Source organism: Lontra canadensis, unplaced genomic scaffold, assembly GCF_010015895.1.
Source record: "Lontra canadensis isolate GAN:19392208 unplaced genomic scaffold, GSC_riverotter_1.0 scaffold33, whole genome shotgun sequence".
NCBI lineage: Eukaryota > Metazoa > Chordata > Mammalia > Carnivora > Mustelidae > Lontra > Lontra canadensis.
In genome coordinates this window covers 5,810,035-5,954,213 of record NW_022631027.1, presented here as the reverse complement: position 1 = coordinate 5,954,213, position 144,179 = coordinate 5,810,035, and the positions used below count along the sequence as shown (strand labels likewise).

Below are 144,179 nucleotides of genomic sequence, written 5' to 3'. Positions count from 1 at the left end.
ACAACTAGTCAAAAAACAAAGAAAAAAATAAATTCTTCACTCATATGTGGAATTAAAAAAAAAAAACCAGATGAACAAAGAAAAAAAAAGGACAAACAACAAAAAACCCAGACTCTTCACTATAGAGAACAAACTGGTAGTTGCCAGAAGAGAAGTGGGTCAGGGAAATGGGTGAAATAGGTGAAGGGGATTAAGGTACATTTGTGATGAGCACTGAGTAATGTATAGAATCGTCGAATCACTATATTGTATACCTAAAACTAAAAGAATACTGTATAATTATAGTTGAATTAACACAATTGAAAAATAAATAAATTTTTTGAATTACAAAAAAGAATAAAAGCAAGAAAAATAGAAATTCATCACCAGATCAAATTGGGGATACAAGGGAGAAGTTTCCAGAAAATGAAAAGAAGACATATTCTCTGGTCCTGGGGTTTTAAATGGCTGAACTTCACATGAAATATATTACATATTTTTTTTTAAAGATGTATTTATCCAGTTTAGAGAGAGTGTGCGTGAGTGGGGGGAGGGGCAGAGGGAGAGAAAGATTCTCAAGCCGACTCCCAACTGAGCACAGAGCTGAATGTGGGACTCAATACCACAACACTGAGATCATGACCTGAACCAAAATCAAAAGTCAGATGCTTAGCTGACTGAGCCACCCAAGGTGCCCCTGAAATATGCTACATATAAAAGAAAGTATCCACCAGGAGCGCCTGGGTGGCTCAGTCATTAAGTGTCTGCCTTTGTTTCAGGTTGCCATCCAGGAATCCTGGGATGGAGTTCCCACATCAGGATCCCTGCTCAGTGGGAAGTCTGCTTCTCCCTCTCCCACTCCCCTGCTTGTGTTCCCTCTCTTGCTGTGTCTCTCTCTGTTGAATAAATAAATAAAATAATAAAAAAGGGAAAGTATCTACCAAAAAATTGCTAGAACTAATACATGAATTCAACAAAGTCACAGGATAGGATCAATGGACAGAAATTTGTTGCATTTCTATACACCAATAATTAAGCCTCAGAAAAATAAGTCAAAGAATCAATCTCATTTACAATTGCACCCAAACCAATAAGATACCTAGGAATAAATCTAACCAAAGAGGTAAAAGATCTGCACTCTGAAAACTATAGAACACTGATGAAAGATATTTAAGAGGACACAGCAAAATGGAAAAATACTACACAATCATGGATTAGAAGAACAAACATTGCTAAAATGTCCATATTACCCAATGCAATCTAAACAAAAGACCCTAAATAGCCAAAGCAATTCTGAAAAAGAAAAGGAAAGCTGGAGGCATCATAATTCCAGATTTCAAGTTACATTACAAAGCTATAAGAATCAAGACAGTATGGTAATGGCACAAAAACAGACACATAGATCAATGGAACACAATAGGGAACCCAGAAATGGACCCACAGCTATATGGTCAACTAATATTCAACAAAGCAGGAAAGAATATTCAATGGAAAAAAGAAAATGCAGATAGTGTTGGGAAAACTGGACAGCGGCATGCAGAAGAATGAAACTGGACCATTTTCTTAGACCATTCACAAAAATAAAATAAAAATGGATGAAAGACTTAAATGTGAGACAGGAATCCATCAAAATCCTAGAGGAGGGGCACCTGGGTGGCTCAGTGGTTTAAAGCCTCTGCCTTCAGCTCAGGTCATGATCTCAGGGTCCTGGGATCAAGCCCTGCATCAGACTCTCTGCTCAGCGGGGAGCCTGCTTCCTCCTCCCTCTCTCTCTCTCTCTCTCTATCTCTCTCTCTCTGCCTGCCTCTCTGCCTACTTGTGATCTCTGTCAAATGAATAAATAAAATATTAAAAAAAAATCCTACAGGAGAACACAGGCAGCAACCTCTTTGACCTCAGCCATAGTAACTTCTTACTAGATACATCTCTAGAGGCAAAGAAAACAAAAGCAAAAATGAAGTATTGGGACTTCATCAAGATAAAAAGCTTCTGCACAGCAAAGGAAACAGTCAACAAAATAAAAGGCGACCTACAGAATGGGAGAAGATATTTGCAAATATCTTAACAGATAAAGGGCTAGTACCCAAAATCTGTAGAGAACTTATCAAACTCAACACCCAAAAAATAAACAATCCAGAGAAGAAATGGGCAGAAGATATGAACAGATACTTTTCCAAAGAAAACATACAAATGGCTAACAGACACATGAAAAGATGCCCAACATCACTCATCATCAGGGAAATACAAATCAAAACCAGGATGAGATACCACTTCACATCTGTCAGAATCACTAAAATTAACAACACAGGAAACAATAGGTATTAGGAGGTGGAGAAAGGGGAACTCTCTCATACTGTTGGTGGGAATACAAACTGGTGTAGCCACTCTGGAAAATAGTATGGAGCTTCCTCAAAAAGGTAGAAATGGAACTACCCTATGACCCATCAATTGCACTACTAGCTATTTACCCAAAAAATAAAAAATACTGATTCAAAGGGGCAAATGCATCCTAATGTTTAGGGCAGCATTGTCAACAATAGCCAAATTATGTAAATAGCCCAAATGCCCATCAACTGAGGGATAGATAAAGAAGTTATGGCATATATATAGATATATAGATATAGATAGATATAGATATAGATATATAGATATAGATATATCTCACCATATACACCACTATATATATAAAATATATATTTATATATAATATTATATATTATAAAATAATATATAATAAAATATTACTCAGCCATCAGAAAGAATGAAATCTTGCCATTTGCTATGACCTGGATGGAGCTAGAGTATATTATGTTAAAAGAATTAAGTCAGTTAGAGGAAGACAAATACCATATGATTTCACTAATGTGGAATTTAATAAACAGAAGAACATACGGGAAGGAAAAAATGATAGAGAACAAACTGAAGGTTAATGGATGGTTAAATGGGTGATGGGCCATTAAGGAGGGCACTTGTGACAAGCACTGGGGTATTGTAGGTAAGTGAATTCTACTCCTGAAACTAATTTTAGCATATATGTTAATAAGTAGAATTTAAATAAAAACCTGAAAAGAAAAAAATAATAATAAAGTATGTACAGCATTGTGGCTACAGTATACTGTATTGCATATTTAAAAGTTGCTGAGAGAGATCTTAAAAATTCTCATCATAAGAAAAATAATTTATAACTAGGTATAGGGACAATGTTAATTAGACTTTTGGTGATCATTTCACAATATATACAGAAATTGAATCATTACATTGTACACCTGAAACTGCTGTAATGTTTTAAGTCAATCATACCTCAATATAAAAAAATAAGCAAATAAACAAGCAAATAAATAGTAAAACATTATTTTAGAGAGTATGTTAAGCTGAAGAACTTACTGGGAAAACACTTGATAAAATATATGTGATTAAAAAAATTACTTAGTAAGTTTAGAAACAATTTGAAAAATCTAAAAACTGTAATAAGTAGTAACAATTTCTGGTCTATATTGCTAATTATTCAACCTATCAAAATATATTTTTAACATACTTATTTCAAATAAGTCTGTTTTACCATATTACTTTTCTAAAGTCTGAGTTATCAGCTGATATATAAGTATTAAACCAACAATTTCCAGAGTGTTATACACTCCATCGTTACTTTTCTATGTGGAAATATTTTACTACTTTAAGAAGACACTGTAGAAAACAATCACATCAATATACTCACTACCAGCTTAAGAAATAAAACACTGCAAATATGATGACACCTTTCTCTTGACCGTTCCTTGATAACATTTTTCTTCTACTCACCCTAAGGCAGTAGTTCTCAAAGTGTGGTCAACAGACAAGAAGCATCAGCATCACCTGAGAACTTCTCAGAAATGACAACACTTGGGACCCATCCCAGACTGAATGGTGGGGTCCAGCCATCTGTGTTTTAACATGCTCTCCACGTGATTCTGATACACACTATGGTGAAGAACCACTACCAGAGGGGAATAACTAGGTTGAATTTAGTTCTTATCATCCCCATGATGTTTTTAAACTTGTATTATGTGTATTAAGATAACTCTCCCCATTCCTATGGTTTCTTTGAGGAGTGTTTTTCCTTAACCCCTCCTGGATCTTTGTTCCGCCCCTGAATGGTGAGTGACAGTTGCTGGTTCAGGGTGTTGAACTAGGTGGGTCTATCAAATATGTCCTGAGAGTAAGAAATTCAATCCCTTTCTCTTCCTCTCTCTACCAGATTCGTGGAAGGCAGTGACTCGAGAGGCAAGGGAAGTAGAGTTTGTTCTGCAAACTTTTCCACAGGTGATCTGTTCTAAAGCTTAGACTGGCACTAGAGCATTAGCAAGACCATTCTGGTTCTCATATTAAGCCATAGTCTCTCCTTTATCAGTAATGAAGGTGATAGTTTGGTTTTCATTTGCTGACTCTTGTTCGATTTCTGAACTGGCTCAGAAATTGAGAGGAAAAAGGGGTACTATTTATCAGCTCTTCTCTAATACAGTACATATATTTCTATAAACAATAGATGGAGGTGTTTTACATTTTTTATAACTTCACATAAATGATCTAATACTGTACATTCTTCCACAACTGCTTTTGTGCCTTAATGTTATATTTTTAAGATTATCTATTGATGATACATTTAGTTTACTCTATTTTCACTCCCATATAGAATTTCATCTTATGATTATACCACAGTTGATCCATTGTCCTGTTAATGGCCACTTAAAATTTTCCAATTACTTTGATAATTCAGATAATATTGATCTTATTCTTGTACATGTCCACTTGTGCACTTATGGAAGGGTTTCCTTAAGGTACATTCCCCAAACAGAATTGTTTCCTCAGAGAATATGGACATCTTCAACTTTAGTCAATATTGTCAAGTTGTTTTCCAAATGGATTGTAGGCTCCAAAGCAGCATGTAAGAATTCATCTTCCTCTACACCATTGCCAACACTTGTTCTCAAAAGTTTAAATTTTTCATTCATTTGAGATGGAATACTTCTCATTGATGTAGAGATTGTTCCCTAAAACTTCTTCCATTCCACTATAGTGACAGAAAATCCAATTTTCAGCTGGACTAAGGGCCACCCAGAATAAAGACTGAATACACTTGCCAGCGTTCTTGCAGCAAGGTGAGGATATGTGATTTATTAGAAACAATGTGTGCATCTTCTAAGTTGTAGTCCAGTATACCCTCCCTTCCTGTCTTCCCACTGACTGAAATGTAAACATGGTGGTAAACCATCTTGCATCCCAAGAACAAGGGCAACACCCCCAGGATGGCAGAACAAAACATAAAGTGCCTACATCTCTGATCAAAGAGTGACTTAAGAGCTCCATGATTTCATGGAGCACAGCCAACACACCAGCCTAGACTTTCACTTGTGAGAGAAATATATATATTTCTTTATGCTTTTATTTTAGGTCTCTATTACAAGCAGTAAAACTTATATCCTATATCTGACTATTAGTAAGTTTGGGCATCTTTCAAGTCATTGACCATTTAATTTCTCTTTTGTGAATTGCCTTTTTATATCCTTTACCCATTTTATGTTCTTTATCCATTCCATTCTTTTTTTTTTTTTTTTTTTTTTTTAAAGATTTTATTTATTTATTTGACAGACAGAGATCACAAGTAGGCAGAGAGGCAGGCAGAGAGAGGAAGGGAAGCAGGCTCCCTGCTGAGCAGAGAGTCCGATGCGGGACTCGATCCCAGGACCCCGAGATCATGACCTGAGCCGAAGGCAGAGGATTAACCCACTGAGCCACCCAGGCGTCCCTATCCATTCCATTCTTTATAAACTCTAGATATTATTAGTTCATGATTGATTGTGTATTGCAATTAACTTTTCCCCATCTAAAGCTTGCCCTACCATTTTATGGTATCTTTTATTATATAGATGTTTTTCATTTTAATGTAGTCAAATTTATCAGTATTCTTCATAATTTAAGCTCTTTGTGTCTTATTTAAGAAATCTTTCCTACCTGAGGTCATGAAAGTTTTTTCTTACCTTCCAAACATTTGAAAGTTTTGCTTATATATTTCATTTTTTTAAATTTCCCTAAGGTTGATTTCTTATTTAGTAAGAGCTAGGAATCTAATCTCATTTTATTCTATTTGGATATCCAATAGTTCCAGCAACATGTATGGAATATTTTACCACTGGTTTAAAATGTTCTATGTTATAGCAAGTTTCCATATGTGCAGTTCCATTTTTGGCCTTTCTTTTCTGTTCCATTAGTCAAACTTGTCTATCCCAGAGTCAACTCCATATTTTATTAATTTTATATTCTCATTATAAGCCTTAAAATTGGATAGGGTTAGACAGCCATCTATCCTTTTCTTTAAAACTATCTTGGTCATCCTCAGCCTTTTGTTCTTCCATACACATTTCAGAATCAGTTTTTCAAGTTTCATTAAAATTTCTTATGGTTTTGATTGAAATTAAATTACATTTATAGGCAAATTTGTGAAAAATCAAGAACTATGATATTGAAGTTTTCCAATCATGAATATGATAAACCAGGACTAATTTTCACTGGTTTACAATAGCAAGTCTTTATGGTTTGTTAAAATATTAAAATATTTCTCTACTAATTAGTAAATAGCTACTGCCCTTAGTCTGTATTCTTTACTAATTCCAATCAACTTCGACAGTCCATAAAGGTGATCTTTTGTTAGAGTCATTCCTATATACACAATTTTTTTTGCTATTATAGGGGTATCTATTTTTAAAATGTGTTTCTCAATTATTCATTTATAAGATCATATTTTTGTATATTACACTTACATATATCAACTTTGCTGAACTATTTTCTTTGAATAAGTTTTCTGAAGATTATTTTTCTAGATAACAACCACATTATCTATGTATTATCATGGCTTTGTTTCCTGCTTTCCTAATACTTAGACTTTTCCAGCTTTTTTTATTATATGGCTAAGACCTCCAATACAGTGGTGAAAAGAGGCAGTTATAGTCACCAAGTCGATCTTTAGACTTCATTTTTGAAGAAAATGTTTTTCAGTGCATCATCATAAAGTCTGATATTTGTTATAGGTTTCTGGTAGACAGAAGTTCCCTTCTGCATTGTTGTAATAATGGAACCATACTGTGATTAATAGAAAGACACTAAGAGACACAGAGAATATCAAGTTTAATGGTAAAGGGAAAAGAAACCTACAAAGGTGGTTTTATAAACAGAAGATAACATTATTCTATCAGATAGAGGAAGGACTTCCCAGATCTTCCAAAGTTTCCCATGGTGATATAGCTATTGGACAGTACCACAAAGTATTTTCTGCTTTTGGTATAGGCTTTTTATTCTCTTGGTCCTGACTCCTGGAATATATTTTTATGGGCCTGCCAGCTGCCCAGGTGCAAATAACCAGTGCAAAAACACTTTCAATACCTTATTTTTTTTCTTGGACAATTAAGTAAAGCAAAGGTTAGTTTCTCATACTCTCCCTGCAGGAGATTCTGGCTTATCCGGCCTGAGGCCCAATTTCACATCCACTGTTTCTAGATTACCAAGAGCTGTTGCATGAGTATGTGTTGCATATTATTGAATGCTTCTTCTTAATTTTATTTTTTAAAGATTTTTAATATATTTATTTGAAAGACAGAGAGAGAGAGAGAGTGAGAGAGCATACACAAGCAGGGAGGAGGACCAGAGGGAGGGGGAGAAGCAGTCTCCCCACCACAGGAAGCCCTACGTGGGACTTGATCCTAGAACCCCAGGATCATGACCTGAACAGAAGGCAGATGGTTAACCAGCTGAGCCACCCAGGTGCCCCTTAATTGATTTAGATGATCATATTTTTCCTTTTAATCTGTTACTATGGTAAATTAAAGCAATGAATTTTAACGCTAACTGGTTTAACTTTCAATGTATGCTGGATTCAGTTCAAAATTATTTCATTTTGCATTTATGGATTTATGTTCGTAATGTAGTTTGACCTATAATTTTCCTGTTTTATACAATCCTTGTCTTGTTTTGATATGAAAGTTATACCAGCTTCACAAAATGAGCTGAAGCAAATGGCTTCTTTTTATAATGTCTAAAAGTGTCTATTAAAGAGTGGGATTTCTAAGGGTGTCTGGGTGCCTTAGTCAGTAAAGTATCTGCTTTCAGCTCAGGTCATGATCTTGGAGTCCTGGGATCAAGCCCCACATCAGGCTTCCTGCTCAACGAGGAGTCTGCTTTTCCCTCTCCCTCTGCCCCTTCCCCTGCTCATGCTCCCTTGCCCTCTCAATTAAATACATAAAATCTTAAAAAAAAAAAAAGTGGAATTTCTGCATCAGAATTTATCTATAAACCACCTATGCCTGTTGTGTGGATGTGTATTGTGTTCTTGTGGAAGTGCTTTAAATTAGTAATTCAAGTTCATTAACCGTTATGTCTATTCAGGTTTTCTAATTCTTCATGTGTCAATTTGGTTGCTGTATTTTTCTTTTTTCTTTTTTTAAGATTTTATGTATTCATTTGACAGAGAGAGAGAACACAAGCAGTGGGAGAGGCAGGCAGAGGGAGAAGGAGAAGCAGACTCCCCACTGAGCAGGGAACCCACTCAGGTTTGATCCCAGGACCCTGATCATGACCTGAGCCAAATGCAAATGCTTAACAAACTGAGCCACCCAGGTGCCACAGTCACTACATTTTTCTTAAAAGCTGCCCATTTTGTCAAAGTTCTCCAATTTGTTAATCTAAATTTTATATTTTAGTCTCTGTTATGTTATATAAGTATGTAAGTATAAACTTGTAACTTATAACATATATATAAAGCTTATATAAGTTATAAATATATAAGTTTATACTTATATCTATTTTCTGCTCAATATTGTTTATTCATTTTTTAAACCAATCTTGGCAAAATTTTGTCTGTATTAATGATCTTCAAATAATCTGCTTTTGATTTTTTTATTCTCCTATTGCATCTTTGTCTTTGATTTTATTTGCTTTTGTTTTGATTTTATTATTTTTTGTTAGTGTTTATTAATTTCCATTATTATTCTTTAAAATTCATGAGTAATTTTTTAAAAACATTTTTTTGTGTAGACTCCATGCCCAGCATTGAGCCCAACATGGAGCTTGAACTCATGACCCTGAGCTGAAATCAAGAGCTGGATGCTTAACCAACTGAGCTACCCAGGCATCCATGAATAATTTTTTTAAAGTTTTTATTTAAATTCCAGGTAGTTAACATAAAGTTTAATACTAGATTCAGGTGTACAATATAGTGATTCAACACTTCCATACAACACCTGGTGCTCATCACAAGTGCACTCCTTAATCCCCATCACCTATTTAACCAAGCTCTCCACCCTCCTCCAATCTGGTAACCATCAGTTCATTCTCTATAGTTAAGACTCTGTTTCTTGTTTTGTCTCTCTCTCTTTTTTTTTTCCCCTTGCTCATTTGTTTTGTTTCTTAAATTCCACATATGAGTGGATTCATATGGTGTTTGTCTTTCTCTGACTGACTTATTTTTCTTACCTAGCATAATACTCTCTAGTTTGATCCATATTGTTAGATATGGCAAAATTTCATTCCTTTTTATGGCTGAGTAATATTCCATGGTATATGTATACCACATCTTTATCCATTCATTAGTCGACAGACACTGGGGCTGTTTCCATAATTTGGCTATTGCTGATAATGTTACTATAAAAATGCTTGTATCCCTTTGAATCAGTATTTTTTATTTCTTTGAGTAAACACCTAGTAGTGCAATTACTTGATCATAGCCATGAGTAATATAAAAGTTGTTTAAATTTCTGAATATAAGGAGTTTTCCAAAAGTTTGTCATTATTGTTCATTTCTAACTGCATTATATTCAGAGAAAACAATCTATATGATATTGATCCTTTCTTTAGTATTGGTTAGGATTTGCTCTGTAGTCTAGTATGTAAACATTTCTATGTACCTAAAAATACTGTGTATTTTCTGATTATTGGATGCAGGATTCTAGAATTTCTTTAGTATTGGTTAGGATTTGCTCTGTAGTCTATTGTAAACATTTCTATGTACCTAAAAATACTGTGTATTTTCTGATTATTGGATGCAGGATTCTAGAATTGTTCATCAGATCAAAGATGTCGTTCAAATCTTCCATATCTTTGTTAATTTTTTTCCTGCTTGATTGGTCAACTTTTGAGAGAGGTTATTTAAATCTCAAGTAGTAATTGTGGATTTGTCATTTTTCCTTGTAAGTTTCAGTTTTTGCTTTATTATTTGGTGTTTTTTTATAGGTTTACACTTGTTTATCTTTTTGCAGGTTAGATCCTACTGGTTAATCCAATTCCTAGCTCATTCTAGTTCCTTGGCTCCAATGTTTGATAGTCCTTAAATGAGGTTATGGTCCTGAGGAAACTTAGGGTGATAAATGAGAATGATTTCCCTACCTGAGTATAATATACCATACTTTGTTTGTAGTCATTATATATTGCATAACCATTTTTAATTATGTACTTGGTCTCAATTACCCCAATGTAAAGAACCATCAGAAGAGGTCAGTTGAGCTTTCAGAAGGTCTGATGTGACCTTGACCCAGATAGATTTAACCTATAGCAATCTAGTTTCAAACTGTCTTTCACCTTTATATAAAATTTTAAGTTTTGACCGTCACAGGCCTGCTCTTTTTCACTCTTTCTCTCTCCATGCTAATTAGTAGGATTCTAGAGCTTACTCTTGGGAACGCAGGGCCTCCTAATGAACAATTGTTAGTAAAAGAGCCTCAGAAAGATGAGAATATTTTCTCTCTTTCCTTGTAGCTACTTGCTTTGTATCTCAAAGGTAACTTTGATAAAGGGATAAATCAAGAACATTTAAAAACTATTATTTTTTTCTCCGATTAAAAATTTAGACTTGGGGGCGCCTGGGTGGCTCAGTGGGTTAAGCCGCTGCCTTCGGCTTGGGTCATGATCTCAGGGTCCTGGGATCGAGCCCTGCATCGGGCTCTCTGCTCAGCAGGGAGCCTGCTTCCTCCTCTCTCTCTGCCTGCCTCTCTGCCTGCTTTGTGATCTCTCTCTGTCAAAAAAAAAAAAAAATTTAGACTTGTATGAAAATATGTCATTCTATTTTCTCTTAGAACTCTCTTTACAAATGTTATTTCTAAAAAACAAACAAATGACAAAACATGGACTTGACAATGCTGCTATATCCTACGAGATATAACCTGTAGTGTCTGCAGTGTCAGTTTGCCTTTCTAATCATTGCCTTGTTTGATAAAAGGGTACCCACAAATATGCTTTAAATTAACATCTCTGTTTTGCTGAAGATTTTTACATTTATATTTATAAATTTTGTTGTTGTTAGTCAAAAAAGAAGGTTTGGGTTTGCCTCTTCTCCCCCCATTCATATAATCTCATGACTCCCTTTGGATTTTCTATTCAAAGAGTTTGAGAGATTTTGTTTTATTTAAAATAAGACCCACTAGAGAGGCACCTGGCTGGCTTAGTCGGTGGAGCACGCAACTTTTGATCTTGGGATTGTAGTTCAAGCCCCATGTTGGGTTTAGAGATTACCTAAAAATAAAATCGTTAAATAAATAAAGAAAACATACCCACTGTAACTTTTTCCCATCTTCCTACTTTCAACCCTTTTGTGTCCTTATGCTTTAATTGTGACTCAATCCAATCTGATATTTAGTTTTTTAACTGGCAAGTATAATACATTCATATTTATTATGCTTACTGACATATTTAAATTGTTTTTGACATCTTATTTTGTGGTTTCTATTTACTTTGCTTCCTTTTTCTCTTTTCTGCCTTCTTTTGAATTGATAGCTTTCTTGTCACCCTCTACTGGTTTGAAAATAATACACTAGAGCGCCTGGGGGGCTCAGTCCTTAAGTGTCTGCCTTCAGCTCAGGTCATGATCCCAGGGTCCTGGAATCGAGGCCCCCATCAGGCTCCCTGCTTGGCGGGAAGCCTTCCTTTCCCTCTCTCACTCCCCCTGCTTGTGTTCCCTCTCTCTCCATATCTCTCTCTGTCAAATAAATAAAATCTTTAAAAAAGAAAATGATACACTCTATTTCTATTTTATTTTACTAGAAAAAAATTCTTAGCATGAATATGTATATCTAATGCTATCATCTATCTATATAATTTCTAATTTCATCCTCTATGTCAAATATAACCTATCTTTTATATTTTCACTTCTTTATCTAAGCTAGATCCTAGGTGATTTTTTCAGAGCTATCTTCCAATTAATAATTCTCTTTAGTTTGTCTGATCTGCTATTTAACTCCTTTATGGAATTTTAGATTTCAATAACCATGTTTTTCTTTTCAAAAATTTCTTTTGTTCCTTTCTGCTCTTTCCAGCAGTCTTGATATTTTCTTATTCTTTCTCTTATTTTTTATTCTTTCATATATTTAATGATTTAAACATACTTTATAATCTGATAGTTCCGGTATTTGAAATGTGTAAGGGTTCTGCTGCAATTGTTTTCTGACTCATTTATGGTAGATTAGTATTTTTCATAATTTGGATTATGAACTCATCTTCACAGAATTTTATCTGTGGGAATATTGTAAGTCTTAGTTGAAATGTATCCTCCAGAGAAATTTTGCCTTTGTTTCTGCCAGGCTTGCTAGGAATTGTTACCAGCCTAGGATGATACTGAAATATAATGTTTTCCCTGATAATTCTAGTGTTACAGAGGTAGCATAAATTCAAGGTCCTAAACCCTTTTTAAGGCATGTTGTGGGTTGCAAATTCTTTTTTTTTTTTTAAAGATTTTGTTTATTTATTTGACAGAAGGATCACAAGTAGGCACAGAGGCAGGCAGAGAGAGAGGCAGGAAACAGGCTCCCTGTTGAGCAGAGAGCCTGACGCGGGGCTCAATCCCAGGACCCTGGGATCATGACCTGAGCTGAAGGCAGAGGCTTAACCCACTAAGCCACTCAGGCGTCCCTGGGTTGCAAATTCTTAAGGGAAATATTTTTCTCCCATCTAGAGCCCAAACCCAAACAGACAAATCTCTGTATCTTGTCTTTCATTCTATATTTTCACCCTAGACAATATCTTCTGAACAGAAGCATCATTTGTCTCTGCCAGTGACACCAAGATTTTACATTTCTTCAGCACAGATTCTCAACCTTTGAATTCCAAACCCTCGTATCTATCTACCTATTTGAATATTTAAGGTACCATCTCGATCTCCACTAGTTTAAGATCAATAAAGTTTATGACCTTCCCCTCAACACCAATTCTCTTCTAGTGTTTTCTATCTCAGTGAATGGCATGACTATCCATACAGCTGTACAAGCCAGGAATTCAGGAGCCATCCTTGACATCCCTCTTTTTCTCATGCTGCCCACCCCCAACTCACCCATCACCAACCCTTGTCACTTTTCCTCTTAAATATCTCTTAAATCTACTGACTCTCCCCATATCCACTGCCTTCAGACTACTTCAGGCTACTACTATGTTCTTTAACCTGGACCACTGGACTTTCCTTACATTGAATGAATTTATCCAAATAGAGATTGGATTGTTTCTCTTTACTGCTTGAAACACTCATTTACTAGTGTCACATTCATAGCTCTTAAGTACTTAATATTGTCTGTGCAGCTCTGCATGACCAGCCACTGCTAATTCTTGGACCCATTTTCATTTCAATGTCTTCTCTGTGCTAGCCACATTAGCCCTCATTGTATTACTTAAAACCACAATTCTCTGTCTTCCCACGTAGCTTTGGTACATGCTATTTCCTTTTTCTGGAATGTCAGTCCCTCCATCCCCAACTTTATCTAGTCATTATGCAACTCATTCTTCATTTCTCTATTCAAATATTATTTGTTTAGTTCTCATCCCTTTCTTTCAATGTCTTTGTTTATTTATAACAATATATTCATTGCTGTGGTTACATGCTTGATGTCTGTTTTTCCCCCTTGGCTAGTGAGATCAGAACTGTTGTCTAGTTTTGCTTCTTACTTTATCTTGAGTGCTGGCATAGACCAGAATGTAGAAAGTGCTTAATAATAATAAATATTTCTTGAATGAATAATGATCATTAAAAATAAGATTACAAATACACATCTACTCATTATAATCCAAAGGTAAAGAAGAAGTGGATAGAGTTACAGATAAAATAAGTGACAACTACATGGGGGAATCCATTATACTATTCTCTTTACTTTTCCATGTTTAAAGTTTCCTTAAGAAATACGCAACTTACAAAATCAGAACACTTTATTTGAGTGTCTGGATAAACAGTGAATGTAATCTTAAAAATAAAATATTGGCTTGGGACGCCTGGGTGGCTCAGTTGGTTAAGCCGCTGCCTTCAGCTCAGGTCATGATCCCAGCGTCCTGGGATGGAGTCCCACATCGGGCTCCTTGCTCAGCAGAGAGCCTGCTTCTCTCTCTGTCTCTGCCTGCCACTCTGTCTGCCTGTGCTCGCTCTCGCACTCTCTCTCTCTCTCTCTCTCTGTGACAAATAAATAAATAAAATTTTTAAAAAAATTTTTTAAAAATAAAAATAAAAAAATATATTGGCTATTGTTGAGAATGTTGCTATAAACACAGGGGTACATGTATGCCTCTGAATTCACATTTTTATATCCTTTGGGTAAATACCTAGTTTATTTAATTGTTGGATCATAAGGTAGCTCTATTTTTAACTTTCTGAGGAATCTCCATACTGTTTTCCAGAGTGGCTGCACCAGTTTGCATTCCCACCAACATGCAAGAGGGTTCCCTTTCTCTGCTTCCTTGCCAATACCTGTTTTCTCCTGTTGTCAGTTTCCAAATTATGGAAAGAGCCCAAATGTCCATTGACTCATGAATGGATAAAGAAGATGTAGTATACATACACATATACACATATACATATATATATATACATATATATGCACACACACACATACACACACTGGACTATTACTCAACCATAAAAAATAATGAAATCTTGCCATTTGCAATGACAGGGGTGGAGCTAGAGAGTATTATGCTAAGCGAAGTCAGTCAGAGAAAGAAAAAAACTATATGATTTCACTCATATGTGGAATTTAAGAAACAAAACAAATGAACGCCGGCGGGGGGAGGAAAGGCAAACCAAGAAACAGACCCTTAAGTATAGAGAACAATCTGAAGATCACTGGAGGGGAGGTGGGTAGGGGGTGGGTTAAACAGGGATTGGGTATTAAGGAGGACACTTGAGATGAGCACTGGGTGTTGCATGTTAAGTGTTGAATCACTAAATCCTACACCTGAAACTAATATTGCACGGTATGTTAATTAGCTGGAATTTAAATAAAACTTGGAAAAAAATAAAATATTGGCTCTTCAGGGAATGAATATTTTGTTTAGCTAAAAAGAAATTATACTGACCTGAAGATATTTCGGTAATGGTTAATTGGGCCACTTAATGCTCCAGGCTGGGAGAAGACATAAATATAAGCTTCAAGATCTTCTGTCGTTAATCGGCATCCTTTTCTTCCAATGCCAGTGCTGTGACTGGTGAACAGATGTTTCAAAGCCTAATTTAAGTGAAAAGAAAATAATTAAAACTTTTTAGTTACCTCACCATAAACTAAACCTTTGGCTTTTGAAAGAGAATGGTCAGTGTGAGTGACAACTCCCCCTTTCTGCTCTAGCCAAGTAGAAGACCTCATTGTTTACAAACACATTAGACACATTTTTGCTTTCCTGGCCTGACTTTTGATATTCTTCCCTTTGAATCCCCCATGTACACTTCACCCTTAGGAAAAGCAACCTGTCTTTCTTGGTGCCTATTCACTTTCTACAAGGCTAAGCTCAGGTTGTATCACCACTCTAAAGTCTTCCATAATATTCTAACAGTAGTTGATCTGTTTACTGACAACCAATCTATTCTCCCCCCACAACTGTTTGAACTTTTTTTGACCATAATCCAGAGTAACAAACACATTTTATATCATGATCCAGTCTATACTCCTACACTTACATTTCTGAAACAAAAGTTAAAAGAAATATCCCTTACTCTTATTATAGTGTGTAGTGATATTTTCAACTCACTTCTGTTCTTCTTTATTTTTAAAAATTCAAATTGCAAGCCACTAAACTGATTTCTTGACTCACGAGTGGGCCCCCACCCACAAATTTAAAAACACTGCTCTCTACCCGCATTTCTCAAAGTGTAGATCAAATCACCTGCATCAGAATCATTGGGATTTTTATTTAAAATGCAAATCTCTCAGGGCACCTGGGTGGCTCAGTCCACAAAGTATCAATCACTTGATTTCAGCTCAGGGTCTCAGGGACCCTGATCTCAGGTTCCTGGGATGAGTCCCATGTCTGGCTCCATGCTCAGTGGGGAATCTGCTAAGGATTTTTCTCCCTCATCTCTGCCCCTGCTTCTCTCTCTCCAAAATAAATAAATCAGTCCTTAAAAAAAAAACAAATAAAATGCAGATCCCTCAACCCCAAAACACACCTGCAAAACTATGAAATGATTTATGTGGGAGGTGATTAATTGAAACATTATTTGTAATAGCAAAAGACTGGAAACAAAATTTCCATCAGTGGGAGATTGGTTGAATAAACTATGGTATAGCCACATGATGGCATGTGTTCTGAATACTCCAAGAGAAGATAGACATGATTACGTACTATGGAGTAGCTGATCCCCAGGACATAGTTTTAAGGGAGGGGGGTGGTGTGGAAAATTGTGTTTATAGTATGTTATCTTTTGTGTAAGAAGGAGTAGAAAAATACATACACATATGCCTATATTTTCTAAAAAAGAAACCATAAAAAAAAAAAAAAGAAACAAAACTAACCAAACAGTTTCCCTATGGAGAGGCAGGAAACAGGACAGAGACAGAGAAACAGGAAACAGAGACCTAAGCGAGACCTCTCTGCACCTTGTAGTAGAATTATGACTAGAACCGCATAAATGGTTTTTATAAAATATAAAGGTTAAGCAAAACTTTGTAGTCTCAATTTTGCTTTGGAAATATGAATAAGAATTTGTGATTTTTTTCACTCTAAAAATACGTATGTACAAAGTCTATCCAATGGAAATATGTAGAAGCAATAAAAACCCAGTAACAATGATCATCTTGACACCAGGACTATGGTTTCCAAGTAAAATTTCCTACCAATAGGAGCCCAAGTTCCTTCAATGAATGTCTGATTCCAGATCTGCAGCAGCAAATAAAAAAGGAACCCAGGACATTAAGAAAGCAAGCTATTACTGACTGAAGATTTATGTCAAAAGGACACAGGACACAGCCAACCAGGAGTTTCTACTGGCCTAATATGAGACAATCTGAGCATCAGAAAGAACAACTATAATTGATTGATACATGCCAAATATATTTTCAAAACTCACAAGCTCATAATAGTATGGAAAAAAGAAAACTTCAGTGGTTATCATTGGAGAGTTCTAGGGCACCAAGTCATTACTCTGGAACTTGTTTATAAAGGTAAAGAATGAAGCATTTATCCTGCCATTCTTGTGTGAACTGTATTTCAAAATAACCAAACAGTAGATGTGGACAATTCCAGTTAATAAAAGGAAGAATTCCAGTTAATATAAGCAGATAAAAATGATAGAATTAGGAAATCACCATTTTGCAAATCCTAATGAAATAACGGACCTAGGCAGTGATGAGCAGGGTATGCTAAAATTATTTGGTGAAATGTTAGGCAATTTAGATAGCCTGACAACTCGTGAGCCCCCTGATCAGTGTTAGTGTTACGAAAGCTAAGAAAACTAGACCTTATGTGCTTCCCTGATATAATACATTCGGAAATACACAGCACCACCTACAAGTATTCTCATCAAATTAAAAATCAATCTGACCACGTTTCTAGGTTAGTAGCATCCATGAAGTAGGAGAAACAACGGTTAGCAGAACAAGTTAAATAACACCATGATGAAGTAGTTAGCCAAATCCAAAATGTGAGTCATTCCTCAGGACAAATGACCAAATTTCCTCAATAAAAAAATGGGGTTAAAAAAAAGGAAGAAGGAACTGTTGTAGATTGAAAAAACTATAAAAATCAAATACAATGTGTAGACCTTGTTTGGTTACTGATTCAAACAAGTAAAGTGTTAAGGAAATTTGAATGGAGAGTCAATGGAATGAAAATTTGAATATTAAGTGATAGTAGGGAGTAATTATTCATTTTGTTAGGTTTGATAATGGTATTAGAGTTATGCTTTTAAAAAAAGTCCTTTTCTGTCAGAGATATATGCAGAACTATTTCCAAGTAAAATAATATTGTCTTTTTTAAAGCTGCCTTAAATACCTAACACCACGTTAGATATACAAGAAGCAGTCGATAGACTTTCAAGAAATAGGAACAACACATGACTCCTGGTTGTCCATATATATGGTACACAATTCCTGCATGCTTACTTTGTTTCAGGGTTTTGTTTACACCCAAAGGCCTCCACTTCTGTTATGTCAAACTCTCTCACTTGGCATTCATATTCCCTTGTCTCCCCATGGAATGTTCGCTGAAAAGAGATATGCCTGTAGGGGCACAGGCTCTTACAAAAAATTGAACAATATCTGGGCATTCAAATATACAGAGACTGTAAAAATAAGCCTATAGATTAGGTCTTAGAAGCATGTATTAAATATTAGCATTTGCCTATTTTTCTTTCTGAAGGATAGATTTTTGAATGTTTTTCATTAATATAAATACATTATTTGTTTGACTTATTTTTTTCTTACATAGGAGGAAATGCCTAACAGTGGACAGTGTATCACAATAATCAATAAATGCATATTTTAAACAAACCAGACAACACAAAAAGGGCCAATTCTTTCTTTTTTCTTTTTTTTAGTGCCTCTGTATATTTTTATTTTGTTTTAACTTCCTAATTTTGTCATCTTCTTGGGCTCCAGTTTTTCAGTTTTATTCTAATGGTATAATTGACCTATAACATTATATTAGTTTCAGGTATACAACAAATATATATACATAATAAATATACAATGTATATTTATATGCATTGCAAAATGATCACCACAATAATTCTAGTTAACATCCATCACCATATTTGACTTACCTTAAAATCATTTATTGAGAACATAAATTCTGGGAACCATGGTATTTGGAAGAAGTAATAATGGCTGGATTTGAACAGCTGGACAGGGTGTCGTAAAATATATTCTGAAATTAAAATGCTATGTTAGACCTTATTCAAGGTGTATTAATTACTTACTGTTGAAAGAACTTTGTTTTAAGGCAATTTCACCTTTGAGATGAAAAAAGAATCCACAAGTAAGCTGTTGTGTATTCTCTTTGGAAAAATTTCTTTTTTTAAAAAATTAACATATAATGTATTATTTGTTTCAAGGGTACAGGTCTGTGATTCATCAGTCTTACACAATTCACAACACTCACCGTAGCACACATCCTCCCCAATGTCTATCACCCAGCCATCCCATCCCTCCCACCCCCTCCACTCCAGGAACCCTCAGTTTGTTTCCTGAGGTTAAGAGTCTCTTAAGGTTTGTATCCCTCTCTGCTTTCACCTTTTTTCATTTTCCCCCTCCCTTCCCCTATGAGCCTCTTTTTTCCCAAATTCCTCCTATCAATGAGATCATATGATAGTTGTCTTTTTCTGATTGACTTATTTCACTTAGTATAATATCCTCTAGTTCCATCCATGTCATTGCAAATGGCAAGATTTCAGGGGTTTTGATGGCTGCATAGTATTCCATTGTGTATATGTATATACCACATCTTCTTTATCCATTCATCTGTTAATGGACATCTGGGCTCTTTCCATAGTTTGGCTATTGTGGACATTGCTGCTATAAACATTGGGGTGCATGTGCCCCTTTTGATCACTACATTTTTAATTTCGGGGTAAATACCCAGGTAGGGTAGATGTATTTTTCATCTTTTTGAGTAAACTCCATACTATTTTCCAGAGTGGCTACACCATCTTTGGAACAATTTCTATGTTCTTATATTTTATTATGGATATTTCAAGTGTTTAGAAAGTTTATAGCCCTTTAAATAAAAAGAAAACTTTTTTTATGAAGTCTTGACTCAGAAAGGAACGGGAAACCCAAACGACACTGCTTTTTCTCCAAGGTTATTATCAGTGACCTCACACTTTTCCTAGGGATATATGGGGAGGTAATTTTCTGTTGCTTAAAAGACTTTCTTGGGGCACCTGGGTGGCTCAGTGGGTTAAGCCTCTGCCTTTGGCTCAGGTCATGATCTCAGGGTCCTGGGATCAAGCCCTGCATCAGGTTCTCTGCTCAATGGGAAGCCTGCTTCCTCCTCTCTCTGCCTGCCTCTGCCTACTTGTGCTCTCTCTCTCTCTCTCTGTCAAATAAATAAATAAATAATCTTAAAAAAAAAAAAAGACTTTCTTTACAGGAGGATTTGAATACCTTATTCCTTGGGCCTCAACAGAAACTAAAGTTTTTCCTATAAGTTTATGCTAGAAAATTCATTCATTCAGTGAATATTTGAATATCTACTACGTGTGAGGGGATTTAGCAGTCAACAAGACAGAAGAGGTTCCCATTAATAAGGAGCTTATACAAAAAGTATTGATACTTTAAAAGATGATTTTAGATAGCAATAATATCATAAAGAAAATTAAAACAAGGTAATCTGATTGAGAGTGATGATTGGGTGTTGTGGAGGACTATTATTTAGTAGAGGTGATCAGAATAGGCTTCTCTGGGGTTGTGATACGTGGACTAAGTCCTGAATGGTAAGAGGGAGTTGGCTATGCAAAGATCTAGGGAGAATATCCAAGAACAGAAAGTAGGTCCTGGGCTTGGCACATTTAGGAAGAAGAAAGAACGTCAGTGTGGCTGGTGTGTAGTGAATGAGGAGGGAGAGGTGGTATGAGATGAGTCAGAGAGCAAAACAGAAACCCGGTCTGGGAGGGCCAGAGGAGATGGACTTTTAAGGGCTTTGGAAAGACACTGAAGCTTTGAACTGGTGAGTAGTGTAATCACACATATTAAGTATGCATACTTATTTTTTTGTGCACTATGCATATATAATTTTTGCTATAGAGGTCATCTTTTTTTATTTCTAATTTTGTAACTAACATGGTTAGTGTTCACATAGTTGGAATTTTTAGAACTATAATTCTCAGATAAGTGGAGATAAGTTATGCTATACTTTTTGCAAAGTCATCATCAAACAAAATTTATTCAGCCCTGCATTAAGAGATAGCAATATAATTAAGTGTTAAATACAGGCATATTACTTGAAGACCTTATATTAAGCTGACTAAGGTTGAACCTAGTCTGAATAAAACAATTCCAGAAATATATCAAGAATCTTCTTGCTGAAATGACCAATTACAATTTGTCCTTTTAGCAACATCACAAAAATAACCTTTACTCAAGGATCCCAATCAATGGAATAAGCATGTAGCACCACTTTTGCTACTTACCGCAACTGAGAAAAATATAGGGAATTTCAGTTCGATATTTGAATCCTAAGCATCCATGCTGTTACCCCAACAGAAATGGGACAATTGGATCTATATCTAAAACCCAACTCTAGGGATGCCTGGGTGGCTCAGTTGGTTAAGCACTGCCTTCAGCTCAGGTCATGAGCCCAGAGTCCTGAGATTAAGCCATTCATTGTACTGGGCTCCCTGCTCAGCAGGAAGCCGGCTTCTCCCTCCACCACACTTGTCCTCTCTTGTTCTCTTTCAAATAAATAAATAAATAAATAAATAATACTTTTTAAAAAATAAAATAAAATCCAACTCTTACACTTATAATATACAATATTTATGTAGTCATGTTTCCTTTCTCCCTTTTATGTAGTCATGTTTCCAACATAAATTTTTTTGTTCCCTAGAGGGCTGCTGTGAGTCATAGCAGTACCTGAAACTCAGAAAACTTGACAAGGGTAGTTAAAGAGGATAAGATGATAGTTTTTGGCAAAACCAAATAAAAATGTGCCTAGCCACAGCTCACTGGTCTTTAAACACTCTGAGGATTTTAAGAGTTCCGTTTATAGCAGAGGTTCTTAGAGTATAGCCCATGTGGACCTCTGGGGATCCCTAAGACCCCTTTAAGCAATCCGGACAGTCAAAACTATTTCATTACAATACTAAGACATTTTTAGCTTTTCTCCTTTGGTTGACATTCATGCTTATGGTACAAAAACCATAGTAGATAAAGCCATTGCTGCCTGAGCACAAAGCAAGGTAGTGTTACTAAACAGTCCTAGCAGTAGCAGTCATTGTCTTCTTTGCCACCACATACTTGCAGCAAATGAATACATAAACACATAAAATTAAGTGCCAGTTTCACTTAGGAATGTCCTAGATAAAATAGCAAAAATTATTAATTTTATTACATTTCAACCCTTGTGTACATGGCCTTTGAACGTTGAGATGAATCAGAATGTACACATAAAGCAGTTCTGTTGATCACCCAAGAACAATGGTTGTCTCAAGGAATAGCATGCCTACAATCCTTTGAGTTGATTAGATGAATTAGCCGCATTTCTTACAGAATACCTTTTTTTACTTGAAAGGATGGCTAACAAATTATCATTAGTCAGACTTGAGTATTTGACAGATAGTCTCTTGAAAATGAACAAAGTGAGCCTGTCACTTGGGGGGAAACAATCAACGGTATTTGTTGCCAACAACAAAATTCAAGCTTTCAAATAAAAATTAGAATTTTGGAGATGTGCATTTACAACTGAGAGCATGACAGTATTGCAATACTCAACAACTTTTTGATGGAACTGGGGCAATATTAGTGAATGTGATTCTTTGATATAACATAATAAAATGTGCCGGCTTAGGGAAGATCTATATATCTCTGCAAACCAATATCTTCCAATGCATGATGATGCAAAATTACACATGGGTAAAAAATCCATTCAAAGTGCTAGAGAGACTAATGGATTTAAAGTAACAGAGTACAAAAAGTTCATTAATATGACATCAGATTCTACATTGTTACTAACCTTTAAGAAACCACCAGTTTTCAAGTTTGGTGTAGTATTAAAGAAGCAAATCCACAGTTATCTGAAAAGACTATTAAAATACTCCTCCCTTTTCCAATTACAAATCTGTGTGAGGCCAGATTTCTTCATACACTTCAATTCAAACAACATATTGTAACAGACTGAATGCAGAAGCAGATCTGAGAATCCAGCTGTCTTCTATTAAGCCAAAAATTAAACAGGTTTGCAAAAATGTAAAACAGTGACATTCTTCTCACTAACATTTTGTTTGGGAAGATGTAGCTAGTTTTCATTAAAATGTTAATCATGTTAACAGATCCTGAATTTACTATTTTTAATGAATTAATATATAATTTAAAATTTTCTCCTTTTTAATTTTTAATACAGTAAATATTTTTATATATGTCCTATATAAACAAAAGCTCAATGGGTCTTTAATAATTTTTAAGAGTACAAAGAGTCCTGAAACTCAAAATTTGAGAACTACAGCTTTAAAGAATGCTGTTATTCCTGATAGCCCAAGCAGTCAGGCAAGAGGAGAATTTATTTCTAGATTGTCAAGATTCATTACTGTCAAAGTAATGTTACTGTATTTTTTCCGTTTATCCCTATCCAAGTGAGCATTAAAATAGTCTCTAAAAAAATAAAATTATGCAAGCAAATATGAAGCTACAATTTGTCACTCTTGTAAAATATTTAAAGCCAAGGTATCTGACATTGTCATATGCTAATATCATATTTTAGTCATTTAACTTAAAAAAACTACTGTTTTTAATCCAAAGTGTCTGTGACAACAGTGAATTATCACATGAGCAAGAGTGTTTTAATTAAAATTTATACTCACCTGTAAATACATTTGGGTGAGGGAAGTTAATAACAATAAGTTTCATCACCATTTCAGGATAACAGATGGCAATTAGCCAAGCAATCATCCCCCCCCAGTCATGACCAATAAGAACACATTTGCTATATCCTGTAATGGAGAAAAAAAAATGTTGATGTCATTGAAGGTGGATGCATCATTACAACACATAAAATGGATACACTTTTGAAACCAATCTTCCCATCATAATCCGACTCTAATTATGCTCTTCATGAAGATACTGAGTTTGGTGTTTCCAAAACCTGTATGTCCGAATCACCTAAGTAGCTTCTTAGAAAATTTAGATGTCCCGCTTCCATTCTAGACCTACAGATTCAGAATCTGTCCTGGGGATATATATATATATATATATATACATATATATATATATATTTTTTTTTATCTGAAATAGCTAGCTCAGCTCTTGTTCCACGAACTGAGTTTGGAAAACCATGGTAAAAATTACACACAATTAGGTCATAAGCAAGACTATATTATTGATTTGCCTAGAAAATTGCATGAAGACAAATTTAGGCCAAGTCTGACTGAATTACCACAGAAGAAGAATGAAATATGGCTGATGGAAATCAATGTCTTTGAGTCTATTTTATTGTAATCAGACTAAATGACAACACTGCTTTGATACCCCCAGACCGCATCCATTTTTTTCTCCTCTTACTATATTGGCCTGATCTTTGTTCTCTTTAGATTACTGTAGAAAAGGCCTTTAATTTGATTTCATGGGTTTCTTACAATATTAGTTCCATTAACATACCATGGTAGCAGTTGGGTTTTAGTCAAAAAAGATGTAGTGGATTCGATTGTTGTTAAAAAATATTTACTTCTCCTCTCTCCCTGCTGCCATAAAAGCAGTATATGTTGCTATCCCTTTTATGCTAGACTTAACCATGTGATTTGCTTTGGTCATAGGGTGGGAGAATGACTTGACTTTGGACTCAGCCTTATGACTTGCTTTGACCAATGTGCTGCAAGCAGAAAATTGAAATAAGGTTCCGCATCTGGGCTCACCCTCTTGCCATTTCTGTCATTTCCAGGAGAAGAGGAAAAGCTACTTGTGTTGCAGCCCAACTCAGAGGGAGAAGTCAGTCCCAGCAGGACCTGTAACCTGAGGCAAAGACCCAGTGGTCCAGCCTACACTTGACCTTCACACCCACGAGCATGTGAATAAATGCCTATGGCCATGTTTGGCACGTTGTGGCACTACCTGATCAACATAAGAAAGATAGCGCAGGACACACGCGTGGCTCAGTCAGTTCATATGCCTTTGGCTCAGGTCATGATATCAGCATCCTGAGCTTGAGCCCCACATTGTGGGGGGGTGGTCCCTGCTCAGTGAGGAGTCTGCTCTTTTCTCTCCCTCTGCACCTCCTCCTGCTTGTGCTCTCTCTCTCAAATAAATAAACAAAAATCTTTAAAAAAAAAGAAGAAGAAAGATTGTGCAAGTGCTTCTTCATGTTATAACATTTTTAAATGATTATTTAGATGTGCATTCTGAAGAAATAAATTTTCTGAGTACAAGAATCAAATTTCCAATAACTAGTTCTGAAAATAATTAATTGCATACATTAGAAATACTTTTAAAAACAAATTTTCAAAGTCATTCTTGGCTGGTGGACTGAATTATCATTCCGGATGTATTATTTTCAATATCCTCTATAAATATTCTCAGCTGTATACCCAAAACCATGGTGACAGGATCCAGACAACAGCTCAGGTAAATGGAAATGCCTCCTCCCAAGAAATGAGGTTACCAATTCACAATTTTTTGAATGTTAGTCCCTTAAAAGGGACTATACTAGTTTTTTAAAGCTGACCTACCTAAAGAGTCTAAAATATCCTTTATATCTGTAATTAGACAGTCCAATTTGTAATTTTCTCGATGAATGGGAGCATCTGTTTCTCCATAGCCTCTCAGATCAAGCGCTACAACTCGATATTCACTTTTAAATTCCCTTAGTTGGTGACGCCAAGAATACCTGCAGGAAATAAGAAACACTAAAAATACCGCAGTAGCAAATCCAGAGAGTAACATTACAGCTTTTCTATGTGGACAACTCTAAGAAACTGTCTATTTTGAGAAAAGGTTATAAAGGCCATCTGTGAGACAGAGGAAGGGACATGTTTCAGAAGGGATCACTGAAGTTCTTTATAAAAATTTATTGTTATTTTTTTTACCAGCTCCAGTGGGGTGTAACAGAGGACCATTATTTACAGACACTACAAAATATCAGATACTAAAACTAATATACTTCTATATGTACTTAAGAAATCAATTTTCGAGCCTTCCTTAAATAATGCTCACAGCTATCAGGGAATCTGTGCTTACATACGCTTCTGTGGAGAATATCCTGAAAGACTACAAGCAAGTGTGATATTAAAAATATTTAAGGGAGGGGTGCCTGGGTGGCTCAGTGGGTTGGCCTTTGCCTTCAGCTCAGGTCATGGTCTGGGGTCCTGGGATCGATCCCCATGTTGGGCTACCTGCTCTGCAGGGAGCCTGCTTCCCCCTCTCTCTCTCTCTGCCTGCCTCTCCGGCTATTTGTGATCTCTCTCTGTCAAATAAATAAATAAAATCTTAAAAAATATATATTTAAGGGGCGCCTGGGTGGCACAGTCAGTTAAGTGTCCAGCTCTTGGTTTCAGCTCAGGTCAGGATCTCAGGGTCATGACATCTTGGGCCGCATCAGGCTTGCGATCAGCACAGAGTCTGCTTGACACTCTCACTCCTTCTCCCTGTGACCCTCCCACTTGTGCTCAATCTCTCCCAAATAAATAAATAAATAAATCTTAGGAAACAAAAACAAACAAACCCCAAAAAGACCCACACACTTAACAGCCAAAATGGCACTGGCATTAACTGACCAGTTAAAATGGCCAGCATTGGAGACCTGGGTGGCTGGTGGGTTAGGTTTCTGACTTCGGCTCCAGTCATATCTCAGAGTCCTGGGATCAAGCCTGGCGTTGGGCTACCCACTCAGTGGGAATCCACCTCTCCCTCTTCCTCATCTTCCTCCAAAACCCTGGCTTGTTTGTTTGGTTTTTTTTCCCCTTTTATGTCAAATAAATAACTTTTTTTAAAAAAGAAAAAAAAAAAGTGAATGGCCAGCGTGCTACAGCCAAGTCCTGGAGGCCTCTGCAGCACCAGGTGCCCCCCGCCCCCGCACCCCGCCGCGGCTGTGCTTGATCATGGAACTGCGGAATTAAATGAAATAAAAAGATCCATGAGACTTACTTTTCTTTTCTTTTTAAAATGATCTTATTTTTAAATAACCTCTGTACCCAATGTGGGGCTCAAATTTACAACCCTAAGATCAAGAGTCACGTGCTCTACCGACTGAGCCAGTCAGGCACCCAGAACACGAGATTTTCTTCTTCAAACAAGCAACAACAAAAAAAAAGATGCGGATTTTTCAAAGTGACTCACTATGTTGTGGAACTCCACACTTGATCTTAGCCAAAAGACCGAGAAGCGATTGTTGTGGAACTCCAAATAGGCATTTAAAAAATGGGTCCTCATGCACATCTGTTCATGGAAACAGTGTAGAATTATCTGACACGAGCCAAATGGGAGATAATTGTCTGAGAAGATTTTTGGAGTGCAATAGGCAGGTGCACACAGGGATCTGCGCTTGTAAACCAATAGTGAGAGAGAGACTGCGAGGTGAGGTGTCACAAAGCAGTAAGATCAATGAAGCAAACTGTGGGCTTTACATCAACAAGTCCTCAGGAAGAGTGTCAGACACATATTTGTAATTATGCGTGGATACAGAATTTTTTATTTATTATCAGGATACCTATGATTTGTGAAAATCTGAAAAGGATTACCAATGAAGACATATTTGAAAACGTTAAGAAAAAATATGTTTCCTAGTGAGGTCATAGCAATCTTACTAATATTGTCTTTAGGTTGCAACAAATGAAGCAGTGTGTTTCCTCAGAGATACTCATCTGTCAACAACAATATTATTTTCTCATTAGCCTTACTTAAAAATTTCAATTGATTTTTTTATGTCTTTGTAACTGGAGCCTAACTGGTCCCTCTTCAGAGATTACCTCATGCCTAATCAATAAAGTTCTGCAGATTTAACCTTTTAAATATTTATTTAATCACTTTTCCTGTCCATCCCTACTATCATTACCTTAATTCAGGCCTCCATTAATGCGGCAACCTATCGATTGGTCTGTATGCATTTCACTCCCCCCAGTGTTGTCTTCCACAAAATCAGACTGAGGTCACAAAAACACAAATTCCATCATGTCATTTCGCTGCTTAACATCTTTTCTTGAATCCCTACTATAGGCATAGCTCAGAGATCATGCAGATTGGTTCCAGACCACAACAATAAAGTAAATATCACGATAGAGTAAGTATAAAAGTTATATTTACATTGTAGTCTATTAAGTGTGTAATATAGCATTATGTCTAAAAACAATGTATAAATCGGAATTTAAAAAGTATTGCTTGACTGATAAATCACAGACCTGTACACCTGAAACAAATAATACATTATATGTTAGCAATAAATAAATAAATAAATAAACTCATATTAAAAAGTTAAAAAAAAAAAAAGTATTGCTCCTATAGAACTGTTGAATCACTATGTTGAACACCAAAAACTAATATAACACTGTATGTTAACTACACTAGAATTAAAAGCATAACAAAATCAGAAAAAGAAAAAAATACTTTATTGCTAAAAATGTGCTAACCACCATCTGAACTTTTAGAGAGTTGTAATCTTTTTTTGCTGGTGGAGGGTCTTGCCTCGATGTTGATGACTGCTGACTGACCAGGGTGGTGGCTGCTGGAGACTGGGGTGACTGTGACAATTTCTTAGAATACAACAACAATGATGTTTGCTGCATTGATTGACTCTTCCTTTCATGAATGATTCTCTGTAGTGTGTGATGCTGTTTGATAGTGTTTTACCCACAGTAGAAGTTCTTTCACAATTGGAGTCCGTCCTCTCAAACCCTGCCTCTGCTTTATCGACTAAATCTATGTCATATTCTAAATCCTCTGTTGTCATTTCAACAATCTTCACAGCATCTTCACCAGGAGTAGATAGAGTCCAGCTCAGGAAACCACTCTTTGCTCATCAGTAAGAAGCAGCCCCTTAGCCGTGAATGATCCATCAGGAGATTGCAGCCGTCCAGTCACATGTTCAGGCTGTTTCCACTACATCTGCTGTTCCTGCCTCCACTGAGCCTGCCAGGTTACCCATGAGGGCTGGGATCAACTTATTCCAGACTCCTGTTCATGTTGACATTGTGACCTCTTCCCATGAGTCACGAATGTTCTCAGTGGCGGCTAGAATCGTGAATCTTTTCCAGAAGATTTTTGATTTACCTTGCCCCCAGATCCATCAGAGACATCACCATGGCAGCTGCAGCCTTACGATATGTATTTCCTATATAATTAGGCTTAAGGAGTAGAAATCACTCCTTAGGCTGCAGAATGGATGTTGTGTTAGGAGGCATGAGAACAACAGTAATCTCATTGTCCAGCTCCATTAGAGCTCCTGGGTAACCAGGTGCATTGTCAGTGAGCAGTCAGATTTTGAAAGAAATCTTTTTTTTTTTTTTTTGTCTTAACAGTAGATCTCAACAGTGGATTTAAAATATTCAGCAAACCATGCTGTAAACAGATGTGCTGTCATCCAGGCTTTGTTGTTCCATTTATAGAAAACAGGCAGAATGGATTTAGCATAATTCTTAAGGGCTCTAGAATTTTCAGAATAATCAGTGATCATTGCTTCAACTTCAAGTCACCAGCTGTATTAACCTCTAACAAGACTGTCAACCTGTCCTTGAAATTTTGAGGCCAAGCGTTAACTTCTCTCTAGCTAGGAAAGCCCTAGAAAACATCTTCTTCCAATAGAAGGCTGTTTCATCTACTTAAAAATTTATTGTTTATTGTTGCCACCTTCATGAATGATCTGAGTCATACCTTCTGCATGACTTGCTGAAGCTTCTACATCAGCACTTTGCTTCACCTTGCACTTGTCTGTTCTGAAGATGACTTCTTTTCTCAAACCTCACGAACCCACCCCTGTTAGCTCCCACTTTTCTCCTGCAGCTTTCTCACCTCTCTGAGCCTTCACAGAAGTGAAGATAGTTAGGGCCTGGCTCTGAATTAGGCTCTGGCTTAAGGGAATGTTGTGGCTGGTTTGATCTTCTACCCAGACCACTGACAATTTCTCCATATCAAAAATAAGGCTGTTTCACTTTCTTATCATTTGTATGTTCATTGAAGTAGCACTTCCAATTTCCTTTAAGAACTTCTTCATAGCAGGGGCGCCTGGGTGGCTCAGTTGGTTAAGCACCTGCCTGGGTGCTTAACAGGGTCCTGGGATCAAGCCCCACCTCGGGCTCCTCACTCCACAGAGAGCCTGCTTCTCCTTCTCCCTCTGCCTGCTGCTCTGCCTACTTGTGCTCTCTCTCTATCTCTCTGTCAAAAAAATAAATGAAATCTTAAAAAAAAAAAATAAAAGAACTTTTTCCTAGCATTCACAACTTGGCTAACTGGTGGGAGAGGTCTCACTTTCAGCCTATCTTGGCTTTTGACTTGCCTTCCTCACTAAGCTTAATCATTTCTGGTTTTTTATTTAAAGTGAGAGATATGGGACTCCTCACTTTACTTGAACATTTAGAGGCCATTATAAGGTTATCAACTGGCCTAATTTCAATACTGTGAGTCTCAGAAACAGGGAGAGCCGAGGAGAGGGAGAGAGATGGGGGAAAGCATTACTGGTGGAGCCATCAGAACACGCACAACAGGCATCCATCCTTAAGTTCACCATCTCATGTAGGTGTGGTGTATGGCACCCCAAGGCAATTACAGTAGTAACATCAAAGATCACCGAGCACAGATCACCATAACAAATGTAACAATAATAATGAAAGAGTTTGCAATATTGCAAAAATTACCAAAATGTGATACAGAGACACAAAATCAGAAAATGCTGTTGGGAAAATGACTCCAACAGCCCTCCTCTACTCAGAGTTGCCACAAACCTCCAGTTTGTGAAAACAATAAAAAATTTTAAAAAGCCAAAAAAAAAAAAAAAACTCAAATCAAAAACTGCAGTATCTCCGAAACACAATAATACAAGGTCTGCCTGTACTCATAACATGCAGCCCAAGCTCATTACCATGGCAGACAAAACCTCCAAGATTTGACTAAGACCCAATCTTCCAGCCTGATTACTTTACACTCTTTGTCGTTTGCTGTATGATCAAAGGAGCTGGCAGTTATATCATTCTTAGTACATGCCAGGGCACCATTCTAAGTGTTTCACATAGAGTAATGTTGATCTGCAAAACAAAACTGTGAAGTAGATATTATTATTATCCCCACAGCAGACCTAAAAAATCCAGAGGCACAGAAAGGCTAATTGCCTTGCCAAAGGCCACAGAATTAGCAAAGAGCAGAGCGAGGATTCACACCCAGGTATTCTGTCCTGAGTCCCAGGTATACTGCCCCTGCAGCGGGAAGTCCCCCGTAGCGATCCAATGGCCATATTGCCTTTGACTTTGTTCCTATGATGTCTTCTGTCTGCAACAACATCCTTTGCCGTTTCCCTTCTCCCCATCATCCCTGCCCTTCCCCTTCACTGAACTCCTCACTCTGAGTATCTCCACTTCCAGGAGAACCCACAGGCCCCCACCTTTCTTGGTGGGTTGGGTGGAACCCTTCTTACTCTCCCACTTGCACATACACTCTTCAAGGGACTGGGCATGAGCTTTACAATGATCTGCTGCATCTGGTGCTTCCACTCAATTGGGAGCTCCTTCAACTGTCTGGTAGAATATTTATTTAGACTATGTAGGTGCTTTGTAAAAATGTGTTGCATAAGTGAAACAAACAAATGGAAGACTGAGTCTTGACAGTGTTAGAAGGACCAGCTGCTCAATAAAACTCTGCCCCAGTTCAAAAAATGAGGCAAGGATGACTAAAGTTCCCAAGTTCCTGTTGGGGAATTTATAGTCAACGTCTGTGAAATTTGACTCAAAGGAATGTGTAGAATCCTGCAATATTTTACATTTAAAATTGCATTAGAGATTATACAAACATAATACATGCATATTTCATTCTCTTATTAATAATTTAAATTGACTTACAAATAAATCTAACTATTGCTGTCATCCATAGAGGAGCCAAACAATATCTTCAGCATTTCTAAGAAATAGGGCAGCTGCTATTTTAATAAATCGCAAAAAAAAATCTTAAATGTAACCTTCCCAGAATTCACAAAGCATATTTGATTCACCCTTTAAGTTGGAAAAGAAATCACCCCAGAGATGGACAGATGCGCATTTCATTCATATGACAGTAAACAAAATTGAGCCCCTTGACTCAGAAATGAAACATATTACAAAATCAGTAACTCAGGGGCACCTGGCTGGCTCAGTCCACAGAGCCAGAGCATGTGAGGCTTGATCTCAGGGTCATGGGTTCAAACCCCACACTGGGCAAGGAGCCTACTTAAAAAAAGTCAGTAATTCCTAAAAATATTACAAAGAAACACAGCTAGCTATTTTCATCCACATTTTTTTTTCTGGTACCTTCAGGTATTAGCAGACGATACTTCTAAAAAAGCAGCCCCCTTCCAAGTGATTACTCTTGACATAAAAGGACTTCTGGTTTACCAGGATAGCCACATTCAAATGTAGAATATCCTTTTCCCCTTCACAACAGAGAAAAGGCCATAGTCATCAGCCTCTGGGCTCAGCTGTGTGTACCAAGAGCCCTCCCTTGCCTCAGCACTTGAGTAATGACGAATGCACTCCGTACAGCTGGTGATGAAGACAACTCAAAGAAACTGCCTGCATCAGCTCCAAATATTTTTAAAAGCGATGCAAATTGAGGTGGAGAGAGAGTGGGAGAAAAACCATCTCCTGACAAACAACTTTATTTTGGGATAATTTAGCTAACAGTCTCCAAGATGCAGATCCTGTTTGATGTTTCCTTTAGATTTTAAGAAAGAAGACCCAGAATTTTTATTGTTTTCATGTAACATCTTATATTAAATGTCATCAATTCTCAACAGCTATTCTTAGGTAATGATGATAAATGCAGAAAATATTTTGCATGTGTACAGTGCTTTTCTGTTTAAAATAATTTTTACACACATTGACAATTTATGATTATTTTGTTTTCACTGTGTCAAATATTCTGACCTACTTGATCTACAAATATGCTTACAGTTTCATATGTATTTAGGCAAAACTTGATTAATAGAGGAATAATATTTATACTTACTATGCAAATTTAAACTGGTTTGAAATGTCAGACAGAGTTTCTTGCTTTGTTGTTTTTGGATTTTAAAGAAGATAGAAATGCAAGAAAAGGGGCTTTTGAAAAAAGAGAGGAAGGCCAAGAGAGAGACTTGAAGTGGTTTAATCAAAACAGTTTTTTTCTGAAATTTATTTAACATTTTTCTGAATGGAGCATCTGAATGGAATCGACTAGACTCCTAAGAGGTAATAGTGGCAGTCTGACCAGAAGGTAAGACAAAGTTCAACACAGAGGTCTTGGTTTAGGGTATGACATAGTCTAGCAGAGGTTTCTGATTATAAGCAATCCCCACGTAGTTGCTTTTAGACTTTCCCTAAACAACCGGGTAGCTTTCAGATTAAGGGGCAGCAAAGCTTAGTAAATTCAATATGCTGTTTGAGTAACTGAGCTATGGGGGTTCACTGTTTTTTGTTTTGTTTTTAAAGTCATAGCAAGGGAGTTCCCAGAGTAACACATCCAAGACTTGACTTTGTCAGAGCAAATTGGACTGATGTCCAGGGACCAGTGCTGGGCCTCTCCCAGGCTGTCTTGTCCACTGAAGATTAGAAGACACGTACAAGAATCACCAGGCATTTCTATTTTGCAAGGGGGCTTGCAAAATAGAAGTAAATAATGGGACAGTGCTGTGAAAAATGTACAAAAGTATCATTCTGAAATATGACAGATAGCATCAGCTGTCCTCTATCAAAAGGATATCATTGCTACTTGCTGTTTCTTCGCAACAATTACCAAGTTGCTGAAGAAGTTGTATATTTATTTATGTTTATTTTCATGGTAACAACGTCACGTGTAAAGAAAGTGAAGTTCCCGGAGAGAAAAGAGCATCGATGAGTACTGGGGTTGGTATGAGGTGGAGAGACAGAAGAGCTTTTGAGTCTTTTCTTTCTACAAAGTTAAATATCAACCGCCCCCCCAACAGATCACGAATTTTATTTAGAACAATGATCCAAAATGTTAGAGGGAGGTGTTCTTGCGTGGTTAGCTAACTTTTAACACCCTCTTGAATGTTTCTATAAGGCGTGAAATTTGAAGGGTGAAAAGCTCTGCCTGATGTCCGATGATTATCATTCCTACATCCTGAGGACAAGCAGGAGAGGTCAGCTCTGATGGTCAAAGATAGGATATGCCTTATGCTCTGACCCTGCTGATTTCAGAAGGCTAGCTGTGAGGTTTAAATGAGAGGTAAGTAAAACACTTAGAAGAGTGCCCGGCACATAGTAAACAGTCCGTAAATGTTAACTAGCAGCAGCAGCAGCAGTCAGGAAATTATTTTTGCACAGGTCTGGGACGATGGCCTATCTCCAAATGTCTTCATTACTCTCACTCTTCAAACTAGAATTCCGCTATTACGTATATTTCACCTCCTTTAGAGTTTTAAAGATTTTGTATCATCTAAAGTCCTGATTTAAAATGCAGCTAGCTCTCAAACAAGTATGATCTCAGCGCACTTTAGTTAATAGTTTCTTAGGGAGAGGGGCCCTATTAATAAATGCCTGGCAGATGCTAGCCCTGGCGCATGGCTCTCCACACTGGTGAACGGGAAGGAAGGAAGAAAATGAGCATTTGCTGAGTATTCACTGGGGCTCTGTGAAAGGTCTTCTGCATATTTTGACTCTCTTTATCTTCCCAACAACTCGGTAAGATTATTGCAGATGATTGTGCGGGATCCTGCAGAGTAAGTGATTAAGCCAGAATTCACCGCCTATGTTACTTTATGCAGATTTGACTAATGCTTCCGACTTAAATTTTATTGTGAGCCAATCATGTCAAGCACGCCACTAACTGAGTCTACATACATACACTTGAATTGCACTGGGCTGTTTACCACCTAATTAAGTTGTCTCCAGAAGGAAGCACGGATAAAAGTTTAACATGAAAGCGACTTATGTTTATTCATGTAGGTGAATACAGAGGGGAGAAAAATCTTCATGAGGGGGAAAATCTCAGAAAAAAGACATCTATAGGCTTTTTGCTCTGGAAAAATGATGAGGTAAATGGAGTTTTGCCACACTCCATTCTTTTCTTCAATACCTAATACTTCCTCATGCACTAGTGTTCTCAATGTATTTATTAATGAAGTCTCTTTCACTGATAATGTATTAATTAAAGTGTATTAGGGTCAGATCTCTGAGAGCTAGATGCATTTTAAATCGGGACTTTGGATAAGACAAAATCTTTTAAACTGTGAAGGAGGTGTACAATACGTAATGGTGAAATTCTAAGTGTTAAGAGTGCTAATAAGGGAAAAATTTGGTGACAGGGCATCAATCCAGACCTTTCAAAATATATAACATATTCTGCCTTTCAGTTGGCTCGGAGGATATGGTTATTTTTCATCCATTTCTTCGCATTTAGTTTGTGAACTATCTTGAGATCATAGCCCTGTTGTCAAAAGGCCTGGTTGTCTTTTTACCACCATATGTAACATCTTTTAAAAAGATATTCATATTTTTAAAGTTTAATCATATGTTGCTATCATCTGTACTTATTTGGCTCTGGGAGGTTCAAAGGAGAACAGAACATTTTCTTCTAGGTAACTAGCAACTGTATATTTTTGGTTATAGGTTTCTTCCTAATGCGAAATATTTAGGTCCTTAATTTATCCTGCATTCATGAGTTTGTTGTTACATGCATGGGAAATAGTTCATCTTCAGTTTCTAAGAGTCCTCTTCTTTCTCCATCTCCCCCTCACCTGAGGCTTCTTGTAGACCTTCCAGATAACAGGCACTCTATACCTTTGATTTCTTTTCAATCTCCTTTCCCTGCCCAACGTGGCATATGGTCCACAGTAGACACTATGAAAACTGTTTAGTAACTAGTTCAGAAATTTGAAACACTAAACAATACTTCTTTTAATTTTACACCAAAGAGAGAGAGAGAAAGGAAGGGAGGAAGGAAGAAAGAAAGGATCGATGGGAGGGAGGCAGGGAGGAAGGAAGGAACAAAATTAGGCTGGTACCACGCACATTTCATGAGACTAGAAGGAAAACAATCCCTGTTATTCAGGAGCATTCAGGAAAGATAACTGGGTAAGAGACCATAAAGTAAGGTCGATTAAAAGTCATAACAAGAAAATGGCATTGTGATTAGCCCAGGCCTTAATGCAAAAGAAAAAGTTGTTTGGTAAGTTTACCAGAATTCTGGAAATCCATGAAGCAGCAGCATAAGTGGTTTGCCTCTTTCACCAGCAGCAACATAATGAAATCTTAACCCCGAATCCTGTAGTACAAAATAGAGGGCATGGGATTTTAGTGATATTTTGCCAAAAGTAGTGCATTCAGTATTTTCATTTCATTAGAGAAAAAGCTCATTTGCATTATTTTTAATATCAAGAAATAAAGTAAAAATCATTCAATTTCAAAAAGAAAAAACCTCCATGATTTATTAATAGAGTAAATTAGATTTACTTTTGTTGACATTTCCTTTATAGTACTTTCCCTTCTTGTTCTATTTACAAGGTCAAGTTCTATGTTACAAGCTTCTGGAACAATGTCACAATTTGTGACTTTCATCTTACTGATGTGTCACATTTCATCTCATTCAAATTCCACAGGACATGTAAATAATTCTGATCTGAATTTATATTCCTGCCGTGTTTACCTCCTAGTCATGTACTTTTCTCAGCTTGCCCGTCAAGAGCTGTGCCATCAGTTATATAATTCACACCTCCTTTCCTTATTTTTAGTTCTCTCCTTCCCACATTATTATTTTAAGTTGAGAGTTGCATGTACAGCTCCCTTTGCTTCCTGCTCCTCATGTCACGTCAATGTATTTCTAACAGCAGAACTCTCTGAGTGCCCAAGACTTCTCTTTGCATGTGGGAGACAAGGCTGCCCAAGGAAAATAAAAGGCATGGGGGTGAGACAGGAATACAGCAAACACAAAGCAAACTGAAAAGAAGAAAATGGGGGGCGGGGGAAGCAAGAAAGGGAAACAAAAATTCAGAAAAAAGTGAAGAAAGAAACCAAGAACCAAGAGATGAGCACAGAGACTGAGTTTTATATCAGGTAACCCAAGCAAGAGGGTTTCCAGATGTAAGAAAATCTTAAAAGGTTAATTCAACCCCATCATTTTTACAGATTTGGAAACTAAAGTCCAAAGATATTCACATGGGTCATAAAGGTGCTTGGGAGCAGGGCTGTGACCAGAACCCCATTCTGTCCCACCTTAGAGGACAATGTTCTTTCCATTCCATGGTTCTGTCTCTGGGGAAACTCTTTAGGTGGCCAGACTAGGAGGAAAAGCAGTATGAGGAATTCCAGAGGACTCTTTTTCACTGCTTCCCCACCCCAGGTTGGACCAAGATAACAAAACTGACTTTGCCCTCAACTGCAGAATGCCTTTCTAGAAGTTTAGTAACTTCTTTTATTGGTGATGAGTCTTGTCCACTTGACTGGATTTAGTGAACAAATATTTTGTTACACTTCCTATGTATTAGGCACTGTTCTAAGTTTTTGTTTATTTGTGTTTTTGTTTGTTTGTTTGTTTTACAGATATCAATTCATTTCATCCTCATACATACCCCAGGCTGATAAGGGTAAGAAAAATGTGCCCTTAATCTTTTGAACTCTAGCAGCTGGACAGTGTAGCTCCTAATAGGACTCCTGCACTTGGTGACATAAATAACCCCTCCTGTGAGGCTAGTTTGACAGGCCTGTGAGTCAGACTGCAGGGGGCATCCAGAAGGGCCATATCCCTTCACCACCTGGAGCCTCAGGAAATGGAATATCCATGGGCTGCCGGGAGGCTTGGGACAAGCATGAACAGTTCCAGTCTGAATGCACGGTTGACATTTACTTTTTACTCCATTCTTTTGGTCTCTGACATTGTAAGTCAGCTTCCTTGCTCACAAATATACACCATTTATTTATCGTTTCATGCTGGTCAGGTCATCTGTGAATGCTCCGTTCTGCTACTCTGAATAACGTCCTATTTCCTTATTCTATTTACTCTTTCAATCTCTAATATTTGGGCAAGGACAGCCTCATGAGACAGTAGGGCACGACCAGGAACAATTCCCTACGGCTGATCTGAGCTCTAAAGGGCAAAAAGGTGACAGGAGAGACAGCCTTCCCTTACAGAGAGCAGAATTATTCTGGGTTGTTGTGGTGGAGCAGGAGGGGACTGTATTATATATAGGACCTGATGAGAGAACCCCCTTATAACCTATTCTCAGTCTCTCAGTCTCTCAGTCTCTCTCTGTCTCTCTGTCTCTCTGTCTCTCTCTCACACACACACGGTCTCGACCCCTTTCCCGCCCCCCCCCCCCCCCCCCCCCCTTGCCTTGCCTCCCCCTGGCATCTTCCCTGTCCCCTCCGCACGCTCTTGCGAGCCCCGGGAACACTAGGGGACGCTGGGCGTCATGGAAGGAGCAGCCCAGCGCGCTCTGCTCTCACGGCCGTCACGTTCCCTCCCGATACCGCCGGGCCCGCGCCGGCCTTCACCTTGATCCGCACGTAGCAGTGGGTACCCAAAGAGGGGTCGTTCAAACACGCGGGAGGGTGTTCCCGGGCGACCCTCCGGAAGGTCTGCGCGGGTCCCTTGCCGATGCTCCACAAAAGTTTGAGCAGGTAGACGGAGGCGCAGAGCCCGCAGTAGCAGTAGACCAGGGACCAGAAGAGCAGGGATCGGATCGTGACCGTCAGGCGGAGCAGACAATCCCGCAGCCTCGCCATCGGGCAGGGCCGGCGGCGGGGCCCGCTGCCTCTCGGGGACGCGGGAGCAGCCGCGCTCGCTCGGGCTCCGGAGCGAGACAGCCAGCGCGGCGCGCGCCAGGCCCGCCAGCCGGTCCGCGGGAGCCGGCTCCGCGCGCGCCTCCCCGTGGGCCCCCGGGGCAGCTGCGCTCGGCCGGCGTCCCGTGGCCCAGCCGCGGGCTCCCGCACTCGCGGTGCGCGCTCCGGGGCCGCTGCGCCCAGCCCCGGAGCGCCGCCGGGCAGACCCCCTGCGCTGCGGGTTCCGCCCCGGACTGGGCGAGGCTGGGGACAGGCCTTCCTCCGCGGAGTGAGATCCCAGTTCTGAACTGCTCGACTGCGGGGAAGATGAAGGGGAGACTTTCCCAGATCATCCTGGGAACCGCAGAAGGCAGCGCCGCTCGTACTTGGACCAGTGTTCAAGCCCTCTCCCTGCCCAGTTAACCGTTGGAATTTCATTAGGCCTTTTTTTCTGGATCATAGAATTATGGGGCGCGGGGAATAGAGGCAGTGAACGATTCTCATACTACATGACAGATATTATTACTTTACTCATTCCTAACATTCCTCTGACGGTGTTGATATTGCCCAGCAAGGTTCAGAATGGCTATCCGCCCAGCCAGGCCTCTCTGGTTCTAAAGGCAAGCCTCTGGAAAGCCCTGGTATGTTCTCTCTCCCTGCGAGTTTTTCCTTTGCAAGACTCTTACATAAATGCAATCATATAATATGTAACCTTTTATTTGTGGCTTCTTTTCATTTAGCGAAATGCATCTGAGATTCAGCTATGCTGTTACGTATATTGTTTCTTTTTTATTGCTTGTTAGTTTTCAATGAATGGATGTGGCATATTGTTTATCCATTCCTGAGTTAAATGATATTTGAGTTTTCCCCAGTTTTTTGTTATGAATAAAGCCACTATAAACACTCGTGGGAAGTTTTTATGTGAACGTAAGTTTTCCTTTCACTTGAGTCAGTATTTAGAAGGGGGATCGTTGGGCCTGGTGGTAGTGTGCATTTAACTTTATGAGAAACTGCCAAACTGACTTCCAAAATGGCTGTACAATTTGAACTCATACCAGCTAGGTGTGAGAGTTACGGTTAGGTTAGATTCTTGCAAGAACTTGGTATTGTCAAGAAATTTTTTTTTAATTTTGGCAATTCTAAGAGGTGTGTAGTATCTCGTTGAGATTTTAATTTACATTTCCCTAGTGACTAATAATGTGTGGGCATCTTTATGTACTTGAATGCCATCAAATATATTCTTCTTTGGCAAAGTGTCTGTTAAAAACTTCTACACATTTTTTTAAAAATTGTGTTGTTTTCCTACTATTTAAATATTTTATTTATTAATTTGAGAAAGAGCAAGAGAGAGCACAAGCAGGGTAAAGGGCAGAGGGAGAAGCCTCTGGGAGATACCCCAATGTGGGGTTTGAACTCATAAACCCTAAATCAAGAGTCACATGCTCTACCCACTGAACCAGGTGGTCCCCAAATGTTTCTTAATTTTGATGATATGGATGGTACTTTTGGTCTTTAATGTAAGAAATATTTGCATAACTCCAACTCAGCAGGATTTTTTTCCCTTATGTTTTCTTCCAGACGTTTTATGTTTTTATTTTTTATATCTAGGTCTACGAACCATTTTTCTTCAACTTACCCCAAGTTTTCATTTATTTATTATTTTGAAAATTTTAATTCCAGTATAGTTAACATACAGTTTTATATTCGTTTCAGCTGTACAATATAGTGATTCAACAATTCTGTACATTACTCAGTGTTCATCACCTATTTCACCCATCCCCCACCCACCTACCCTCTGGTAACCATCAGTTTCTTCTCTATAGCTAAGAGTCTCTTTTTTTATTTGTTCATTTTGTTTTTTGTTTTTGTTTTTGTTTTTAAGATTTTATTTATTTATTTGACAGACAGAGATCACAAGTAGGCAGAGAGGCAGGCAGAGAGAGAGGGGGAAGCAGGCTCCCCGCTGAGCAGAGAGCCGGATGCGGGGCTGGATCCCAGAACCCTGATATCATGACCTGAGCTGAAGGCAGAGGCTTAACCCACTGAGCCACCCAGGCACCCCTATTTGTTCATTTGTTTTGTTTCTTAAATTCCACATGTGAGTGGAATCATATGGTATCTGTCTTTCTCTGACTAAATTATTTGCTTAGCATTATACCCTCTAGATCCATCCATGTTGTTGCAAGTGCTAAAATTTCATTCTATTTTATGGCTGAGTAATATTTTGTGCATGTGTGTGTGTATCACATCTTTACCCATTCAGCTATGTACAGACATTTGGACTGTTTCCATAATTTGGCTATTGTAAATAATGTTGCAATAAGCATAGGGTGCATATATCTTTTTGAATTAGTGTTTTGTATTCTTTGGGTAAATACCTGGAAGTGGAATTACTGGATCATATGGTAATTCTATTTTTAATTTTTTTAGGAACAAAGTCTATGATCCATTTTGAGTTAATTTTTGTATAGGGTACAAAGTATGGGCTAACATTTATGTTTTGCCTGTGGATATATAATTGTTTTGGCACCGTGTGTTGAAAGCAATATTCTTTCTTTCTTGAATTGCCTTTGTACCTTTGCTGAAAATCACTTGACATGTGGGACTATTTCTAAGCCTCTAGTCTGTTTCATTGATCTGTACGACTATATTTTCTTCAACACCACACTTGTTATGACTTTTGAAAGTAGTATACTAGATCTAGAATTCAGATAGTATGAGTCCTTAAATTATGTTCTTCTTTATAAAAATTGTTTTGGCTATTCTCCTTACTGCATTATCAAAAAAAATTAGCATTAGTTTGTCATCTTAGGCAAAAATTAATCATTTTGGAGAAAACTGATGTTTTAACAATATTATGTTCAACCCATGAACATGATAGATCACTCCATTTATTTAGCTCTTCTTTACTTTCATTAGTTTTTGATTGCTTACAAATACAAATATTGCATATATTTTATAAAATTTAGACCTAAGTATTTCCTTTTTTATATATTATTATAGATACTACTTTTTAAAATTCCCAGTTGCTTATTACTAGTACAAAGAAACATGATTTTTGTTTTTTTGTCCTGGATACTGAGACGTTGATAAGCACACTAATTAGTTCTAGTAGCTTTTTGAAAGAGTCTTTGGGATATTTTATATGGATAATAACCATATGTCATCTGTGAATAGAGACAGTTTTATTCTTCCTTCCTACATATTTTCCTTTTATTTCTTTTTTTAAATCTTTTTTAAAATTTATTTTATTTTTTTTATAAACATATAATGTATTTTTAGCCCCAGGGGTACAGGTCTGTGAATCGCCAGGTTTATACACTTCACAGCACTCACCATAGCACATACCCTCCCCAAAGTCCATAACCCCACCGCCCTCTCCCAACCCCCTACCCACAGCAACCCTCAGTTTGTTTTGTGAGATTAAGAGTCTCTTATGGTTTGTCTCCCTCCCAATCCCATCTTGTTTCATTTATCCTTTTCCTACCCCCCAAACCCCCATCTCCACTTCCTCATATCAGGGAGATCATATGATAGTTGTCTTTCTCTGATTGACTTATTTCGCTAAGCATAATACCCTCTAGTTCCATCCACATTGTTGCAAATGTCAAGATTTCATTTCTTTTGATGGCTGCATAGTAGTCCATTGTATATATATACCACTTCTTCTTTATCCATTCATCTGTTGATGGACATCTAGGTTCCTTCCATAGTTTGGCTATTGTGGACATTGCTGCTATAAACATTCAGGTGCACACCCCTTTAGATCACTACGTTTGTATCTTTAAGGTAAATACCCAGTAGTGCAATTGCTGGGTCATAGGGTAGCTCTATTTTCAACTTTTTGAGGCACCTCCATGCTGTTTTCCAGAGTGGTTGCACCAGCTTGTATTCCCACCACAGTGTAGGAGGGATCCCCTTTCTCTGCATCCTCGCCAGCATCTGTCATTTCCTGACTTGTTAATTTTAGCCATTCTGACTGGTGTGAGGTGGTATCTCATTGTAGTTTTGATTTGTATTTCCCTGATGCCGAGTGATGTGGAGCATTTTTTCATGTGTCTGTTGGCTATCTGGATGTCTTCTTTGCAGAAATGTCTGTTCATGTCCTCTGCCCATTTCTTGATTGGATTATTTGTTCTTTGGGTGTTGAGTTGGCTACGCTCTTTATAGATTTTGGATACTAGCCCTTTATCTGATATGTCATTTGCAAATATCTTCTCCCATTCTGTCAGTTGTCTTTTGGTTTTGTTAACTGTTTCCTTCGCTGTGCAAAAGCTTTTGATCTTGATGAAATCCCAATAGTTCATTTTTGCCCTTGCTTCCCTTGCCTTTGGCAATATTCCTAGGAAGAAGTTGCTGCGGCTGAGGTCAAAGAGGTTGCTGCCTCTGTTCTCCTCAAGGATTTTGATGGATTCCTTTCTCACATTGAGGTCCTTCATCCACTTTGAGTCTATTTTCGTGTGTGGTGTAAGGAAATGATCCAATTTCATTTTTCTGCATGTGGCTGTCCAATTTTCCCAACACCATTTATTGAAGAGGCTGTCTTTTTTCCATTGGACATTCTTTCCTGCTTTGTCGAAGATTAGTTGACCATAGAGTTGAGGGTCTATTTCTGGGCTCTCTATTCTGTTCCATTGATCTATGTGTCTGTTTTTGCGCCAGTACCATGCTGTCTTGATGATGACAGCTTTGTAATAGAGCTTGAAGTCCGGAATTGTGATGCCACCAACTTTGGCTTTCTTTTTCAATATTCCTTTGGCTATTCGCGGTCTTTTCTGGTTCCATATAAATTTTAGGATTATTTGTTCCATTTCTTTGAAAAAAAATGGACGGTACTTTGATAGGAATGGCATTAAATGTGTAGATTGCTTTAGGTAGCATAGACATTTTCACAATATTTATTCTTCCAATCCAGGAGCATGGAACATTTTTCCATTTCTTTGTGTCTTCCTCAATTTCTTTCATGAGTACTTTATAGTTTTCTGAGTATAGATTCTTTGCCTCTTTGGTTAGGTTTATTCCTAGGTATCTTACGGTTTTGGGTGCAATCGTAAATAGGATGGACTCCTTAATTTCTCTTTCTTCTGTCTTGTTGTTGATGTAAAGAAATGCAACTGATTTCTGTGCATTGATTTTACATCCTGACACTTTACTGAATTCCTGTACAAGTCCTAGCAGTTTTGTAGTGAGGTCTTTTGGGTTTTCCACATATAGTATCATATCATCTGCAAAGAGTGATAGTTTGACTTCTTCTTTGCCGCTTTGGATGCCTTTAATTTCTTTTTGTTGTCTGATTGCTGAGGCTAGGACTTCTAGTACTATGTTGAATAGCAGTGGAGATAATGGACATCCCTGTCATGTTCCTGACCTTAGCGGAAAAGCTTTCAGTTTTTCTCCATTGAGAATGATATTTGTGGTGGGTTTTTCATAGATGGCTTTGATAATATTGAGGTATGTGCCCTCTATCCCTACACTTTGAAGAGTTTTGATCAGGAAGGGATCCTGTACTTTGTCAAATGCTTTTTCCACATCTATTGAGGGTATCATATGGTTCTTGTTCTTTCTTTTATTAATGTGTTGTATCACATTGATTGATTTGCGGATGTTGCACCAACCGTGCAGCCCTGGAATAAATCCCACTTGGTCGTGGTGAATAATTCTTTTAATGTACTGTTGAATCCTATTGGCTAGTATTTTGGTGAGAATTTTCGCATCTGTGTTCATCAAGGATATTGGTCTGTAATTCTCTTTTTTGATGGGATCCTTGTCTGGCTTTGGGATCAAGGTGATGCTGGCCTCATAAAATGAGTTTGGAAGTTTTCCTTCCATTTCTATTTTTTGGAACAGTTTCAGGAGAATAGGAATTAATTCTTCTTTAAATGTTTGGTAGAATTCCCCTGGGAAGCCGTTGGCCTTGGGCTTTTGTTTGTTTGGAGATTTTTGATGGCTGTTTCAATCTCCTTACTGGTTATGGGTCGTTCAGGTTTTCTGTTTCTTCCTGGTTCAGTTGTGGTAGTTTATATGTCTCTAGGAATGTATCCATTTCTTCTAGATTGTCAAATTTGTTGGTGTAGAGTTGCTCATAGTATGTTCTTATAATTGTTTGTACTTCTTTGGTGTTGGTTGTGATCTCTTCTCTTTCATTCATGATTTTATTAATTTGGGTCCTTTCTCTTTTCTTTTTGATAAGTCCGGCCAGGGGTTTATCAATGTTATTAATTCTTTCAAAGGGCCAGCTCCTAGTTTTGTTGATTTGTTCTATTGGTTTTTTTTTTATTTCATTGATTCATGCTCTGATCTTTATGATTTCTCTTCTCCTGCTGGGTTTAGGCTTTCTTTGTTGTTCTTTCTCCAGCTCCTTTAGGTATAGGGTTAGGTTGTGTATTTGAGACCTTTCTTGTTTCTTGAGAAAGGCTTGTACCGCTATATATTTTCCGCTCAGGACTGCCTTTGCTGTGTCCCACAGATTTTGAACCATTGTGTTTTCATTACCATTTGTTTCCATGAATTTTTTCAATTCTTCTTTAATTTCCTGGTTGACCCATTCATTCTTTAGAAGGATGCTGTTTAGTCTCCATGTATTTGGGTTCTTTCCAAATTTCCTCTTGTGATTGAGTTCTAGCTTCAGAGTATTGTGGCCTGACAATATGCAGGGAATGATCCCAATCTTTTGATACCGATTGAGACCTGATTTATAACCCAGGACTATTCTGGAGAATGTTCCATGTGCACTAGAGAAGAATGTGTATTCTGTTGTTTTGGGATGGAATGTTCTGAATATATCTGTGATGTCCATCTGGTCCAATGTGTCATTTAAGGCCTTTATTTCCTTGTTGATCTTTTGCTTGGATGATCTGTCCATTTCAGTGAGGGGAGTGTTAAAGTCCCCTACTATTATTGTATTATTGTCGATGTGTTTCTTTGATTTTGTTAGTAGTTGGTTTATATAGTTGGTTGCTGCCATGTTAGGGGCATAGATATTTAAAATGGTTAGATCTTCTTGTTGGACAGACACTTTGAGTATGATATAGTGTCCTTCCTCGTCTCTTATTATAGTCTTTGGCTTAAAATCTAATTGATCTGATAGAAAGATTGCCACCCCAGCTTTCTTTTGATGTCCATTAGTATGGTAAATTGTTTTCCACCCCCCTCACTTTAAATCTGGAGGTGTCTTCAGGTCTAAAATGAATTTCTTGTAGGCAGCATATGGATGGGTTTTGTTTTTTTACCCATTCTGATACCCTCTGTCTTTTGATTGGGGCATTTAGCTCATTTACTTTCAGGGTAACTATTGAGAGATATGAATTTAGTGCCATTGTATTGCCTGTAAGGTGACTGTTACTGTATATTGTCTCTGTTCCTTTCTGATCTACTACTTTTAGGCTCTCTCTTTGCTTAGAGGACTCCTTTCAATATTTCCTGTAGTGCTGCTTTGGTGTTTGCAAATTCTTTCAGCTTTTGTTTGTCCTGGAAACTTTTTATCTCTCCTTTTTTCAATGATAGCCTAGCTGGATATAGTATTCTTGGCTGCATGTTTTTCTCATTTAGTGCTCTGAATATATCATGCAGTTCTTTCTGGCCTGCCAGGTCTCTGTGGATAAGTCTGCTGCCAATCTAATATTTTTACCATTGTATGTTACAGCCTTCTTCTCCTGGGCTGCTTTCAGGATTTTCTCTTTGTCACTAAGACTTGTAAATTTTACTATTAGGTGACGGGGTGTGGACCTATTCTTGTTGATTTTGATGGGGGTTCTCTGCACCTCCTGGATTTTGATGCTTGTTCCCTTTGCCATATTAGGGAAATTCTCTACAATAATCTCTCCAATATACCTTCTGCTACCCTCTCTCTTTCTTCTTCTTCTGGTATCCCAATTATTCTAATGTTGTTTCGTCTTAGGGTGTCACTTATCTCTCAAATTCTCCCCTCGTGGTCCAGTATTTGTTTGTCTCTCTTGCTCAGCTTCTTTAGTCTGTCATTTGGTCTTCTATATCACTAATTCTTTCTTCTGCCTCATTTATCCTAGCAGTAAGAGCCTCCATTTTTTTTTAAAGATTTTATTTATTTATTTGACAGAGAGAGATCACAAGTAGATGGAGAGGCAGGCAGAGAGAGAGAGAGAGGAGGAAGCAGGCTCCCCACCGAGCAGAGAGCCCGACGCGGGACTCGATCCCAGGACCTTGAGATCATGACCCGAGCCGAAGGCAGCGGCCCAACCCACTGAGCCACCCAGGCACCCAAGAGCCTCCATTTTTGATTGCACCTCATTAATAGCCTTTTTTATTTCAACTTGGTTAGATTTTAGTTCTTTTATTTCTCCAGAAAGAGCTTTTATCTCTTTGGAGAGGGTTTCTCGAATATCTTCCATGCCTTTTTCGTGCCCGGCTAGAACCTTGAGAATCGTCATTCTGAACTCTAGATCTGACATATTACCAATGTCCATATTGATTAGGTCCCTAGCCTTTGGTCCTGCTTCTTGTTCTCTTTTTTTTTTTTTTTTTGTGGTGAATTTTTCTGCCTTGTCATTTTGTCCAGATAAGAATATATGAAGGAGCAAATAAAATACTAAAAGGGTGGCAAAGACCCCAGGAAAATGTGCTTTAACCAAATCGGAAGAGACCCCAAATCATGGAGGGGAGAAAGGGGATAAAAAGAAGTTCAGAAAAAAAAAATTTTTTTAAAGAAAACAAATAAAGAAAAAATATTTAAAAAATATATATATATGTATATATATATATACATATATATATATGTATATATATATATATATATTAGACTGGTGACTAGAACAGGGTCACCCACTTAATTTTGGGAGTATTTTGGTCTCTTAGAATAAACTACCTCCCAAAATTTTAAAGAATGAAAAATATATATAAGGGTAAACACAATGAAGGGATGGAATATGCCTATAAAGATGAAAAAAAATTTTTTTTTTAATTTCTAAAAAAGGAGTTGATAAAGTAAGTTGGTTGGGAGAATAAAGAGAAAGAAAGTGGAGAGAATTTGCTCGGGCTGGAGACTAGAACAAGCCTGGAGCTAGATTTAGGGTATATTTTCATCTATTAGAAGAAGTTGTACCCCCAAATTTTTTAGAAGAAAAAACCCATGTGTATACAAAAAATAAAGTTAGATACAATGAAGGATAAAATATGACTATAATAATGAAGTTTCAAAAAAGATTATTTTTTTTAAATGAAAGGTATTGTTAAGATAAACTAGTAAAAAAATGTTAAAAGAGGAAAGGGTAAAAGTTAAAAAAAATTAGCAGAAGAAGAAAAAATAAAATTAAGAAAAAATTAACTGCAAGACTGAAGAATCATGGGGAGAAAGTCACGAATTCCATGCTTTGCTTTCTCCTGCTCTGGAATTCCGCTGTTCTCCTAGGTAAGTGAACTTGGTCTTGGCTGGATTTCTTGTTGATCTTCTGGGGGAGGGGTTTGTTGTAGTGATTCTCAAGTGTCTTTGCCCAAAGCGGAATTGCATCGCCCTTACCAGGGGCCAGGCTAAGTAATGTGCTCGGGTTCACTTTCGGGAGCTTTTGTTCCCTGAATGTTTTCCGTAGAGTTCTGGAGGTCGGGAATGAAAATGGCAGCCTCCCAATCTCCAGCCCAGAGGAGCCAAGAGCTCAGGGCCCCACTCCTCAGTGCACCCTCAGAGAAAAGCGCTCATTCACTCCTGTCTCCCTGGCCTCCAGCTGCACTCCGAGCTCAACCAGCCTGTGACAGGTTCAAGATAACCCCAGTTTGAGAGCTCAGTCTTCAGCTCTGTCTCCGTAGCCAGCTTCCCCACTCTAATACTTGCGAGCTCTGCGACACTCAGACACTCCCGATCCTTCGGTGACCCTGCAGGACCTGGGGCCACGTTGACCCTGCATGGGCTTCACCCCAGTTTAACCTCTGGAGCGATGTCCCTCAGTGGAGCAGACTTTCAAAAGTCCTGATTTTGTGCTCCATTGTTCTGCCACTTGCCGGGAGCCGGCCCCTCCCCCCACAGTCTATCTTCCCATCGTTTTGGATTCGCTTCTCTGCATGTCCTATCTTTCAGAAAGTGGTCAATTTTCTGTTTCTAGAATTATTGCTCTTCTTCTCTTCAATCTCCTCTTGGATTTGTAGGTGTTCACAGTGGTTTGATAAGCCATCTAGCTGATCTCCTGCTACCTGATGTCATCTCATCCTGCTACTTCCCGCCATCTTGACTCTGACCTTTTCCTTTTATTTCTTTTTCTTGCTGTATTGCACTGGTTAGGACCTCCAGTACAACAATGAATAGGAGTAGTGAGAATGGACATCTTTACCTTATTCCTGATCTTCAGGGGAAGGCATTCAGTCTTTCAACATTAAGCATAATATTAGCTAAAGATGCCATTTATCATGTTGAGGAAGTTCTTTTCTATTTCTAGTTTCTGAGATTTTTTTTTTCATAAATTGAGGTTGAATTTTGTCAAAGGTCATTTGTTTTTCTTGAGATAATCAGTTTTTCCTCTTTAACCTTTTAATATAGTTAATTGCATATAAACTGTTCAAATTTTTTATTTAAATTCAATTTAATTAACATACAGTGTATTATTATTTAGAGGTAGAATTTAGTGATTCATCAGTTGCATATAATACCCAGTGCTCATTACATCAAGTGCCCTCCTTAACGTCCACCACCCAGTAACCCCATCACCCCACCAACCTCCCCTCCAGCAACCTTCAATTTGTTTCCTATATTTAAGAGTCTTTACACATAAAGTTTTTTGGATGTTGAACCAACATTCCATTCCCAGATTAAATCCTACTTGGTCATGAAGTACTATATATATTTTTTAAAAGATTTTATTTTATTTATTTGACAGAGAGAGAGATCACAAGTAGGCAGAGAGGCAGGCAGAGAGAGAGGGGGAAGCAGGCTCCCTGCTGAGCAGAGAGCCCAATGCGGGGCTCGATCCCAGGACCCTGAGATCATGACCTGAGCTGAAAGCAGAGGCTTTAACCCATTAAGCCACCCAGGTGCCCCATGAAGTACTATATTTTTTTATATATTGCTGAAATCAAATTGTTAATATTTGGTTGATGATTTTTGCATCTGTATTTCTTATCTTCTTATATATTTTGGAGGAATTTAGATAAAATTGATATTATTTCATCCTTAAACTTTTGGTAGAATTCTTAAAAAAAAAAAAAAGAGCCATTTAGATCTCAAGTTGTTTTTTTTAAGGTTTTAAAATATAATTCAATCAGGGACACCTGGGTGGCTCAGCAGGCTACATAGCTGCCTTTAGCTCAGGTGATGATCCCATGGTCCTGGGATTGAGTCAGTATTGGGCTCCTTGCTCAGCGGGAAGCCTCTTTTCCCTCTGCCTGCTTCTCCCCCTGCTTGTGCATACTCTCTTTCTCTCTCTGACAAATAATAAATAAAATCTTTTAAAAAATAAGATGTAATATAATTCAATCTATTTATAAGTTATAGGACTATCCAGGTGATCTTTTGCCAGTTTGTGTCTCTTAAGAATTTTAAGCATTTCATTTAAGTCATTGAATTTATGGCTTAATTTCCAAATATTTTGGACAATTTTACAGGTACATTTTTCTTGTTAATTTCTAGCTTAAAATTGATATGTTCCAAGAGTTTACCTTTAAAATTACCTGTTCTTTTAAATTTGTCAAGATTTGTTCTATGTCTCTGAATATGATCTATTTTGGTGAATGTTCCAACTGCATTTGAAAAGTTGTTATCTGGAGTGCAGTATAAATGTTAATTAATAAATTTGTTGGCAATGCTGTTCAGGACTGTTAGGAACCTTACGGATTTTCTGTCTACTTGTTCTATCAACTGCTGAGAGAAGAATGTTAAAATCTGTCTGTAATGATGGATTTCTCTTTCTTTTTCTTTCTTTGTCTTTCTTTCTGTCTTTCTTTCAGATCTATCAATGCTATTTTTGCTTTAAACAGTTATATTTTGAGGCATTTATAAATAAGATAAAATGAATTTGATATTACCTCCAGTTATGCCATTCTCAGCATTCTTCATTCATTATATAGGTACACATCTCTGTCTGGTGTCACATTTCTTCTACCAGAGAACTTCCTTTAAGCTCCTTTTAGAATAGGTCTGATGACAAATTCTTTCCAGCTTTTGTTTGTTTTCCTACATGCTCATCTTTAAGTCTTCATTTATGCTTAGTGATAAGTAATACAGAGATGGTCTCTCTCCATGCTTTTGCTATTCTGATAGAAGTAGACTGCTTTCATTACTGAATGCTTATTACCCTGGAGGTAGGAAGGGCAGGGGGTAGAGGGACATTCTCTGGTGTCCTGATTCAGCCTCACAGACAGGCACTAAGGATATCAGGATATTGGGGTATCTTGGATATCAGGGTGGGATCTTCCCAATGATCTTTTCCTGTACCCAGTGACAGGGACTCTCTAATGGTCTGGATCCATGATATATTTCCTGCCCCTGTCCTAGATTAGAGGGTTTATTTCTGTTTCTTCTGCCCACCCACTCTCTCCTCCACCCACCAGCTGCAATAGGTCTTCATCAGTGCCCTAGATAGGTGACAGAGTTTACTCTTCCTCAACCAGAAAGCTTCAGGCTTATATTCCTTAAGGAAGACAGGGAAAAGGGATCTGGAGAAGCCTTTATGCTTTTCCTATATCTGGTGCTATTCTCTTTCAGGCCTGCATCAGGAGGTTAGCTTTCTCAGAACCTCATCTTCTTTTAAGTCCTAATGAGCTCTACAGAGAAGAAGAATCTGTACATTGCGACAAATTGCTCTTGTGCTATCAGGGGTTCCATATTCTCAACTAGCCCATAGCCGGTCTTTAGGAATTTGTTACTTTTAGATAATTTTGTTTGATTGTGTTTTTGTTACTGGATTATATAGCATTTGGAGACATCTGCCTCAGGTAAGCCAGTAATTATGTCCTGTCTCTCCTTTGATGCATTCGTCTTACCTTAAATTTCAGGTTTTGGTTACCCTGCAATCTCAGCCTTCAGATTAATTTAAGAAATATTGTGAATTTAAAGACTTTCTGGCTTTTGTGTTTGTTGTAGTGGTGGGAGAAATGCTTTTCCAGCTTTTTAAATCCCAAGTGGAAGCCCAAATTTCCTGATTTTTAAAAACTGGATGTAGGGTGCCTGAATGGCTCAGTGGGTTAAGCCTCTGCCTTCTACTCGGGTCACGATCTCAGGGTCCTGCAATCGAGTCACGCATCAGACTCTCTGCTCAGCGGGAAGCCTGCTTCCCCCTCTCTCTCTGCCTTACTTGTGCTCTCTCTCTTTGTCAAATAAGTAATTAAAAAAAATAATAAAAAATAAATAAAAATAAAAACTGGATGTAATTGACATATATCATTGTATTAGTTTTAGCTGTATGACATAATGATTTGATATATGTATATATGTTGTGGAATGATTACCAAAATAAATTTTGTGCATTTAAAAAAAATTTTTGAGTATTCCCATTTTCAAATTGAAATTTTAAATGAGATGGTCGGAAATTTATATGCAGGCACGAGAAATAGAGAATCTGTGTATACTTTAAACAGTGTCCATCACACTTTATAATTTTGTTATATATGTAGCTTTGTGTACCCACCACCAAAGTCAAGTATACAGAACAGTTCCATAACTATAGGGATGTCTTATGTTGTCCTTTTATAACCACAGTCACAGCTTGTCCCTCACCCCTGGTACCACTAATTTGTTCTTCATTTCCAAAATTTTGTCACTTCAAAAATGTTATGTGAGACCATAAAGTAGGTAACATTTTGGACTTAGTTCTTTTCACACAACATAATTCCCTAGAAATTCAAGTTATTGCAAGTATCAACAGTTCATTCATTTTTGCTGATTAGTATTTCAAATTATGTATATACTACAATTTGTTAACCATTCACCTATTGAATGACATCTAGGCTGTTTCCAGTTTTTGGCTAGTAAAAATAAAGTTGCTATGAACAATTGTGTACAGGTTTTTGTGTAATTGTAAGTTTTCATTTATCTGGGATAAATGTCCAGTAGTACAATTACTGGGTCATATGGCTTTGTTTTTTATTTTTAATTTTAATTTTTTAAAAGATTTTATTTACTTATTTGAGAGAGAGCAAGAGCAAGTGAGAGAGAGCACGAGTGGAGGGGGAGTAGCAGAGGCAGAGGGAGAAGCAGACTCCTTGCTAAGCAAGGAGCCCAATTCAAGGCTTGATCCCAGGACCCCAGGATCATGACCTAAGCCAAAGGCAGACATTTAATCAACTGAGCCACCCAGGCACGCCTGGGTCATACGGCTTTGTACGTTTTGTTTATAAGAAGTGACAACTGATTTCTTATGTGGCTGAATACCATTTCACATTCTCACCAGAAATGTATGAATGATCCAGTTTCTCTGCACTCTTGCCAGCATTTTGTGGAGTCACTATTTTTTACTTTAAACCTCCCTGATCGGTGTGTACTGATATCTCATTGTGGTTTAAATTTATATGTTACTGATGGCTACTAGCAATGGTGAACATGTTTCTATATGTGTGTTTGCCATACGTATATCCTCTTTGGTAAATTTTGTTCATATTTTTGCCCATCTAATTAAATTGTTTCTTTGTTGAGTTTTGAGAATTTTTAATATATTCTCATATGCTCTTTCTTGTCAGATATGTGGTTGGCAAGTATTTCCCTAATCTGTAGCTTACCTTTTCACAGAGCAAAAGTCTTAATTTTGATGAGGTCCAACTTATCAGTCTTTTCATTTTTGGATCAAACTTGTGGTATCAAGTCTGAAGCCTTTCGGCCTAATCACACAGCCTAAAGATTTCTCTCTTTTTTTTCTAAAAGTTTTATAGTTTTATATGTTACTTCTAAACCCATGACCCTTTAAAAAATAAATAAATAAATCCATGACCCATTTTTAGTTAATTTTTGGATAAGATGTAAGATTTGAGGTTTTTTTTTTTTTTGTTTTGTTTTTTTGCTTATGGATGCTCCAGCACCATTTGTCAAACAGGCTGTCCTTTCTCCACTGAACTGTACCTTTGTCAAAAATCACATCAGCTATTTGTGGGGGTCTTTTTCTGAGTTCTTTATTCCGGGGTCTACTGCTTCATGAATACATTTTCTTGATTATTGCAGCTTTATAGTAAGTCTTATTATCATACAGAATGATTCTTCTCGCTTTGTTTTTTGTCAGTATTGTTTATTCTAATGCCTTTGCCATTCAGTCTAAGTTTTAGAATAAGCCTGTCTATGTTTGTGAAAATTTTTGCTGGGATTTTGATAGGATGTGCGTTAAACCAGATCAGTTTGAGGAGAACTGAATCTTTCCTATGTTGAGTCCTCCAATCTATGCATGCAATATGTCTATGTCAGTCTTTCTTCTCTACCTCTTCCATAAGCATTTTATAATTTTCAGCATATAGATCCTGTATATATGAACATATATTCAACATATACCTAAGTATTTCATATTCTTTGAAATGATTATATATGTAATCTTCTAAGTTGCCATATGCTCATTAGTAATAGAGATCAGGTTGATTTTTGTTTGTTGATACTGTATCCTGTGACCTTGCCTAAATCATTTATTAATTGTAAGGGTTTTTTTTTTTTTTGTAGATTTCTTGGGATTTTCTGTGTAGAAAATCATGTGCAAAAATTCAGCAGCTATTCCTTAAAGCTAAATTGATTCAGAAACTGCTTAAAAATTAGTTTTAAAAAAAAGGCCATAGCTTATGGTGAAATCCTGTTGCCATTTACTTACTTATTTAATATTTTATTAATTTATTTGACAGAACACGTGCAAGAGAGCACAAGTGGGGTGAGTGGCAGAGGGAGAGGGAAAGGAGTTTCCTCGTTGATCTGGGAGCCCCATGCAGGACTCCATCCCAGGACTGTGGGATCATGATCTGAGCGGAAGACAGATGCTTAACTGAGCCACCCAGGTGCCCAATTTTATTATTATTTTTTTTTAAGAGAGGGAGAGAGATAGAGAGGTGGGGGAAAGAGCGGGGAGAGACTCTAAAGCAGGCTCCGTGCCCAGAACAGAGCCCAACGCAGGGCTTGATCTCACAATCCTGAGATCATGAACTGATTCAAAATCAAGAGTCAGATACTTAACTCACTGAGCCACACAGGGGCATTAGGTGGAATTTCTAGTATTATGTTGAGTAAGAATGGTGAGAGTGGATATCCTTGCCATGTTCCTAAATGTAGGATGCTCCATATCAAACTGAAGTAATTTCCCTGAAAAACTTACTGAGGTGTTTTGTTTTTTATCATGAATGTGAGTTGGATTTTGAATTACACTGATTAATTTTCCAATGTTGAGACAGCTTTGGATACTTGGAATAAATCACTTAGTCATGGTATATAATTAATTTCATACATTGTGGGATTTAGTTTGCTACTATTTGTTGAAGATTTTTGTGTCTAAATTCATTAGACGATACTGGCCTGCAGTTGTTTTTTGTTTTGTTTTGTTTTGTTTTCTTTGGTTCTAGTTATCAGGGTAATACTGGCCTTATAAAATGAGTTGGGAAGTGTTCCTTCTTCCTACTGATAAAATTTGTCCTGTTGTAGGGTGGCTGGCCAGCTCAGTCAGTAGAGCTTGTAACTCTTGATCTTGAGGTTGCAAGTTCAAGCCCACATTGGGTGTAGAGATTACTTGAAAATAAAATCTTTTTTAAAAAAATGTTCTGTTGACAAAAATTACAGGATAGACCAATTGCTGAAGACAGAATAGATTTTCTGGAAGAGACTGTCTTAAATTAGTGTTAATACTTTGAATGTTTGGTATTATCCTCCAGTGAAATCATATGGGCTTAGATTTCTTTTTCAGGAGCTTCTAAATTATGAATTATAATTTTTTAACATATAATTTATTATTTGTTTCAGGGGTACAGGTCTGTGATTCATCAGTCTTACACAATTCACAGCGCTCACCGAAGAACATACCCTCCCCAGTATCCATCACCCAGTCACCCGTCCCTCCCACCCCCACCCCTTCCAGCATCCCTGTTTCCTGAAATTAAGAGTCTTTTATGGTTTATCTCCCTTGAATTACAATTTATAATTTAAATTATTTAAATTTATAAATAAAACTTAAAAGCAAAAAAAGAAAAAACTCAACGACTACGTTTCCTCCCTCAACCACCAGCTTTTTGTTTCATCGATTTTCTTTTTCAATTTGATTAATCTCTGCTCTTGTCCTGTTTCGGATGTGCTTTTTTAGGTTGTTTAGTTAGGAACTAAGATTATTGATTTGACTTTTTGTTGTTTTTAATGCAAGCACTTGACACTTCTGAATTTCTCTTTCAGTACTCTTTTAGCAGCATTCCACACATCTCAGTATGTTGTATGTTGATAAGTCATTCGTTTCTGTGTTTAATTTTCTTATATGATTTCCTATTGATCCATCAATTATTAAGTATATTAATTTTGTTTAGTGACTTTCCTATTGTCTATTATTTATTTGTGATCTGATACTATTAGTGACTAAAAAACATACTCTATATAATTTCAATTCTTTTAAATTAGTTTCATGACCCAGGATATATGGTATTTTGGTGAATGTTCCATAGGTACTTAAAAAAAAAGTGCATTCTATTATTAGTTATAAACTGGTAGTATCTACTTACACTCCCCCATAGCAGGATATGAGTTCTCATTGATCCTCTCCAATAATGGATAATGCGACATCATTTGTGCTAATTTGTTGGGTAAAAATTGGTTATTTTCTATGGCCTCATATTTTCATCTGTTGCACAAGGTTGAGCGTCTTTTTATATTTATTAGCTATATGAATTTCCTCTTAAGTTGAAATGCCTGTGTATGGCGGAGAATTACCAATATTCATGTGCTGCTCTGAATTTTTCCAGACCCGCAGTCAGGCATATGACCAAGTGGGTTCTGGCCAGAGGGATACGAGTACGAGAAGTTTAAGTCTCGCCCCAAGTCTGGCCCTTAACAGCATCCAGTGTCATCCTATCTTCTGTGTTCCATCAGTTTTAGAGACTGTGTTCCAGGTGGCATAATTACTAGAAGGAATAGAGTCTCTCAAATTACCATATTACCAAATGGAATACCCCTTATACATTTCCTTTAGGGGAGAACATTTTGTGGTAAACTTTCATTTATTTCATCCTCATTTTAATAAATTTATAATATATTTTAATTATTAACACTAATTAATTAGTCTTATAATAATTTAATAATTCTGAGTACAGAATTCCAATCTGATAATTTTATTTAATCAAAGACTAGCGGATAAACCTAAATTCAGCACAATTACCTCAGATCACTCTTCATATTGTATACATACAAGCTAATGAATGTAATCTGAAAGAAATCTGCAACCAGCAGTGAAATGTATAGCTTTTCCTTCCCTTGCAAAAGAAAAATTTAACATTTAGAATTTCATCAACACATGCTCTCCTGTGACAAATGAGTCAGACATAGAGAATACAAAAAACTAGATGCTAACATTATGAACATTTCTTTGTTAAAAAAAAAAAAAAGAAGCAGCCATACATTGTTATTGACAACTATGCCCAAAAGGGCATTATCAAGAGATATTATGCTGCAGAAAAAAGCTATATATACATACACAGTAAGAAAATAAACTTCACGATTAACACATGCATGTTTAACACTGGAGGAGTCATAGCCCTCCAAAATTTCTCCACATTTCAAGTCAACAGTTATTTTTCTGTCAAAATTTTGAAGATTTAATTCCACTCTTTCTGGTGGTCACTGCTGCTGGTTAACTCTTTTAAATTTATTTGGTGATAACTCCCTTTCTCTGACTGCAAAATCTTCTTTGCTTATGGTATTGTTCAGTCCACTGAAAAATGTCTTAGGTATGGATTTCTTTTTATCTTCTTAATAAGTTGTACTTAAGGATAAAAGGATTCATTTTACATAATTTTAAGAAAACCACAATCATGGTCTCCTCTTTGTTGTTTCCAAGGACTATGATTAAATTTCACTTCATCCTAGGTCAGGTAGGTCAGGGATTGACACACTTTGTAAGAGATCACAGAGTAGATATTTTAGGCTTTGAGGGCCACACAGACTGTTATACCTACTGAACTCTGCCATTATAGCACCTAAACAGCCATACCCAGTATATAAGAACACACATCTGTCTTCCAATAAATAATTTAAAAACAAGCAAGCTGGATTTGACCTGTGGGGTATATTCTGCAAATCCCTGCTCTCAATCTCTTTTCCTTCTCCTTGTCTGTGCAATGTCCTGATAGTTATTTGTAAATGTTATATAGCTCATTGATTTTCTCTTTGTGTTTTTTTAATCCATTGAGTTTTTTAGTGTAACACTTTCCCTCCTGAAGTCTCACTTTTTCCAAACCTGCTCATTTTCCTCCAAAAGTCTTATTTAAACATTTTACAAATAGCTAGTCTACTTCAGTCCTGGGAAGAGGGTGATAAAAGAGTAATTTCTATGTGTTGTTCATTGCTTATGCTAATCTCCCTCACTGAAGTTTTTTTCCTATCATTCATCTTTGATAGCTGATTTCTTTACCTTAATTTGTGGTGATCCTGCGTATGCCTCTAGCCAACCTGGGGCCACTTCAGCCTCTTGAAGACCTTCTTCAACACTGGTCCATGGCACAATGAGCATAACACTGGTCCTAGCATCTGAGCTCAAGAAAGCCCCAATATCTGTTGCTTACTGCTCTCCTCCCAACTAATGTGTGTGCATGTGTGTGGAGGGGGCATGGGAGAGATGTTCCCAAGAGAGTTTCTTCTGCCTCCAAGCATGGCAATGCCATAAAAAATGGGTCCCATGCAGGTTTTACTTGTAATACTAGAAATAAAATTGACAGGTCTCTAAATTTAATTCTAATCTAATCCCAATCAAAATTCTAATGTTTAATTTCACCCAATTTTTAAAAATTGAATAAAGTGATTATGAATTTCTCATAGAATGACAACTACTGCAATTCAGAGGAGCAGTAAGTAAATTGTAGCAGCATAACTGAAGAGTTAATTTATTTAAAAAAGCAGTTCCTTATCTCTTACTGTATATAAAAATGTCTTTAATCCATCTGGAATCTTAGTGTAAAAATTAATTAACTGGATTTAAAGTGCAAAATAAAGACTGTTTTATCATCTTGACATGGGGGATACAATCCAAAACAAGGTAGAACAGCCAGATACTATAAAGGAAAATCCAGACATACAACTACATAAAATTCAAAATTTTAATGGAAAAAAGGCAATAAATCTCAAAAGACAAACAGTAGATTGTGAAAAAATGTTTCCAAACCATCTAAAAAAGGGGTTTTGTACAAACTTATAAACCAAAAGAATTTCTAAAGGATATTGGTTATTAGGCAAGTTACACAGCTAACAGATAAAAGATCAACCCCACTTGAAGTCCAGTAGATAAAAAGCAAAAAAACTGATTATAGTCTTTTCATTTAGATTAATAAAGAAAATGAAGGCAGTAATAGCCAATGCTGGTGAGGATAATGGGAAAGTGGTGCTTTCAGACTCCTAGGAATGTGACCTGCTCTAATGTTTTTTTGAAAAGTCATTTGGTACCTCCTATTAAAATAAAAACGACTCCTTTTGACTGTAACTTCTAACCCAGCAACCCCATTTGAGGAGCTCTACTTTTTAGAAATAGCACAATTATGTAAGGCTATATACACGGCATATTTACTGCAGCATTGTTCAGTGGAGAAAGACTGGAATTAACTGAATCAACAGGGGATTATATAAATCATGATATATGTCTGTTCTAAGGAATGTTGTTTAGCCTTTTAAAAAAGAACAAATCATGTAATGAGCACTGGGTATTACATAAAACTGATGAATCACTGACCTCTACCTCCGAAACCAATAATACACTATATATTAGTTAACTGAATTTAAATTTTAAAAAATGCAAAAAAAAAAAGAATGAATGAATCCATCTATATCGATCTAAAGACCTAGACAGATGCTCCTGATGCATTAAGAAAAACTCAATTGCCAAGTAACATGTATAAAGGATCATGTTTTTGTAAAAACAACCCCCTCAAAGTCCTGACATGTCAATATTTGGATGAGCATGAAAAGATGAAAAATAGGGGCACCTGGGTGGCTCAGTTGGTTAAGAGTCTGCCTTCAGCTCAGGTCATGATCCCAGGGTCCTGGTATGGAGCCCTGTGTCAGGCTCCAACACTAAGCGGGGAGCCTGCTTCTCCCTCTGTCTGTCTCTCATGAATAAGTAAATAAAATCCTTTTAAAAGGAGAGTGAAAATTATACAAGTTTTCATATCTCAATAGTTGGGATAGGAAGGAGAGAAACTCTTTCCTACTATCTCTACCTTGGTAGGTAAGCTTTCTGGGCAACATTATGGCTAACTTGAGTTTATGCTCGTGAATTTGAAGTGAAGCTGGTTATCATGGTTGCATGTGTTTCTGTAACCAGAAACAGCTTCATGGGTGCAGAGCAGGCAGGCAGATTTAATAAGGATTTGAGTTTTGCCAAGTGAATACAACAAAGAAAGGAACAATGGGATTGAGGGTCTATGTAAGGGAGTGGTTATGAATAAGAACGCACAACAAACCTGCGTAAGAAAAGAAGTAAAACCATGAAGGGGAGAGGTACTGTGAAAAGTACTAGGATTGATGGACTGTAAGGTCACAGCAAAGTCTAATGACTGTTGGAGTCAAAGCCATACCTGGACAAAGCTAGAAAAAGATAGGTAGTAGTAAAAGCTTGCCTGAAATCGAGACTAAAGAAAAATTTAAATTATTGGCAATGACAAAGGAATGGCTAAAGTTGATTAGCTATTAAGATCATTAGGAGAGTTCAAGGGACTGAGGTGTCGATTAGAAACACTGAGAGACTAAAATCTTTGGGGAATAAGGAGTCAACCAGGGATGGTAAATGACTAAGGGTGGTATGGTCTTATGATCATGAAAAACCCTAAGCTAGGGTTTTTAGGGAAGAAGGTAGGGGGCAGAGGAGAGGAGAGTCTGCAAGTGACACCCCAAAGGTTAAGAGAAACACTAGTCAGAAGAAACAGGCACTAAATGAGAGCCTACATCAGAGAGCCCGGGTTCCGTCAGAGTAGTGGTTCTCACATTTTAGTGTGTATTAGAATCACCTGGAAGGAGTATTCGACTAAAAAGACTGCTGAACCCTACACCAGAGTTTCTGATTAAGTAATTCTGAAGTTTGAGAATTTGCATTTCTAAACATGCTCAGAGGATGCTGAGGAAGCTGCTCTAGGGACCACACTTCCAGAACAACTCAAGTAAAATAAAAAAGGCAGGGGGAAACAAACAGTAAGTTTGGTCATACAGGGGATATTTCTGATGACTGATCAAGAAACCAAGAAAACACCATGAAAAAGTTTTAGAAGTTGGAGAGTAGTGAGAGATGTGGACAGAAAAGGGGTCCTCACAAAACCAGGCTTGAGTTGAAGGCAAAGAAGTTACGTGCAGTATTTCATGCATAAAATTAACAGAAGTAAACTCCGTAAGAAGTTCTGAAAAGCCAAAAAACAAAACAAAACAAAAAACACAACCCTTGATATAGGAATTAAGCATAATATAAGGAACAAAAGCATTGATAGGAAGATGAGTTATGTAAACAGACATTTTCTCTGCTAAACTGACTTCAACCAACCTATCAAAAGTCTGTTGACCGAGTGAAGGTTAAAGCATTAAGCTGGTTAAACAAAACAGCGATAACCATAACACAGCTCTCTATCAGGGCTCCTCCAATGTTACTAGGTAAACCTTAAGTAAGCCATTATTCTTAAAGAAGATGTTAATAAAACTGAATTTTCTTTTTTCAGATGTAGCCAAAGCTCATTGATTCATCAGTTTTATTAGTTGTTTAAAGGCAGCTATCGAAAGATTTAATGTGTACTTGACAGAAGTTAAATCCTTACTATTTTCATTCTCTCTTCAAAATGCAAAATTTCCCACAGATCTTAAAGTATTACCTAATATTAAAAACAACCAGAAAACACTGAAATGTCTTAAATGAAAAACACAAACACCCTGTAATTCCATCACCTAGAGCTAACCACTATGTACATCTGATGTATCATCCTAAAAAAAAAAAAATATATATATATATATATATATACATACACATACACATATATATGCTAGAATATACAGAGATCTAATCTATGATGATCTTTTAGAAAAATAACAATGCAAACTACTTAGTATATGCATACTAATTCCTTGCTTAAAAATATCTACAGGCGAAGGGTGCCTGGATGGCTCAGTCTATTATCATCTGCCTTCAGGTCAGGTCATGCTCCCAGGATCCTGGGATCGAGCCCCATATAGGGCTTCCTGCTCAGTGGGGAGCCTACTTCTCCCTCTGTCTCACCCCCTGGCTTGTGTTCTCTCTCCCTCTCTCAAATAAATAAATAAAATCTTTTTTAAAAAATTAGCTATATTTGAATGGGTATGATTACCACTTTAATTCTAGCTATATTTCATGAAGGTGTCACCACCATTTTAGCCACAAATGATGATATTTTTTAAATGGCTGTAGTTTAGATATTTCAAAAAATTATACTGATTATAAAAACAAATGAGGTCAAGGAAACTTTTTCTCTTTCTCTCTATAATACACACTCATTCTGAATTTTTACTTTAGATGGTTTCATAATGGGGCCTGAATCATGTTACACTTCAAGAGTCTAAAACGTTAAAATATATGAAGTGGGTACACATGACTTATACATAATTGCAACTGGAGAATGATGAAACAAAAATAATTTACCATTTAAAGACTACATAGTTAAGTAAAAATGTAAACATTCATTGATATCACATATGCATATAAGAATTGTATAAGTTCCTATAGAAACTTACATCATAATATTGCTATTATTTTGCTCAAATTTAACATTATCCAAACCATAGGTAACATTCTCTTTAAACCAAATTTCAATATAACTTTTGGATACAGAATCAGCAGAGAATTTTATGTAGCCTAATGGTCAAAAAAACCAAGTATTATTTGTTAGAGGTCCTAAATATTTTAAGGCAGAGAAACATTTGTTTTAAAAGTTAAAAACTCAACAGGGGCTGTTTTTGTTACACTCTTATATATTTTTCATTTTTAAACAAGAAGGGGCTATCTCTTTTAGATCTTCACTGCTTACAAAGGGCCTATAATACATAGCAGACAATTATTTATAAAATGAATAACATCTGGGAATTTATTCAATTTTTAGGGATCCAAAATATAATTCCCTGCAAATTATACCATTTAGAAAATGAACATATAGCTATTAAAAATATATGTGAAAACTGTTTAATCATTTTAGAGCAAAATACAATATAAGATTGGTATCTTGGTGTTTGAAATCAATCATTTACCATATGCATTTTAATCTTTTATATCATTCATTTTAAGTTGATGGTTAAATAAGTTTTAATCAAAGTTGTTTTCAAACATTGTCATAATGTCACTTTGAAGAGTCATATCAATGGTACCAGCCATCTGTAGAAAGAAGGAAGAAAATTCATTATTACTTTAAAAAAACTTATGCCTTTGTTAGAACTATATAAAAATGATTACACAACATTTAGAACAGATTATACAACATGAACACTATTTAACATGAGTTTATGTAATTTTCTATTTCTGTTCAAATACTGACTTTTGTTAAACTCTTGTTCATGTGATAAATAAAACTTACAAGAACACTAAGAACAAGTTTAACTTCTCCATATAAGAGATAAAACTCTCAATGTTGACAGAATATTAACAAGGACATGAACTGAGATTATATTGTTTCATTTATCTCTACAACCAACATAGCACTAGACATATAAAATTATTTTCTGAATGGACCAGTATCTCTAACTATTTGAGGAAACTATAATATGTAACATTAAAATAACAGGCTTTCCTGGATTCTGCCACTTACTGTGTAACCTAGAGCAAATTATTTAACCAAGTGTATTTTATATATAGATATTTATGAAAATCAAACCAAAATGCATGTATAACACTCAGTACAATGGTGTTCATTAAATGCTAAAAAGCCATTAAAAATAAGCTAAAGTAATAAAAGTCTAAGACAAAGGAAATAGGGGTGCCTGGGTGGTTCAGTTGGTTAAGCATCTGCCTTTGGCTCAGGTCATGATCTCAGGGTCTTAGGATCCAGCCCTGTATCAGACACTCTGCTCAGCGGAGAGTCTGCCTCTCCCTCTCTGATCTCTCTTGCTCTCACTCTCTCTCAAATAAATAAAATCTTAAAAAAAATGTTCTTTTGTTTTTTTCATCAGTAAATAGTAACAGCCTAGAGTGTAGGTAAATGTGTCAGTCTGCAACTAACTGGTTGACTTCCTGGATGAGAAGTATTCCCATTGGCTATGTGGGAGATGATTTGAAATTATGGCTTATATACCAAAAGGATATTAAAAAGTTACATGTGACTCTTATAAACCATAAATATTGCTTTTAAAATGTCATAGAAACAAAAGGATAAACTATTAAATCATAACCCAGGCTACTTTCCTAATGCTAACTAATGCCTAGGATGCCTAATGCCTAGGATGCCATATGTCTGTCCCAGAGAGTTCCCCAAAGTTCTATATTAACCCTCCAATATGAGAGTTGGATACACTGTCCTCATCTAAACATCATGTGATATTCCTGTTAAGTATCCAGACATACTGTAAAATTATAAAAATATGTAATGAAACTTGTTTTTACTTTAAAAGTACCTTATTTCAGACTGTCTTCCATCTTGACTAAAATCTGCAGTGTTAAATACTGATATGGAACTATTATTCTCTACACCAGCTAACCTCTGATACCATGATTTACCTAACTAACACTCTGCAGCTATCATCATAACCTAACATATACACCTCAACCATTCAGATTTAAGATCAAACACTTGGTCACGGGAACTGGGATGAGGTGAATCCATGGAAACTCTGCTAGGTGTCAAGTTACTATATCTTTTTTTGAGTACATATCTGTAAATTAGCAGCAACATAAGAGTTTGGGTTGTCAAAAAATTATAGTAGGTAGATCCAAGATCTGGTTGTTAGTTATCAACTCTGTCAGATGTGGTGTTAGTTACATTTCGGTGGCTTCCAGGTCTAGACAAGTTCCAGAAAAGTGCTTAGAATATTAGAAATTATATTAGGTTACCTCACTGGGTTGTTAGGTAGCAAGTAAGTTGCTGAGAAATCCCATATAGGTACCTGAAGTTCGGCCCTTATGAGAACCAACAGGAAAAATTCACAAGTCATTAGAGAAAATAGTTCTAGCTAAGTACTAATGAAAAATTATGTGCTCCTAAAAAAAAACACAAAAAAAGGTTAAATGTTTAAGTTACTTAAACCTTTAATTCATTTAAATTAAATAAAATTTAAAATTTAGTTTTTAAGTGGGATTGGCCACATTTCAAGTGCTCAAGAGCCATATGTGGCTAGCTGCTATTATATTTGATTTCATAGATAAAGAATATTTCATAGTGGAAAGTTCTGGAAGACCACATTTTTGTAAACACTACATGTTACAACACCGCCAAATACAGTTTATTTCTACCTTAGTATTATAAAGTAAGAAGCTGACAAAACTTTTGTACATTATTCCTTAGTAAATTCATTTGTATGATAATCAACATACAGCCAAAGTCAATGGCTTTTTTCTTCTCAAACTACGTTCCTGACTGTCCTATGAATACCTGAGTCTTTCCCAGGATCACAAAAATATCCAGCATCCAACAAGTTAAAATTCAACATCTGGCATCAATGATTACCATATAAAGAAGCAGAAAAACATTTCCATAAAGAGACCAATCAATCAACTGAAACCAACCTGGAGCTGACACTCAGAATTATCAGAGAAGCCCACTGAAATAGGTTATGATAATTGTATTTCATTTGTTCAAAGGCTTAATAAAAATACAAAAAATATTTTTAAAAGACTCAAATTCAACTTTTAGAGATGACAGTTACAAGGTCTTAGATGAAAAATACACTGGACAGAATTAACAGCAGATAGACATTCAAGATTAGTGAACTGAAGCAAAATGAAATGCAGAAAAAAATTGTTTTATTGTTTTATTTAGTTATTTGAGAGAGAAAGCAAGCACAAGTGAGAAGAGGGAAGGGGAGAAGGAGAGAAAGAATCCTAAGAAGACTCCTTGCCCATTGCAGGGCTTAATCCTACAACCCATGAGATCATGACCTGAGCCGAAATCATGAGCTGGACACCAAACCGACTGAGTCACCCAGGCACCCCGAAGGAAAAGAAAAAAACTGGTTTAAATTAAAAGAGCATCAGTGTGGGACAACTTCAAGTGACCTAGTAAGTGCTCAAAGGAGGAAAAGAGGAAAAAGAAAAAAATATGAAGAAATAATGGCCAAAATTTTCCAAGCTTGACAGACACTATAAACACACATTTCTAATAAGCCCAACAAAGTATAAAAGCAATAGAAAAAAAACCCAGTGATGAATAAAACTGTTAAAAGCAGCCAGAGGAAAGGCATGTTATACAAAGATACCAAATTTCTCACTGGAAACAAAGCAAGCAAGAAGCTAGTGAAGGAACATCTGTAAAGTACTGAAAGAAAAAACATTAACAATCTAGAATCTATATCCAGCAAAAAAATATTTTAAAAAATAAAGGCAACCTTAAAACACAAAAGCCTGCGCACGTGTGTTTATAGCAGTTCACTGTAATTGCTGTAAGCTATAAGCAACCAAGATGTCTATCAATAGGTGAATGGATAAACGGTCATACAGCCACATACTGAGAGTATTTATTCAGCCAAAAAGAAATGAGCTATCAAACTACAAAAAGACACAGAGGACCTTAAATGCGTATTACTGAAGTGAAAGAAACCAGTCTGAAACAGCTATACATTGTATGATTCTAACTATATGACATTCTGGAAAAGGCAAAACTATGGAGATAATAAACAGATGAGTGTTTGGAAGGGATTAGTAGGAGATATACAGGAGACTTTTTTTTTTTTTTTAAAGATTTTATTTATTTATCTGACAGAGAGAGATCACAAGCAGGCAGAGAGGCAGACAGAGAGAGAGGAGGAAGCAGGCTCCCTGCTGAGCAGAGAGCCCGATGCGGGGCTCGATCCCAGGATCCTGAGATCATGACCCGGGCCGAAGGCAGCGGCTTAACCTACTGAGCCACCCAGGCGCCCCGAGGAGACTTTTTAAAAAGGGTAATTATTCTGATGGTACTGTAATGATTGATCTATGTCATTACATATTTATCAAACCCATAAAAAGCACAACACAAAGAGTGAACCCTAAAGTAAGCTATGGATTTTTCTTGATAGAAACTAAGGTTGACAGTGATGTGTCAATGTAGTGCAATATTGGTTCACAGATCATGGGCTGCTGATAGTGTGAAAGGTTATGTGTTGATAGGTAGGGGGCAGGGGAGGAATAAGTGGGAACTGTATTTTGGGCTCAATTTTGCTTTGAATCTAAAATGTTCTAAAAGATAAAGTTTATTACTGATATAAAAGGGCCAAATAGAGGTATTTTCAGATATATAAAACTTGAAAGAATTTATCATCAACTGACCCACACTACTAGAAATGTTAAGTCCTTTAGGAGAAAGGAAAATTAATACAGTTTGGAAATCTGGATCTAAATGAATGAAGAGCACTGGAAATGATCAACTACATAGGTAAATCTACAATTTTAATTTATTTAAAACTTCTTTTAAAAGATTTTATTTATTTGGGGGGGGTGAGAACACAGTAGGGGGGAAGGGCAGAGGAAGAGAGAGATGCAGATTTCCCACTGAGTAGGGTGCCTAATGCAGGGCTCAAACCCAAGACCCTGCGATCATGATCTGAAGGCAGATGCTTAACCAACTGAGCCACCCAGGCATCCCTAAAATTTTTAAAAAGATAATATGACGTGATTATCTGGTTTTTTTGAGTGTTGAGTTTGAGGAGTTCTTTATAGATCTTGGATATCTGCCCATTGTCTGTAGTGTCATTTACGAGTATCTTCTCCCATTCTGTGGGTTGCTTCTTTGTTTTGTTGACTGTTTCCTTTGCTGTGCAGAAGCTTTTGATCTTGATCAAGTCCCAAGAGTTCATTTTTGCTTTTGTTTCTTTTGCCTTTGGAGACATCTCTTGAAAAGAAGTTGCTGTGGTTGATGTTGTAGAAGTTACTGCCAATGTTCTCCTCTAGGATTTTGATAGATTCCTGCCTCACGTTGAGATGTTTTATCCATTTCAAGTTTATCTTTGTGTATAATATAAGAGCATGGTCAAGCTTCATTCTTCTATACATAGCTGTCCAATTTTCCCAGAACCATTTACTGAAGAGACTGTCTTTTTACCACTCTATATTTTTTTCCTGCTTTGTCAAAGATTATTTGACCATAGAGTTGTGGGTCCATATCTGGGCTCTTTACTCTGTTCCACTGGTCTATGTTTTTGTGCCAGCACCATGCTGTCTTGGTGATCACAGCTTTGTAGTAAAGCCTGAAATCAGGCAATGTGATGCCCCCAGTTTTTTTTTTCTTTTTTAACATTTCCTTAGCATGAACATGAACAGACACTTCTCCAAAGAAGACATATAAATGGCTAACAGACACATGAAAAAATGTTCATCATCACTAGCCATCAGGGAGATTCAAATCAAAACCACATTGAGATACTACCCTACACCCGTTAGAATGGCCAAAATCAACAAGACAGTTAACAAGTGTTGGAGTGGATGTGGAGACAGGGGAACCCTCTTACACTGTTGGTGGGAATGCAAGTTGGTGTAGCCACTTTGGAAAACAGTGTGGAGATTCCTTAAGAAATTAAAAATAGAGCTACCCTATGACCCTGAAATTGCACTACTGGGTATTTACCCCAAAGATACAGATGTAGTGAGAAGAAGGTCCATCTGTACCCCAATGTTCATAGCAGTAATGGCCACGATCGCCCAACTGTGGAAACAGCCAAGATGCCCTTCAACAGACGAGTGGATAAAGAAGATGTGGATACTATGGAGTATTATGCCTCCATCAGAAAGAATGAATACCCAACTTCTGTATAAACATTGATGGGACTGAAGGAGATTATACTGACTGAACTAAGTCAAGCAGAAAAGGTCAATTATCATATGGTTTCACTTACTTGTGGAGCATAAGGAATAACGTGGAGGACATTGGGAGAAGAAGAGAAGTGAGTTGGGGGAAATCGGAGGGGGAGACAAACCATAAGAAACTGTGGACTCTGAGAAACAAACTGAGGGTTTTGGAGGGGAGGAGAATGGGTGGTTGGGTGAGCCTGGCGGTGGATATTAAGGAGGGCACGTATTGCATGGAGCACTGGGTGTGATGCACAAATAATGAATCTTGGAACACAGAAAAAATAAAGTTAAAAAAAAGATAATTTGACTACTTAAACATTAGTATATAATCTGGGAGAGGAGAAATGGAAGTACATCGCTGTAAGGTTATTCTACCAAATGCGAAGTGGTATAGCATTACTCATAGGAACACTGTGTTAAGCTAAAGTATATACTAAAGACTCTAGAGCAACCATCAAATAACAGAGTGTTGCTGATAATAAGCCAAGGAAGCAAATAACACAGAACCATAAAAACATGATTAGAAGAATGTAGGGGGAAAAAGAGCTAACAAGAACAGACAAACAAAATAAATGACAAGACATTGCTCTCAAACTTAACCTTATCAATAATCATATTGAATGTGGTCTATCTAAACACTTGTATAAAAGGCAGAGGTTGGATTAAAAAAAAAGCAAGACCTCACTACATGTTGCCTATAAGAAATTCACTTTTTTTTAAAGATTTTATTTATTCATTTGACAGATGGAGATCACAAGTAGGCAGAGAAGCAGGCAGAGAGAGAGAAAGAAGCAGGCTCCCCGCTGAGCAGAGAGCCCCATGTGGGGCTTGATCCTAGAACCCTGGGATCATGACCTGAGCTGAACGCAGAGGCTTTAACCCACAGAGCCACCCAGGCACCCCTGAAATTCACTTTAAATATTAAAATAGGGGTGCCTGGGTGGCTCCGTGTGTTAAGCCTCTACCTTCGGCTCAGGTCATGATCTCAAGATCCTGGGATCGAGCCTGCATCAGGCGCTCTGCTCAGCGGGGAGCCTGCTTCTCCCTCTCTCTCTGCCTGCCTCTCTGCCTACTTGTGGTCTCTCTCTCATTCTCTCACTCTCTGTCAAATAAATAAATAAATAAATCTTTAAACATATATACATATTAAAACACAGGTTAAAAGTAAAAGGACAAAAACATTTTTTATACCATACCAACAAAAGTCCATACAAAAGGTGAAGTGGATATGTTTCCAAGTAAATTTCTGAGTAAATACTATCATCAAGAATCAAGATCATTTCGTAATGAAAAGGGGATTAATCAAGAGGATGTAAAAATCCTAAATGTTCAGGTATCTAACAACACAGCTTCAAAATACATGAAATAAAACAGAGTTACGAGGATAAAAAGACAATTCTACAACTAGTTAATCATAGATGGCAATGCCCCCTTTCAGTACTTGATAGAATAAGCCGGCAGAACATCAGCAAGAATATAGGCAGGAGTCTTGAACAACACTATCAACCAACTTAGCCTGTTTAATACTTTACTCAACAGCAGAATTCACATTCTCCTCATGTACACAGAGAATATTCACCAAGGTAGACCATAATGTGGACCGTTAAAAAAGTCTTAATGAATTTAAGAGGTTACATATTCTCGGACTACAGTGGAATTGAAATCACTAACAAAAATTACTAGCCAGAAAATTCCCAAATATTTGGAAACTATATACTTCTAAATAATCCATGGATGAAAGAAGGAATTAATTCTAGTTTTTAAACATTATTTTCTGTATATTAAGACTCTTAAACATGTCAGTTTTTTTTTTCCTTTCCAATTTTATCAAGGTATAACTGACTTAGGGGCACCTGGGTAGCTCAGTTGGTTAAGTGTCTGCCTTTGGCTCAGGTCATGATCCCAGGGTCCTGGGATCGAGCCCCACATTGGGCTCCCTGCTCAGCTGGAAGACTACTTCTTTCTCTGCCCCTCTCCGTAACTCATGCTCTTTCTCTCTGTCTGAACTAAATAAATAAATTTTTTTAAAAGAGAGAGATATAACTGACTTACAATGCAAGTCAACTTCTTCATCTAGTGTTCATTCAACTAGAACACTGACCTGGGATATATGGCGTAAATTTTGGCCACAATTTATCAATACTTTATGGATTTTTCAAGAATTAATAACAGTAAGTGATAAACCACTCTATCTCTACGCCAGGAAATGTTCCTATGTGTTTATTACTACATGTAAATTCATTCTGTCTTCACAAGTATTATTCCCACTTTACAGACAAGGAAATTGAGGCACAGAGAGGTTAAATAAATTGCCAAAGCCCACAAGTCTAGGAAATGGCAGAACTAATAGTTGAACCTACATAGTCTAGTAGCTTCATGAACATACTCTATGATTACTCTCTCTGACTATAAAATTTTTATTTTAGGCTTTGATTTTAGAACTTGATCCTCACCAAAGATGTAAATTCACTGTCTATGAAAACCACCCTGAATTTGTCTTTGAATCTGTAGAAGATACTGCTCTGTTAAATCGTTCCTTAGTTAGATTTAGTAAACTAATATTTACTTACTGCTTCTCTCCTCCTCCGCTCTTGCTCTTTCTCCCTTGCTAAATTACGGTCTTTGAGGAGCCAGAGTTTGTATTTATCTTGAGCTTCAGAAGACTGCTGATGTTCCTTCTGTTCTTCCCCGAGGTACTGGTTTTGTGTCTTATTTGAAAAAGATTCTTGAGTGAAGCCAAGGTCCCTTAAAGAAAAATTATAGCTCAAAGTAGGTTTCAAGTTCCTTAAAAGTTTTCATTATGAAAGATATATTAATTAAATTATAAATATAAAGCAGCATTTTAGATCCCCTTTTCATATGTTATGATGTCATTTTTAAGTTTGACTTTTGATGTCCAATTTTGCAAAGGCAATCTGTGTTAGCAAAGAGAAAGTTATGGAAACTAACCAAGGTGTACTACTATGTTCTTTCACACAGAATGGAAATTAGATATTTCTGGAAAGTAGTATCATTATGATTTAGCTATATTAGTATCTTGTTATAAACAGCTTAATCACTTGATAATTTCTATCCTCCTCAAAGTAGATACTATTTGTCAGTTAAAAAAATCAGTAAAATTGTACTTTCTGCAATTATAATTTGCTTTGTGTTCTACTAAACAGATAAATCATGATCACTTGACAAAAAAGAAATATACTTAAAATTACATGTCTACCATAAGGGATGGATGGATGGATGTCTGCAAGCAGACATGAACGAATATTTGAATAAATAAAAGGAAATAGATAAATGAAAAAAAAAAGACTATCTCTGAGTCTCCTTTAATACAGTAAATTACAGACCTCTGATTTTCTTGAAGTATTTTTGTTTCCTTGGTATTCTGTTCCAGATGTTTCCGTATTAGTTCCTGTGTTCGAGCTTTTACTTCTTTTTCTATTGCTGCTTTTCTAAACTGGTTGAAGAGCTCATCTGAGGATTTCAGTACACCGGATGTTTTGACTGGTTTGCCTAAACTTTTCCAAGAGTCTGCATTCTTGATCTTTATATCCTAAAACAAATATTTGATTTAGTTTGCGTCTACAGATGTCAACCACATTATGGAAGGAAAACAGTATTCTTTGATATAGTAATAGATCAAATTAAGATTCCAAAGGCCTTCATGTAATTTTATCAAATTATGAAAAATACTGAAAATGTATCAGATAAGCTAAACTCATTAATCTAAGACCAAATTAAAATAGCATGCTTACCAATTATTTCAATTTAATGTACATACACAGTTGACTATTGAACAACATGGGGATTTGCGGTTGCTGACACTTACATAGTCAAAAGTCCGTGTATAACTACTGACTCTCTGAAAAAACTACTAATAGCCTCCTGTTGACTGGAGGGCTTAACCAATAACATCAGCAGTCAATTAACACATATTTTCTATATTGTAAGTATTAATATACTGTATTCTTACAATAAATTAAGCTAGAGAAGAGAAAATGTTACTGAGAAAATCATAGTGAAGAGAAAATACATTTACAGTACTGTACTGTATTGGAAAAGCTAGCTTATTATAAGTGGACCCAACAGTTCAACGAGAATCTACAAGGAATATAAAACTAAGTAAACACTAAGTCAGTCATGTAAAAAAAAAGATATTTATGGTCCCATACAAAAAATAAATCAAATATACAAATTATTAATAAGATACAAAGAAAGATGATGCCATAAGAGTGGCATGGTATTTGCTGGGAACCCTCTGACATACTTTTTTCTTTCCTTTCTTAAAAAATTAACTGACTGTGACTACTGTTCTTAAATTATTTCTATCATGATCTAGATCCATGCAACCCAAGAGAAGTGTAGTTTAAAATTTTCCAGTACAGGGGTGCCTGGGTGGCTTGGTTGGTTGAGTGTCCGGCTCTTGATTTCAGCTCAGGTCATGATCTCAGGGTTGTGGGATTGAGTCCTGAGCTGGGCTCCATGCTCAGCAGGGAGTCTGCTTGAGGGAGTCTCTCTCCCTGGGCCCCACACCCCCTGCTCATGTGCACACTGCTCTCTCTCTCTCAAGTAAATAGATAAATCTAAAAAAATAAAATAAAATTAAGAAAAAATGAAATTTTCCAGTACAGGGATTATATCTGGAAGAAGGCAGAGTAGGAGACTCCTAAACTCACCTTGCCCCATGGATACAAATAGATAACACACATATCGGTGTAAATGACCCAAGACAGGCAGAACACAATCTACACAGCTAAATATAGAGAAGAGGCAGTGTAGGAAGGGCCAAGAGGTGGTGGGAAGCTAGAGACCCATTGCACTTTCTGTGGGACTGTCTATGGGAGGGAGGGATACTGAGCATGGGCATGAGAATGAGACAGACGCCCGACACACCACAAAGATGAACCACCATAATATTTGGCTTTTGAACCAGAGAAGCAGAATCTCCTAAGTTCTTAGAATCAGCAGGTCTTTAATACTTGGAACATTAAAACTCAGAGGGCTCTGTGGGAGAACTGGGAGGGTAGAGTCTAAGTCCTTACAGAGAGCACAACAAAGAGCACTGTGGAGAACAGCAACAGAAACACCAATATGGGTGTGTGCAACCTCTGGGGTGTGTGCATATATATATAAAAGAAGATTTGTTTACTTATCTCAGAGTGTACAGTGGACATGAGTTATAGGGGCAGAAATCAATGATAGACTTCTCCAGGAACAAAGGAGTTGGTCGGTACCATTTCCCTCCCCTCACCCCCAGCTTAGACACCTGGAACCAGCATGATCACAACACTCTCCACATAACTTGCTAACACCACTTGCTCTTACCCCATGCTTCTGCAAACCTGGACCCTAAAACCCAGCTTGCCTTGATGCCAGTCCAGTGAACTGAGGTGGCTCTTGCTGGCACCATGCCCTACCCTGCATTCTCCTGTGTACTTACACCCTCCAATATGCCCTTAAGACCATCCAAAGTGATGCCACAAGCCTGGCAGTGTGCAAGCAGCCTTTTGGAGTGGAGTACCACTCCAAAGTGACCACTACTCTGGGGAGAAGGGAAGATAAACATACACAGCAGTCCAACTGCAGCCCCAGCCATGGGCTGGGGCCAGACATCTAGTCTAGCTGCAGGACCCAACAACCAATGAAAGCTTGTCAGGACAAAACACAGGGAAAGCACTCAGCAGTTCTATGCTACTGCCTCTGTGGCAAATGCCTGGTCTGACTCAACTTAAACCCAAAGCAACTGAAGACTGGCTCACTAACAAAACTGGAACCAAATCTTGCCTACAACAGGCAATAAGCCATTGCACATAAGTAGACTGAAGGCAAAAGTGGCTTAGCGACAACAGTAAGGCACACGTGACATACACAGAAGACATGCCTGAAGTGCCAGGTTCTGTTAAACAGGGAACACTGCACTGAAGGAAGGGTACTACATGACCTCTTTTTCAAAAGCCCATTACTTTCAAGTGTAGATGTAGCTGACTTTTGTAACACAAAGAAACAGACACAGAGAATTAGACAAAATGAGAAGAGGAATATGTCCCAAATGAAAGAACAGGACAAAGTCATAGCCAGAGACCTGAAATGAAACAGATAAGTAGTATGACTAGAAGAGAAATTTAACTGTTGGTCATAAAGATACTCCCTGGATTTCAGACAAGAGTGAAAGACCTCAGTGAAACCATTAAAAAAGAGATAGAAAACACATACACACACACACACACACACACACACACACACACAGGAACAAACCAGAGAACAGGAACTCAGTAAGTGAAATTAAAAATAACCAGATGGAATAAATAGTAGGCTAGGGGAAGCACAAGAACAGATCAGCAACCTGGAGGGTACAGTAATGGAAAACAATCAAGCCGAAAAGGAGAGAAACTAATAATAGTAGTAGTAGTAGTAGTAGTAGTAATAATAATAAAAGATGAAACAAGACTTAAGGAACTCAGCAAAACCATCAAGCATAATAACATTCACATTATAGGAATCCCAGAAAGAAGAGAGACAGAAAAGGGAAGAGAAAATTTATTTGAAGAAGTAATAACTGTAAACTTCCCAAATCTGGGAAAGGAACCAGAAATCCAGATCCAGGAGGCATAGAGAAGCCCCAGCAAAATTGATCCAAGGAGGTCCATACAAAGACATATAGTAATTATTTTATTTTTGAGAAGATTTTATTTATTAATTTTTTATTTTTTCGTCAGAGACTGAGAGAGAGAGAGAGTGTGTGACAGAGTGAGAGAGGGAACACAAGCAGGGGGAGTGGGAGAGGGAGAAGCAGGCTTCCGTGGAGCAGGGAGCCTGATGCCAGGTTTGATCCCAGGACCCTGGGATAATGACCTGAGCTGAAGGCAGATGCTTAACAACTGAGCCATTCAGGCACCCCGACACATAGTCATTAAAATTGCAAACTATAGTTTTAAAAGCTTCAGAAGAAAAGAAAACATTTAAGGGAAAGCCCCATAAGGCTATCAGCTAATTTTTCAGCAGAAACTGTATAGTCAAGAAAAAAGTGGTATGATACATTCAACATGCTGAAAGAAAAAAAAGAATCTGTAATCAAGAATACTCTATCAAGGGGAGTTGGGGGGGGGGTATGGACATTGGGGAGGGTATGTGCTATGGTGAGTGCTGTGAAGTGTGTAAACCTGGCGATTCACAGACCTATACGCCTGGGGATAAAAATATATTATATGTTTATAAGAAATTAAAAATTAAAAAAAAGAATACTCTATCAAGAAAGCCTATCATTCAGAAAAGGAGACAGAGAGTTTCCCAAAGTTAAAAGAATTCATTACCACTAAACCAGCCCTGTGAGAAACAGTAAAGAGGACTCTGAGTGGAAGAAAGACCGTAATTAGGAGTAAGAAAAATAGGAAACAAAAAAGCAGTAAAATTAAGTATAGTTACAAAAATTAGTCAAGGGATTCACAAAATAAAAGAATGTAAGGTATGATACCACATACCTAAAACTTAGTGGGGGTAGGGTGGACGGTAGTAAGGAATAGGTCCAACCTAAAGGACCATCAAGTTAATATAGACTGCTATATGCATAAGATGTTACATACAAACCTAACAGTAACCAAAAATTAAAAACCAGTAATAGATATGCCAAAAAAAAAAAAAGAGAGAGAAAGAAGAGAAGAGAATCCAAGTCTATCACTAAATAAAGCCAACAAACTGTATGAGAAGAGAACAAGAAAAAAATCAGGAACAGGGAAGACCTACAAAAATAACCATAAAACAATCAACAAAATGGCATTTAGTCCATACCTATCAATAATTACTTTGAACGAAAATGGACTAAACACTCCAATCAAAAGACAAATGGTGATGGAATGGATAAAGGAGCAAGGCTCACCAATATGCTGTCTCCAAGAGACTCATTTCATACTAACGACACATGCAGATTCAAAGTGAATGGATGGAAAAACATTTACCATGTGAGTGGAAAAGAAAGAAAAACCATGAGAGCAATACTTGTATTGGACAAAACAGACTTTATTCTTTTTATTTTTTTTTAATTTAGTGTGGTATATTTATTTCAATAGATTCCTATACAGAAATGGTTCTCAAAATGTGATCCATGGATCTTTGAAGGTCCTCAGATATTTGTAGGGAGTCCACAAGATCAAAACACTTTCCATAATAATACTGAAACATTATTCACACCGTTTTCCCTGTGTTGACATTTGCCCTCACGGTACAAAAGTAATGGTTGGTCAAACTGTTGGGCAGGGGCACCTGGGTGGCTCAGTGGGTTAAAGTCTCTGCTTTAGGCTCAGGTCATGATCTCAGGGTCCTGGGACCAAGCCCCGCATTGGGTTCTCTGCTCTTCAGAGAGAGCCTGCTTCCTTCTCTCTCTCTCTGCCTGCCTCTCTTCCTACTTGTGATCTCTGTCAAATAAATAAATAAAAACTTAAAAAAAAAACCACCCGTTGGTCATGAAAACATAGCCATTAGTGACCTCAAACTATATAAACAGTCATTAGTTATTGTGTTCTTTAACTGCCACACATTTTCAGTGTGAAAAAAATCCATTATGCTAAAGAACATTCCTGTTAAAGCTACAATTATTTCATTAAATGTCTACCCTGTAATGCCCCTCTTTTTTAGTTTTTAATTTTTTTTAAATTAACGTACAATGTATTCTTTGTTTCAGGGGTACATGTCTGTGATTCTTAAGTCCTTCATAATACACAGCACTCACTAACAGATACCGCTCCCTCAACATACATCATTCAGCCACCCCAACCCTCCCACCCGCCTCACTCCAGTAGCCCTCAGTTTGTTTCCCGAGACCAAACATCCTTACAGGTTTGTCTCCTTCTCTGGTTTCATCTTATTTCATTTTTCCCTCTCTTCTCCTCCCTTCCCCTATGCTCCTCTGACTTGTTTCTCAAATTTCAAACATCAGTGATATCCTATGATAACAGTCTTTCTCTATTTTGCTTAGTTAGCATAATACCCTCTAATTCCAACCATGTTGTTGGAAATGGTAAGATTTCATTTTTTGATGGCTATGTAATATTCCTCTGTGTGTGTGTGTGTGTGTGTTTACCACATCTTCTTCATCTATTTCTCTGTTGATGCATCTATGTTCTGTCCATAGTTTGGCTATTGTGGACATTGCTGCTATAAACATTCATGGCCATTTGCCCCTTTCAATCACTACATTTGTATTTTTAGGGTAAATATCCCATAGAGTGATTGCTGGGTTGTCGGGTAGTTCTATTTTCAAATTTTGAGGAACCTCCATACTGTTTTCCAGAGTGGCTGCACCAGCTTGCATACCCACCAACAGTGTAGAAGGGTTCCCCTTTCTCTGCATCCTTGCCAACATCTGTCATTTCCTGACTGGTTAATTTTAGCCATTCTGACTGGTGTGAGGTGGTATCTCGTTGTGGTTTTGATTTGTATTTCCCTGATGCCAAGTGATGTTGAGCACTTTTTTATGTGTCTGTTGGCCATCTGGATGTCTTCTTTGCAGAAATGTCTGTTCATGTCCTCTGCCCATTTCTTGATTAGATTATTTGTTCTTTGGGTGTTGCGTTTGATAAGTTCTTCACAGATTTTTGATACTAGCCCTTTATTTGATATGTCATTTGCAAGTTATCTTCTCCCATTCTGTCAGTTGTCTTTTGGTTTTGTTGACTGTTTCCTTTGCTGTGCAGAAGCTTTTTTTTTTTTTTTAAAGATTTTATTTATTTATTTGACAGAGAGAGATCACAAGTAGGCAGAGAGGCAGGCAGAGAGAGAGGGAAGCAGACTCCCCGCAGAGCAGAGAGCCCGATGCGGGGCTCGATCCCAGGACCCTGAGATCATGACCTGAGCCGAAGGCAGAGGCTTTAACCCACTGAGCCACCCAGGCGCCCCAGAAGCTTTTGATCTTGATGAAGTCCCAATAGTTCATTTTCATTTTTGCTTCCCTTGCCTTTGGAGATGTGTCTAGCAAGAAATTGCTATAGCTGAAGTCCAAAGGTTGCTGCCTGTGTTCTCCTCTAGGATTTGGATTCCTGTCTCACACGGAGGTCTTTCATCCATTTTGAGTCTATTTTTGTGTATAGTGACAGGAAATGGCCCAGCTTCATTCTTCTGCATGTCGCTGTCTAATTTTCCCAACACCATTTGTTGAAGAGACGGTCTTTTTTTCCATTGGATATTCTTTCCTGCTTTGTCGAAGATGAGTTGAGGGTCCTTTTCTGAGTTCTCTATTCTGTTCCACTGATGAATGTGTCTGTTTTGGGCCAGTACCATACTGTCTTAATGATTACAGCTTTGTAATAGAGCTTGAAGTCTAGAATTGTGATGCCACCAGCTTTGGGTTTTTTTTTTTTCAATGTTCCTTTAAGCTATTCAGGGTCTTTTCTGGTTCCATACAAATTTTAGGATTATTTGCCCCAGTTCTATGAAGAAAGTTAATGGTATTTTGACAGTGATTGTTTTGAATGAATAGATTGCTCTAGGTAGCATAGACATTTTTTGTGTATGTGATTTTTGAAATATTTTTTATTATAATCTTGTTTTATGTTCATTTAGCCAACATATTATTCATCATTAGTACTATGTTGAACAGCAGTGGTGATAGTGGAGATCCCTGCCATGTTCTTGACCTTAGGGAAAAAGCTGTCAGTTTTTCCTCACTGACAATGATATTCGCTGGAAGTTTTTCATAGACAGCTTTTATGATATTGAGGTATGTACCCTCTATCCTTACAATGTGAAGAGTTTTAATCAAGAAAGGATGTGTTGTACTTTGTCAAATGTTTTTTCTCCATCTCCTGAAAGTATCATATCGCTCTTATCCTTTCTTTTATTAAGTAGTATTATCGTATTGATTGATTTGCAGTTATTGAACCAACCTTGCAGCCCAGGAATAAATCCCACTTGGTCATGGTGAATAATCCTTTTATTTATTTATTTATTTATTTATTTATTTATTTTTTAAGATTTTATTTATTTATTTGACAGACAGAGATCACAAGCAGGCAGAGAGGCAGGCAGAGAGAGAGAGAGAGGGAAGCAGGCTCCCTGCTGAGCAGAGAGCCCGATGCGGGGCTCGATCCCAGGACCCCGGGATCATGACCTGAGCCGAAGGCAGCGGCTTAACCCACTGAGCCACCCAGGCGCCCCTATTTATTTTTTTAAAGATTTTATTTATTTATTTGACAGAGTTCACAAGTAGGCAGAGAGGCAGGCAGAGAGAGAGAGGGAAGCAGGCTCCCTGCTGAGCAAAGAGCCTGATGTGGGGCTGGATCCCACAACCCTGAGATCATGACCTGAGCCGAAGGCAGAGACTTTAACCCACTGAACCACCCAGGAGCCCCACAAACACGACTTTAAATGTTTGGTAGATTTCCCCTGGGAAGCCATCTGGCCCTGGGCTCTTGTTTGTTTGTAGATTTTTTGATTACTGCTTCAATTTCCTTCCTGGTTATGGGTGGATAAAACAGACCTTAAAACAAAGACTGAAACAAGAGACATAACAAGAAGATCTAACAGTTGTACCTATCTATGCACCCAAGATAGGAGCACCCAAATATATAAAGCAGCTAATAACAAACATAAAGGAAGTAATTAATAGCAATATAATATAGTAGAGGACTTTAACACCTGACTTACATTGATGATATATTATCAAGATGGAAAATCAAGAGGAAAGAGTGGCTTTGAATGACACACTGGATCAGATGGAGCCAAAAGATATAGTCAGAACATGCTATCCTAAACCAGCAGAATACACATTCTTTTCAAGTGGAAACACAGCACTCTCCAGTATGGATCACATGTTAGGCCACAGAATAAATCTCGACAAATTCAAAAAGATCAAAGTCATGTCACACATCTTTCCCAACCACAACATTATGAAACTAGCAGTCAACCTCAAGAATAAATCTGGAAAGAACACAAATATATGGAGGTTAAATATCATGCTACTGAACAATGAATTTTTCAACCAAGAGATCAAAGAGGAAACAAAAACATGTGTAGGGACAAATGAAAATAAAAACACAATGATCCAAAATCTTTGGGATGCTAAGAGGGAAGTTTTTAACAATACTGGCCTACTTCAAGATGCACAAGAAACCTCAAATTGACAACCTAACCTTACACCTAAAGAAGCTAGAAGGATAACTACAAACAAAGCCTAAAGTCAGCAGACGGAAGGAAATGATAAAGATTGAAGCAGAAATAAGTGAGATAGAAACTTTTCCCCTAAGATCAGGAAAAAGACAAGGATGCCCATTCTCATCATTTTTATTCAACATAGTTGGAAAGTCCTAGTTTTAACAACCAGACAAGAGAGGGTGTCTGGGTGGCTCAGTTGGTTAAGTAACTGCCTTTAGCTCAGGTCATGATCCTGGAGTCCCAAGATCAAGTCCTGCATTGGGCTTCCTGCTCAGAGGGAAGTCTACTTCACCCTTTGACCCTCCCCATTCTCATGCTATCTCTCTTTCTCATTTTCTCTTTCAAATAAATAAAGAAAATCTTTTATTTATTTATTTATTTTCAGCGTAACAGTATTCATTGCTTTTGCACCACACCCAGTGCTCCACGCAATCCGTGCCCTCTCCAATAAATAAAATCTTTAAAAAAAAAAAACAAAAAAAACACAACCAGACAAAAAGAAATAAAAGGCATTGCCATTGGTAAGGAAGTAAAACTTCCACTATTTGCAGATGACATGATACTATGTTTAGAAAACCCCAAGTACTTCACCAAAAAAACTACTAGAACTGATAAATGAATTCAGTAAAGTCACAGGGTACAATAAAATCAGTATACCAAAAAAAAAAAAATCAATATACAGAATTCCATCGCATTTCTATACACTCATAATGCAGTAGCAGAAAGAGAAACTAAGAAAACAATCCCACTTACAATTGCACCAAAAATAGTAGACATCTTAGGAATAAACTTAACCAAGGAGGTGAAAAACCTCTACTCTGAGAAGTATAAAATACTGATAAAAGAAACCGAAGATGACACAAACAAATAGAAGGTATTTCATGCTCATGGATTGGAAGGACAAATATTGTTAAAATGTCCACACTACCCAAGACAATCTATAGATTTAATGCAATCAATATCAAATATAAATACAATTTTTCACAAAGCTAGAACAAATAATCCTAAAATTTGTATGGAAACATGGGTGCCTAGGTGGCTCAGTCAGTTAAGTATCTGACTTCAGTTCAGGTCATGATCCTGGAGTCCCAGGATCAAGCCCCACATTGAGCTTCCTGCTCAGCAGGAATTCAGCTTCTCCCTCCACCCCTTACCCCATTCATGTTCTCTCTCTCCCTCTCAAATAAATGAATAAAATCTTTATTTAAAAAATCTGTATGGAACCAGAAAGACCTCAAATATCCAAAGCAATCTTGGAAAAGAAGAATCAAACTGGGAGTATCACAATCCCAGGTTTCAAGATATGCTATTAAGCTACAGCAATCAAACCAGTATGGTACTGGCACAAAAAGAGACACATCAATCAATGAACAGAATACAGAACAGAAAAAGAAACCAATGATTAATCTTTGACAAAGATTTACAATCCCATTTCATAAAATGTATAGTTGAAAAAGTAGACATGCACAATCAAACTATTATTCCAAATATACTTATGTTTTTCAAAAACTAAACTATCAGTTTTAAATTTTAAATTAATTAATAAATAAGGCTTAAATCTCAGTTCCTCAGTTGCACTAGCAACATTTCAAGGGCTCAATAACCATGTGGTTAGAGGCTACCATACTGGACACTATACAATGCAAGTCTAGAAGGCCCTTCTAAGAGTTAAACTGCCACAGTCTCCAGTACAGATCATGTGTTATACCGCAAAACAAGTCTGAATAAATGTAAGAAGACTGAAATTATATCAAGCATTATTGCTGACCACAATAATATGAAACCAGAAATCAATTATAAGAATAAACTGGAAAATTCACAAATATAGAGATTAAACAACATGCTACTACTGAACAACCAGTGGCTCAAGGAAGAAACTTAAAAAATAATAAATATCTTGAAACAAATGAAAATGAAATACTACTAGCAGAATGTATGGGATATAGCAAAAGCCATTCAGTAGGGAAGTTTACAGTGATAAAATCATGAAACAAGAAAGATCTCACTTAACCTAACTTTGTACCTCAAGGAACTAGAAAAAGAAGAACAAAGCCCAAAGTTAGTAAAAGGAAGGAAATAACAAAGATCAGGGCAGAAATAGTTTTAAAGCACAAGAGAAAAGATTAATTAAACTAAAAGCTGATTTTTTGAAAAGACAAAAAAAAAAGATAAAACTTGAGTTAGATTCACCAAGAGAAGGAAGATTCAAATAATTAGAATCAAATGAAAAATATTATAACTGATACCACAGAAATACAAACATAATAGACTAAATGAACCATTATAAGTCAATGAAATGAACCTGGAAGAAATGGATAAATTCCCAGAAACATACATATCTTTCAAGACTTAATGGTAATGAAACAGAAAGTTTTAACAGACTGATTTCTAGTGAGGACAAAAAGTTAGCAATCAAAAGCCTCTAAACAAAAATCCAAGAACAGATGGCTTCACATTTAAAGAATACCAGTCCTTCTCAAACTCTTCTCCCCCAAAATAGGAGGGGGATTCTTCCAAACTCATTTTATTATTTTTTCTTCTTTTTCAAAGATTTTATTTATTTATTTGACAGACAGAGATCACAGGTAGGCAGAGAGGCAGGCAGAGAGAGGAGGAAGCAGGCTCACTGCTGAGCAGGGAGCCGATGTGGGGCTTGATCCCAGACCCTGAGATCATGACCTGAGCTGAAGGCAGAGGCTTTAACCCACTGAGCCACCCAGGCGCCCCCCAAATTCATTTTATAGCCAGGATTACCCTGATACCAAAACCAGGTAAGGACACAAGAAAATTATATAGACCAATATCCTCGATGGACACAGATATAAAAGTCCTCAAAAAAAATTAGCAAACCCAATTCAACAATACATTAAAGGGATCATATACCATAATCAAGTAGGATTTACTCCAGCAATGCAAGGATGGTTCAACATCCATCAATCAGTATGATATACCACAATAACAAAATGAAGAAGAATCATATGATTACCTCAACTGGTACAGAAAAAGCATATGACAAAATTTATTTATTTGAAAGGGGGGGAGCAGAGGGAGAGAGAAACCCAAGCAGACTCCAAGCCTAGCACAGAGGCCAATGTGGGGGCTCGATCCCATGACCCTGAGATCACAACCTGAGCCAATCCCAGGAGTCAGATGCTTAACTGACTATGCCACCCAGGTGCACCAACAGCTGTTGGGGTGATAAAAAGTCTCAACAAAGTGGGCACAGAGTTAAGGTGTCTCACACAATAAAAGCTATATATGACAAGAACCACAGCTAATAACATACTCAACAGTGAAAGAAGAAAGCTTTTCCTCTACTATCAAGAACAAAATAAGGATGCCCACTCTTGCCAATTCTATTCAACATGGTATTGTAAGTCTAGCAAGAGCAATTTGGCAGGAAAAATATATAAAAGGCACTCAAATCATAAGTAAAACTGTCAGTATTTGCAGATTACGTGATAGTATACAGAACCCTATAGGCTCAACAAGAATAAAACCCTATTAGAACTATTAAATTCAGTAGATTTGCTAGTTACAAAATCATTTTACAAAAATTCATGCTGTTTTCATACACTGATGACAAACTATCAGAAAAAGACATTAAAAATACAATTACATTTATAACCACATCAAAAAGGACAAAATACCTAGGAATAATAAACTAAGGGCATGAAAGACCTATACACTGAAAACTCTAAGACTTGTGAAAGAAACTGGTAAAAGAAATTGAAGACACAAATAAATGAGAAAATATTCCATGCACATGGATTGAAAGAAAGAATATTGTTAAAATATACCCAAGGCAATCTACAGAGTCAATGAAGTCCTACCAAAATTTCAAAGGCATTTTTCACAGAAACTGAACAATATTAATATCTGTATGGAACCACAAAAGACCTCGAAGGGTCAAAGAAATCTTGAAAAAGAACAAAATTAGCATCATGCTTCCTAATTTCAAACTATATTACAAAGCTATCGTAATCACAATAGTATGGTATTTACCTAAAAACAGATACACAGATCACTTGAACAGAACAGAGCCCAGAAATAAAATCACACAAATTTGGTCCATTAATATACAGCAAAGGAGTGAGGAGTATAGAATGAGCAAAGGATAGTCTCTTCAATAAATGGTGCTGGGAAAACTGGACAGTTCCATGCTCTGTACAGCAAAGGAAACCAACAAAAAAGGTCAGCTACTGGAGAAAATATCTGCAAATCATGTATGTGATAACAGGTTAATATCCAAAATACATAAAGAACTCATACAACTCAATAACAAAATACTCAAACAATCCATTTAAAAAACAAACAGAAGATCTGAACATTTTTCCAAAGAAAATATACAAATGGACAACAGGTCCATGAAAAGGTGCTAAACATCACTAGCCACCAGAAAAATGCATATCAAAACCACAATGAGGTATCATTTCACACCTGTTAGAATGGCTATCATCAAGAATATAAGAGATAACAAGTACTGGTGAGGATGTAAAGAAAAGGGAATCCTTGCATACTGTTGATGGGCATATAAACCAGTATGGCTACTAATGAAAACAGTATAGAAGTTCCTCAAAAAATTAAATTAAAAATAACCATAAAAAAGGAAATCTTGCCATTTGTAGCAACATGGGTTGATTTGGGAGGCATTATGCTAAGTGAAATAAAACAGAAAAATAAATAATGTAGGATTCCACTTATACGTGGAATCTAAACAAAAAAAATGAAACCAAACTCTGAACAGATTCGTGGCTGCCAGAGGAGTGTGGTGAGGAGTGGGGAAATTGAATGAAGGGGATCAAAAGGTACAAACTTTTGGGATGCCTGGGTGGCTCAGTGGATTAGGCCTCTGCCCTCAGCTCAGATCATGATCTCAGGGTCCTGGGATTGAGCCCCGCATTGGGCTCTCTGCTCGGCAGGGAGCAGGTTTCCTCTCTCTCTCTGCCTGCCTCTCTGCCTACTTGTGATCTCTCTCTGTCAAATAAATACATAAAATCTTAAAAAAAAAAAAGGTACAAACTTCCAGCTATAAAATAAGTAAGTTCAGTAGATGTAATATATAGCATGGTGACTAACAGTTAATAACACTAGATTATATTTGAAAATTGTTAAAAGAATAGACCTTAAAAGTCTGCATCGCAAGAAAAACAACTTGTAACTGTGTGACACTAGACTTACTGTGGTGATCATTTCACATTACAAATATTGAATTATTATACACAAATAATGAATCACTATGCTGTACATCTGAAAACTAACACTTCATGTTTATTATATCTCAATTTAAAAAAAAAGAGTTAACCTGCCTACTGTGTAAGGAAAGAAGAGGATTATATAATACCGAAACATCCTCTGTTGAAATTTATTTTTTTATAATTTTCTCCATAGTAAGTATGCTTAATTGCTCTTTTCATATTTTTCCATGAAATACTAGGGAGAAATTTGTCAAGGGTCCCAGATAAAGCATAAGGAAATGTGTGACTAGATATACTCATGGGACTTTAACTTCTGTCCCAAAGAAATAAAAGGAGTCAGACATCACCAGTGGTCACCTAGATGTCCTTTGGAAGTGTTTGCCATATGCTGCCAATAAAATCTATTCTGTTCTTACTCACGGAACAGGCTAAATACCAGTTGCAGAATTCTTATGACTACTTGGTCATTTAAAGCATCTCATCTTCAGGGGCGCCTGGGTGGCTCAGTGGGTTAAAGCCTCTGCTTTCAGCTCAGGTCATGATCTCAGGGTCCTGGGATCAAGCTCCGTATTGGGCTCTCTGCTCAGCAGGGAGCCTGCTTCCCTCTCTCTCTCTGCCTGCCTCTCTGCCTACTTGTGATCTCTCTCTGTCAAATAAATAAATAAAAATCTTAAAAAAAAATACTCATCTCATCTTCAGATAGAGGTCTGAGGCAACCATGGTAAAACCTGGCATTATATTAAACAGGGAATAAAGGAAGAATGAAAATTGGTTTCTAGCTTTGTGCCTAAAATTTTTACTAAATTCCAATGAAGTTTTGGCTGATACTAAAGCAATAAACTTCATATGTGAGTTTGGAGTACAGCACAGTTTTTCAGGTATCACAAAGAACAAGAAGACTAGTAAGGTGGAGATGAGAATGGCAAGTATTCCTCATCAAAGTATGCATATAATTAAAGATATAAAATGAGTACCTGGGGTGAAAAGAATAGTTCAGTTGCAATGAGTTACAAGGCATCTAATTAGGAGTAAAAAGCTAGCTCAGTATCACAAAGGTGTTTAATGTTCATTCTGTAGTCAAAGTTAGAAACCAGTGGTATTTTCATACAGATGAGTAAAATCAGAGGAACACATCAAGAGGAACATAATGCTTAAAGTAGAATGGATTCGAATAAGGAGGATCTTAAGTCAGACCAGTTATAAATGTTTAAAAGAGCTCAGATTAAAGGTGGTAAATACTAGTTTGTGAGGTGGAAATAGAAAAGGAGACATATTAGAAGTGAAACTCAAAAGAATATAGCAACTTCTTGTCTGCAGGACACTGAGAAGTCATCAAAAATGTTTAAAAAGTATAGGAGGTCAGGACTAGAAATATATATTTGAGTCATCTGCAGAGACACTAAAACTGAAATCACCGTAGTGGATGTTCAATCAGATAAAGAAGTAGAACATCCTGGTTTCTTACCCTATGAAGACTTTGGGAAGGATGCAACAATTTTAGAGGTCACTGGTTCCTCTGATAGGGCAAACAACAGGGACAGAAGAGCAGCTAGATGCTAGGCAAAACTAAGGCACTGGTTCTCACTTGGGGGTGATTCCCCTCAGCCCAGGAGAGACACATGGCAGTGTAAGTACATGCTTTATAGGTTGTCCCATGGGGGTGGGGGAAAAGGTGCTACTAGCATCCAGTGGGGGAGAAGTTAAGGTTCCAGCATTTTACAATGCACAGCCCTGCCGCTGACACAGACTTATCCAAGCCCAAAATGTTAACCGTGTTCAACGAGAGAAACCCTGGTTTAAAATGTAAACAGGTAGTAGGAAAATACAACAAAAAATGAGTAATAGAGACCACAGAGATGGCAGGAGACCTCCATAATAAATCTGCTGAATACAAGAGAATTAAGAACAGAAATGAGTTAGTGTTGGTAGTAAGAGAGATCTTTTCCTGAGGCTTAAGTAAGAGAAGAATGGCAAAGCCAGGGTTTGAGTAAAAAGACCAGAGGTTCAATGTTTGTTGAAATTTGTTTTAGTCCTTGCTCTTATTTGACCAAGATGCTTGAACCACCTGAGCTATAGTTTAGGCACACAGACTAATACTCAAAAATCTCTTCTAGCACTGATACTCTATAACCTCTCTCCTCAATAGGAGGTAACACTGCTGATAGGGAGCAATGGTAGGGAATATCAAGAATGGAAACAAGTTTGCTCTGAAGAGAACAAGCCACATAATCCTACTCCTTCTTAAGCTTTCATTTCAACAGTTCAGTTTCTGCTACATGCTAGGCATAAGAAATAAACAAAGTAGACATGTCACTTTTACCTATGGCACAAACTGCAACAGTATGACATACATTACATGCTTTGCTGTTATTTTGACCTTTTGGAAATTTCCTTATTGTTTTCAAACTTTATTTTGGGTCAGTCAAAATTATAAACAGTTGTGTTAAGTTAGAAACAAAGATTATAGTTAAGCCAATTTAAGAAATACTGTGGCACTATTCTTTCCATTGTAAAGGGGATGGGCAACACTTCTGTTATTAAAACAAAGACCAGTAAAACAAAAAACTAACTTTGGATATCAGAAAAGGCACTTTTAAAAAAAATAGATTTATTTGAGAGAGAGAGAGACAACAGTGCACGCAAGAGCACAGCAGGGGAGCAGAGGCAGAGGGAGCAGACTCCTCGCTGAGCAGGGAGCCCAATGCGGGGCTCGATATCACAATCCCGGGATCATGACCTGGGCTGAAGGCAGATGCTTAACCAACCGAGCCATCCAGGTGCCCCAGGAAAGGCACTTTTAAAAATGATTCTTATTTAACAGAACACCCAAATTCAACATAATCTTTGATGATAATAATTATTAGCACAAAATTATCTAAGAAAATTATAAATACTAAGAAAACACAAGGACTAAATCAGTATGCTCCATATGGTGAAATGTTAGCTATTCCTAAGTGTGGGCAAACACTTAGAAATAATAAAAATTGTCCTCTGATATCCTTGCAAGTAAAAAATAAAGGAAAGAAAGAAAGGAAGAGATGAAAAATGGAAGAGAGGAAGGGAGGGAGGGAAAAGAGGATATATAAACATTTCCTTCATAGTAAGTTTCTGAGAATGACTCAAATGCCTAGAAGAACACCTGATATATCTAAAGCATCCCAAATGTCTATAATATTTATTGAAAGAATGATTGATGTGTAGTTTGAGAGTAAGTGCACAAAAGATTCCATTAGGAAATCCCCCATAACAGATTCTAAAAGACAGCTTTATGACATGCTTTAACATTAGGATAGCTAGCACACACCAGCATTACAGAACTTACATTAAACACAAGCATGAGAACTTATGGTAGAAGGGAGAAGGAAGGTGTTGTTCACAAGTAACTTTTTAAAAAAATACACCAAAAAATACTTTTTTTTAAATTAAATAGGCCTAGAGATCCAAAATCTCATTCAAGTCAAGTCTGAAAATACCCCTTGTGCCACCTCTATGTTCAGTTTTTAATCCCCAAGATCTGTGGGGAAAAAATAACATCACTCTTACCTTCTGCACGGATACCTGACATTCAGATTCTAACACCGCTGTGTCATTATCACCACACTGATGCATCACAGTTAGGCCGTTCAAATGCTGTTCAGAATCACCTAGATGCACACATTTTTAGAACAGTATAATCAAGAAACTTCATTTTGTTTGTCCATAATTTGACTTTCTCTCCCTTCCTGACCCCACCCCCAGGCCAGAAACTATGAAAACAAAATGATTAATTTTTTATGTGGTTTTAACTTTGGAATATTCTTAGTTGATGAACTGTTATACTGTAAAATAAACATTTTTTCACTTGAAATTTATGTCCTTTTGTTTTGTCTACATTAAGGATAACTGACACTGTGGCTCGCCCACCAAAATCTGTTCCACCTGTCCCCATGGTACAGCAGTCCTCTAGTGCGCAAGCTGACCTCCGCTCCAGAGACGGGTTTTCATTAGGCTACCCCAACACTAGGGAGTCATTTAGGAAAGAGCAGGCCTAAGACAATGCAGGGCTCACAGGGAAAGATACTTCTTGGTGAAATTAAAAACAAAACACAAAGAATGGAAGAACTAAGACATTAAATATCTAGAATAGCTAGTGAGGAGAAGAGTATAAAATGCAAAAGTTGGCTTGATTCGGGTGAAGAGAACAAACTATGAAATCCAATTAGCTGTTAAACTTTCATACAAATATTTCATTTATTATTGGTAAAGATAACTACAGAAAACGAGCTTAAGCCTTGTTCAAACCATGCCTAAATAACCTACTTTTGGACTGGTGATTGTAAATGCTAACAAAATAACTTCTATTGTTCAAGCCATCTTTTACTGACTTTTCTGTCATATGCAACAAAGAACATTCTGATGCATGAACTTTCTTGGGTCATTTCTCTTTTAGTTCTCCCTAATACTTTTCTAAAGGCCCTAACAAGAAGCAAAACGACAAAGTAGACAAATGAAAACTATGTCGCTATCTTTGTTAACTGATTCAAGTTCACAGAAATCTAGGCACTTACATACTGTAGGAACTTACATTTAAGCTTCTACTACTCATCAATCCCTTGACTGATTCTCTGGCCAAATCCTACTAGTTGAAGTTGAGGCTTAAAGAAGAGAGGAACATCAAGGGATGGGAGTGAGCACAGAAGGGTGAGAAAAAAGTTACAATAGAGGCATGAATGACAGAACAAAGATTAAATTTGTAGGTCCCTACATAGCCCAATATGCCTATATTTTCTCAGCTCAACAAGAAATGGAAAAAATAGGAAGTTAAGCTTTAAGTTTACAACTACATACCTTTTGTGCTTAAGGTGAGATATTATTTAAGATTATTGTAAGAAGTAAAAAGAGCATGTATGTCAACAGAAGTAAATTCTAACTGACTCTCAGTTGGCTGAGATAAGTAGTGGCAGTGCTATTACCAAGAGTTAAAGAGGAATAGCATGGCTGCCACCTGGTCACAGGCTCTGTGCCTGCTCCACGCACACATGGCAAAATGTCCAGGCCTACTGAGACCGAGCAGTGCATGGTCTTTTTGATTATTGTTTTCCAGAAGTGTGCTGGATAGGAGGGTAACAACTGCACTCTCCAAGACAGAGTTGCTAACCTTCATGAATACAGAACTGGCTGCCTTCACAAAGAACCAGAAGGATCCTGGTGTCACTGCATGATGAAAAAACTGGACCTCAACTTTGATGGGCAGCTAGATTTCCAGGAATTTCTTCATCTTACTGGTGGCACAGCCACAGCCTGCCATGACTCCTTTACAAGGTCTACCCATTGGTGGAAGTGAAGCTGAGGGGCTCTTGAGCCTAGCTGCCAGACCACTCCTTTCCTTCAAAGCAGCCTCCTAGTCATCATCTCCTTCTCACAGCCTACACATACCCTGAGCCCAGGGTCCACTGTGGCATGCAGGCCAGTCCTGTTGGTAGGTAAGAAAGCAATAGTGTTTTATTCTAAAGCAAAAAAAAAAAAAAGAGGAAAGAGTAAAATGTGGGGATTAAAATAGGGAAATTCAGTTTTGGCATGCTATGTTTGACATGCCTATGTGATGTTTAAGAAAAGAGGTTCATTAGAGTTGTATAAATATGTATGAAGCCTGGATGCTTGATTTGTAAAAATGAGACTAGAAGTCACAGAGACCAAGATCACTCAGGCAGAATGTAGAGCTCACTGCCTCCCAACCTTTTACACATTATAGTAAGTAGAAAATAATCAATGTACGGCAGACCTGGGTAAATGGGAAGGCTGTTCCAAGCCTACTGCTATAAGTTGAGGGGATCACTACGAGCTTAGTAAACCTAGGCTTTGGAACATGGCTGGAATACTCTGAAATAAATAAGATAAAGGCTTAATGATATAACTCAGAGTATTATCAGCATTTAAAAACGGGTGGATACTTATAAGGAATACTCAAAGAGATGGGATGATGAAGAAAATAGTGTCACAGAAGCCTGCCAAGTATGTCAAGAGTCCAACTCTCTGAAAAACATTCTTATGGGGATGACCCTTTGGTACTGCAAAACACCACAAAACTTCTCTTTCCTCAGACTTAGTTTTTCAACCCTCACCAGAATCTAGCCCATATTCTCTGAGCCACTGAAGCTTATACTTTGTTTTTAAAATCTAGCATATATTTATCTTTTGCAGACCTGCTCATTCTACCTTTGTAATTTTTTTCAACCTTTCACTTTTCTTTCTTCCCATTACTTCATTTTTTCCCCCTACTACTGTAAAAACCCAACTGGTCTCTTCTTTCTCTGGGCCTTATGGCCCATTCTTCCAACTGGCCTATATAATATTGGCAGTTTAATTACATTGAAGCACACCCTTTGCTCAAAACAAACAAACAAATAAAAAAAAACCTTCATTGGCTCCCCAATGACTATACCATTACCATTAAGTCCAAAATCTGTAGATATCAAGGTTCCTTATGATCTGAACCTGGTCTACCTTTCCAAATTCATTCACCCATATTCCTATTTATCCAACCAAAGCTTTAATCACATCCAATTATTGATTGCCTAAATACCTTCATGCATGTTGTTTCCTCCATCCAAAATGCCTTTCAGTCCTAGATATACATAGATAAGTCTTACTTCTTCCTTCAATATCCAGCTCAAATGATAATTAATCTGTAAAATACACTTCTGCCAAAGAGATCAGGTAATTTCGCCTTCCTCACCTCTTTAAATTTTAATTTCTTTTAGGGAACATTATTTTTACTTTGTATACCAGTTGTATATTTCTCCTACTAGCTGGCAAACTCTTTGATTTACCTTTTCATTTGCCATATTCATAATCATATGACAGCATAAATATTTGTTTTTAAAGAATTCTTAATATCATTAAGGGAAGATTTATAAGCTGGAGATGAATTTGGGAAATGGGTAAGTTATAAGGATAAAGCTAGTAATCCTCTGTAACTTAAAACTTCAACTTATTGTAAGGAAAAAAATATGGGCATTTTCCAGTTCATGCAGAGATGATGGCAGTCATTTTGAAAAAAACTGATAATACTTGATTCAATTTCTTAAAACTTTTATGTACTAACATTTTGCTAAACTTTTTTATTAAGAAAATGTAAGTGAAAAAAAATTTATTGTTTAAAGATTTAACTAAAAATTTATTTCCATCAAGATTAAACTCCAGAAAAGTCAGCTTCTACATACATGTTAGCTTATACACATTTGCAGTTTCCCTTGGGCATAGTGCCACCTACAGTTGGCAAATGCAAACCACTTGGTTCTCAAAAATTTGGTAAATGCAATAGAACAGCCACTCTGGCATCATCCATGCATTCCTTTTATATAATATTCACACAAATTCCTCTTACTCACAATCACCCATAAATCAAAATTTAAGTAATACAGTAAGCTTACCCCAACTGAAGACTTAGATATTGAAAGCCTGACTTTTCACAGATAGGATGTTCTAGGATGTTTTCTTAAAATAGGAACAAAAGACCATCTTGACCGCATTCTTTGTTTTCTACTATCTAGTTCTTCTTCAGGGCTACCCCTACCAATCTTCTATGAATTTACTCTAATGAAAACACCTTTCTCCACCCTGGCTCTCTTTGACCAACCTTTAAAAATGTCCAAATCTCTGATTCAAAAACTCAAACATAATGAAAAAGTCTCCCCCTCTTACCAAAAAAACCCCTACCATCCCCCCCACAAAAAAAACCCAAAAAACAAAACAAAACCCCCAAAACAAAAATAAAAACTATCTTCCCGTTAAAGCCACAGCTATCTTCTCCACCAACAAACTTCTTGAAAGAGTCGTTTACATTCAGATTCCATTACTTCTCAACTTACAAAAATCTGGCTTCTACCCCAATCACAATGACCACTAAAAAACCTTTTGCAAAAACAAAAAATCTCACACTGCTAATTTTGAACCTCTCTCCTCACTCTTCATCTTACTTTAATGCACTCCAATATACTCTTGTGGTACTTTTATACCTTTGTGATTTGATGACATCATCTTTTAACTTTTTTTCTATTTTTACTGTGGAAGTTTTATTTCCTAGAATTTTGCCCTTGACCTTTCTCTTCCTGCTCTATACATCTTCCTAGGTGTTTTCATTCATTGTCCGTTCAAGTAGTTTCTATATACCAGTGATTCCTAAATTACAGTTCTCATTATACCATGTTAGTTCTAAAAATCTATTTATAGTTGCATATTTCTAATTAGATACTCTAGTACCTCAAACATGTCCAAAGTGAGCACTGCCACTTAATGGCACTCCAACTACTGGATGCCTTGGCGAGACATTCATCCTAACAAAGCCTATCAACTGCACCACAAAAATATTTTTCTAATTTATCCACATCCTTTCCATACTTACTGCCTTATTTACGGTCCTCGTAATTTCCTTCCTAGACTACAGCACTCAGCTTCCTTACTTGATCCCAACTACACCAGAGCATCTTCATCTTAATTTGCCCCTTCATAGTTAAGCAGTAATAACTTCCTAATATAAAATCTAATTTTGTTATGCTCCTGTTTGAAGCTACTTGTATACAAAATAAAAACCCAAATGGAACACCTGTGTTCAAGGTAATGATTGACCTAAAATTACGACATCTTCAGTTATCCTCCTGCATAATTTGAAAACCTTTTCCCAAAAAGGACAGATGTCAATATTTCATACTCTGGATCTTCATTTAGTTTTATTCTTGGGACGCCCTCCAGTGTTACTTTGCGAAGAGCTAAAACTTGAGTTAAATACAATATGGAATACTCTAACACAGAACAGTGCGGAACTATCAATGGAAGCAATAAAGGAGGACCAAAATGTCTCCGTTCCTCCTCATCTGTGCTATAGTAAAACGATTTAGAAATCTCTTCTGCTTTGGAGAAACCCCTGTCCTTGGAAGGCCAAATACAAACCAGTGAGCAGCCTAGACGGAAGGAGAAATGGATAAGGAATATTCACACCTGTCTCTGGGCTAGACCTGAATAGTACTGCAAGATTCAGGTACTCCTAGGCTTGGCTCATCAGTATCAGAGAATTATCCTTTGTGCCATAGAGCAGCAGGAGAATCAGGATGAGATAGGCAATACCTTCACTTCTGACCAGACTAACAGACAGGATATTTAGTCAAATGAATCAAACAATATAAAAATTTAGCCAGATTTGGAAGATGTTTTGTAAATGGGAACCACTGCCAGGAAAGTATTTCTAGCCCATGTTTCATTAGCTGTAAACTATTTCTCATGTATGTAACTTAATTTCTCTACCTATAAAATCTCTACCTTTTCCATATTCCATCCAACATTTCCAACTCAAATAAGCATGGAAATCTGCTCAGAACTTAGGAGTATGGACTCTGGCAGTGAAAGTTTTTCAAATATGGCCTATGCCAATTATATATCCTACCTGAACATAAGTTGAGTGTGAACTGCACATATAAATTTTCTTATTCAAATGTAATGGATGGGAAGTTATGAGAGGGTGACAAACCATGAGAGACTCTTAACTACAGGAAACAAACAGGGTTGCTGGAGGGGAGGTAGGTGGAGGGATGGGGTAATTGGATAATGGATATTAAGGAGGGCACATGATGTGATGAGCACTGGGTGTTACATGCAACTGATGAATTATCTCAAACTAATGATATGTTGGCCAATTGAATTTAAATAAAATTTTTTAAAAAAACAAATGTATTGAGTACCTTTTAGGTATAAAGCAGATAATTTCTAACAATGTGCTTCAGTGATTATTTCTAACCTGGAATTTATTAGTTATTTACCAGGTAGTTTTTTACCTGAGGGAGGCAGATTTTGTAAAGGTGAAATGTTTTTCACACTCTGTAAATTTTCTACTTCTTGATGATTAAATGCTAACTGGTGGTGATTCGGTGGTGTTTCACATGAGTATGAAGTCTGACAAACAAGTGTAGTTTTTGCAGATGCTTTATCTTGCGCAGAAGATGGTATCTGTTAAGACAAAGATAAAATTGTCTTTCAGAGTTTTAACTACACAAGAGGTTTAACTAAAAAGAAAATAGAAACACTGGAGGAGAAACAATTCTAGCTTCAAAAAATGGTGTTACTTAAGTCATACAAACTTATAAGGTATTAATTACCCATTCTTATAGATGAGAAAACCAAGGTGTGGAAAGATTAAATGACTTGGCCATCCTATAGTTCTAAGTAGAGTTAGTTGAAGCTTATAATCTTAGTAATACATATAAACTTAAGCGTTTATTAAATAGTGCTGCTTATTTTCCAATGTTTTCCTGTGAGCTATGGAAAATAAAAACTGAGCTTTTAAACCAAATCTAGAGACTGGGGCACCTGGGTGGCTCAGTGGGTTAAGCCTCTGCCTTCGGCTCCAGTCATGATCTCAGGGTCCTGGGATCGAGCCCCCACGTCGGGCTCTCTGCTCAGCAGGAAACCTGCTTCCCTCCCTTTCTCTCTCTGCCTACTTGTGATCTCTCTCTCTGTCAAATGAATAAATAAAATCTTAAAAAAAAATCTAGAGACTAATCTACTTTCTTTTACCCCCTTTTTGTTACTGAATTATAGACATAATGGGAAGGGTGGGTAAAAATCATATGATAATTGACCTGTAAGACTATCAACAAATTCTGATCAATTTACTAGGTAAAAATTGTAGTGTAACAGCTAACATTTTTTAAATGCTTATAATATGTGAGGCATCAGGCTAAATCCTTTATATAGCTCTTCAATTCTCACAATAATCTCATGAGTTTGGTATAACTGCCCATTTACAGTTTGCAATAGGACTTAGATATAATAAAAGCAACTTACCAAGAATCTTACATCTGTTCAGTTGCAAGCTAAGTTATAGTACCAAAGCCCAGGTACCTTACCTACTACGCTTTAAGTTGTAGATAATACAGAGACTAAGAATCTTTCTCCCCTGTCTAACAAAGGAGTTACAGTGAATGAGTAGATAAGGCAAGTGTATGAATACCTATCCATGCTAGCTTGAATAAAACTAATGCCATAAGAATGTTTATCCCAACCATAGTACATACCCAAGCCCAAAACTTCAAGTCAAACGCTGAGGTTTAAATCAGCAAAACAAAACAAAAAACAGCTTTTGAAACGCACAAATATATGCATTTATTCATATTTCTAAAAAAATATCCTTTTGCTTCCACACGATCACGCTGAGCTAGTACCCGCGCCTGGAATCGGGTGGCAACCTCAGCTGCGCCTGCCGCCTGCCACTGCCTCCGGACCATGGACCCCCGCAAAGTGAGCGAGCTTCGGGCTTTCGTGAAAATGTGTAAGCAGGATCCGAGCGTTCTGCACACCGAGGAAATGCGTTTCCTGCAGGAGTGGGTGGAGAGCATGGGGGGTAAAATACCACCTGCCACTCATAAAACTAAATCAGAAGACAGTATCAAGGAAGAAAAACCAGATAGTAAGAAGGCGGAGGAAAACATAAAGACAGATGAACCATCAAGTGAGGAGAGTGATCTAGAAATTGACAATGAAGGTGTGATTGAACCAGATACCGATGCCCCTCAAGAAATGGGAGATGAAAATGTAGAGATAACCAAGGAAATGATGCAGGCAAATGATAAAAAAGTGGCTGCCATTGATGCCCTAAATGATGGTGAACTACAGAAAGCCATTGACTTGTTCACAGATGCCATCAAACTAAATCCTCGCTTGGCCATTCTGTATGCCAAGAGAGCCAGTGTCTTCATCAAATTACAGAAGCCAAATGCTGCCATTCGAGACTGTGACAGAGCTATTGAAATAAATCCCGATTTAGCTCAGCCTTATAAGTGGCGTGGGAAAGCACATAGACTTCTGGGCCATTGGGAAGAAGCAGCACATGATCTTGCCCTTGCTTGTAAACTGGATTATGATGAAGATGCTAGTGCAATGCTGAAAGAAGTTCAACCGAGGGCCCAGAAAATTGCTGAACATCGGAGAAAATATGAGCAAAAACGTGAAGAGCGAGAGATCAAAGAAAGAATAGAAAGGGTTAAGAAGGCTCGGGAAGAACATGAGAGAGCCCAGAGGGAGGAAGAAGCCAGACGACAATCAGGAGCTCAGTATGGCTCTTTCCCAGGTGGCTTTCCTGGGGGAATGCCTGGTAATTTTCCTGGAGGAATGCCTGGAATGGCAGGGGGGATGCCTGGAATGGCAGGAATGCCTTGGCTCAATGAAATTCTTAGTGATCCGGAAGTTCTTGCAGCCATGCAGGATCCAGAAGTTATGGTGGCCTTCCAGGATGTGGCCCAGAACCCAGCGAATATGTCAAAATATCAGAGCAACCCAAAGGTTATGAATCTCATCAGTAAATTATCAGCCAAATTTGGAGGTCAAGCATAATGCCCTTATGACAAATAAAGCCCTTGCTGAAGGAAAAGCAACTTCGATCACCTAATGGATGTCGCAATAATACAAATCAGTGTACCTCCGACCTTCTCATGAAGAAAGCTGGGGTGCTGTGAAGAGAATCCCTACCCCTCTGCTCCCCATGCAACTGAAACATTCTACAATTGTTGCCATTAGGGTATTCATTCAGATAATGTTTTCCTACTAGGAACTACAAACTTTAAACACTTTTTAAACCTTAAAAATATTTAAAAACATATTAAAAGGGTGTGTTAGTCCCTAAAAAAAAAAAAAAATCCTTTTATTATCAAAGGGTGTTTTGTTCCTCAAAGAGGGACACTGAAAAAATTCTGGCTACAAACAGATTATTATGCAGCATTCTATATGCTACGTATGGAGAATGCTTTCAAAATTCATTGATATAATTTTGATTCCTCTAATACCTATGGCAATAGACTATCTGTATTTTGTTCCTACTCAAAAGCCTTCAAGAACTCACTCTTGCCTACCATATTAGTTACCACTTCACCTAAGTATTCAAAGCCCTCCCTGTTGTATTTCCCAAGCCAACTAATCTCTTACAAATACCCTATGTTGCCATATTTCCCTGAACACCTCTTGTGCTTTTTTGCCTCTCTTCATGCTACTACCTCTGTTTAAAAAAATAAGTCCTCATGAAAAGAAGGGCCATGTTCATAGCAGCAATGGCCACAATCGCCAAACTGTGTAAAGAGCCCAGATGCCCTTCAACAGATGAATGGATAAAGAAGATATGGTCCATATATATAATGGAATATTATGGCTCCATCAGAAAATGGTTTTATTTTTGATTATGTTAACATTTAGTGACTGCAAAGTTATTAGAGTCCAGATGTTAATAGATGTATATGTATATGTTGATAAATACATACAAAAGTGTATCCCCTGTTGAATTTAATTGGCCAACATTTTATACATTTGTATAGAATTTTAAGTGATTTTAAGAAATATCAAAAGTATGTGGACACACACATAAACACATGTGTGAACATAGGCATGCACATGTGTGTGTTGTATGGACAGAAAGTATACCCTAGTGTGTTCCTCCTGTTTCTCAAAAAAAGGTTGGGTATAAATCTCAGCTCCTGAGAGACACTTCTTAGCAATCCTTTTTTTCTTATCAGTACAACATTTGTTCTGCCACTATGACCTTGGCACATTTATCAGATATTGTTTCTTACACAATATACCATCCACCCTTCAAGCACTTGCTAAATAAAACTAGATTAAAAGAAAGAAAAAGTCCTTAATTTGTGTCAACGTATTAACCATTTCTTCCTTTTCCCTGTAGTTTAAAGCCCATAGTAAGCGCCCCCTCCTTCAGGCGGTATGTATGTTCCTCTTCGTTTTCTCAATAAATTATGAATAGAGATTATAGCACTAATTATGCAACCTCTTAACCGTGTGATTTTATTTCTTCTCACAACTGAGAGCTCCCTCAAGACAGGTATTTATGTTGTATATTCCTAACCTAGTTATGTGAGGTTAAATAATTTATAATATAATAAAGGTATATATCTGTAATTCTATACTTGAGAGGGGTACGAAAGATTAAAAATTTAATGAAAATGATAACCTGAATTAGTAACAGATAAAATTACTTCTATCCTTTTCAAAGCATGTCATTTACTAATCAAAGATGTAATAAAAATTAATAGCTGCTAATTAAAAGCTTTATCTTAAACCCTAACTACCATTTTCCTACCACCCTTAGAAATTCCACCTTACTGTATACACCCTATATCCTACTGTGTACATATAGGAAAAGCAAGGCCTTCCCTCTGTATTTAGACTCTCAAAATTAATTCTAAACTTCTATAATTTGTTCTACTAATCTGTCTGATTTATAGAACAGTTATACCTTATTAGAAAAAGGTAGCCAACTAGTTCCTATATTATATTTTCTTCAGGATGAAATTTTTTTAAAGATTTTATTTATTCATTTGAGAGAGTGAGCAAGAGAGCACAAGCAGGGAGAGAAGCAGAGGGAAAGGGAGAAGCAGACTCCCTGAAGAGCAGGGGGAGAGGGGCTTGGTCCTGGGACTCTGGGATCATGACCCGATATGAAGGCAGATGCCCACCCAACTAAGCCACCCAGGTGCCCAAATTCAAAACAAATTTTAAAGAATTTACTACTATACCAGTGAGTCACAGCATACATTTTAAAATTCTAAGGTAAAAAATGGAAGAATTAACTTACCTTTACTTGTTCTTTAGGAGAATCGTTCTGTTTTACTCCAGTAAATTTAGGAAACATTTCTGCAAATGTATATAAAGAAATATTTCAATATTTACCAGCTTAAAAACTTACCATTTAAATTATAAATTATTTTCATATTAGAAATAAAATGGTCATTTCAAGAAAATACCTTTAATAGCAACCTCTTAAATCAAGAAATTCTTACAGTTAACCAGGTTTTTGACCTTTGATCCAGTCAAAATTCTAAAGAAATACTTGCTTTTTGAAAGGGATATTTTCTTTTCCACATAATGGAATCAATATCCACTCACAAATTCCAAATTGGATTATTTAGGCAAAAAGAACAGCATAGTAAAGAGTTTGAAAAATAGTTTAAAAAGGAACAAGTTATAACACAGATAAGGTTTTAAACAAGTAGGCTGAATTATAGTAAAACCTTTTTATCAAGCAGCCATAAATATAGCCATAAGGGACTTAATTAAATAATTAAGAATTTACTATAAGAGGAGGGTATGTCACTGATCTGACTGAGTCTTTTATGAAAAGTGAAGCTATTTGATTTCATGGCAAAATCTGCTCTGCTAAGAGCACTCTAGGAAAGACCCCAAATAATCCTTTATTTACTCTCTAGCTATTTGGCAGCCTCAATTATGTAGCAACAAATGGTTTTTATACTACCTTCTTTACCTTTAGAAATACCTTTACAGGGGACATTGGTGGGAGGATAGATACAAAAAGAGATCTCTGAAGCAGTGCTCATAGGTTCCTCTTTATCTTACAACTGATTCTGGTGCTTTCCTCCCCAATCATAAGCCTAGATCAATGTGGTAAAGCACCAAACCGGCAGTTAATGCCTTGACCCACCTTTCCAGGTAAGCATCCATGAGCCACCTAAGCATTATCTGCCTTGGGCTCCAGGGCACCACAGCCGGTTAACATAAAATCTTATTCAAACTTAAAACATTCTAATTTTAATAATTACCTTCTGTCTCCTGAAATGCCATCAGTTTCCACTGGATGTGTTACTGTTCTTTCCTCTCCTAAAATGTTTGATGCTGGACATTGTTAAAGCTGCTAAATGCCACTCAATTAAGTGCTTTAATTTAAAGAATTCGAGTATTTGAAATGACGAGAACCATCTTAATGTCACTCCTCTAAGTATTATTTAAGTGTTGGGGGTTAGGTGGAAGGGAAGAATACAGAGAGCAAAGACTGAGGCTATAGATCCAAGGAGCTTTCACATTTAGGGGATAAATTATGGTTTTGGCCTCGAACAAAAAAAACAGACTTCATTAATATGGTCATATGCTATATGCACATCTACACATCTTAACTATTCAAATATGCAGCTAAACTACATTATTCTATGATTTACATAAACTCTTAAGTATAAACTTAAAGTAAAATATGACATACCACATTAGTGTTCTACTAAAAAATTCAAGGGCATTATTTAGTTTTTTGATATATAAAGCTCAGAATTTTAAAAATTAGCATCTCCAAGTCTGAAGACACTAGCAAAAGGCATCAAAGAATTTTTAAATGAAAAAACCAGAATGGTAACTGTAGACTTATTGTAGTTATTATTTTGTAACGTATACAAATGCTGAATACTACGTTAAATACCTGAAGCTAATAGACTATCGTATGCCAATTATACTGCAATAAAAAAAGTCAAAACCACAATATAGTACGTTTCATAAAAGTCTTACAGACTATGGATAGATGTAATGACAGACTAAAACTCAGCAATCTGGTTCTCATTCTACTCTTACATACTTGACTTTTCAGGAATGTAGTTTATTTCTGTTTATTTATGAGTTCCTGGACTTTGCAATTAAAAGAACAACATACACATTTTCACTACCAAGCCTAAGACATCATTTCAATTAGTCAAGAAGCCCCAGGTCTTGAAAATATTAATGAAATTGAGCAGTATAGTGGTAACACATATACTGTCAACTAATTCTCCAGGGAACTGTGATGAAATGCATACATACCTACCTTAAGAAGACTGAATCAGATAATAAATGTGAACTACTAAACGAACACATATTATGCATGTTATGTAATATGTTCTATTTTCACATCTTTCCTTAAACCTCAATATAAAACTTGGATTGGAAAGTTTTCAGTTTAAACTTAAGGGAAAAAAATTTAATCATTTAGTTAAAAAAAAAGAGCTGGAATCAAACATTTCCTTCAAGAATTGGTTTAATACCCATTACCTATCAAAGCACTGAGATAAATGCTTGAGATAGCAAATATTATCAGCAAGATAGTATGGGCTAAAAAATTTAATACATTGAATATGAATGTAATACCATAGTGTAAAACCAGAATGTTATACCATATAATATAAGCAGAAAAAAATTACTGAAAATTTTTAAATTGGAAAAATAAATCACACTTCTGTTACATAGTACAGGGTTTAGATTGGTAATTGGAAGTCACTCCTGGGTTCCGCTACCATGTTTTATAAGAAAGAATGTCCAGAGACGTTAAATGATTTGCCCAAACTTATCACCAAAGATGTGTTGTAGTGATTAAAAAAAAAAAATCAAGGGGCGCCTGGGTGGCTTGGTGGGTTAAGCCTCTGCCTTCAGCTCAGGTCATGATCTCAGGGTCCTGGGATCGAGCCCCGCATCAGGCTCACTGCTCAGCAGGGAGCCTGCTTCCTCCTCTCTCTCTCTCTCTCTCTCTCTGCCTGCCTCTCTGCCTACTTGTGATCTCTCTCTGTCAAATAAATAAATGAAATCTTTTTTAAAAAAATCAAGCAATTTGTTTTTGAACTAAAAAATTTTGATTCCTTTAAAGACCACTTGGCAATTTTCATTGAAGAGTTTGGTACTTATTTTAATATAGAAGAACGATTCAATTATTTTTTTAAAGATTTTATTTATCTGAGAGAGAGTGAGAGAGCAAGAAGAGAGAGAGACCATGAGTTGGGGGGATGGAGAAGGGAGTAGAGGGAGAGAGAGCAGCACACTCCCCATGGGGCTCGATTCCAGGACCCTGGCATCATGACCAGAACCGAAGGCACAACACTTAAAAGAGTGAGCCACCCAGGTGCTCCAGAACAACCCAATTATAAACTGCTGTTCCTTTTATCAAAGTCATTATAATTAGAGTTAAGAAGTGGAAACAAAGCAAAAAAAACCATAGACCTCTGGTTCTCAAATGTGGCAGCACATTAAGTCACCTGAGATACTTTTAACATCACATATACCTGGCCCCATTCTCTATTCATTTCAGGTTTGGACACTATTTTTAAAAAGTTTTACAGGTGATTCTAATGTACTGAGAAAACACTGTTCTAGACAGACTGCTTATTCAGGAAGATCCATTTTTAACAGAAAATATTTAAATGCACAAGACAAGTATCATCACTAATTTGGAAGACTCAAAGGCTCAAGTATGGACCTCAATATATATCTAAGTTTTCAATCAAGCCTGGGTCTTTGAATTTTTCTGGTGCTTTTGATTTGAAAACACTTTAATTGATGAGAAAAGTCATAAAGTTTTAAAAATTTCATGATAAACTCTGATCATTTTTCTTAAATGGCAAAGATTATTCCCAAACTGTCATTTCACACTTCCTACATTCACTAAACCATCCCCCTCCTAAAGAGGTAAAACAAAATCCAGACTTGAAGCAAGTCCTTTTTGTCCTTTTTCCATTGCATGAAAAAAAAAAATCATATCCTTGTCACTTCTACAGAAAACCTAGGTTGTAGAGAACTAAAAAGAGAAGTTGTTTTATTCCTGTTTGTAATTCACCCATGACTAAGCTTTAAAAAAAAAAAACAAACAAACAGAGAACTTAATAGATTTCATTCTCTGAAAATGCCTGAAGCCAACGAAAGCAAAAAGTCTAACAAAGTGACAAATTCACTTTGTCTAATAAGATAAAGAATTGATGCTGTAACCACTGAGCTTCCTTTGTGTGTAAGTAGTAAACAATTGAAATCTTAAACATTCCTGAAAAATATCCTATACTATTTGAGTATTTGAGCTTACACTTAGTTCCTAAAGTTATTTCCCACAAGATTTCTATCAAAAGCACTACTACCTATGAGCTGTTCCCATTTGTTTCTCAGTAATATTCACCACAAGATTGAATCTATTAATTATTATATTCATCCCTATTATAACACTCAAGATAGCCGAAGTTGTTGAACATTAGAAAACTCTCAACAGGTTATGCGTACACACTAGCAGAGGCCAGCTAACATAGGATATAAGCATCTGGAATTCATTTTATTATCAAACCCCATTAACATCTTTGATCTGACATTTGATATTTTGATGGTTATGAGAAATAATTTAGGAAGGTTCTATATTCATACCAATGTTTAATAAATGTTCTTGACTAATCTGCACATGACAATTTCCATATACTGTTGCTAGTCAAGAAAATAATTTAAATTATAAAACCAAATTATAACACATCTACAATCAAGTACTGCTTCTACCCCACAGATAGCTCATTTATATTTTTCAAAGATTTGAGGATTTCATTCCAACTCTATTCTTGGAATGGATTTACTATCTTGCTTGAAATGTTAAAGAATTTTTAAATCAAGCTTTCCTTGGAAATCAAATCTCTGCCATTTAATTAATCCTATTTAATAAAGGAGAATTGAGTCCATATTTTTCAAAAGTATATAAAATAAGGTTTGAGAATACAGAGAAGATAACCATTTAAATAATGTAGAATAGGGTGCCTAGGTGGCTCAGTAGGTTAAGCCTCTGCCTTTGGCTCGGGTCATGATCTCAGAGTCCTGGGATCAAGTCCCGCATCAGGCTCTCTGCTTGGCAGGGAGCCTGCTTCCTCCTCTCTCTCTCTGCCTGCCTCTCTGCCTACTTGTGATCTCGTCTGTAAATAAATAAATAAAATCTTTTTAAAAAATAAATAAATAAAATGTAGAATAAACAACTGTAACACAATTTATGACACAAATGTTTTGCACAGATGTTACCTTTCAAACATTTTGCACACCCATTTCACACATTTGAACACAATGCTACTGGAGTAAAGACAGACCAACTCATAATAGAGGATAAATGAAGAAAAATGAGTCAATAATACTGGGGAATTAAGAAAAGTTAATGTAGAGCTCTGTCCTTGATAACCAAAATCACAAAAGATTATGACTTGGTTAAGAAAACTGCATACAGTCAAGCTGCTATAAAAATTCCAAAAGGCAAGTATTAAAAAACAGATTAAGAAAAAATTGCTAAAGATCAATAATCTTCTATCAGGAAAGAATTTCTCACAAAAGCTTTCAGAAAAATTTCCTCTATTAACATTTTGAAGAAATGAACTTATATTCTTATCACCTGTCTTAAATAATCAAAAGCCTTATTAACCAGAATTATGGTAATAACGATATTCCAAGTTTCAGTTCTGGGCAAATCATAATAAACTCTAAAGCTACAAAATCTTCTGCATATTTTCAGTTAATTTTTACTTATATAATAGATTTTTTGCTAATATTCCTAATTTTCACAAATTGTATTTTCTCAGTAATTCCATTTCCCTCCACCCTGAGACTTACACATAATTTTTACTTACATGACAGATTTTTTGCTAATATTTCTAATTTTCACAAATTGTATTTTCTCAGTAATTCCATTTCCCTCCAACCTGAGACTTATACATACTTGGGATTTGTCATCTGCTCCTTGAGACTGTCATGTACATAATTAAGAACGGTAGATGCTTTACTTATTTTTACTTCAGTATTGCTATTGATATGGTCTGCAAATTATTTTTCATAATTTATAGTCCTTTTATTTAGGATTTCTGTTGTTCAAATAAAAAATGTTCTTAGGGGGCGCCTGGGTGGCTTAGTGGGTTAAAGCCTCTGCCTTTGGCTCGGGTCATGATCCCAGAGTCCTGGGATCGAGCCCCGCATCGGGCTCTCTGCTCAGCAAGAAGCCTGCTTCCTCCTCTCTCTCTGCCTGCCTCTCTGCCTACTTGTGATCTCTGTCTGTCAAATAAATAAATAAAATCTTTAAAGAAAAAAAAAGTTCTTAGATTACACACTAAAAATTAAGAGCCTTACAGTATTTTAATGCATACAATTAAAGTTAATACTTAGGACAAAGGTCCTACAGCTTCACTTACTAATTTACTTTGCTAAACAAAATAAACAAACAAACAAAAAAAAACAAAACAGAACTGAATGCTCATTTAAGGTAGGCACTGTGTTTGCAATTTATAACTGCGCATTGTACATATAGTGTTTCTTAAATCAAGTACATAGGTTCAACATTTATAAAACAAAAATTTCAAAGAAAAATGATAACTCATACCATTGTTAGAGGACAAACTGACCTTAGTGTCACAAACCTATATATTATCCAAAATGTAAGCTGAAAGTTAAGAATGTGTTCCTTTGATTTTAACAGTGTTTTCAAAAACAGTCCATTATTGAAAAAGATGACATTAAAAAAGAACATCAGTCATAAAATAAAAATTCAACACAAAGGTGTTAAAAAAAACTGTAACTCTGAGGCCAAGATATTCCACTAGAAAGTTAGGAAAACATACATATTACACCACTTTAAGCATACATAGTGGATGATGAACATCTTTCCTTTAAGCAATGTATTAGAAGACTATCAGAAATTGATAATTCAAATTAAAATTAAGGTATTTTTGAATACCTTTACTGAAGCGCTCTGTATATAGTACTTTTCCCCTAATGCTCAAGGCATTTATTGATCAGTAGCCAATATATAATTGGATAACTCAGTTTTATCCTACAAATGAAAGACGAAGTGCTCTAACTTATTAGGCCACAAATGCTTTATTAGATGAAATTACAAACGCTAATTACAAACTTTTCCAGCATTGTTTTATGCTTTAAAGTCAAATATAAGGAAATAATGTATAATCAGAGCCCAAAAATAATTTAAAAATTTACTATGACAAATTTCAACAAAAGTAAAAATTTTTTATTCTAACAAAAACATTTACCACTATATACTTTAGAAATGTAAAAACAAAACGCAGCAATCAGCACCACATAAATGCAAACTAAAACAAACCAAAAATGAAACAGAATGTACTGCAAGCCAGCAGACCCTTACTACCAGACTGAAATAAGAGGGACATTCTTACAAATGGTTAAGAATCCCTGATGTGACACTATTGTGTGGAGGATATTTTTTTAAAAGCAAACTAAATCTCATGACAAAAAAAAAAAAAAAAACTCATTTAAAATAAAGCAAAATTTTAGGCACAAAAGTGCCCTGTATTCTGAATGTACCTTTTGGTGGACAATAATGGGATGCCCCTGCCAAGTCAGTATCCTTGGGGCAGTGATTACTTCTCAACTACACAACCATCAATGAAAGAGCACAAAGAAAACATGACTGAATTAAGCTTGATACAGTTGATGATAAACTACCAGGGTAATATGATACTTTAGCATAACTGAAAATCTCAATTTGAAGTACATTTTTCTATAAATGGAATATCTATTAGTGAAAACGCAAAAGTGAGTAAAATTCTGCTTTAAACATTTTCTGGGATGACAATTCAAAGTGCTTATTCAATTTAGAATATACTGTCACAACAGGACATACTTTGCAACATTAGAGTGGTCTGATATATCACGCAGAGTAAAGTGAAAGATGTCCTCAAATAAGCCTTTATTTTATAAAAAGAAGTGAAGATTGGAATTTTGTTATTTGTTATTTTCTCAAATTAAGATGTGGTATTATATATTAAGAAACTATCTCCCACCTTTAGTAAATTTCTTTTCAACATTACAAACCTGTAAGTCTTACACAAATAATATGAAGTTTCCTTTTTACACAGTATCTCTTTTAAAGAAAATAGTAAAAATGTCAACATTCAATTAAATAATAACTGTGGCATCCAAACCATAGGTTCTGGGTAAATGACAAACATTTCTTTAAAATATAAGTCTCAATAATACAAGAAACAAATGTTCCCACAAACAGAGGTACACTTAAGGGGACAGCTAACCTGATTCGGAATCACTGCTGCTGCCTGAGGAACTTGAATCACTGCTGCTGCTTTCAGTCTCCGATGAGCTGCTAGTGCTGCTGCTGCTGCTTTCACTCAATCGGGAACCGCTTCCAACAGCCTCGGATGACTGGGTTTTCTCAGCTACAAAACAGGGAAACACATTACAATGCCAGCAGAATCAAATAATCACACGAACACTTGGAAAAAAAAAAAAAAAAGAAAGAAAGAAACCTGCTTCCTTTTTAAAAACAAATACATAAAAAACTGCCACCTACGTTTTGCTTGACATTTTCTTGAATTTAACTGATTGTTGACATCTAGTAACCGCTTTTCCAACTCCTGTTTTTTCTGTGAATGAAATTCTTCTTTGGACTTCGTTATTTTCTTACCTATATGATTTAAGAGGGAAAAAAAGTCTTATCAAAAACTAACACAAATACCAGACTGCTTTCTACTGATAGAAATACATACCCTGAGGTTTTATCGGTCTTTTTCTTCTTAGACATGCCGCAACGTACTTTTCCAGTTCTCTCAGTGTTGATGCTTTCAGTGTTTCAAAGTCTATCTCTATCTCATCAGGGTTGGAATTTCTCAGAGAAGGCTCTCTTGATTGTATTATATGAACTACTCGCCCAAGTTTATCTCCAGGGAGTTTGTTTATATCCAAGCTTAACTGCCTTTTCTCATCATAGTTCATAGGCTTAGCATTATCCTCATCTTCAGGTTTCAGAGCAAACACCTGTTGTTTCCTCTTCTTTGGCTGACTAAACAAAAATTAAATTTAGTCAAATTTATGTTAAATAATACTACTATATGAATAAGGCATTATAAAAGATACTTACTTGCTTTTGGACTTCTCCTTTAATTTCACTTGATTAAACTTTTTTCTTGGATTTTCATCTCTGTTATTAGCCTTTTCTTTCTTCTTTTCCCTTTTAGACTTACTCTTTTTCTTTAGCTTACGGAAAGGTACTTGGGAGAGAACCTGTAGCTGTTGATGAACAGCTCTCAGCTAATAAAGAAAAAAATTCTTTCAACATTCATGGCTCTACACACATTAGGAAAAAAAAATGAAGGCACTCAAAAGTCAACCCTATCCTTTTGAAATTCATTTCATATTACATTTCCTTCAAGTTCTAATTTCATTCCACAAATTCATCATTTTGAAGGGCATACATTAAATCAGAAATACTATTCCATGCTCAATCCATAAACTAAGATATTCAACTAAAAACAGACCATGAAAATGAACATTTCCAGGTAATCTCAACTTTGTTTTCTTTCAGGCTTGAGCTAGGAGTAGATTAACATTGTATCACAAAAGGTAGCAATATTGAACAAAAACTCATCCATCAAATATCTTGGATTATGTCATGTAAATTATTTCAGTGAGTATAAATTCCTTGTGGTTAGAAAGGTAACAGAATTTTAAGATACATAGATCTTTGTGTAAGACTACTCAACATTACAAACGTGGCAGGAAGTAAATAAAGTCATAGCTCCTAAGTGATCTAAATGTAACAGCTTTTAATCTACAAAAAAGATTTTATAATAGATCTGCAACAACAGCTCACAAAAATACAAAAACTTTCATCAATACAATCAACTACCTGCTCCTGAAGCTTTGCAAGACGCTGAACTCGTTCATCTTCAGAATCCCCAGAAGAGTTACCTTCAGAGGAAGCTTCACTACTGCTTTCTCTACCAAGGATTTTTGTGGTGTCTGTTCTTGTGTAGCAGACAGGCATACTCTCCACAGGTTCATCTGGGATTTTTGCAAAATGCATTTCAAAAACATCCTATAATAAAAAATTAGACTATGTAAAAAGATTTTCTGTATTACCAACTTAATACAGCAGTAACACCCTTCAGCAAATGTCATATTTTGATGATAATTCTATTTTTCCTTTGAGTAATCATTGCATAGTATATACATCAAATCATTCTATTATATACTTTAAATGTATACAGTGTTATATTTCCATTTTATCTCTGTAAAACGTGGGGTGGGGGCAGTCAACCAAAGAAGTAACATAAGACTCATGCTTCCTTGCCTGCCAACCTTAAAACTTTTCTCTTCTCTTCCATGTAAGATAGACCTCTTAAGCTGTATAGATGACCTTCTTTCAAGGAACTCCTGTCCTATGGTTGATTCATCATTCCACTACCTAGAACTCCACTGAAAAAGCCCTAGAGCTTTACCTTCAGGGGAACGTGGGTTCTAGTCAATCCTATCTAAAGCTATCTACCATCCCCTCTGCACTAATATTTCCCCCATATCCTCTATGTATAATGCAGCCTCCTTAAAAGATTTATTACTAATGGGTACTACACCTTAAAAAACAACCTCATTTTAAGAGTCAATTTACTTAATAAATTGTACTTTATATTTGGGAAGTGGGGCATTCTTTATTGACTTATGGTTCTCTAAAATTTCTAAACTAGGGGCACATGGGTGGCTCAGTCAGTTAAAGTGTCTGCCTTCAGCTCAGGTCATGATCTCAGGGTCCTGGGATCAAGCCCTGCATCGAGCTCTCTACTTGGTGGTGGGTCTGCTTCTCCCTCTCCTTCTGTGATCTCTCTCACTTATGCTCTCTCAAGTAAATAAAATCTTTTAAAGAAATAAAATAAAATTTCCAAACTATGTTCAGAGAAAACTCACTTTCAGAGCACACCTATCAACTTACCTGGAGCATTCTTGCCATTGTTACTACTTCATGATCTGGAGGATTGTATCTGTAGCAATTCATGAACATTAATCTAACATCTGCAGCAAATTCATATGCATCTTTATATTCTTGGTTGTCCATCTTCCCCTAAATTAAGGAAAAATTATAGGATTCACAAACAACACAGTCCAATAATCATTTGAGCATTTACATTAATTATTTATATTATGAAATAGTTGAAACATACAGAAGAACACAGGTAATACCCAAAACAGACACCCATCCTCCAAATTTGACAAATGTTAAAATCCTGCTGTATTTGTTTTGTATTTTTTGACCTTGAGAATATCCAATGAATTTTGACAAGTAGAGGTAAGGAAGATTGATATTCCAAGTATAAAAAAAAAAAAAAGAAAAGAAGAGGAACATAATCACAAAAGCAGGAAAATAATGCATTTCCAGAAAATCTTAGACAAATATGATCCTAGTTAAGCAATGAAAAGATAAATTCCTCAAACCAACCTTGAACATTTATTTTTTTTTATTTTTTTTAAGATTTTATTTATTTATTTGACAGAGATCACAAGTAGGCAGAGAGAGAGAGAAAGCAGGCTCCCTGCTGAGCAGAGAGCCCGATGCAGGGCTCGATCTCAGGACTCTGGGATCATGACCTGAGCCGAAGGCAGAGGCTTTAACCCTCTGAGCCACCCAGGTGCCCCAACCTTGAACATTTAAATGAAAGATTTTATTAAAAATTTCCTCAAAATGAAAAGATATTTAAAAATGAACAAAATTGGTAAAAGGAAAGAAATACTAACATCAGAGTAGAAATTAAGAGACTAGGGCGCCTGGGTGGCTCAGTGGGTTAAGCCGCTGCCTTCGGCTCAGGTCATGATCCCAGAGTCCTGGGATCGAGTCCCGCATCGGGCTCTCTGCTCAGCAGGGAGCCTGCTTCCCTCCCTCTCTCTGCCTGCCTCTCTGTCTACTTGTGATCTCTCTCTGTCAAATAAATAAATAAAATCTTAAAAAAAAAAAAAAGAAATTAAGAGACTAAAAAAACAACAAAAGAGACAAATGAAAGTAAGAGCCAATCCTTTAAAAAAATAAGACAAAATTGATAAACCTTTACCCAGACACATCAAAAAAAGAGGACTCAGAAATTAAAGAGAAGAAACAACCAATCCATAGAAATACAAAGGACAAGAGACTATTAAAAAAAAAAAATAGGACAACAAATTAAGATAACCTAGAAGAAATGGATCAATTCCCGGAAACACACAATCTTCTGAGACTAAGTCATGATGAAATAGAAAATCTGAACAGATCAATTACTCGTAATGGAATTGAATCAGTAATCAAAAACTCCCAAGAAACAGAAGTTGGGACCACATGGCTTCACAAGGGAGTCCTACCAAACATTTAAAGAATTAACACCTGACTTCCTCAAACTATTCAAAAAAATATAAATGGAATAAAAAGTTCCAAATTCCTTCTATGAGGCCAGCATCACCCTGATAACAAAACAATAAAGACATTACTAAAAAAAAAAAAATTACAAGCCAATACCCCTGATGAACACAGATACAAAAATCCTCAACAAAATAGTAGCAAAATTCTTTCACTATAAACAAGTGGGATTTATCCCAGGAATGCAAGGATGATTCAATACCTACAAATCAATCAATGGGTATAATACATGAATAAAATGAAGGGTAAAAAATGAAGGGTAAAATACGGTCATCTCAATAAATGTAGAAAAAATATCACAAAACTCAAATCTGTTCACAATTTGAACACAAAATTTGTTCACAAACTCTCAACAGTGTGGGTTTAAATCAAACATATCTCAACATAATAAAGGCCATATATGAAAAACCACAGCTAATATAATATCCAATGGTGAAAAACTGAAAGCTTTTCTTCTAAGACCTAGACCAGGGATGGCCACTCTCATCATTTTTATTCAACATAGTTCTAAAAATCCTAGCTGCAGCAATCAGACAAGAAAAATAAGTAAAAGGCACCCAAAGCGGTAGGGAAAAGTAAAACTGTCACTATTTATAGATGAGATGATACTGTATATAGAAAAACCTAAAAGCTCTACCAAACAGCTATAAGAATAAATGAATTCAGTAAAGTTGCAGGATATGAAATTAATATACAGAAATATGCTGCATCTACATAATAAGAAAGTAGCAGAAAGAATAATTAAGAAAAACAATCCCATTTATAATTGCATCAAAAAGCAAAAACACAAACAAACCTAGGAATGAATCTAACCAAAAGGTACAAGACCTGTACTCTGAAAAGTATAAGACACCCATAAAAGAAAGTGAAGACATAAATGCAAAGACAAACCATGCTTATGAACTGGAAGAATAGTTAAAATGTCCATACCACCCAAAGCAATCTACAGATTTCATGTAATCCCTATGAAAATGTCAACAGAAGTACTCACAGACCTAGAACAAATAATCCTAAAAATTTTAAGGAACCACAAAGAGCGTGAATTGCCAAAGCAACTTAAGAACATAACTAAACCTGGGGATAATAATACATTATATGTTTATTAAAAAATTAAAAAATTTAAAAAACATAACTAGAGGTATTGCAATCCCAGATTTCAAGATATATTACAAATCTACAGTAATCAAAACAGTGAGGTACTGGCACAAAAGCAGACCCACACATCAGCAGAACAGGACAGAAAGAAATAAACCAACACTTATATGGTCAATTAACCTCTGACAAAGGAGGCAAGAATATACAATGGAGAACAGACAAGTCTCTTCAAATGTTGCTGCAAAAACTAGAGTTAAGAGCAGAAGAATGAAAACTGAACCACCTTCCTATACTATACATAAAAATAAATTCAAAATGGATTAAAGACCTAAATAAAACATAAAAAAACGTAAAACTAGAAAAAAATACAAGTAGTAATCTCTTGAACATGGGTAACATTTTTAGTTTTAGTAACATTTTTCTGGATGTCTACCCTCAGGCCAGGGAAACAAAAGCAAAAATAAAGTCTATCAGACAAAAAAGCTTTTGTGCAGTGAAGAATATCATAAAACAAAAAGGCAAACAATTGAATAGGAGAAGAGGTATGTGAATTATGTATCTGATATCCAAGATATAGAAATAACATATATCCAAGATATATAAATAATTCATTTAAGAAAACAAAAACACTAACTCAAAAAATATATATATGCACCTCTGTTTATTGCAGTATTATTTACAATAGCCAAGGTATTGAAAGAACCTCAGAGTCCATCAATAGATGAATGGATAAAGATCTCTCACACACACACACACACACACACACACACACACAAAATATTACTCAGCCATAAAAAATGGTAAGATCTTGTTATCTGCAACAACGTGGATTGACCCAGAGGGTATTTATGCTAAGTGAAATAAGACAGAGGAAGACAAATACCACTATCATCACACTTGTATGTGGAATCTAAAAAACAAAACATACATATGTACAGAAATAGTCTCATAAGTACTGAGAACAAACTGGTGATTGCAAGGTGGAGAGAGGGGGATGAATGAAATAGGCAAAGGGGATTAAGAGGTACAACCTTCTACTCACAAAATAAGCCATGGGGATGAATAGTATAGAATAGGGAATATAATCAACAATATTGTAATAACATTGTTATGGTGATGGATGGTAACTACACTTTCATGGTGAGTACTACATAAAGTATAGAACTGTCAAATCATTGTGCTGTACACCTTAATCATATAAAATTATATGTCAACTATACCTCAACTAAAAATTAAGGGGTGCCTGGCTGATTCAGTTGGTAAAGCATGTGACTCTTCATCGTGGGGTCATGAGTTTGAGCCCCATGCTGGGTGTAGAGTTTACTTAAAAATCAAATTTAAAAAAAAATAGTAATTTAAAAAACCTGATGAAGGCAGTAGACATCCCCCCCAAAAATGTAGAGAGGGATTGGAAACTATATCAATGCCTTATTCCCCTCCCCAAAATTACATCAGAATCATTCAATTATTAAAAATATAACCTTGAATATATAATGAGAAAATGTCTACAACATAGTATGTGAAAATTCAGAGTACAGAGTTATATTACATACTGCAACTCAAACATTGTGGCAAAGAACAATAGAAGAAAACAGAAGAAAAAGAAAGATAAAATTTTTCCCATGATTCATTCCAGGTGATATAACCTACTAATGATTTTAATTTTCTTCTTTATCTTTTCCTGAATTAAAACAATTTTTACATGAACAAGAGTACTTTTATGATCAAGAAAAGAAGTTTCTTCTATTAAGACAACATTTACCTTAATAGTTCCAAGATCCATTGGATTTTTCACAATATCATAGTAGTTATGGAGCCCCAAAGCATTAACATCAACAGGGTTATAAAAGGGCCATGCATAGGACAAGTGTTTCTTTGCAAGCATTTCTTTAAGAATCTCACTACAGTGCCTTAACTGTTCGGTCACTTTAACATTCTTTACAACTTTACACTGTTGCTGAGAATCTGGCAAAACAGTCTTCAGCACATTCTCTTTTATAGGTGGCATTTTCAATGATTTCTTTTCTGCAAGCATTGGGGAAAATTCACCACTTGCTTTAACTACTGAAGCTGTAGGAGTTGTGGTATCTGCTTTCCTCTTCACACCCCTCGTAACCTGGAACAGTTCAACAACAACAAAAATTACAATTAAGTGGGCATTCAGAGCAAGTTTTCAAACTTAAGAGCATCAAGTCTCCCCTATGTTAAATATTAGTAAAGCTTAATTTCTCTTTTATAAGTAAATAGTTCAAGTATTTTCTTCCCAATATTCAAAGAATTGTCTTGTGTAAACCTAAATGAAAGACATATGGAAAAATAAGTCATGGTTATACAAAAACAAGTTTCTGAATACCTGAATTCAGCTATGGTATACAATTTTAAATTATCAACCCAAAAGAAATTATATAACACACAGAATGGATAGGTGGGCAACTGATAGTAACACTAAAAATATAGTAAACCAGTACAAATTCTACAAGAAATCTCTAAAATTTGGTTCACATCCTAGGTCTCTTGTTACAAAATGTACACAGACAAAAAAAACTGACTGCAGTAAGCTGAAGACAGATTTTCATATCAACTTAAAAAAAGGTTTCGTCATCACAACTCCTTACATGGAAACATTTTAAAGCTACAGTGAACTTACTTGGGCCACTGTTTGTGAGGTAAAGTTGAATGGAGTACCTTGTGCCATGTTTGAAGGAGAAACTGATGTCTCAGGAAATACAGAGGGAATCACTTGTGGCTTAAATACTTGTTCTAGTGCTGTGGGGGATTGTTTTTCTTTAACAGAAGGAACTGTCATGTTATGTTGAATGCCTAGTAAAGTGTGAACAAGAGTCAATATGTGAGTAAAACATAAACTATTTTTCTTTGTATTCTAATTCATGTAGTTCAGCTTTTTAGCAATATAAATACAATACACTCCAAATTCCCCATTGAAACCCTCCCCCACACACTTGCTAACACCTGTCAGAGCCATTTAGATATAATATTGGAGACCTCAAACCTACTATGCTTTGTAAGGACCCACATGATCTCTCTACCTACGTGCACTCCCCCCTCCCAACCTCACTTCCTATCACTTCAGCCTACTGGTCTGCCACAAAGCCTCAAATCTGGTAAGCATAAGCAGACTATTCTCTCTGCCTGGAAGGAGATAGCCTCATGGCTCACTCCAAATTCCCTTTATGTCTTTACTGAAATGTTACCTTCTCGGGCCATCCTATGTAAAGCAACTCTCTTCTGAATCCCACTACTTTCTTGTTCTCTTATTCTTACTTTTTCCCTGCCATTATCACATTTGATGTACAACATATAGGTATCCCTGACTCTTCGAATTCTTAACAAACTCAGGAACCAAAAAGGTTGGAATATATATATATATTTTTTTAAGATTTTATTTATTTATTTGACAGACACAGATCATAAGCAGGCAGAGAGGCAGACAGAGAGAGAGAGGAAAGCAGGCTCCCTGCTGAGCAGAGAGCACGATGCAGGGCTCGATCCCAGGACCCTGAGATCATGACCCGAGACGAAGGCAGAGGCTTTAACCCACTGAGCCACCCAGGCGCCCCAAGGTTAGAATATATTTTAAGACAGGACTTGCACTCCTCAATCTGTGAGTTCTCATTATCCACAAATTAAAACTTAGGAACCAAATAAACTGAGATAACTCGTATCTTTTGATATCCCAACTGTGGCTCTTAGAACTCAGGAGCTAAACAGCTAAGTATAATGAGGAATACTTACATTTACTTAATTTTACCAAATTTGTGAACTAGAACAAAAAGCTCGGTGAGGGGAAGGGAACTTTGTTTCAATCTCTACAATATATCTTGGGCGTAATACAGTACTTGGAACTTAAAAAGACCCCATGAACATATATTGCATGCCACTATTATCAGGCCACCTTTCTAGGTGGTAGGGCACAACAATGAACAAGATGGGCACAACAATGAACAAGATAGACACAGTTTCTGTACTTGGTGAGCACATTCTCTAGTGTAAGAAACAGAAAAAAAATCAAATTGATTACAAGTGATGCTGAGTGCCAAAATGGAAATAAATGGGGTGCTGACTAAATTAAGACAGAGACCTACATAAAGAAGATAAGTCAGGAGGCCTCTCTGAAGAGGTACCAATTACGATTTTACTGTGAATTTAAGAAGTAGCCAGTCAGAGAATGGGATGGCAGTAAAAATGTATTTCAAGACAATCAGTAGGGAAAACTTCAGTGACTGAGGAGAAAGCTGCTCAAGATGAGAATGGAGAATTGGGCAAATACCAGATCACAAAGGGCCACAGTAGGAATTCAGACTTCATTTTAACATGAGAAACTAAAGAGAGGCTTTATGCAGGTTAATGATGTATTCTAGTTTATTTTTAAAATACCACCTTTGTTATTGTGTAGACAATAGACCACATAGAACAAGGATAATTGCAAAAACAAATTGAGGGTTGAATACAAATGACTTATTAATGAACAGAATGTGAAAAAGAATGAGAGAAAGGAAGGAATGAAGGACAACTTCTACTATTCTAGCTTGAATAACTGTGTATTAGTACCATTTTCTGTTACACAGAATAATCTGAGGAACATCAGTGTTTAACTGTGAGCCAGTTAATGTTAACATCTATATAAGACATCTAAGTGCAACTGTTCAGTGGCTGTATTAGAGATATAATTTGGGGATTAACAGCACACAGATGGAATTTAGAAAAAGAATTATCTAATATCAAGCCCTGAAAAGAAAACTCCAATATTTTAGAGGTTTAATAGAAAAGGATAATGCTAAGAGGACTACACAGTGGGAAGTAAACTCACAAAATGAGAGTGTGCACCAAGAATAAAGGCATTTCAAGGAAGAGTACATTACAAGGATTATTCATCTTGACCAAATGGGATTTATTCCTGGGCTGCAAGGGTGGTTCAACATCTGCAAATCAATCAATCAATGTGATACACTAACTACATTAATAAAAGAAAAGATAAGAACCACATGATCCTGGGTGCCTGGCTGGCTCAGTCAGTTAAACATCTGTCTTTGGCTCAGGTCATGATCCCAGGGTCCTGGGATCAAGCCCCGCATCAGGCTCCCTGCTCCGTGGAGAGCCTGCTTCTCCCAATCCCTCTGTCTGCTGCTCTGCCTACTTGTGCTATCTATCTCTCTGTCAAATACATAAATAAAATCTAAAACAAAAACAAAAAAAACACAATCCTCTCAATAGATGAAAAAAAGCATTTGACAAAATACAACATCCTTTCTCGATTAAAACTATTCTCAGTGTAGGAATAGAGGGGGATAGAGGGAACATACCTCAATACCATAAAAGTCATATATTGTTCTCTTTACCCAAGGTCAGGAACACAGCAGGGATGTCCACTATCACCACTGTTGTTCAACACAGTACTAGAAGTCCTAACCTCAACAATCAGCCAACAAAAATAAAAGGCATCCAAATTAGCAAATAAGCAGTCAAACTCTCACTCTTCACAGATGACATGATACTCTATGTGGAAAACCAAAAAGACTCCACCCCAAAATTGTTAGAACTCACACAGGCATTCAGCAAAGTGTGAGGATATAAAATCAATACACAGAAATCAGTTGCATTTCTATACACTAACAATGAGACAGAAGAAAGAAAAATTAAGGAGTCGATCCCATTTACAACCACACCAAAAATCGTAAGATACCTAGGAATAAATCTAACCAAAAGAGGTAAAGGATCTGAACTATAGAAACTATAGAACACTCATCAAAGAAAATAGAGGGAGACACAAAGAAAGGGAAAAACGTTCCATGCTTATGGACTGGAAGAACAAGTATTGTTAAAATGTCTACACTATGTAGAGCAATCTATATATTCAATGCAATCTGTACCAAAATACTACCAACTTTTTTCACAGCACTGGAACAAATATCCTAAAATTTGTATGGAGCCAGAAAAGACCCCGAATAGCCAAAGGAATGTAAAAAAGAAAACCAAAGCTGGTGGCATCACAATTCTAGACTTCAAGCTCTATTACAAACTGTAATCATCAAGATGGTATTATGCTGGCACAAAAACACAGATCAATGGAACAGAATTGAGAACCCAGAAATGGCCCTCGACTCTATGGTCAACTAATCTTTGACAAAGCAGGAAAGAATGTCCAGTGGAAAAAAGAGTCTCTTCAACCAATGGAGTTGGGAAAATTGGACAGCCACATGCAGAAGAATGAAACTGGACCACTTTCTTACACCATACACAAAAGTAAACTCAAAATGGCTGAAAGACCTAAATGTGAAATAGGAATCCATCAAAATCCTAGACGAGAACAGAGGCAGCAACCTCTTCGATCTCAGCTGTAGCAATTTCTTGCTAGACATGTCTCCAGAGGCAAGGGAAACAAAAACAAAAATGAACTATTGGGACTTCATAAAGATAAGAGCTTTGGCACAGAAAAGGAAAGAGATGGCAAAACCAAAGACAACCAACAGAATGGGAGAAGATATTTAAAAATGACATATCAGAGAAAGGACTAGTATCCAAAAATCTATACCCAAATAACACCCAAAGAATAATCCAATCAAGAAATGGGCAGAAAACATGAACAGACATTTCTCTAAAGATATACAAATAACCAACAGACACATGAAAAAATGTCAACATCACTCAGCATCAGGGAAATACAAATTAAAACCACAATGAGATACCACCTCACACCAGGCAGAATGGCTAAAATTAACAAGTCAGGAAATGACAGATGTTGGCAAGGATATATAAAAAGGGGAACCCTCCTACACTGTTGGTGGGAATGCAAGCTGGCACAGCCACTCTAGAAAAACAGTATGGAGGTTCCTCAGAAAGTTGAAAATAGAGCTACCCTATGAATCAGTAATTGTACTACTGGGTATTTACCCCAAAGATACAAATGTGGCAATTCAAAGGGGCACCTACACCCCAATGTTGATAGCAGCAATGTCCACAATAGCCAAACTATGGAAAGAGCCCAGATGTCCATCGATAGATGAATGACTAGAGAAGATGTGGAATACGTGTGCTATGGAATATACTCAGCCTTCCAAAAAAAAATATGAAATCTTGCAATTTGCAACAGTGGTTGGAACTGGAGGCCATTATGCTAAGCAAAATAAGTCAATCAGAGAAAGATAATTATCATATGACCTCCACTCCTATGTGGAATTTGAGAATGCAGAGGATCATAGAGGAAGAGAGGAAAAAATTAAACAAGACAAAATCAGAGAGGGAGACAAACCTTGAGACTCCTAATCATAGGAAACAAATTTAGGGTTGCTAGAGGGGTAGGGGTGGGTGGGGTAACTGTGTGATGGACACTGGGGAGGACATGAGATGTAATGGAGCACCGGGTATTCTATAAGACTGACCAATCACTGAACTCTACCTCTGAAACTAATAATATACCATATGCTAATTAATTGAATTTAAATTTTAAAAGGGTTAACATAGTAATTACAACCATTATGATAAATATCTACTTACCAGTGCCTGCCTTGACCAAATAAAATTTGATTTGGTGAGAAAAAAAATCCAAACTGTAATAAGGTAACAAATATTCTATTTTTGGATTTATGAATAATAAAGTGTATATTCTTTAATCAATGAAAAAAAAGAAAAGGGATAATAGCCTTCTAACGCAAATACTAACAGAGGTCAAGTAAAGTGAGAATAGAAAAATATTACTTAAATTTTGCCACATCAAGATCTGTAAGAGACCCCAACTGACAAGAACTTTTTAAGTAGTGTGGTAAGAATCTTCTTGGTGATTCAGTGAGGTTAGAACCTACACTGAAGTGAATTTCATGAATATATAAGAGAAAAACAAAAAAATGGGACAGTAGTGGGAAAATGACAAGTAAAAGATGAACTTTAAAAATAAGATACTAGAGCATGTTTATAGAGTAATGAGACTAACTCCACAAAGGAGAGATTAATGATGTACAAAACAAAGAGGAAAAGCAAAGGAATAAAATCCTTGACAAGATGAAGAGGAAAGATCCAAGTCTTGAAGGCATGGCCCAAAGTGACAGAAGAGTAAAGGATCCTGTTATAGACCTTTACTCTAGCTGATCCCTCTGCCTGGAAGGTTCTTCTTTGTTCAAATCTTAAATTCTCAATGAGAACCCCTCATGTTTGTTTGCCTCTCTTTCTCTACTAGAACGTAAACTCCAAGATGGCAAATGTTTCTGTTTCATTCATTGATATATCCCAAGAACTAGAACTGTGTTGTAGCACCTCAAAGTTACTCAACTAATTTCATCAATCAATAAATCAACACCAATTCAATTTAATGTACTAAATTTCAAGTTTTTCTTCGCCATTATTTAGACTAGTTACTGTCATATGACAGTTTCCCTACCACTGTGCATAAAAATGCCATGACACTGGCAGTAGAATATTCCCAGAAAGTTATTTGGAAACCTAGATCTTTACTCCAAAGCTAAATCCTATCAATCCTTCAAGGCCAAACTCAAGTTCTATCACTACTAAAGCCTTACCCAGCTTTACCAGCATGAATCAACTTCTTACTTTCTTGAACCATAGCATGTACTATGTGTAATATCATCTGACATTTATTATAATGCATTATCTTATTGTTTTTAAAAAGTTTCATTTATTTATTTCTTGAAGATCTATCCATTCATTTTAAATCTTTTTTTTTTTAAGATTTTATTTATTTATTTGACAGAGAGAGATCACAAGCAGGCAGAGAGAGAGGAGGAAGCAGGCTCTCCTCTGAGATCATGACCTGAGCCGAAGGCAGCGGCTTAACCCACTGAGCCACCCAGGCGCCCCTATCCATTTATTTTAAAGAGAGAAATAGAGCAAGAAAGCAGGGGGTGGAGACAGGGAAAACTGAGGCAGACTCTCCGCCGAGCACAAAACCTGAAACGGGCTCAATCCCAGGACTCTGAGAGCATGACCCGAGCCCAAATTAAAAGTCAGCCACTCAACCAAATGAGCCACCCAGCAGCCCCTTCAGTTTTATTTCTAACTAAAATGTAAATTGAACTTGAGAGTTAGAGTGGTTACACATCTTTGTAACCCCATAATATATGCATTATAAATGACAAACATCCAAATACATATTGACAGGAAAAGTCAAAGAATTTTTGTCTGAGGGAAACTTAAACTCTTAGCAGTAATTTGAGCATCTGAAACAAGTAGCTACAACTTAAACATTAAGAATATATTAAAGTGTTTTTTTAAGGGAAGCATTCTAAAGGTAATTTTTACCTTACTACAGATACTATTTTAAGTCAGCAATAATCTTTGCTTTAACAATTTAAAAAGCAAACTGATCTTTTTATTATCTACCTTGTAAGGGCTTATTTTAATCTTCTTTCAGAACCCTAGGCCTTATATTGTCAGACCTAAGATCAAGCTTTTCCAAAGGTGAGAATAAAATAAGAACTCTAACAAGACAGTGAATATCTCGCAGGATTGAGTAAAGCTTTAAGTCATGACCCATCTTAAAGACCTACCAACAAGGAAAAAAAGCATAGATTATTACCGATACACACCACCTTTGTAGTAGTGTAAGTCTCTTATATTCCAACCACTTAACAATTTTATAAAGTAATTTATAAAGTAAACAATGTTTACTTTATAAACATTTACAGCCACAAAAGTGAAATATTTTCTTAACATTATACATGAGGAAACTAACATGGAATGATTAAGGAACTTATCTAAAATGTACACCATCAGCGATCCAAAAATAAACCAACATTTCATCTATGACAACCTTGGTTAACCTCTACAATAAATCCATTTGATTACTTAAGATTAGTTTTTTAACTCTGTATTTAAATACTATAATTATTAGCTGTAAAATGTTCCTCTCTAAAGTTTTTTTTGTTTTGTTTTTAATTAAGAGTTAGAAAAAAGGAGAATATTCAGACCCAACATAGATTTCATTCTTAGCTATGGGATCTTTTCCTACAAGAAAACATTGACAATTTTGGCTATCTTATTATCATAGCACAGATACAAGAGCCACTAAAAATACTAATAAATTTACTGGATGCCTACTATGTGAATGGCACTATACTACAGGAAATCTCGGGCTCCAAGGCCATAACCAACACAATATTCCCTAATCTTGCATGATACATCTTTGCTTTCAAAGTCTGCCTTACTGTTTAAATAGACATTTTATACCAATACAATAGGATTTAGAAGGACTTCTTTTTTTTCTTTTAAAGATTCATTTATTTTGAGAGAGAAAGAGAGAAAGCACACATGCATATGGGGCAGGGAGCAGAGGAGAGGGAAAGACAGTCCCAAGCAGATTCCATGCAGGGCTCATTTCCATGACCCAAAGATCACCACCTGACCCCAAACCAAGAATAAGATCCTTAACTGACTGTGCCACACAAGTGCCCCAGGATATGGAAGGACTTCTGAACATCTATCCCCTTTAAGGGATTTATTATTTAGTTCTAGTCATTATATTTACACACACACACACACACACACACACACACACACACTCATATATAATACAAAAGACAAAGTAAGAAAACATAAACCTCTTCTGTCTTACCTTTCTTTATTCTTTCCTTGCCACCCACAATTTGTTCTTCTTGTGGCATCTGAGATAATTTCTGCCTAAACAACTTCTCTAGAGCTTGTGCCATAAGAACAATGTCATCTCCAGGCTAGAAAATTTTTAAACATAATAAGGTTACACAATATGGTCACTGTACCAAATTTCAACAATTTAGGCTACCTTAGAGAAGGCAGTGACACAGTACTCTCAGATATTATTAAACATTATTTATTGCTTCTAAATTAAGTGCAGAAAATGGTGTATCAGCTCATATTTTAAATTCTAACATTCCACTCTTTTAACTTCTAAAAATAACCGAGGTAGCCTTTCTGAGTACTAGAGTGTTACAATCCAACAAATCCTACTAATACAAAAAGGTTTTAGAAATTAAAATTTCTACCTCACAAATAAGTTAAAACAAAACATGTTCATGGCTGTGGAAAGTACATGATTTGACTTGATGTGATGCAGTTTTCAATTAACTAAGTGATAAAATGACACTGCAGAGCTAATTCAGTTTTTAAATCTTTTTTTTTTTTTCCGATTTTTAAATCTTAACTATCCGCATAGAAGTCTTTGGCTTGCTTTATTTGCTACTGATTAAAAAAAAACTAAGTAGATTACAAAGCAAAAGCCTAAAGCAGATTCTTACTTTGAACACTTACTTTGAAGTTAGGCACTTAAGGAAAATTACTGAACTTCGTTTTAAAATATTAAATGTAAAAGGACACTAGGAATTGTTACTTTTTAAAAAATCATATTGGCTAAGAGTCTTAAATTTAAGATGGCACTGAGAGTTTGGGAACCAAAATTTCTATTACATTGTAGCATTACCAGTGATTTTGAATAAATGGGATTTCAGTTTTAAAATTTTTAGATACAGAACAGCTTAAAAAGAATGCAGTACTCTGGAAAACAGGAATACTCTATGGAGAAAAAAATGAATACACAAATCCAGTTTTATAGGATGAAAGCTAAAATGGAGACTAAGGTCAAATGCCCACATATATTATCAGAGAAGTCAATTCATTAACACAAATGCAAATATTACTACTGGGTATGTAACAGAGAATGTGTCTCATCTTTAAGTTAACTTGTCATGAAGTTTAGATGTATATAATTTGTCTGCATTCATACCATGAACATTTAACCAAGATTAGTATAAAATAAAGTTTACCATTTATAATTAAAATGGCAGAAGTATGATAGAGAACATTTTGAAATGATACTTATAGAAACAAACTATCATTGGTATTTCATTTTTTAAAACATAACAAACCATTACAGCTATTCAGGCAAAATTATGGGAAATAGTCTAAACAAATAGATATATGAAAATTATGAAATCCAGTAAAAAATAAACATTATCCTTAAAAAGTCTGTAAAATACCCCAAATCGAGACCTGAAATCTGAAATCAGCACACATTCTACACACATCTTCTATAAGAGCAAAGAATTACCAAGTATAACCTAAATTTATACAACATACCTTGTTGTATAAATAACAATTTGAGAACATTATGTTGAAGTCTGCTATACATTCTGAAGCCTTCACATAATATTTATGTTCTAAGCGCTTCTTAATTGTATTTAAATCCATTGGGGTCTTTATAATGGTGTAATAATCCTAGTTTTTAAGAAGAAATTTTAAATGTTAGTAGTAAGAACAAATTCACTACAACTACTGGTATACAAGTAGATTTAAGAGTTTATACACTTGTAACTAGATTACCTTTAAAAATCCATAATTTAGAAACCGAAAATTTTATACTGAGAAAGCTGACTGCCATGGCATTTTTTTTTTCCAAAGAAAAAAATAACAAAGAATCACAAAAACAAGAATGTAAGAGTAAAACTATCCTGGAAAATAAAAAGTGAAGGGCATGAAGAAAAACCTAGAATTTTATGGAGTCTGACAGATCCAGAGTATAATCCCAGTGCCATGGTTTACTATGCAACAAATTACTTATTCTGTTATCAGATGGCTGAAAATACCAAAGAGAAGGCTTAAAGTTGAATTCTGTATATGGTGCACCTAAGTCTACCAAGAAGTAAATGTCAAGAAAAACTTCATGAAGAAGCTGATATTCATATGACAACCTTGTACCAAAAGGACAAGTGAGGGGTGCCTGGATGGTTCAGTTGGTTGGGCATCTAACTCTTGGTTTTGGCTCAGGTCATGACCTTGGGGTCATGGGATGGAGCCCCATATCAGACTCCAGGCTCAGGACAGAGCCTGCTGGAGCCTCACCCTCTTCTCCTGCTCACATATACACATTCTCTCTAAAGTAAATAGATAAAACTCAAAAAAAAAAAAAAAAGTCAGGTAACACATTCTCTAACAAGAAAACACGTACTATAATTTACCAAACTGTTAAAATAAGAATTTCAATGCTCAGAAAAACGAGCTTTGTTGTTTAGGAAAATTACTCACTAGAAAATTCTTCAGCGGTACAGAATAAATTAGAGGTCTTCATTAAATTAAATATATTTTATAACATTAAAGACTAATTTATGGGGCGCCTGGGTGGCTCAGTGGGTTAAAACCTCTGCCTTCGGCTCGGGTCATGATCCCAGGCTCCTGGGATCGAGCCCCGCATCGTGCTCTCTGTTCAGCAGGGAGCCTGCTTCCCCCTCTCTCTCTGCCTGCTTCTATGCCTACTTGTGATCTCTTTCTCTGTCAAATAAATAAATAAATAAATTTTTTAAAAATACTAGTTTATTTCTTTCTTTCAGAGATTCACAGTGTTTTTCTCTTTTACAAGTAACATAATCATAAGATATACTTACTGGCAACTTTAGTTTCACAGCATCCACAGGCTGCTGAAAAGGCCAGGAAAAACTGTGCTTCCATAAAGCCTTCAAGACAACTTTTTGTAGATACTGAAGTTGATTTGTCAATCGCCCATTTTTTTTAGTATTTATATATTCTGGTGGTGGAGGGTTAACTAGAGCTGTCTGTCGACTTGACAGAGACATTGTCAATGGGATCAAATCCTGATATTACAATGTTGCCTATAAATACATGTCCTTAAACACAAAAGTAAAACTGAGTTACGTTCAAAGAACATTTAAGATGGTTTCTATAGGAACTAAAAAGTGTTAATGAGTAATATTATGTTTTACATCACATTATGATTAAGACAACAAAAAAGCCAAGTGATAAATACATTTGTAAACAAATACGAACCTCTTTCTGTATAAGTATTAAGAGTTGCTTCATTATGTATGCCTTAGTTCTGGATGATTTATGGTATTTCAAACTTTCATAGTATTTCTTCTGGCTTTCTAAAATACAAATTGAGGTCTTAGCAGGAAAAGTCTGTAAGTTTCTGGTAAAAAAGAAATAACAGGAAATGTTAAACATAACCGTGGTATGTATTATATACCCTAAAATTAATTCAATGAAAGAAGAAATGCAAAATAGAGGATTTTTCTGTATAATTTAAATAAAGGGATTTATTTGTTTACTTAAGGAGGCTTTACCCAAAATGTAGGGCTTGAACTCTTGACCCTGAGATCTAGAGTCACATGCTCTACTGACTGAGCCAGCCAGGCACCCATAAAGTGATTTACTTTAAAACCTAATACTAGAAACATGACGCATATTAAAATGTTACTATTAAGTACATATTACTACATCTAAAATAAAAAAATAAATAAAACTTTGTATTTTGGAAAGATGGTATCTAACATTCCTAAAGAGCATTAAAGGACAAAAGAGCAAAGGTACTACACCAAGTATCTCAGCAAAATGAAAAGGGCAATTATTAAACAAATTGTCCATTTTTTAAAAGATTTTATTTATTTGACAGAGATCACAAGTAGGCAAAGAGGCAGGCAGAGAGAGAGAGGAGGAAGCAGGCTCCCTGATGAGCAGAGAGCCCAATGTGGGGCTCAATCCCAGGACCCTGGGATCATGACCCGAGCCAAAGGCAGAGGCTTTAACCCACTGAGCCAACCAGGCGCCCCCAAATTGTCCATTTTTTTTAAGTTGTCCATTTTTTTAGAACAGTGTTATATTTAGCCAGTGTGATCTTTGTTTCCATTAAAGCAGTATTAGTTCTCAACTGCATATTAGCCAGTTTTGAATCTTTCTTTAAAAATTATGGTAGGGGCACATGGGTGGCTCAGTCAGTTAAGTGGCTACCTTGGCTCCAGTTATGATCTCAGGATCATGGGATCAAGCCCCACATTGGGGGTGGGGATGTCTCTGCTCAGTGGGGAGTCTGCTTCTCCCACTCCCTCATACTCTCTCTTACTCTCTCTCAAATAAATAAAATTGTTTTTTAAAATTATGGCAAAATACATAAAATTTACCATCGTAACCTTTTTTTTTTTCAGTAGGCTGTATACCCAACATGGAGCCCAACTCCAGGCTTGAATTCACAAGCCTGAGATCAAGACCTGAGCTGAGATAGTCAGACACAATCAGCCAAGCCACCCAGGTGCCCCTATCATCTTAACCATTTTTAAGTGTGTTGTTCAATAGTGTTAAGTATAATAATTTTTGAGCAACTTATCTATGACTTTTTCATCTTGCAAAACTGAAACTTTATACCTGTTAAATAACTCCTCATTCTTGGGGCACCTGGGTGGCTCAGTGGGTTAAGCCTTTGCCTTTGGCTCAGGTCATGATCTCAGGGTCCTGGGATCGAGCCCCGAATTGGTCTTTCTGCTCAGCAAGAAGCCTACTCCCCCACCCCCCACTGCCTACTTGTGATCTCTGTCAAATAAATAAAATCCTAAAAGAAACAAAAAACAAAAAACCACCTCCTCATTCTTGCTTCCCCCAAGCTCCTGGCAACCACCATTCTATCCTATTTCTATGAATTTAACTACTCTGGGTATAATAGTAGGATCATACAGTTGTCTTTTTGTGCCTGGTTTATCATAGCATAATGTCCTCAAGATTAATCTATATTGTAGCACATGTCAGAATTTCCTTCATTTTATAAGGTTTAATATTTCACTATACATATATACCATACTTTGTGTAACCATCCATTCATCAATGGCACTTGGTTAACTTCCACCTCTCTCGCTATTGTGAATAGTGCTATAAACATGGATGTATAAATATCTCTTCAAGACCCTACCTACAACTCTTACAGATATACCCCAGAAGAGCAGAACTGAGAACTGGTAGATTATACGGTAATTTTTTTTTTTTTTTTTTTTTAGGAATCCCAGTACTGTTTGCCATAGCACCCGCAACATTTCACATTCCCACCAACAGTGTTCCAGTTTCACCACATCTTCACAACACTTTTTTTGTTGTTTAGCAGCAAGCACACTAATGGTGTGAGGTATCATGGGTCATTTAAAAAATACCAAGCCCAGGCCCCAATTCTTGGTGATAAGGCTTACAAATCTGCTTTTTAAATTCTCCTGGTGCTTGTGATATGTAGCCAGGATTAAGAACCACACTAAAGGGACGCCTGGGTGGCTCAGTGGGTTGATCCTCTGCCTTCGGCTCAGGTCATGATCTCGGGGTCCTGGGATCGAGTCCCGCATCGGGCTCTCTGCTCGGCGGGGAGTCTGCTTCCCTTCCTCTCTCTGCCTGCCTCTCTGCCTACTTGTGATCTCTGTCTGTCAAATAAATAAAAAAAAAAAATAAAAAATAAAAAAAAAAAAAAGAACCACACTAAAATGAATTAACGTGGAGGTGATTATCAATCTTATCATTTATTGTACTTCCTTACCCTCTTCTCATGTTATTCAAACATGAACTAGAACTCTTAACGTCATCAAGAACAAAGGAGATACTCTAGTATTGCAACTAAAACTGGTTCTGTTCCGTATTTATTTAGTCTATCCTTGGAGTGTCCTAATCACTATACCTTCCCTCCTTCACAAAGATAACCACTATGATGAATTCTACCCCTTTAAATTGTGCCTGTTTTTGACCTTTACCTAAATGGTTTTTACTACGTATTACACTGTTTTTTACTATGTATTACACTGTATCTGGCCTTGTACCAGTATTATGTTTGTGAGATTTAACTATGTTTTATTTGTTCATCTTCACTGCTGTATTTTATTCTATGATCGAATTATATCACAATCTATCCATTCCTCTTGGGACTTTTGAGTTATTTCCAGTGTTTGACCAATAACGCTGCCATGAACATGCTTGTAGTGAATATGTGCATGCATTATGTTGAATATAAACCCAGAAGTGAAACTGTTGGATCACATAGCTTATATGTGTGTTCAACTTTAGTAGATACCAGTTTTCCAAAATATATCAATTTATATGCACAACAGAGCCTGGAGAATCCTACTTACTCCACGTCCTTGTCAATATTTGGTATTATCATTGTGTTCCATTTCAGCCATTCTGGTGAATGTAAAATGGGATCTCATGATTTTATTTGTATTTCACTGAGGATTCATGATAGGAAACACCTTTTAATGTCTATTGGTCCCATGAATATCTTCTTTGCCAATCATCTGTTGAATGGTCCTACCCATTTTTCTATTGTGTTGTCTGCTATAACCTTATTTCTAGCTCTTCATATAGTCTGAATACAAAACCTTTGTTGTGTGTTTCAAGTATCTTCTCCATGCTTTTCCTTTACAACCTCCTTTTAAGTAAGCATTCTTTCCCCTCCTCCCCAATGCTAATCCATCTGCTATTACTCTGCTTCATCACTACCATGTTTGTCTACTTATTTACTGTCTCCCAACCCTCCCTCCCCCAGTTCCCAGAATGTAAACTCAATGTCAGCAGGGACCTTGTGGGTACTGACCTACAACAGATTGAGGTCCTGTCTGACTAATGCTTAGGACAGAGCCTACATAGGCTGAATTAAAGTGTTCAGATTCAGTTTTATGTTAGAGATCCAGCAGATGTGACTTTTTTTATATATAGGGAGAAACAGGGAGAGAAATCAAGAACGTTTTACTTGTAGGGACACCTGGGTGGCTCAGTTGATTAAGTGTCTGCCTTCAGCTCAGGTCATAATTCCAGGGTCCAGGGATGGAGTCACACATCAGGCTCCTTGCTCAGCAGGGAGCCTGCCTCTGATTCTGCCTATGGTTCCGCCTGCTTGTGCTCTCTTTCTCTGACAAATAAATAAGATCTTTTAAAAAAGAATTTTTTACTTTTAAATTAGGTCCCATTGCTCAGAAATTTGCCTTAAAAGAAATGAATGAATGACTTAATGTCTATCAATTTAAAAAATGCATTTCCAAACCTCATCAAAACCTCAATTCCACTATACCTTTTGCAGAGGATCTCAGTCTACAAGAGAAACCATTTAAAAATTAACTTCCAGGGGCGCCTGGGTGGCTCAGTGGGTTAAAGCCTCTGCCTTCGGCTCAGGTCATGGTCCCAGGGTCCTGGGATCGAGCCCCGCATCGGGCTCTCTGCTTGGCCGGGAGCCTGCTTCCCTTCCTCTCTCTCTGCCTGTCTCTCTGCCTGCTTGTGATCTCTGTCTGTCAAATAAATAAATAAAAAAATTTAAAAAAAAAATTAACTTCCATTAGCTTACTTCCTATTCTATATTTAAGTGCCTCCTTTCTTTTCCATGAAGATCTTTCCCCTTTTCCAGAATCTTATTGTTTTATTGGTTATTCCTTTATTTCCATTATTGTGGGTTTCTTTATTAGGTATAGGAAGGCTTTCCTTTAAAGATTATACAATCCATAATTATATTTCCTGCTCTTAAGACCACATTTTCTACACTTAATTTTTTTGTAATTAATTTATGCAGATATCTCTATCCACAGATATGCTCTAGTCAGTGTCTTTCTTTCCTTAAAAACACCTTTCCACAAGAACCTAGATGTCCATCAACAGATGAATGGATAAAGAAGATGTGGTATATATGCAGCCATCAAAAGAAATGAAATCTTGCCATTTGCGACGACGTGGATGGAACTAGAGGGTATCATGCTTAGCACAATCGAGAAAGACAACTAAAGAAAGTCAATCGAGAAAGACAACTATCATATGATCTCCCTGATATGAGGGAGAGGAGTTGCAACATGGGGGGTTAAGGGGGTAGGAGAAGAGTAAATGAAACAAGATGGGATTGGGAGGGAGACAAACCATAAGTGACTCTTAATCTCACAAAACAAACTGAGGGTTGATGGGGGGAGGGGGGTTGGGAGGGTGGGGTTATGGACATTGGGGAGGGTATGTGCTATGGTGAGTGCTGTGAAGTGTGTAAACCTGGCGATTCACAGACCTGTACCCCTGGGGATAAAAATACATTATATGTTTATAAAAAATTAAATTAAATTTTAAAAAAATTTAAAAGGTGAAAAAAAAAACAAAAAAAACCCACAAAAACACCTTTCCACAAAAAAACCTGCACACAGATATTTATAGCAGCTTTATTCAAACATTGCCAATACTTGGAAACAACCAAGATGTCTTTCAGTAGGGGGATGGATAAACTGGAACAATATCGGGACAATGGAATATTATTCAGCACTAAAAAGAAATCAACCATCAAGCCATGAAAAGACATGGAGGAAACTTAAATGCATACTAGGCAAAAGAAGCCAATCTGAAAAGTCTACATACCGTACAATTCCAACCACATGACATTCTGGAAAAGGCAAAACTATAAGGAGACCATAAAAAGGTCAATGGTTGCCAAGAGGTGGGGAGAGGGAATAAAAAGATGGAGCACCAAGGATTTTTAGGGGAGTGAAAAGATTGTGTTATATCATAATGACAGATACATACCATTAATATTTGCCCAAACCCTTAGTATGTACAACACCAAAGAATGAACCCTAATGCAAACTAAGGTCTTTGGGTGATAATGAGGTATCACTGTAGCTTCATCTGCTGTAACAAATGTACCACTCTGGTGGGAGCTGTTGATGACAGGGGAGAGGTAGCATGTATGGGAGTCGGTAGATATATGGGAAATCTGTATCTTTCTCCCAATTTTGCAGTGAACCTAAAATTGCTCTAAAAAAATAAGTACTTAGGAGTGCCTGGCTGGTGTAGTTGACATCTGACTCTTGGTTTCCACTCAGGTCATGATCTCAGGTCATAAGATAGAGCCCTGTGTCAGGTTCTGTGCTCAGCACAGAGGTCTGCTTAAGATTCTTCCTCCTTCTGCCCCACTATACACCCCACCTTAAATAAATAAATAGATAAAGACTTAAAGAAAACACCTTTCCTGCTACATGCTTATTAACATAAAAAACAACCAACCAACCACTGGGTGCAAAAAAAATTTTTTAAAGGTCAAATACATCCATCTGGTTTTTCTATCTCCCTTCTGAAACTGCTTTTCCAAAGATCACGAACACTGAAATATTCCAAAGCCCTCACTGTCTTCCTCAATTATCTTCCCAGACTTCTCTGTAGTATTTAAAATGGCTAACAACTCTTAAAATTGTTCTCCTCCTTTATACCCCATATAACCTTAGCTATTCATATAACTTCCTCATATGCCCCTTATATTTCAACCCCACTTGTCGTCGTTTTCTTGCTTTGGTACTTTGATCAAACATCTGCACAAATTAGTCAAATCCCAAAATTAGATTTTTGTAGTACCTATAAGATAATACTAAGTAGTAAAAACTTTAAAAAGTACGTATTGGGAGGTGCTTGGTTGGCTCAGTTAGTGGAGTGACAGGTGTTGTGAGTTCAAGCCTCAAGTTGGGTCAAGATTATTTAAAAATAAAATAGAAAGGGGTGCTTGGGTGGCTCAGTCCATTAAGGGTCTGCCTTCGGCTCAGGTCATGATCTCAGGGTCCTGGGCTCCGGCCCTGCATCAGGCTCTCTGCCTAGCAGAGTCTGTCTCTCCCTCTGCCCCACCCCCTGCCCCACTCCCTGCTTATGCTCACACCCTTTCTTTCTCTCAAATAATAAATTTTAAAAATCTAAGAAAATAAATAAATAAAAGGGAGCCTGGGTGGCTCAGTCAGTTCAGCATCTGATTCTTGATTTAGGCTCTGGTAAGCCCTAGACAGGCTCTGTGCTCAGCACAGTCTGCTTGTTCCTGTTCCTCCTGTTCCCACCCCATGCATGCACCTTCTCACTCTCTTGTTCTCTCAAATACATAAAATCTTTGAAAAAAATAAAATAAAATAGCATGTATTGGGGTGAAAGACTATATGTCTCCTGATTAAACAAAATGCAATATACACAGAACCCATAAAGGCTTTTGGCCAAAAATATGTAACAAGTGGTTAGATTTAACTTTCATATAACAGAAGATTAAAGGGCTAGAGCTGCACTGTCCAAAAAGACAAGCTATAGCCACACAGAACTATTTAAGTTTAAACTAACAAAAATTACCAAAATCAAAAACTCATCCATATTTCAGATGCTCAATAGCTATTATCTGTCTACTGGCTATTGCATGGGACACTGCCATCACTGCAGAAAAGTTCTGTGGGACAGTGCTAGGAAAAATGAAACAAAAGCATAAGAAAACAGACAAATGTAGAATATATAATATCCTAGAAGACAAATGACCTAAAACAAGTAAAAAAAAAAAAAGATAAATCAAGACAAATGGTTTAGCTTTTATAAAAAGATTGTCAAAGAAAATGTGGAATAACTGCTCTGAATTAAGATATAACTGAACTCAATTTATCATCCTAGATCAAATCTTGGTTTGAGATCAGCTATTAAAGACATTTTTGGACAACCAGGGAAATTTAGGGAATTGCTCACCTTGACAGGTGTAAGAATACATTATGATAGGTCTGAGAATAGTATGGTGGTTATGCAAGAAAAAGATGTTTAAATGGATGCTCAAAAAATTGGATGTCAATAGCGACACCTATAAAACAGGTTTCAAATGGTTTAAGAGAAAAACCTATATACAAAAAAGCAAACATAGCAAAATACTGACAACTCTTGGTAGATATATAGGTCTTCCTTGTATTTTTTTCTGTACATTAAGAATTTTAAGGAATAAACTTAACGGCACATTGTTGTTGAGAGCTGTAGATAGACTTAACCATGAATAAGAGCAAAAATGGAAAAAGTTAATTTTTTAACTTTTTAACAATGATAATTATCGTTGGGCAAAAAAAAAAAGTTAATATTTGATAATCTGGTAATGATATCAGGAGTATGCCCTGCATTCTTTGGCTAGAGGCCCTGGCTTCTAGTGCAAGGTGAAGCTCTCTAGTTCAGCAAGAGGACTAGGAATTATCCCCTTTATAAAATATTCTGTGTAATTACCCAGTCTTTCTGTTCAATGAAATTTTCTGTTTCTTATTTAAAGAATTTTTTAAAAAGCAGTTTATGTGGCTTTTTATACTTGGCATATTTCTACATTAGTTGACACTATTTTACTTTCTCTAAAGCCTTTTTTCCATTAATCTTAACTCTTGTTCTTATTTATTAGAAAATGTTAATAATAGAAAATGGAAAATGCCAGCATAGTAGTTCAGCAACACACCCCTCAAAAGATTTTCACCTTATTTGACATAATGGTGGGTCATAATCAGCTGAAAGGTGCCAGACTTTGTCATTTATTTAAGTGGAGTGGTTACTTCATTGACTTACACTCCATGATTAAACTATGGAGTTACAAGTATACAGACAAATATACATAACTTGTAGCCTATCCTGTCTCTATGAAAGTCCACTGTTGTTTTCAATGTTTATGGTGAGTTGTCATTTTATTGTTACTTTTGCTTTCACGTACTTTTTGCCCGTGGATACATTTCTACAAAGAAAAATAGCATGGGAAGATGAAATAAGTCTAATGTCAATAAGAATTCAATATTATATAACAATCACCACTTACAATTGCTCAAAGACAATGTACCATAAATTAGGAAAAGTTCTGGTTTACCTTGAATAAAATAATCACATAATTAGCATCACCATGTCATCATTCTATGGTTCCATGAGCAAACTGACTAAAAATCAAACATGTTTTGCCTACTCAATAGTTCATTATAAAATAATATTTTGATTTCTGGACAAATTCTTAAAAGTTGAACCGTTATTTAAAGATGATAAAAATTAAGTATATTTGAATTTTAATATCCATGTAGTATGAATGGTATACAATAAAGTTTCCTTTCTCGTTTTTTTTTAAAGATTTTATTTATTTTTTAGACAGAGATGCAAGGGAAAAGGAGAGAGAGAATCTTAAGACAGACATGTGGCTGGATCCCATGGCCCTGAGAGCACGACCTGAGCTGAAACCAAGAGTGGAATGCTTAACTGACTGAGCCACCCAGGCACCCCTCCTTTCCCATTCTTTTCCCCTAGCCAACTAGGACCCCTCTTTTTTGTTAGCAATTTCTTGTGTATCTTTTAGTGTTTTTTACACTTAATTCATATTAGAAATTGTCCCAGGGCAGCCCCCTCTATTTTTAATGGCTGCCTAGTATGTCATCATATGAATGTGGACATACAGATATTAAATATAATGTTGCTAAGACTATCCTCATAAATACATCATTGCATATAGCCAATACCTATTGCGTGCACATGCGCGCACGTGTGTGTGTGTATATGTGTGTGTGTGTGTGTGTGTGTGTATATATATATATATATATATATATATATGGGAGCAGGCCTATTGGATATATTTTTCTTAACAATTTCTGGGACAAAAAAAACCACACAACAATTTCTGGGACAATGCTTTTAAATGTCACTACATGTGTAATTGCTGTCCATAGGTTATTCTAATTTACAGCCCTACCAACAGTGTACAAGAGTAAAAATTTAAACTTCTAAGAAAGAAAAAGTCTTTGAAACGGTTGTGAATATGCCAGTCATCCCTGACAAATACTTATAAACCAAAGGTTTCCTAAAATGTACACAAGCAAAAACACGTTGCATCTTTAATTCAATGCACATGAAGACGTATCAGAAAGTCTGATCTCTTTGGCAAAATTTCACCCTTCCAAAAACATCAGGACCAACCAATTTCTTGAGTATGCAAAAAAAAAAGTTTACATAATTCCTTAATTATTATTAACTCATTGGTGCAAGTATTAAATTGTGTTTTAAATATTATTGTTTTAAATTGTGTTTTAAGTATTAAATTCTGAGGTTTCAAGGAAACTTGAGCTGATTAAGAACCAAAAATGTAAATTAACATATCTAGAGCCTAGAAGTCCCTTTTATTTATTTATTTTTTAAAGATTGTATTTATTTATTTGTCAGAGAGAGAGAGAGTGCGAGCACAGGCAGACAGAGTGGCAGGCAGAGAGAGAGAGAGAAGCAGGCTCCCTGCGAAGCAAGGAGCCCAATGTGGGACTCGATCCCAGGACACTGGGATCATGACCTGAGCCGAAGGCAGCAGTTTAACCAACTGAGCCACCCAGGCATCCCTAGAAGTCCCTTTTAGATAGAGGTGAATTTAGATAGAGTTGAATTTTGAGGTTTTGAATGAAGATCGTTTAAAATATTTTCCATCATTTCAATAAATGGGAGAGAATAAGTTATTCTGCTATGGTGGCACTCTAGCTTAACTTAAGTAGATATTACACATGCAGGGAATCCAAAGAGTTTGGATTCTGGGGGCACCTGCGCAGCTCAGTTGGTTAAGCATCTGACTTAGGCTCTGACTTTGGCTCAGGTCGTGATCTCAGGATCCTGGGACCAAGCCTTCCTCCAAGCTCCCTGCTCAGTAGGGAGTCTGCTTTTCCCTTTGCCCCTATCCCCCCCGCAATAAATAAATAAAATCTTTTAAAAAAAAAGTATGGATTCTGAACACAAGATAGTCTAGTGCTCAGAAAGGTCAAAAAAGCAATCCACAGGATGTGAGCTCAAATACTGACTGCAAATCCTGCATCATCAAATTAGCTATTTCCATCCAATTCAAGGGAGAAAGTGGTTTCTTCAAAGTAAAATCAGGCCTCACTTAAAGTCAAACAGATAATTTTTGGAAAATGTATATTCTTCACAGTGATTCAAACTTCTCATCTACTCCTCCCTTCAGTCTAAGAATGGGACGCCCTCACTGTGTAGAACTCTTCTCCTAGGTATTCTAGATAAGGAGATAACAAAAGTCCTTCATATCTCCTGCCTATATTGTCAACATTTCATACTAGCTTACCCTCCATATACACTTTCTCAAGGCTCCTTAAAAATTCTCTTGATCCTATTGTCTCCTTGTAGCCTCAATCTTCTCTCTTCTGTACCTCACACCAGAGCATGCCAAAAAATGACATTGTCTTTACATCCCACCTCACACTCAACTTTTCCCCTGCCATTCCTCTGAAAGTCCCCTTACACTAAGGCTAATACTTACCATACTTAGCTGTTAAATGGATTCTTTTGAGTCTTATCTCACTTGACCTCTCAGCAACATCTATCATTAGACTACCAAGACTGTCTTGAAAGAAACTCTTCTCTGGTTTCCAGGATACCGCTTTTTTCCCCAGATTCTATTTGTTCATTTATTACATACTTATAAAGCACATACAATGGTGCCAAGCACTGAACTAGGAATTATTGGGGGGTACAGTCTCTTTATATAGACTAATAAGTAATTACAAGATGATGCATATAGTTACTGCTTTGACAGAGATAGGAACAGGGTGCTAAGGGAAGAGAATCAGATTGGAAATCCAGAAGATATTGCCGTCATAATCTCATCTTCTGCTAATCCACTAATATCTCTCAGGGTTCTTCCCTTGCTTTTTTCTTCCACCCACCTAGGTCCTTCCCATGGGTCCCAAAGTACCATGTAGAAACTTCATCTGAAATTTTTTTTTTTTTAAGATTTTATTCACCTATTTGACAGAGATCGTGAGTAGGCAGAGAGGCAGGCAGAGAGAGAGAAGAGGAAGCAGGCTCCCCGCCGGGCAGAGAGCCCGATGCGGGGCTCGATCCCAGGTGGAATCATGACCCAAGCAGAAGGCAGAGGCCTTAACCCACTAAGCCACCCAAGCGCCCCAAAACTTCATCTGAATTCTTAATGTAAACCACTAGCTTGAGTACAGGCCCAGGTTCTGCAGCACCCAGAAGGTTAGGCATGTTCCAAGAGCTTAATAATGTTAGCTAAAGAAAGAAAGAAAGAAATCAAGGATGGGAATGTCCCTGTCCCAAATCAGAATACCAAGAAAAAACCAAAAATGCCAGCTACAGCTAAAGCCCCGTACTTTCTCTGGCATTCCCCAAACATACTGTACACACACATGCACCAATTCTAGGACCAAGAGAACCACAAAGACCAGGAGCGTTTTCCAAGATGGGGAGTAGGCAGTTGTATCACTGGAACCTCACGTTCTCACCTCACGTTCAACCCCCCTCTCCTTGCAAAAAACCCCAAACATTTAAGAGAAAAGAGCAAAAATTTCAAAAGCGTCCACTGGGGAAACAAGCTTGCAGTTTTCAGCCAAGGGAAAGGAACGGGCAGCTCACCTGGGCAGCAAGGCACGCACGGGGATGGCCTCCCCAACTGCCTCGCCGGTCACACGGTGTTGATGGGGGAGGGGAGAAGAGGGAAAAAACGGTTCCTTCCCGCTCAGCGTCGCACCGAGGGCCCGGATCCCACAGCAGTAGTCCACGCAGAGGCTGTGTCTCGTTGGGTGAAAAGGGCCTTATCTGATCATCCCCGCCAGCTTGCACCAGATGAAGGGTGCGAGGCAGCCGTTGTTAACCGACCTTCGCAGCCAGCTCTCGTCCTAATGGCGGCAGCCGCTAGCGGGCAGCAACAGGCGCCTTTATGGGAGACCCGCGGCGGGCAGCCCGCCCATTGGCCTGAGCGTGTCACGTGGCCATGCCGAGAGCCGGCCACCAGCTAGCGGCGTGCGGTCTCCGCTCCGCCGCCAAGGCCTGGGCGGGTGGAAGGTCTTCCACCGGGGGAGGTCCCTGTTGTTGAGCCTTTGCAGAACTCCAGGTACGGTGCGGAGAGCTTGGGGTTTAGCCGTGGGAACGCCACCCACAAGGAGTTTATCATTAAAACAATGAAATGAATTAGCCTTATGTTGTTTGGGGGGTTCGTAAGTTTGGGCTTGCACCGCTCTCATCGTTTTCTCCAGTTCACCCCAAAGCTCCCATCTCTTGATGTAGTGAATGCTCAGTGTTAGATAGCAGCTGAGGTTGGACCCCACTTGGTTTAAAATGGCACTTAACAGCATTTTCACAGATGCGTGGAGAGTGATTTAGGATTTTTGAGAGTCTTGGCGACTGCCTCATTAGTGGTTGTGTATTAGAAGAATGTATTTAGCACTAAAGTCGCCTTTTGGATCCAATTGCAAACAATGTTTCTAAAAAGTCATTCCTAGTTGGGTGAATGGGTGGAAGAATAGGTGGGGGAGGGGACAAAAACAGCTGATGAACTGCTCTGGTAAACCCGTTAAAAACCAATCTGTCGGGGCGCTTAGGTGGCTCAGTGGGTTAAAGCCTGTGCCTTCGGCTCAGGTTATGATCCCAGAGTCCTGGAATGGAGCCCCGCATCGGGCTCTCTCCTCAATGGGGAGCCTGCTTCCCCCCTCTCTCTCTCTGCCTGCCTCTCTGCCTACTTGTGATCTCTATCAAATAAATGAATAAAATCTTAAAAAACAAACAAACAAACAATCTGTCTCCAGTTTCTTGAAGCAAAGATCTGAGGGCCATGAACAGTTTGGCATGTCTTAATTTGTCGCTTTTATGTGAGAGTCGGATTGCTCACCAAAAAGCAGTGCTGCTACAGGTCGTACAAATAAATGGAGCGGCAGGCAGGTTTACATTGGAAAGACTCTCCTTACTTAAAACCCAGAAAATGGCTTAGTTTGTCAAAGGGCTAGAAGGCCTTTACTTCCAGGTAACCAAATAATCAAGGACTGTATGGAAGAGTCAATGCCATAGGGTACAGGTTGGTTAGATTTGATGTTTGTGTTCCTGTTTTTGTTTAAAATCTTACTAGGCAGGAAAAAGAAAGGAACTAGGGTGTGATCTAGTTACAGACAAAGGGTGTGACGCTCACACTGTGAAAGGCTTAAGGGAAGTCAAAGAAAACAAAAGCCAGGAATGACTCAGTGCAAATCTTGTTCAGCTGTCAACTTTTTGGCTCTCCTTGTCCTGAAAACCAATGTTAGGGAGAAGTGCATACTCCACGGAGAAGCTCTGGTGATCTTTTAGAAAGCTAAATCTCATCATGTTAACACCCTTAAAACCTTTCAATTACTTTCCGTTGTTCTTAAGATAAAGATCAAACCCCTTAAGCTGAGCTACAAGGTTCTACTTGGATTATCTATATTCAGCTCCAACCACCCCTCCAGTAGTGCCCACATCTCCTGCCACACTGACCTTTTACCTCTTTTGATTACCCTGTCATACCACCCCTCCCCTCCCCTTCCTTCCTCTCTCTGCCCTTCAGGGCTCCTATAACCGCCTCTTCTCTGTACTCCCTTCTCACACACAAGGTCTCACCTTTTCAAAATCTGTCAATCAAGGAGGCCTCCACTAGATTGGTCTTCCCTATCCTACACTCCCATTACAACATAATTACATAACACCTATTACAACTGCAGTTATATAGCCAGGCACATATTTTATGTCTTTTTTCCCCACTACACTATAAGAACCATGAATGGGAAGGAAGTATCAAAAACCTTTAAAGTGTATTGTCTTGAGTAAGTTATCCTTTGATCCTGCCAGGTTTTAAAGACTGGCAAGTCAAATTTGAATTAAGGGCATGGGTGAGTAGGGAGGGGGAGAGTGACAAAAATAGATTTGAGCTTTTAAAGAATTTAATGAAATGGTTGTAAAATGGAGAATGAGTTTATTTGGAAAGTAGACTCCTGAAGATTTGCTGTTAGATTGGATGTAAAGATGATAAGGTGTTTCTGGGTTGAGTATTTGGAGGAAGGCACCATTTACTGGAAAGGGAATTGGAGGGGAGCAAGTTTGAGGGAGGGGGAAGATCATGAATTCAGTTTTGAACATAATGAATTCAGGGTGCCTTTAAAATATCTAGATAGTGATTTTGAATAGGGAGTTTATTATACAGCTCAAAATTCAGTCTAAGCTGAAGATGGGAGAGGAGGGCAGGAAGGAAGTTAGAAGAGTGAAATTAGTTTGAAATAATTCTTACGGAGTACAGGAGGAAAATCTGGGGAAATGTCTTAATGAGACATTTGAAAAAGTTAAGATTGGTAAGTGTTCGTGAAGAAGTAAGATAGTTGCTTTTCCCCGGCACTGAGATTTGCCAGGGGCTGTGACAGAGAGACAACAGAGAAAAGTAGCTTCTAAAATATTGGGGAAAAAGTGGCTGAAGACCAGTACAGTAAGACTAGGATATCACAAACACTATTCTGTGACACATAAAAATAGTTGTAATTATGGTTTGTTTGGGTTTTTTTTAGAAAAGCATCAAAGAATTCCATTTCAGTTTAAATCAATATATCACCTGAACGTAGATGAAAGACATTTTAAAGTTTCCATCCTTCATTCTAGCATCAGATTCAACAAGAGGAAGATTAACTTTCTGGTCTCCTATGAATTTGCAAGTGTCCCCAGAACTCAGTTAAAGATTTAAGTTTAGGGACGCCTGGGTGGCTCAGTTGGTTAAGCAGCTGCCTTCGGCTCAGGTCATGATCCCAGCGTGCTGGGATCGAGTCCCACATCGGGCTCCTTGCTCATCAGGGAGCCTGCTTCTCCCTCTGCCTCTGCCTGCCATTCTGTCTGCCTGTGCTCGCTCTCTCTCCCTCTCTCTCTCTGACAAATAAATAAATAAAATCTTTAAAAAAAAAAGATTTAAGTTTATCAGTGGTATTGTATAGGAATTTGGAGGCAATTTAATACATATAGACATAGAGGAAAATTTATTACTAAAAAATATTTACGGGGCAACTGGGTGACTCAGTCTGTTGAGCGTCAGACTCGATTTCAGCATAGATTGTGGTCTTAGGGTCATGAGATCCAGCCCTGCATTAGCCTCAGTGCTCAATGGGGAGGCAGCTTCTCTCCTTCTGTCCCTCCCCCACTCCCATTCATGCAGGTGCACACACTCTTGCAAATTAAATAAATAAATAAATAAATCTTTTAAAAATATATATTTGTTACCTCCATGTTGCTAAATCCAAATGTCAGCTCTTGCTAGTTCTTAAATGTTGGAATTCTCCAATGCTCAGTCCTTGGACCTTGAAACACATATAGTCTCAAGGCTTATCTGCTCTTGGCTCCCAAATTTATGTCTATCCTAAGCCTTTTTCTTGAACTTCAGATTCATACACCCAGCTGCCTACTGGATACCTCCATCTGAAAGTCTAATGAGCATCTTAAACTTGGTGTCAGTGTCCAAACCTGAGTTCCTGATAATGCCCTTCAAATTGCTCTGCCCACAGTCTTCCCCATCTCAGTAAATAACAACTCCATTCTTACAATTACTCTGGCTAAAAATTTCAGTCATTGCCGGTTTCACAGTTTATAGCCAATCAAGTGTAAAAGAATTTGATTCATCAGCAAATCTTTGTGGCTACATTTTTTTTAAAGATTTTTATTTATTAAAGAGAGAAAGAACAAGCAGGTAGGAGGGGCAGTGGGTGAGAGAGAGAGAGAAGCAAACTCCCTCCTGAGCAGGGAGCCCAACTTGGGCCTCTTTCCCAGGACCCATAGATCATGACCTAAGCCAAAAGCAGACACTTAACTGACTGAGCCACCCA

General features: G+C 36.9%; 3 protein-coding genes across 3 annotated transcripts in view; 1 reads left to right on the top strand and 2 right to left on the bottom strand.

Moving 5' to 3' along the window:
* EPHX4 (epoxide hydrolase 4) overlaps positions 1-38,870 on the bottom strand; it is a 42,869-nt gene extending 3,999 nt beyond the window's left edge. Inside the window, exons 1-6 of the mRNA XM_032867120.1 lie at positions 38,534-38,870; positions 36,223-36,308; positions 25,607-25,764; positions 23,750-23,878; positions 18,998-19,101; positions 15,322-15,470 (exon numbers count right to left, since the gene is read on the bottom strand). Of these exons, the coding sequence (XP_032723011.1) occupies positions 15,322-15,470; positions 18,998-19,101; positions 23,750-23,878; positions 25,607-25,764; positions 36,223-36,308; positions 38,534-38,764 (857 nt within the window). The 5' untranslated portion in view covers positions 38,765-38,870. The remainder of the gene's footprint in view (positions 1-15,321; positions 15,471-18,997; positions 19,102-23,749; positions 23,879-25,606; positions 25,765-36,222; positions 36,309-38,533) is intronic.
* A 24,013-nt stretch (positions 38,871-62,883) lies between these two features.
* BRDT (bromodomain testis associated) lies at positions 62,884-138,910 on the bottom strand. The gene is made up of 19 exons (XM_032867118.1): positions 138,839-138,910; positions 127,816-127,957; positions 127,416-127,655; positions 126,115-126,252; positions 124,619-124,733; positions 116,687-116,859; positions 115,802-116,155; positions 111,496-111,624; positions 110,419-110,607; positions 109,651-109,820; positions 109,280-109,572; positions 109,084-109,197; positions 108,806-108,949; positions 100,801-100,859; positions 96,002-96,173; positions 89,739-89,839; positions 72,204-72,409; positions 71,430-71,604; positions 62,884-63,264 (listed from the first exon to the last, which is right to left on the bottom strand). The coding sequence occupies exons 3-19, from the start codon at positions 127,602-127,604 to the stop codon at positions 63,196-63,198; spliced, it is 2,790 nt and encodes a 929-aa protein (XP_032723009.1). The 5' UTR covers positions 127,605-127,655; positions 127,816-127,957; positions 138,839-138,910; the 3' UTR covers positions 62,884-63,195.
* Positions 97,367-98,820, top strand: LOC116873351 (hsc70-interacting protein-like). The gene has a single exon (XM_032867119.1). The coding sequence runs from the start codon at positions 97,449-97,451 to the stop codon at positions 98,553-98,555; it is 1,107 nt and encodes a 368-aa protein (XP_032723010.1). The 5' UTR covers positions 97,367-97,448; the 3' UTR covers positions 98,556-98,820.
* Positions 138,911-144,179: the final 5,269 nt, after the last annotated feature.

Coding starts and splice junctions, on each gene's coding strand:
- LOC116873351 (XM_032867119.1), top strand. CDS start 97,449: ATGGACCCCCGCAAAGTGAGCGAGCTTCGGGCTTTCGTGAAAATGTGT.
- BRDT (XM_032867118.1), bottom strand. CDS start 127,604: ATGTCTCTGTCAAGTCGACAGACAGCTCTAGTTAACCCTCCACCACCA. Junction 89,840..96,001: donor ACAAAATCTGCCTCCCTCAG/GTAAAAAACTAC, acceptor GTGTGCATCTAG/GTGATTCTGAACAGCATTTG. Junction 72,410..89,738: donor GTCAGGTATCCGTGCAGAAG/GTAAGAGTGATG, acceptor TATTTGTTTTAG/GATATAAAGATCAAGAATGC.